Source organism: Pteronotus mesoamericanus, unplaced genomic scaffold (assembly GCF_021234165.1).
Source record: "Pteronotus mesoamericanus isolate MK-2021 breed Mesoamerican mustached bat unplaced genomic scaffold, CSHL_Meso_final contig_169, whole genome shotgun sequence".
In the NCBI taxonomy this organism is placed as follows: domain Eukaryota; kingdom Metazoa; phylum Chordata; class Mammalia; order Chiroptera; family Mormoopidae; genus Pteronotus; species Pteronotus mesoamericanus.
In genome coordinates this window covers 26,099,325-26,243,503 of record NW_026555068.1, presented here as the reverse complement: position 1 = coordinate 26,243,503, position 144,179 = coordinate 26,099,325, and the positions used below count along the sequence as shown (strand labels likewise).

Here is a 144,179-nt window from a genome sequence, read left to right as displayed (position 1 = left end):
TATAATCATATTGTCAATATTTTACTTTATAGCCTCTGGGTTTGGATATTTTACTTCAGGGTAAGAAAAATATTATTTTTTATTTTCTCCTAAAACTCTTTAGATTTTACATATTTTTAACTCACCTGAATATTTTTTGTATAATGTTGGAAATAAGTCTCTATATTTGTTTTATTTCAAGTAATAGTGGTCCATGCATTTTATTTGTTGAATAAGCCTTATTTTCCCCACCTGATTGATTTGAAATATCAATTTAATCATATATTGCATTGTGAGACAGATATATACATTTGTTTCTAGAATGCTCATTTTATTTCATTGATGTACTTGATTGTTTCTGTACTGGTGTCATGTTGTGTTAATTGCCAAAACTTTATAATGGATTTAAATTTTTTAATATTTTATAACCGGCTTTGACATTTAAAAAATAAATAAAGTAAATATGCATTTAAAAAAAAGAAAGAAGGAAGTGCTTTCTTTTGCCACAACATGGATGGAACTGGAGAATATTATGCTAAGTGAAGTAAGCAGTCAGTGGAAGACAAATACCATATGATCTCACCTATAAGTGGAATCTATTCAACAAAATAAACTAGTGAACAAAATAAACCACAGGCATGGAAACATGGAGCAGACTGAGAGTGACCAGCGGGGATGGGGAAGGAGAACAATGGTGGAAAGGAGGAGAAGGGACTAGACAAAGAACACGCATGGATGACCCACGGACACGGACAAGAGTGTGGGAATTGACTGTGGGAGTGGGTAGTGGGGGGGGAATGAGTGGGGGAGGGCAAACGGGGAAAAATTAAGACAACTGTAATAGAATAAACATGATTAAAAGTAATTACAGTAAATGCAAATCCAATAAATATACCAATAAAAAACAAAAACAAAAAAAATAGAGAAAATTCTGTTGTACTTGTGTAATTTTTACTTAAATTCCTCTTTGCATTTTCTCAATTTAGAATATGTTTATATTATTTAATGAATGCATATTGTTTGGAATTAAGGTTTAAGAAATACGTGAACCACACAATTTTCAGAGCCATCCTGAAAAGACAGGAATAAGTTACCCGATCATTTAAAAGTTTGTGTATACATAACAAAGTAGCATAGAGGTCCTAGAGTATATGAAATGCCAGTTACAAGTCAAGTGTATCACTTGAATTAGAAGTGGTTCAAATCCCATTAAATCCTAAGCAAAGACATCAGCTGCTTCACAGCCAACACGTCCAGATGGATACGAGAGGTAGTAATAGAAGGTTACCTGCATAGACTTTACCCACAGAGATTTTTACTGTTAATATTTAAGAGAAGTACAGCTTGAATCAGCCTCACATGGTGCAATTTTTGGCAGCGATTTTTATTAAGTCCAGGTTGTTTTGCTGTCTGTATTTAGCACAAGACAACTAGGGTAATATCTACAGTACAGAGAAGGGAAAAAAAGGACATATTTGAAAGTTTTGCCAACTTAAGAATTTGATGATTTGCAAATTGCCTAGTGCTTCCAAAACAAGCGTTGAGCAAAATAGCAACAGGAATGGAGTGAACCATAATCAACCATGAAATCCTCATTAGAACTCTCTGTAGGAGCCCGAGCATTCAGATTAAGTCATAAGATGACAGAAGTTAGAGTTTCCTTCTGGACTGTTATATAAGCATTACATTTTCATTTTAGATGCACCCTTTTTAGGGCAAAAAGGACACTTCGGGAAACTTACTAATTAAGAGACCCCACGTTTGAACTTTGAGCTTGAGCAAAAACTGTAAAAATATTAGAATCGATGTACTGTCTAAGCCTGGAGCAGCTGAGTCAGAAATGAATCAGAATGTAATTTATGGTGACTATGACATAAAAGAATGAAGCACTTAAAAGATTGAATTATTTTCCTTTATTGGGAGATACTTGTCTGAACCAATTCTTATCCACTTGGAATGCAGCTGAGCAATAATGGTGCTCTGTGGATGCCGCCAATAACAGGGTACCAGAGTGACATTAGTGAGTCACATGAAGTGGGACAGTCGCCACACAATCAGTGTCTAAACAAGGAGGGCGATGCTTACTGACAGAGTCTCAACTCCTCAGGTAGTAGCGATGCGGCCCAGGTCTGCAATGCACCAGAATCTTCTCTTTCCAACCACCTAGATGGAGTCTACATCACCATGGCTGAAACCATAGGCTGCGCAGAGTAAGGACATCTACAAATGTTCTCTGGATAAAGATACACTCTCCGGGGCTCCTTTCCGGGTGATATTCTTTATACGTATCAAAGACCAACCTCTCTCCCACATTCTCTATCTATCTTCATTAATATGTGTCCTGTGGGAGGACCCAAGACAAGCTGTTTATAAGTTAACATGAAATTAATACACAATTGTTTCCAGGTTAGTTGCATTTAAAGTCTTTTTGGAATTATATATTGGAAGTATATACTACCTCTTCAAAGTCTTCAATATTCATAGGACACAGGTATCCTTATGGTTGATTTTTAGGATCAATGGTTGATTTTAGGATTTAAGATTGATTTTGGGAGTTTTTAATAGTTTCTGGAAAATGTGATAAGTGTGTCTGTGATTTTGGTATATCAGACATAGATATTAAATATACATTTGAATTAATGCACTATAATACCAATATGTATGCAAAAGAAAACCTCTCCTATATACGCTAAAAACTTCCTCAGAACAGTTCCATGTAGAGGCAAGAAAGAGGTATTATTAACAGCCCTTTTTTACCTGAAAATAGTGAAGTTCACCTCAAGACAAGTCTAGGCCTAGATTCCAGTGTTCCTAATGGAGTTTATTCCTCATTTGGCATAAAAGGTGTTAGACAAACAATTCTATGGGAACATAACCTGTCTGTGATTTCCATTAAAACTTGTTTCCTTCTCTACCCATTTGCAAAAAGGATGTCCAGTCAGCAAATTAAGACGTAGAGAGCTGTGGCAAATAGTGTTAGAAAAGTTCAGCCATGTTGAAAGCTTGAGGAGGCTCCCTTCACTTTCTGAAGTTCTCCCAGAATTCCAGGGACGGCCACAGAATGATGGATGTCGCAATGCTGTGCTGGAAAGACAGACTCATGTGGAAATCTTCGTCAATTAGGTTTAAAGGAAGGTAGGAAGATGTGGTGAAATCCCGAATGATGGGGGAGGTCCAGGCCAAGGCGAAAGAATAATTTCAGATTGCGCATTCCAGCTGGTAGAGGGGAGGGAGGGGGAAGCGCAAGCCATTTTACGTAGTGAGAAGAGCATTAGCCAAGCCCCGGGGATGGGAAAGACCCCAGAATGGTCCGAAAAGGGTGAGGCTGGGGACCAACAGGGGGCAAGCGGTAGGTCGGTTGGTAAGATACACCCCAAGGTATTATGAGGAGCTTCAGATGTCAAGCCAGGAACATGGACTACATGCTGCAGGAGAGGCTACCGTGCGATGAGAGTGATAGTCTTGGTGGCAGGCGCAGGGGATGTGACCGAGAGAGCGATGCGTTATACAGACAGAGAAAAGATGTGCGTGTGCGTGAAAGCAGAGGCTGTGGGGATGGAATGCAGGAGGCACGTCTGAGAAAAATGCGGCGCCCTGGACTGAGCTCAGTAAGAATTAAAAGTGGGCATGGTAGTAGAAGGAGAAGGAAGGAGGACCAAGGACAAGCTCAGGTTAAAAGCCAGTGGAGCTTTATAAATGCCATTACAGATCTTTAACTCAGGAAAAGGAGCGCTGGAAGACTGACAGGTGGTGGGGAGAGTGATACGTTGATTTCGGACACATTAAGGATGCAGTTCCAAGGAAGCATCTGGTTTAACGTGAAAATGGGAGGTCTAAGTCTGCAGTGAAGGGCAGAGGCAGAGTTTACAGGTCGAGATTTGAAGGCTCACTGAGGTCCATGGGGATCTCTCTCCAGGCGGAGCTGAAGAGATAAGAAGAAAACAGTCCGGTAAAGAGGTAAAAGGAGAACCAAGAAATAGTAGTGTCAGCAACCAAAGGGAGGTCACTTGCAGAAGGAGAGAGTGGTCACCCGATTCGGGCATCAGAGCTTCACATGCTTGAAGACTGAAGAGAGATTCCTGGATCCAGTCGCATGGAAGCCATTGGGTAATCCCAGCTGAATTTCCAAGTACTATTTTAATACATTTTATCTCTAGTTATAGCCATGGTTTCATTCTACATATTTTTAATCTTGCAATTCTTTCTTTCTTATTCAGATTTAGTCTATTTCCATTCTTCTCAGAAAACAAAGAAACAGAGACTCAGTTTTCTCATTCATTGTGTTTCATTTTATTGCTTTCTCTTTTTCTTTACTGTTTCCTTTCTTCCTCTTTCTGCCTATGCCATTAGTCATTGTGTAACTTTTTCAGTTGAACCTTAGCTCATTTGTCTTCAATATATTTTGCTTTTTAATGCACACACATATTCAAAGCTCTAAATTTTCTACTAAATGTTGCTTTAGTTTTTGCACATAAATTTTAATATGTGCTAGGCTCATTGTCATTTGGCTTTGTGTTTCTTATAATTTACATTGCAACTGCCTGTTTAATCCAAGGGTAATTTAGTAGCCTGTTTCTTCCTTTGCAAACATATGGGGCCATTTTAGCTCTCCTTTTGTTACTGATTTCTAACTTTGTAGCATTTTGCTTTGCCTCGTAGGTTGTCTGATGTTGATTCTTTGGCATTTTTAGAGACTTCTTTTGTGACCTTGTACAACTTTGCTTTTTATAACTCCAAAGAATGTATTTCATGCCTTTATTAAGTATAAAACTGGATATATGAAGATCACTCCAAGCTTATTTATTGTGTTGTTCAGATCTCTCATAGATTTGCCCATGAAGTATCAACATGGTCAAAACTGAATCAAATTTCAAATTACGGAATTTAGGTAACAAATTAATTATTAGTTGTTGAGTACTTCCTGTTTTTTAGGTACTAAAAAAACATTCCTTAGAAGTTGTTACACCATTCCTCCTCAAAACCACCCTCTGAGATCAACATGAGTCAGCTGGAGGATTGTGGCCACCAAAACAACTAATTCAACAGCATGTGCCTCAGCTGAGAACCAATAGCTAAAATTAGAGAAGACTCCAGCAATACTTTGTACAAAACAATGTTCGCCACAGCCAGACAACAGTGGTCACCGAGCTTTGTGCTCATTGAGGATCGCGCTGGATGCATTCAAAGGAGAATGAACAAGCCTGGAAACCAGCCCATCGGTTGACAGGTTGTGCTGAAATCAGCGTACACTTACATTCAGGTTTCCAGAGAAGGACTAAGAAGAGAAGTAGCAGTTACAGGGAAGACAGTTGCGACTCATCGTGAGGACACGTTTTTCAGTAACTAGCATGGTTGGCCTCTGTCCTTCCCAGTCCTGCAGCAGCAGCCAGAGGCTACACAGGAAAGCTGCCGCGAGGTGCTACAGGGGAAGGATGTTGAGCTGAATAAAGTCTCGGGGCCTTTCTGACTCCTGGTTCCATGCATTTCTGGGGCTAGTTGCAAGCAGGAAAGCGTGGCGGCCGTGATGTGAGGAGGCTGGCGATGTAACAAAATTCAAAAGGCCGACCTCGTGCCATGGTTTCACAGTGATTCATGAGCAGGTCGGACGAATGAGTGAGGTCATTTCCATAGCTGTTTGACTTCTCATGCAATCGTCATCTTAGCGAGGCGCACGCTGAAAGCTAATTAAATGGAACCAGTTAAGGACCCAGACTGACTGGGTTCAAGCCAATCCATGGCTCTGCCACACGGGAGGTTTGTGACCTAGGAAAAGTCACTTCTCTTTCCAATGGCTCTGTCCCCTTGTGGGTTTGATGAGAGTGACAATGGCACCTCATAGGGTGGCTGTGAACATTGAGTCATTCTTGTAAAGAACACTGTGTTTATTACATGTAATAAATGTTATTTAAATATACACTGAACGAGAAAGCAAAACCATGTCATTCCTTGAGAAAACTATTGACTGAATGGCTCTGTATTCTGGGGATTGTTGTCCATGCCATGAATGCGCAGCTTGTTCTTAGGTGAACAGGCCACACGCCAGCGCTTCTGCAAGAAGCTTCCAGGCCTTTCTTCCAATCAAGAAAGAAGGTAGACAGCAGGGATTGATGTTTTCTCTTGTCTTGGATTTGAACGTAGCCGGTGAGACAGAGATTCCCTGAGACACCAGAGCGCAGGGAGAGGCTGAAGTAATACTGAGTCTGAGTGGTGGAAAGACAGAGAACTTGTGAAATGGAGAGAATGATTTGCGGCCTAAAAATACCGAGCTCACTTTCTGCTCTGTCCGCCCGTGGCCTTGGGCTGGTCAGAGAGCCCGCTACAACTCGCTTGTCTGTTCTGCAATACAGCACGGAACGTACCTGGTGCGTCCATTTCAGAGGGACGTGATGCGCAAGTGGGATGCAAAAGTGAAGGCTCATTGGAACCGCAACGCCCAAGGCAGAATTGGGTGGTTGTTCTCACAGGTTGGGAAGTTCACCAAACGGAATTAAATCCCTGCTTCTCTTCATAACAACCCATGTAAACACGGTCACCTTAACTAAGGTGAACCGAGGACTAGTCCCTGGGGACTCAGGCAGCCGCGTCTGGGGTTACCAGACGGTATCACCCACCGCACAGCCGGCCTTTGCCCAGTTTGGAGTTTTTGGGACGAGGAGAAGGGTTTGGGCAGGAGGAAGGGAGAGAGAGAAAAGAACACTGTTCCCACCCTGCTTCCCAGCCGCACACTTGAGTCACAGCTCAGGGGAAGTATGTGTGCATGTGTGTGCGTGCATGTGTGTGGAGGGGGTTTTCTGGGAGGAACAGGATCAGAAAGCAAGAAGTTTCTAGGTTCCATAGAAGAGTTATGAGGCCGAATGTGGAAATGCCTAACAATGAGGCTGTTCTTGAACATGCGAAGGGGCACAGGGCATCTCTTTCAGGTGATTGTCCTGGCCCGAAGCCAGACTCCTTCAGACGGACTGTGAAAGGAGCCGCAAGGAAGGGTACGCGTTGTGGCCTCGGCAACCCCCCGCTCGGAGCTGGCTGCGTAGGTGCCGCCTTTGCGGGGCGCAGCCTTCTCAGCTCAGATCTCTCCACTCAGAGCTTCGAAGCCCTTTCTCCACCATCTTCAAGGGCTCTGGGCCCTTGTTAGTAAGAATTTGGAAGCCAATGAGACTGTTATAAAGTAGGGTTTGTTTGTTTGTTTGTTTGTTTGTTTCCTCCCTCTTCGGAATTTGCTAGGATCTTTGCTTTTTCCCTGGAGTGCTAAAATTTCAGAGATGCGAGGCTTTTTGTCACTCACTGGAATTCAAGCTCAACACAGAGACTCTGCTTTGTTCACTTTTGATTCTCAGCTCCTTGAAACACCATTTTTGACACAATAGGAACTTGATAAATATTAATAGTTGTCGAATAAGTATTTGGAATGAAGTTTTTCTGTGGGAAACTTGGAGGATGCATTTAATCTGAAGACTCTGTTTCTCTCCATTGAAAAAAAATAGCATTTACATAAGGTCTCCTCTCTTTTATTCACCTTCTTCAGAAGTAATAAGGAGGTAAATTCTCTTTGTTGGTTGAGATCTGAAATACATAAATATCTTTCCACCTCATTCTTTTTGTCTTTTCCTTTCAGTCAACTGGCTTCATTTAATCAAGTAACCACCCTTTTCTAATTATTCATTCTGAGTATCTGAGTAGGTCTTAATGTAGCGATCAGTGTGGCGGTCACCAATCTGCTCGCCATTAGGCATGAGATCTCGGGTTGAGCAAAGCATGAGGAAAAAAATGTAAATGTTTCATAGAAGTGGCTACTTCAGCAAGGATCCAGAGAAGACAAATCACTGATGAGCGTCCTGTGATTTTTTGAATTTCAAAAATAAACTTTCACTTTGAAGAAAATTTATGGAGTCCATAAAATGTCTACGTTTTTATTTTTCTAGGAAATAATATTTTAGAATTTTATGACAATCTAGGATTGCTATAAGTTCACTTAAAATATTACATTTCAATCCCCTACACTTAAAATATAGTCTAAAATGTTTTTATTTTTTATATTTTCCCATTTATCTATCTATTCATTCATCAACTAATTGATTCGACCAGTCATTCGTGATAAGTTCACAAAACCTTTTCTTGTGAACAAGAACAGCTCTGTGGGATCACTGACGTTAAAATAAAGAAACACAAACAAACAAAAAGAATTGCTCCTGGTGGATTTACCTCAGAATGTTGTGGTTTGCTTTGTTTTTGATTTACATCTTTCGCTGCCATTCGCCCTCAAGAGCAGTAAAATACATGCACGGTCTCAGAAGATTATTTCCATCATGACTCTATTAAGGCCAGCCATAATCCCAGAGATGGAGTTTTAGGGATGACATTTTTCCCACCTTTATTTTAAAAGACTCCCTACTTTTTGGCGGAGGAAGAGAAATAGGCAAAGGAACATGGTTAGTGATGAAAGCAATGCGAGGCCACATCTGATTCTCCTGAGATATTTTTCAAGAACATTTTATCCTTAGGAAAATGTTGCTCTTGTCTCATTGCCAAGGTCAGTGATAACTTGGACAGTTCTCTAGGTATGAACTAACTGTTTAAATGAGACTTGGCAAGTAACATACTCAGTCTGTACTTTTTAACTTAAAAGTACTTGCAACGTTTCTCATTCATGATAAGCTAAAATATGTTTTACCACACTTGCTCATTTCTTCCTTTTTTTTTTTGTTCCCCTCCAACGTACTTCCAGAAGTAGCTACGCGTTCTCTGCAGAACGAAAGGAGCACAGCCGCGCTTTGTCCGTGGCTCCGAGGAGCAGACGGCCGCGTCCCTTGTCCAAACCGTAGACGGAGGAATGGAAGGACTGGAAATATTCGCCAGCGAAGAAAAAAACAATAAGTTTTTTTTTAAAAAAAGGCAAGACATGCCAATGAAGTTAAAAAGAACAGCAGAATGATTGCATAAAAAGAGAGAGTCACAAAGCATCGCAAATTCTTAGTGTAAGGGCAAAAAGCAACGGTGCATCTTGCGCAGCGACTGGCCAAGTGGCAAAGGGGTGCGACATCAGCGTCGGGGAGCCCCTGACACCAGTTTCCTGGGTCCTCTGTTGCTGAGCAGATTTATTGACTGTTCCATCCCTCTGGCCCCACCCACCTCCCACGCGCTCCCCTGGAGGAGAAGGTGACCTGAATAGCAGGACAGTAGCTCTTGATCCTGCGCCGTATGTCAGGGCCAGTGACCCTCAGGCATCCTTACCGTAGTTGACGGGACCTCTGCTCCCCGCCTCAGGGGATGGCTCTTCCCTGCTCAGCCCCTCGTTACTTCCTGAGGAAATGGCTCCCTGCCTTCTGCCTTGCTCTGTTTTGGGGGAAAGATGATCCCCACCAGCTCCCCCGTGCCCGCTTCCCCTCTTCCCCGCCACCCTCCATGAGGCCAGGCACCCCTGCTACTGCCGAGCCTCTGAGCAGCGTCCAGCCACGCGGTTCCGAGGAAACCCCAGGCGAGGCGAGGCAGGGAGGCGGGCGTGAGCTCGCAGACGGTGGGGCCGGGCCCGGCCGGGACGCGCCCGTCTCCCCCTGCGTTCCGGCTCAGCCACTGTGGGGCCAGGGGCCTCTGCTCTCTCTTGAGACCCGTCGCTGTCTCTGGGCTCCTCTCTCTTGTGTTTCTCTGGGGCCACTGTTTTCTGCGGAAGAGTTTTTCCATCAGGCTGAAAGTGGACGGCAGCGCTGCCCTGTCCGGGCCCGTGGCCCACTGCTCGGTGTATTCTGTCTCTGGTGGCAGCGGGGCCCTGCCCAGGTCTGTGAGGGAACCGGGAGGCTCGGCCTGATCTGCCCTGGTCCTCGCAGGCCGTTGCCACAGGCCGACTTGTGTCTCCAGGAGACACGCTGAAGTCCCTGCCGAAGGCGAGCTTACTTGAGAATGGGAGGGGTGGGTCTTTGCAGACGGAGTCAGTTCTGTTGGGGGAAGGATGGGCCAACAGGAGCGGTGGGGCCTGTGGTCCAGGGTGGCCAAGGTCCTGATGAGAAGGAGGCCGTTTGGACACCAGGAGAGAACTCCCTGGGAAGAAGGAGACACAGGCTGGAGCGGTACTGCCACAGCCAAGGCCCCCCGGGGCCACCTGAACAGGGAGACAGACGAGGCAGCGTCCCTTCTAAAGCTTCAGAGGGAGCCTGGCTGAGCCTTCCTTTTGGACTCCTCGTTTCCACAGCGCAGGATTGTGGGAAACTAAGATTTGAGTTGTTTTAAGCCGCCTGATGCATGGCCCTTCCTTACAGAAGCCATAGGGAACAAATACAGGGGTGCTGTAGATGAATTTAAGTTTAAAAAAAGGGGGAAGGGGAGAGAGAGAGAGAGAAACTGATCACCTTTTCCGAGTCTCTATTGTTCAAGGACTCCCAGTGAGGTGAACGCTTTTTACACTGTTCCAGGTATTCCTCCTGGGAAAGAGGGAGCAGCAAAGCCGGTGAGCGGCCCTGGGCCCCCTCCTGCTGCTGGGGGCAAGGCCAGCTTGGGGACAGGCCGTGGCCCCCGCCCCCGCCCGCTGCTGGCCGCAGAGCAGGAGCTCATCTCCTCTGGGGCCAGGTGTCTATCAGCCCCTCGCTCCGGCGTGTGCCCCGAAGGAAAGATTGCCTTTCTCTGAGGAGCGAGGCGTTTTCCTGTCTGAGAAAGGAAGATGGGGCTCAAACATTTCATAGATTTAATAATGTTCCTAGACATTAATCACATGCAATAGAAGGTAATCCCATAATATTTGCTCTGAAGCATTAATTACGCAAGCATAGTGGCTCTCTCTGAGTCAAGATGAATTAAACCTCGTACGATTATTACATTCAGCACATTGAATTGCTGAATAATAAATCACCGTCCAATGAGGGAAAGAAAGTTCACATGAAAGAGATCAGATATACAAGTCTCTTAATGAAATAATTTATATTTCAAAAGGAGAGATCCATCAGGAAGCTAACGTTTCTGAAGTGGACATTCGTGATTACAAAATTTCAAGAGACAAGATTTATTTTCTTTCCTTAAATGGTCCTATAGTCTCTTCGCCCGCCACAGAGCACGCATGGTAGGGCCCTGGTCAACCAAAGCAGAGGGCATTTTTAGTTTTGTTTATGGATTTTCTCTCTCTATGGCGACCTAGCCTGGCCTAAGGCTACTTTCTGGAGAACATGATCCTTTACATAATGTCCTTTGTGGCAAAGATCTCCTCCTAAATAACAAAGGCCCCACATTTTCTGGGGTATTGTAAAAAGCCTGCTCCCCTCAACCTCTGCAGAACTGCGCTTTGGAGGTTCTGAAACTGTTTTTGGTTTCAATCCTAAGGGAGCATCTTACAAATGTTTAAGCAAAGGGCCAAGTATGGTTACTATTGCGGACATTATGTGATAACTCCAGAGAGGGGTTGTTCCCTCATTCCCACCCCGACCCCTGCACCTAATGTATATTTGCTTCTCTGTGCTGTGTCCGGGCCAAGCATTACAGGATAAATAAACAGTGCGGACCAGGAGCAGCTTCCTCCATCGGGGAGTGATCGGCCTTTGAGGAAACAAGAAACAAACGTGAACTCCCGAGCAGCACATTAAATCGGTGCCTGGACTCCCCCGTCGCTGGTAGTCCAGGCGCATCCAGGCTCGTTGGGGGGGCCGCTGGGGCTGGCGAGCACAGTCCTGCAGACAGACGAGTTGGAGTCGGAGGGAGACATCCTGGGACCGAACGTTCTTACGACCTGGGGACAAGCGCTCCTCCTAGTCCTGGAGTCACCCTGTCTGCGGCCTGGGCACTGTGTCACACGCTCCTGTGACGGTGGAATTATTTCAGGTAATTTTGGAATGAAATGGAATTGAGCCTGCAGTTGCCGGATAGAGGGACAGCCAGCACTGCACCATCAGGAGGTGACAGCGAGAAGGGCAGGTGGCTACTCCTAATTTCAAGAGGCAAGGAAGGGTGACCCTCGCGGGTGCAGGAAGCAGGACAGCGCCAGACACTGGGGACAGGGAGGGATGTCCACCCCCCAGAATGAGCACAGTTACTTCATTGTCTGTGTCTAGCTATCCCGCCAGGTTAAATTTCTGCTTTCAGCTCTCTTGAGATTATCTTATCATGGGAATTATTTACTTACCTGCCAGGTTATTTCTGATGGTGCAATGCTCATTGCAGGTGGACAATGCTTTTCTAAGAAACTTTGAGGCCTGAAGCCACCGTACCACACTGAAGAGAGAACTGTCACTGGCTGCCGCCAAGTACCTCTGGGCATCGCTCGTCTGGTAGAAATAAAAATGGAAGCTTAAAGGGATGCCAGGTCGGGCTGCAAGTCCGCACAAAGGCTGACTAATTTCTAGCTCACAGTCCCAGGGTGTGCAGCCCTTGGCTGTGAGGCTACGTGGGAAGGGGACGCCAACGGAGGCTCGGTGCTGAGTGGTCCCTGGGATGCTGCCTTCTTCCCGAAAAATCACCGAAATTGGATTTCAGTCTCGTCACTGTTTCTTCTGGCGAGTCAGTAGCCTGAGGGCAAAACCAGGTTTCTGTGCTGGGTTCACGCCTCTGGCATTTTGCCTTTGTGCGGATTTTGGTCCCATAATTCTTCACTAACCTTTCTGTGGTATTAAAAATGTTAACTGATGTGTCATCAGTTTATAAGGAAGAGAAGTCTAGTTATTTCATTTGCCCCGAAGTGGAAGTCCCTGGATCAGAACTGTTCACTCTTGGCACTAGCGACAGTACGGCGGGTCCTTCCCCCACCGCGGGCTCCATCCTGCGCTCACTCAGGGGCTCAGCGATGCCAGGAACTCCTACCGGTGAGATGCCAGGAGCAACGCCCCCCACCCCCACCCCACACTCTCAGACACAATAAAAAGTTATCTCTAGGCACTGCCACGTACCCTCTGTGGAGAAAAATTGTCCCTCATTAAGAACCTCTGCCCGAACGTATTGCTATTTTAAAATGAACATTTCTGAAGATATGTACAGCTTATGAGGAATTAGGAATAACTGTATTTTGTGCATTTGCTTTACATTTCAGCTCGGTGATACTGAAGACGTGGCCTTGAAAATCCAGTGGGAAATTGCCAAACAATATGATTTATAGGAAAACCATTAACTTCAGAGCCAGACAGAACTGGATTCTAAACCTGCCTCAACAACTGGCTTTGACAGGCTGCTAATTGCATGGCCTTAAGCAAGTTACTTAACTTCTTGGCCTTGACTTTCTACTACTGTAACTTAGGATCCTCAGAGGGTTGTTTGTAAGCAATTTCCTCTTCAGTTGGTTTGATTACTCATTCAGAGCACATAGAGCATGCGATGTTAACTTTTTTTTATTTTTCAGATACTTTGTAAAGTATAGGTTCTTTTACCAAAAGCGTTACTGTTAAATGGGGGCATGGTTGGGGGGGAGACGAGAGAAGTCCATTGGATCGAATATGTTAGTCCGCAAAGTGTTTTATTTAACTTGGATTCTTAAAGAGTCTTCAAGGTAAGACTCAGTTTCAATCTTATTTTAAAAATTGTCTGTGGGCTGGGCCAAAAAGGCAGACAAATTTCCCATGAGGCTGAAAATCGTGCCTCAAACGTTGTACTTTTTCTTGTGGTGTGTTTGTGTGTTACTGCGTACAGATTGGGGAGGTGGGAAATAAGACTTCCCATGAAAGACAAGTAACAAACACAATTTGTGTTAGTTTACACATGAGCTTGAATCAGAGAAGTCACATCTCCTGGACTGATCTGCAAAGAAAATGTACTGAGCACCAGATGCCGGGCTCCGTGGGAAGCGAGCGGTCTCTTCCACGGGACACCTCTGAGGTAGTGCTATCCCCTTTTACAGACGCAGGAATCTCGGGTTCGCTGAGGCGACGTGTCCACAATATTGCAACTAAAAACAAATAATCGCAGCCCTACCCATCCGGGATCCGGTGTTCCTGACCCTGAGCACATGCTGCCTCTGATACCCTGGGACAAGAGGAGCAAGAAAGACGCATGGGCACCAGGGGAAGGTGTCGCATGGGAGGCAAACTTGCTGACGTATGGTGGGAGGGGACCCTGAAGGAAAGACACGGGCTCAGGATGTGAAAACTCTAGGACAGAAACAAACAAGGGAAAAGGGGCAGAGGGTGCGAGCAGGAGCATCGGTTTGTAGAAAATTCCTAACACTTATCAGATTAAAGGAAACATCTTTATTTGCAGTTAAATGGAAACTCCCATGACATCTATTCAACTTTGTGTGTTTAAATACGGGATTATAAATGGCACCCTCCTGCCCACCTAGAGTTTACTTATGGGAAATGAGCTTCCTTTTGACGTGGAGACAAGCTTCTTAATCATCAGATAATTCTAGCACATGGACATTTTTAGAACCAGAGAATTATATTGTAAAGCTTCCGCAGAGCGCAGAAGTGCTGGGTGGGCATTTTATCTAGTAAGAAGCATAGCTCTTGGCCCGCAGATCTTGTAGAGAAGAGACCTTGGAGGCCCTTGGGTGGATTTCCCTGCCAAGGCAGGAGAAGTAATGAGCGCTGTTACACGGCGCCTCCGAAGAGCCCTCGTCAGCACCAGCCGCTCAGCAAGGCCGGGGCCCCCCGACGGCAGCTGTCAAGTGAAGATTAAGCCCATCCTAAGCCACTGCAGATTTCGACTCCCATTGAAGCATCGGGTCTGTTCTGTCTCTGCTCATAGCAGACGCTTCCTCCCAAGCATGATCAGAAAGTGCCAACAGGCGAGGAAAATTGTGAGCATTTGTGTGGTTAGGAGCATCTTTTCTTCTCGGCAGCCACATGTTTCTAAATAGATTGGTTCCATGTTCACAAGCCGGTGGACTTTCCCTGTCTCAACTATGTGGCTGTCTGTGGGGGCCTTAATGGGTAGTCTATGAACGGGGAAAGGAGGTGCTCAAGAGAAGCCCGAAACTGAAGTTTCGATGTGTTGTCCCCCTGGTTTCACTTCCAATATTTGTCGATGCCATGCAGGCCACACACACAGGTGTTGTGACCTCAGGAGATGCGAGGGCTGCCAGGGTGACGCCCCAAAGGCAAACGGGAGTTCAGGTGCGATCCGGTAGACTGGGGTGTCCTGCCTGAATCTTCCACAACGGGAAGAAGATAGCAAAGGAGGAGCTTTGGGATCGCATGGTCTGGGGGATTAATGGCGGTGTGGCTGTAGGTCTGTGGGCCAGTTACTTGGTCTCTCTTTCTTTCTGTTTTGTGATTGGGGAGAGATGACGGGGACTTGTGCCGCTGGGCTGCTGTGAGGCATGAATCTACCAGCTCACAATATGCTAGACAAGCATCAGCTCCGTACGCACATCAGTTCCTCCGCGGCTGCAGAGAGGACCAGCTCGTGCAGGGAGAGGCCAGATCTTGGTTTGGCAACTCAAGTAATTGGTTGCCTAAGAAGTTTTATGTAGAGAGAAAGAAAGGACTGGGAAGACATACGTTGGGGGGATGTAACAGGTTGGGGACAGTGAAACGCCGACTCCTGCATTAAAAGCTCTCACTGAATCCAAAGATGTCATTGTACGTATCAAGAGGACCCCAACCTAATGATTGCCTTACTCCTTGTCATCTTGGGGGTCTTGGGGTGTGGTGGCTGGCTCGCCAGAACCCCCACTTGTCACATCCTTTGTTCTGACAGCAGCTTCTAGTTCCTCCTACCAGGGCCGCACCAGATCCTACCCTCCTACACACCTTACTTTGTGCAGGTGACAAGAATGAGGACACAGACGCAGCAGCAGGCACACTGTTGACTTCGAGGGACAGTGAAGCCTAAGGAGGCCCAGGCCCACTGCAGAGTGGCACCTCCCTGGGCGCGGCCTTGCGTGGTTGTTTGGAAAACAGCTAAGAACCCGTGTCTTGCCGTGACCAGTGTGGCTCGGTTGCTTGGGCCTTGCCCCAGAAACCAAGAGGTCGCCAGAAGGCAAACAATCAATGTGAGATCCCCATGTCTTTCCTCTGTTCTTTGTTTTGCATGAGATATGAGGAATTATCATGGGGAAGCTCCTTCTGAGAAACCTGAATCTCAGGGGCCAGACTTGCCTCCGGGCTGGAGACACTGACCTGGGAGTGTAAAGCAGAATGAAATTTTCTTAACGGAGCATATTAGTTTCATGAGACCTCAATACTTTAAGACAGAGAACATAAAAGTGTGAATTTTAAGGATATGTTTTAAGAGAATAATGTGTGTATACATATGGTCACAATGCTACCAAATTATGAAATTCAGGCACGTTTTACCATGTGCAGGAGACCCATATATTACTTGGCAGAAACCAAATCTCAACTGTAGGGCTGTGCGGAGTCCAGATCTGTTTCAGGAAAGGAAATGGATGGTGATGGAAAACCGCTCAACTGCAACACTAATTAGTATCAAAGTTCCGTTTGCTGCAAAGCATGCTGATCGTTTACCTCTAGAAAAAGCACGTTTAAAATAAATTTGAAAGTAAAATGACCCTTAAGTTTGAAATTTGTTTCTAGGAGTTGTCCTTATATGCTGAACTTAATCGTTGATCATACTCCTTGAGTTTAATTCATTTTGCGCTAGACTTCCTCCCGAACTTCCCTGAGCTATTTTAATGCTCCACGCGTACTGCTGTGTTTTCGTATTTGCCAGGTCCGGTTAGGCTACCAGGTGTCGCCTGGCTCACGGAGTTCCAAGTGAATTTACCTTTGTTACCTTTCTGTTTCCTGTACCTTAGCTCCAGAAGGTTCTGGGCTGAAGCTCTATCCATCACAATTTGTTAGATCCTGGGATATAGCTGGGGTCGCCCCTCCCTATAGTCGGGGATGTAGTTGGGGTCACAACTTCCTCCGAAAGACCTCTGCGTGGCTCTTCAGGAAGAGAGAACCACTGTGCACCAAAGGTGGGAGAAACCCATTCGGCAATCATTCCAGGTAATTATCTCCTATGGGCAACTTTTGTATGTAGAATAAATTGAGCAAACATGGAAAAGATGCCTTTATCATGTGGCAAGGGAATGCACTTTTATTTTTATAACATACCTCTTTTAATGACCTGGGAAGTGAAGTGGGAATAATACATGTCATGGAAGAATTCAGAAACATAGTATTTTTAACTATAAAGCCCATGAGATTTAAAAAAAAAAAAAAAAGCTATTTTATTTCTGTAAGCTCGCTGCATTTTCTAAAGCTCAATAAGTCATAATTTTAAGAAGTAAAGTGTGGTGTGAACTTGAACTTGTACGTTTAAGTTAAAAATCTTAGCCAGTGACACATTGCAGGAGATAAGACTTCATGTTTCTCTTCCAAAACATTTATACACTCCTCTCCCTGCTCTGGCTCCTCTGTCCCATTTCCCGGCAGAGTTGAAATATTTTAACCTAAGATAACAAAGTCGCTTTCAGGGTCCTCCTAGCACCACTTGGGGAAATGCCAAGCATAGCAGCATGTTGTTCTTGACAGGTTCGACTCCATCCGTTTCTTGAGGGAGCAAGATTTGCAGGGGGCTCCATGGAGCAATGGTGCAAATGCCTGTCGAGTAACAACAGCTGAATTATACTCCTTGGCACACCGTGTCTGTACCTGCTGTAGAGCCACTCAACAAAGACGAGGGGCCTGCCGATGAGAATGGGATCGTAGGAGACAGGCTCGTACGCTGTCACTCAGCCCCAGGAAGGGTTTGTGACTGGCTGGGCTCGCCGCGCCATGAATTGTTTTCCTTACGCTTTCATGAGCACCCGGAGAAGCACCACGGGGAGTCGTGTGTGACGAGGCTGCTTGACCTCCCATGGCTGCAGCGCCCAGACCGCGGGCGGTGCCAGCGGCCGGAGCCGGTCCCTTGCGGGCGCTTCCTCTGAGCATCTCCTTACCTCGGGCGAGTCATTTCTGAATTGGGTGAACGAGGTTTTAGCCTGTCTGTTGTCAGCGGGCAGCAGCGGAGGGGAGCTTCTCTAGACATGCAGCCCCAAACACTGGCCCGCACACCCCTGCTTGTCTGAGGTTTGTAAGTGAGAGCTCACCTCCCGAAAGTCAGCAGCGCTGTCTCTTGCCATGGCTTCTGTGGCTGTCACTCTGCTTAAGGGAGCAGGACATTTGGGGAAAGTGTCAGTTTTGTCTGAGTAGACTGTTTGTGTATATTTAAAGCAGAAGAGATAGGCTTAAGGAAAGAAAAAATTTTTTTTTTTCTTTTTTAGGCACTTGGGCCACTTCTAGGCAATTGTGCTGGGCAGATGGGACTCAGGCCTCTTGAAAAACATCTGCTGGGAAATGCATTTGCTGCTCAGTTAGCTCACGTGGAATATCTGCAGTGTCTTTTTTAATATATTGGATATATTCTGCACAGACAGTGCCCAAACACAAGTCCATCATTATAATTATATATAATTATCCAGAAGAAATATTTTTTAAAGTAAGCAAGCATCCCTAGGAACTATTTTAAAACAACTAAGAGGATGTCTACCCATGAACATTTGAACTGTGGGCTAAACTATTTAGAATCACTATGAAAGCAACCCACGGAATAGGAGGGCATTCCAGGAGAAGTTGTACCAAGTACAAATGGTAGCCCCACGTGGGCAGAGACAGCGTCTGAATGTGTCTCGCTCAGGGCATGGGGTGTGGCCGCTGGCAATGGGGGCATCTTGCTGCATTTTGCTCCTCAGAGGGTGGTGACCTGCTTCACCCAGCCCATGACCTCTGGTGCTTGCGCAGTGTGCGCCAGAGAACATGCTGTTCCTGTTCAAGTGGCCTTGAGGACGTGGATGGGTGAGTGCAGAGCTCCTGAGTGCTCAGCCAGGTGCCTGAGATGGTACCGTCCCCGCCACAAAACCAATATTGGAGAAACAGAGAGAACAGTGGACAGGGCTTTAGCTAATGGCCGAACTGACCCATGGAACTACTCAGGCTTTACCCAGTTAAAGCCTGGAATCTCAGGAATTTGTGGCTACGTCTTTTTGCGCCACTTGCTTAGCATTCTACGCAGCTGGGTCAAACCTATTTTATATCCATCAAGTCACCACGTAGGTGTTCTGAACCATGCATAGGTGGCTGACGTTAGTCATCCTCAGGTGACTCTCTTCTGGTGGTGACTCAGTAGACGAGTCCCCGTCTCCCATGGGTCTTGCCACCTTCAGCGTATGCCTTGTAATCAAACAGAAAGCGTCCACCCACCAGCTCTGTCCGAGCCAGATACTAACACCAAGAACTGCAGTGGAGAAATATCGGCTATTTTATTGATGAATGGCTCCATCCAGGACAACAGGAAGCTAATGCTCGAAAGCCCGGGCTCCCCGATGGTGTGTAGGTTATAGATTATACGGGACAAACTCACAAGACACTGTGGGTCAGAGGTTGGGCGTCCTGCTGGGGCTGATTGGCTGGAGGTGAATAAGGGTGAGGGTTTGTTCCATCAGGTCTCTGGGGCAGTGCTGAGGTGTCTCTCTGTCCTGTCTCATGGACACGTAGCCAGGGGGTCATTCTACCTCAGGGCTCAGGAGCTGAAAAGTAACATAGGTCAAGCTGTGACCTTTAGCCTTCCGGAGGCACAGACCCTGTGACCATTAGCCAAGTCTGGGGACTGTCTTCTGTTGCCTCAGGGGTTGCTGGTTATCAGAGGGAAGGGCTAAGTCTCCGAGAGGGGTGGGTGGGGAGAGAGAGAGAGATTGATTTCCGGCCAGGATTTCGAACTTAAACTAACCACAGTCATAAGGACCCTTGGTTTCTGCCTCCCAAGGGCACCCTGCAGACTGTCTTCAATCCACCAAGTCACCTTCAGAGTTGTGTCCCTGTAGAGGCCACGGGTCATTCTTTTGGCTAAAGTTACCTACTTTTCTTCCTTCAAACCACATCTCATTCCCCACAGCCAGTTCAGAGCCTCCTCGCCCATCCCCTGGACTCTGTCCCCAAGGGCTTGTCCCCAAGGGCTCGTCCCCGGGCGTGCTCCCAGGCGCCCCTCCGTCCATTGCTCTACCCTGCGTGGAAGGCCTCTCTGAGTCCGTGGGTACGGTCACCCTCTCAGGCTCCTCTGTGGGGAACGTGGCTGCCAGCAGCTGTCTGGGGGAGTGTCCTGCTCACACAGACGGCCCTATGTGGACACAAAGGGTGGCCGTGCCATGGTGTGGCGTTGTGCCCTGGAGACGCCCCTTGCCCAGGGCCTTCCAGTAGCGGGCCCTCAGGGCGCCATGCAGACTCAAACGCAAACTGAAAACTGCTCGCGCCCAGGGGTGAGAGGCCTGGACCAGCCGAGCAGCTGGCGCGCCTCCAGAGCCCCAGGCCTGTCCCTCACACCCTTGTGGGGAAGCCTTTCTTTGGCCAGAGGTGTGTAGTTAATGAAGATGGTGGGCTGTCGGATCTGAAGTGCCGCGGGCAGGTGGGCAGGCTGCAAATGAGGTGAGAGCCGAGATTGCCATCTTGACTTTGAGACCTAGAGGACTGGCCAGGTGGGACGGATACTCAGACAAGATTTCTCTCTTAGTCTTGAGGCCAAATTCCTTCTTCCTATCTCTTCATGTGCAAGAAAAAATGTCTAGATATCCTGGGAAGGAAGAAGGCTTTCAAAAGAGGACAAAGGACACACAATAACAAGAAAGCGTAGGCAGGGGAAGTTGGAAGACAGGATTCTGCTTTTCAAGAATGTCAGGGATTTATAATTCAGAAGTCGTCACCCGAAAGGCAACTCAGGAAGACCAAAGAGGGAGCCAGGTGCTCCCACCTGCCCTGACTCAGAAAGTGAGGGTGAGCTAAGGCCACCTCCCCTCCCCCTGGCCCCGGGGCTCAGCTCTGCCTTGGGAAGGAGAGAAAATAATAAAGATTTTCAATTCTTAGCTGTCCTGCAGGCTTGCAAAACTAAGCGTGCCATCTGTCCCTATCTGGGGAGTAGCCGATGCCCGGGAAGGTTTTTTTGGTTACACGTTGAACGTGAGCACAGGGGTTCCCAGCACAGTGGGCGGTGACAAAGCCTTCACAGGTTGACTGGGAGCGGATTTCCTGTACGCGTTGGGTCAAGGACAGCTTTTCACTGATGCTAAATCGATTCTCCAGGGCCCCATTGCCTCCTTCCTCTGAGGGGAGCATGCCATTAACAAACTTCTCCTTCGCACTGGCCCGAATGGCTTTCACTGCCTAGTGGGAGAATATTCTCTGGTTTCTTTGTGCAGCCTGGGCTGCCGGTCCAGAAGGATGTTGTGTGACTTAAGCAGTCTGCAAACAGGTAATAAAGCATTTCCACTGGGTCAGCACTTCCTCCTGTTTCCTGAAGGAGGAGCTGATTGTTCTGAAGCTCCCCAGGGACACTCCAGGTCTCGGAGCGACTGAAGTGACCACGGCGTCATGCCCTTACGCACACCGTCACCACAGAAAACCCCGGGAAGGACACTTACAATAGCAGCATCAAGGCTGGGGCGGTCTGCTTTGGATTTCCTCTAAAGGGGAAGACACCGCCACCAAAAAGGGAAGAAAGGGCTGACCCCCTGTGAGCTTCCCTTTGAGAAGCTGTGATTTGCATTGTGCCCTCGGTAGAAGAACACAAAGGCGCGTGCCCTCCAACACAAAGCCCTGACAGCCCTGCCTGATGCAGGGCAGGCGAGTCAAGGAGTCTTGCAAAGATAATAGGGGTCGGACTCGCCCTCTGTGCTCTCTCTGCAGTCTGATTAGATTCCAGTGCAGGGGAGGAAGTGAGCGAAGGCACTGGAGCGGGCGTAGCCACCCACGCAGAAGAAGTAAATAATTATGCAAAAGAGGATTCCTCGCACGTGTGGGATGGGCAGAACTCTGCCGTTTCCAGGCTTGAGATGAGGAGCTGGGATCTGACCGTCATTTGAACGGACACTTCTTTGGACAGTAATGCCTTGCTCATTTTGTAAATGATCCCCAGATCGTCAGTCCTCGTAGCTCACTGAACTTTCCCAGCATCGTAATTTCAGGGATTTAATCACATAATTAAGAAGTGATCAAGGTAACAACCAAAAAAATTAAATATAGATTATCTTGAGGGTTCAGTGGGTCTATCTAAAAGGGCAACGTTATTGCAATTATTAACGTGAGTTTATGAAATACTTATTTTCCTAAGTGCTCCAAATCAATGGGCTCTTTTAACCTTTTCTCTAAGGAGAAGAAAAGAAGAGCTAGGATAAAAAGCCCTACCCATTCCTTTTCGGTCCAAAATTTTAGCTAATTTAGATGTTAAGTTTGCTGAATAATACAGACTTTCTCCTTTTTCACTCCAAACCAAATGTTGTCTTATTTCTTTTCCATTACCAAATTATTGAAGGGTATTCAAGAATATACAGAAAATACAGATAAAGTAAAAAAGTAAAATATCCTGAAATTCAACCCATTATGGTCACACTTTAATTTTATCATGAAAACAAGCCCCAGTGCAAGTATGTCAAATTCCATAGATGTTAATAATAATAATAATAATGTTCAGGAAGATACTCAGTTAAATAACTCAGTGGTTATAGAAAACTGAATAAGATCTAATTCTTGCCTTCCATGTGTACCTAGTGGATAAACAAGTAGAAAAATGGTAATAATGTAAAGATAAGAAAATTAATTAGGAAAGTGCCCAAAAGCTTGATTATTACATCAGGTTTAAGGAATCATTTATTTAACACAACCTTCATTCATTCTCTTCAGCTTGATAAACTATTGATTATAATAAGGTTTTTCAATGAATATGTGTTGTTAATTGCAATGAAATGTTTAATAATTAAAAATTAATTAGGGAGCCAAGGATGTCTGTCAAATGATCATCTTTAATATAGACAACTATCAGGTGCTTGAAGGATGAAATGACTGTCTGATTTTTATCTTTCATTCTGTAGTGATAGATCACATTTTTTGATTTACATATGTGAACCCACTCTGGCATCCCAGGCGTGAACTCATTTGATCATGGTTTACGATCCTTTTGATGTGCTTTGAATTCAGTGTTTTAGTGTTTTATTGAGAATTTTTGCATCTATGTTTATCAGGGATTTTGGACTGTAGTTTTCTTATGGTGTCCTTACCTTGCTAAGTATCATGGTGATGTTCCCCTCATACAACGAGTTAGGGAGTGTTCCTTACTCTTTATGTTTTTTGGAAGAGTTTGAGAAGGATTGGTGATAATTCTTTAAATGTTTAGTACAATTCACCAGTGAAACCATCTGGTCCCAGACTTTTCTTTATTGGGAGGTTTTCGATTGCTAATTCTATCTCCTTACTCATCATTGGACTATTCAGATTTTCTATTTGCTCATGATTCAGTCTTGTAGGCTGTATGTTTCTTGGGTTTTCCCATGACTTCTAGGATGTTAAGCAGCATCTCGGGTGTCCATCTGCTAGTTTCTAGAGACACACCCTCAGCTGTGGCAACCAATGTGTCGCCGCAGTTTGCCAAACATTTCCTCGGGGACCAGTCACCTCCAGTTGAGAAACACCTAACTAAATATATGGAACAAATCGTAGAGAGCCGAAGAGAAAGCAGTGCACTTGATTGGGACGTGTCAGGAAAGACTTCAGACAGGAGGTAACGTCTGATGCGGTTAGGGTCACTCCAGACAATCAAGACATTTGGGCAAAGAATTCATTTGGTAAAGAATTCTTTGCTAAAAGAAATTTGGTAATGCTGATCATTAAGCTAATTAAGTCATTAGGTGGGGCAGCTTCTCAGTGTGTTAGTAGGTGAACTGAGACCCCCAGGTATGTTTAGGTTTGTAGGATGTTTACACTATCCAAAACCAATCACTGCTACTTCTTTGTAAATAGAATGAAAGACCCCTACATCTTGCTTAAATTGCCCTTATTTAGTGATCCTGACATGTCAAACTATTGCGAAAAGGTCACATAAGAGTAGAGATTTCCCCACCATCAGGTATGTGAAAGCAAATAGATGACAAAAAACTCTGAGAGTGGCCCCGTGCATTGCTGAAACTATCCCAGAGCATATACAATTGTCACCAAAAGTTAGATCCTAAGACATATGTTTAGAAAACGTGTAAGCTCTTTTTTATTGCTCTTTTAATTTCCACTCTTAGTTTCCTCTTTAGCATCTCAGTTTATTTTAATGCATCGTATACTGTGTACTACAATTGATCAAGACCACACTTGCAGGAAGTCAAAATCCAGATCATTAGAAACAACCACCAGATTGACTACACAAGTATCTTTCACTCCAAATGTTGGCCTCAAGGAAAGGCAACATGAAATGTGACCCTTGGACAGATTATGCTTTTTCCGACTTCTTAAACTCAATACTAAAACTCATACGATGAACTGCTCTTTTCATTAGTCAGAACATTTTTATTCTTGTGACTAATTCTCTTTGGGTTTTCAACATCTATTGTTTTTACAATGTGATAACCTCTTAAGTAAAAAATAACACAGATTAAAATTACTTTCTTATCTGGAAAGCAAGTAGTTCTTGATGGGTCTTGGTGTGCACTTGAGTATCTTGATGGCCCAAGGGCAACCCTCAGGTGACTTGCATCATGATAACAAGGTGGACAGTCCAGATGATAATGATAATTAGGCACTGGACCAACTGTGGGAAAAGTCATGCAGTTCAGGCCAACGACACAAAGGCATTTCTCATATCATACAGTTTTCTCTTTTCCCATTAAAAAGATGAGAAAGAATGATCATTCTGGAGTAGTCTGCCAACAGCGTTTCATCCTTCAAGTAAATTTTAGGTAATTGGAAAAACACTCACATATGGAGTAACTACACATGATAAGAATGCTCTTTGATAATATTTTCTGTGTAGGTTTCCAATAGTAAGTTCTCATAAAAAAGTTCTTCAATAGTAGTTTTAACTTGAGGATAACTATGTGCTTAAACTCACTGGTAACGTGAATTTTTCCAGTTATGCCTTTGAAACATCACCATTTTACAATCGCCTGTGCTCTGAGAAAAAGGAATACACATAATTTTCCCTATTTCTTCCTCTAAGGACAACCAAAAGTCACTCCCATTATGTACAAAACAAGCTCTGAAAAAGGCAGAGAAGAAGCAAGACCGGGCAGGAGGCTCGGGGGCCACGGATGAACGCAGGGGGCGTCCCTGGCTGCTCCCTGAGCCTCATGTAACCTGGGCATGGAGACAGAGAAGCGGACACGCGAGACCCACCAACAGGTGCAGGCAGAACAAGCCCGACAGAAGCCGCCTCTTTCTAGCCAAAGGGCCAGGGAAAGAGTATCGCAGCAAGAAAACTTTTAGAGAGTAATCTCTCACAGAAAGCACTGTGGCCCACTCCCGCCCACGCCAATAAGATGTCAGTGGGTGGGCTCTAATGAGGTGCCTCAACTCCCCGGCGAGGGTGTTGTCAGAGAAGGCCAAGTGCGGGGCTGAGACTTTCATCTCTGCCAGATGGTAACCGGACGCCCCTCCTCGCAGCCCCCCCCCCACACTGTATGGGCAGAGTTGAGGACCCTATCTGAGAGCCGATGCATCTCTCCGCTCCCCGCTGGGTGACAGCAGTGGACAGTTTTCATCCCAGTGGTCCCCTGGCTGGACGCACTGCTCCAGGGTCGGGGCAGTGAAGGGGGGATTCCGGCCCTGGCCGCCCACGGCGGTGTCCGTGGGGACCCAGGGGGAGGATGGAGACTTCCGGGGCTAACGGGGAACCTAAATTGTTTTAGAGAATCTTCTCTCTCTCTCTTGGACCATCTTATTTTTCAGAATCTTTTCTGATTCAATTTATTTTAACAAATGTTTGAGTATTTATAGTATTTATAATACAAATATGTGTCATTAAATACACTGTGTGACAAGTTTTATGTTTTTTTCCTGATACAAAACGAAATTCTATGTAAAATCTAATCGAAAAGTCACTCGGCATTAGTGAACTTGTTTTTATTCTGATCGTCGTAAGCAGACAAATGTTGCAAAATCAAAATCGATCACTGATGGTACGTTGCTCTGGGGCCCATCGTGAGAGGCAGGGTTCTTTGAAAAAGACGATAATGCTAGAAAAAAACAGAAGTGGCAGGAAAAAAGGAAGACGAAATATGAGATGGATTTGCTCCATAAAAGAAGCCACAGGCATGAATGTAGAGGAGCTGAGCAGGGCCATGAGGACAGGACAGGGTGGTCGTCACTTGCTCACAGGGTGGCCAGGAGCTGGAGCCGACAGAGCGGCACGGGCCACACCCACAGCGCTCGGCGCGACTGCGTGCCACGCACGGCGTCCGGTGCTGCAAGGTGCACGGAGACGGACGGTACTCATCTTCAAAGAAACAGTCACGGAACGAAATGTGGAACTATCTATACTTATTAACATGTCTATGTTGAAGGCACTGAAGAGAATATAGCTGATGAGATGTTACGTCCAGCAGGACGCTCTCTTTTCAAGAGGATACCCCAACAAAACTAAAAAGGCTGCCAGGAGAACCGCATCACAATTGAACCATCTCTCTTGATGCTAGAATTAAAGCGAGTGGAAACTTTTATTCTTATGTTCATTGATTTTTCTGAGTGTTTTTATAATGAAGTAATGTTCTTTTTATAATCTGGTTTGATTTAAGACTAGGTTTTGAGCAAATGCGGCATTGCTAGGAAAGGTATCCATCACGTGGATGGGAACAGGGAAGGCGATCCCCAAAGGGAACGGCACTGGGAAGGCACGTGGTTGGGAAAAGTGGAGGGATGTTTGGGAGAAGTGGAGGGTCTGGACTTATCAAGAATTGGGGAGTAGTGCAAAAATCCCAATGGGATCTCCGTGGAGTGCCGTGAGGGCGAAGGGGAGGGTTCCGCTTAAGATGCGGAGGAAAGTTGTAACTGCTTAGGCAGGTCATTTAATGAGTACTGTTCCAGGAAAATCACTGTCCTCGTGCTGATTAATTTGAAACATAGTGAATATGGGGTGGAGGTGGGGATAGGGGGTGGGGGCTAGAGGAGACCAGATGAAATAATGCTCCATTATCTGTTCTTTATTTATTAGAATGAAAGATATTTGATCATGTACATGAACTAATTTGACAGTCAAGCCAGCTTTACGGAGGATAGGGAAGAAAAATGTGCTATAAATAATATCTAGTGGTACCATATTCTTCCTGAATCAAAGGCCTCCATGTTTCTCTGTAGATCCCTGTGAATGAAAAAGGGGTCACACGCTAAACCCGACAAGCTCGGAGTGGGCCAGCACGGCGGTCTTCCAAACTCGGAGACCGAACGTAACGCAGGATGGTCTGAAATTAAAACTCTCTAAGTAAAGGCGAGTCATGGTGGGCAGGCTGATCCTAGGCTGGACCCTCCCCTGACAACGGTCAGTCTTTCCCTTAACCAAGCCGGCGTGGAGTCCTCGTGCATCTAGGACAACTCACCTTTGCAAGTCGGGCAATCTTCTCGTCCAGCCCCCTGCGGGCACAAACATGTACCAGAACGTGAGACCACGGGACCCTTCACGGTTATCTCCTTCTCCTAAATTCCATGAATACCGTCTGTGTGTGCTGTAAATGTTAACTCTCCTGTACGCACCAGTGTAAAAAGAAGTGTGCCTATCATTTTACTTTTTATCCAGTCCTTTCTTGGCTTCTCCTGCCTCTGTAATCTACCACCTACAGAGCTCATGGAAGCCCCTTAGGACCTCCCCTTTGATTCTGATGAACAAAATAAGCGGAAAAACTGACATTTTTCTGGCGCATTTTCTCAGTCCATTGAGATTTTGTGTCCTGGCAATTGTCATCAGTTTGGTGCAAATAAGCTGGTAAAAATTCTCTGCAGGTCTGGATGTTTCTTATGTTGACACCCTAAAAAACAGTCTTATCGACAATGTAGTTTTTATATAATAGGTCTTTCTTAGATCACATCTTTGTCATATTAACTAGTTTTAAGAAGCAGGCAAACTTCCACAGTAACATTTTAATTGACAGAGTATTTTTTGTGATGGCCACTTTGGATTGCTATTGAGCGCCTGGCAATTGGTATATAGCCCTTGCCCGGAGGAGCGCTGGGTGGCGCGAGTTCCTTTACTAGAAATGCATTGGCCAAGTCCAAGGAACGAACAGAGAATCAAAAGAGATTTAGACAAGCTGTCCAAATAGGAAAACAATTTGCATCTACTTCTTGACAGCTAATTTTAAACTTATTTTAATAAGTGTGACTCTTCAGTCTCTAAACTGGCCTTTTATTTATTTAAACTCATGATTCTGATACTAGAATTCACCTACATTTCTAAAAGTTAGAAAATTTTCAAGAATTAAAAAAAAGAAAACCTTTGTTTTTTTAAATTGGGAAGTTCTACTTAGTAATAGATTTCCAAAATCCTTCCAGCTTTCTTTTCCATTCCAAAATCCTATGATAGCAACTAGCTCCATGGCTTTCAAACTTCTGGAATAGTTTCAGATGAGTCAATATAAATGCCAACTTTCTGATCTGGTCCAGTGTGATTATTTTGGTAGTAGTTTTTGAATCCATTTATAAGAGAAACGCACTCTTAGTTTTTACTTTTGCTTTTGTGGTGAAAATGCTCTCAAGCAAGGCATGTTTTTCTGTTGTTATTTTTTCAGCATTTGTGAAGGGAGAAAAAAAAGACAGACATCTGTTTTCCTTCAAATCTTTGTGACTTTTCCCAAGTCCATTCTTATTACTAACAACTGATTGTAAAGTGGGTGATTTTTCTAGGATGCTTTGGACAGAATAGGAATAAATAAACTTGGGGATATGGTATTTCTGAACCCATAAGATATGCACTTTGGACTGGCCAGAAGTTCTCAGCTCTCGGCAGACCGAACAATGACCCGGGGCAGCACACCATTTGAATCTGGTTTGTGCTTATCTCATTTCTCCAAGTTGTCTCCATGCATCTGAGGATAGAAACATTTGGAAAACGTTGGGAATGACACTGAAGCATTATGACCCATGAGTTTATGTAAGACTCAGGGCTCATTCTGCAGCAGGAGATAATCGTTCTGGAATTTTCCAGATCCTGCCATTAACTTACTTAACAATCTTGGAGGAGCCACTTAAATCATTTTCAAACTTCATCAGCAAGATGGGAGTGAGTATACTTATCTACATCATTAAAATACTTTGAACCATGACAAATACAGTTATTAGTAACTTACTCTATACCGTAACAGAGAAAGATATGATTACTACCTGAGTCTACTCTACTAACAAAAAAGATTGTTATAAAACTTCATAGAACATTTTTAGGGCTTATTATACTACATTTCAAGTGTATTAGCATTACACTTGAAACCAAATGTACCAGATGTTCATTATTTTTTCCCTCCTCTATATTGACTTCTCCCACTAAATATATATTGATATTAACTGGTGTAGTCCAGCTCCATAAATATCGGTACACCCAGAATTAATTTCCAACATTCGTCAGCTGGTGGCGTATTGCTCTGCTTTAACCTGAGTGTTACATAAAGCAGAAGGCTGGCATGCATGGATTCCCGATACTGACAAAAAATGCTATTACCTGAAGGACAAAGGGAGGTGGAAACACGGTGCCTACAGCCCGCCAGCAATTTTATAGAAGGTCAGTCGGAGCTTGGGGATTTATTTTGAGTGGCCACTACGTAGAAAGCATAGGAGATGTTCTTTCCCCTCATTCGTTCATTTAATTCTCACAAAAACTCTATGAAGTGAATATTATTTCCTCCTTTTTTCTTCTGCAAGCATACAAGTCGAGGTCCTGTGATGAATGGATATGTCATCATCAGTGAGTTGGCCAGAGACCGACGTGAACTCAGAGTTTGCTTTCTGGTTCTGACACTTGAGTGCCATTGACAGGCCAGGGTTCCCAGCGCTGAACAGTCTCAGAAGTTGGCCACCCATGTAGGGAGCAATGGAGGCCAGGGGATGGATTTTGTTAGTCGTCTCAACACTGTGATGTTTACTAGGTGCAGTGCGCAGAATTTGAGATGACCCCAATGACCTTCTGCATCGCCTGTGACTTTAAGAACACTAGGATTGCTAATCAATTGACTTTAAAATGAGAAGATTATCAGGGCAGGCCTTTTAAAAACTTCTCCAGCCAGTTGCAGAGGAGTAAGTCACAGAGATTCTGCGCAGGAGAGGGATCTATGGGAGGCAATTTCACCCCACAGAGACGGAGGGTCCCTGGGGCAAGGACCTGAGAGTGGCCTCGAGGAGGAACGGAATTGTGCCAAGAGCGGCCATGAACTTGGAGCAGACTCTTCCCCAGAATCTCCAGCCCAATCAACCCTGTGAAGTCAGCCTCCGGTTTTGAGCACCAGAGGCAGCCCTTCTGGGTCTCTGACCTACAGAAATGTAAGGTCACAAAGGGGCGTTGTTATAAGCTGGTCAATTCTTATGAGGCCACCGAGAGCTAACACATTGAATGGCAGGTCAGATCACACTGTTAGCACTTGGCAAGACATGCCGGTGTTGCTCTCGACACAACGCTTCATCACAGACTTGGTTTCCACCACTGCGTTGGTGTTCTTCAGCGTGAAGAGATTTCCTCACTGGGAGTGTCTGGTTCTTCATCCCAGCAGGTTGACTTGTGCCAAATCAGAATAATGAATGGATTTTGCCACCTTTACTTTTTCCTTTGAAACATTATCTGTTTAAAAAAGAGGGTGGATTTTGGCTTGAAACCTAATATTTCTTACATGCACAGATAGTGTATGTAAGAGGTCAAGGCCTACCTGGTACTAGCGTGTGGTTACAACATGCACACGTCTGCCTTCGGAGGACTCAGTGATCATGGAAAAGGCATCTCGTGGGCTGTGGAGAATTAAAAGTGCTTTGAATCCACTGGACTATCTGGCAATATTGCTATAAAGTCTTGTTTTCATTAAAATGGATCGGGCTGAGCCTTTCTTTGATAATTTAAAATTCCTCTCCACTCTCACTTCTCCCCCTCTCCAACATGCATGCTTAAAACATCGTTGGTATTTTGGCAAATCAGGGTGACTTAAAAACAAACCACTGGCTTGCACTTTGTCAAGCATCTGTCTAACGCTCACACAACAACATGTCAATGGGCAGGCTTTCTCCACACTGCTCTTTCATGTCTGATTTGCCTTCTTTCTCATGAGCTGTGTGTGGTGCATTTAGCACTAGCTGGTCTCACTCGTCCTTTCCGGGAGCTTTGTATTTGTACAGCTCCCGAAACGCTGACCTGCTGAAATGGTGGAGGCACGTAAACACGGCATTTGTAAGATTTTATTCACTATTCCAACTTTTCTTCAGGCGCTTCCCTTGATTTTTGTACTCTTTGATCTATTCTTGTTTTGGTTACCCTCTGAAAACTCTAGTGGAGAATCCACTCTCTGCCTTTCTCATCTTCCAGGCCCGGCGGCCTCAGCTGGGCTCTGGCCTGTGTCCTCCCGTGTCTGTGTCCCCCGCCTCTCCCTCATCAGGCGCGTGTGACGGCACGGAAGGCCCACCTGAACCATCGCCTCATCGCGAGCCTTAATCTAGTCACATCTGCCAAGAACTTTACGTAAGGCCACATTCCCAGGGTCCAGGCATGAGGGTGTCTTCTGGGGAAAATTTTCAACTTTCTCCACGGCCTTTCAGATTTATACCCGACACGTATTCTTAAAGACAAAGCCTGTCTGTTTTGTTTGTTTGTTTGTTTGTTTTGTTTGTTTTCTTTTTGGCAGTGCTTCATTTCCAGGCACCCAGTTCTATTTTATTTACTATTACTGTACAAAGCACCCTAGACTTTGTAAAAGAAAAAACAAACAAAAAACCCCAACTCAAACATTTTACTTTCCTCCTAGATTCTGTGGTTGCGGAATGCAGACAGTGGTGCAGCAAGATGTCCGATCTGCGCCCTGTGATATCGGGGGCCTCTGCTGGGGTGCATTTGAATGACAGCAATTTGGAGCCGAGCGGCTTCTTCAGGCACATGTCTGGCACCTGGGTCGTGACGACTGGAGGGCCAGGCTTCCCCGGGAGTGTGGACCAGAGCCTCCGCTGGTCGCTCCGGAAGGGCGCATCCCGAGAGCGCCTCGGGCGAGCCGCCCGCGCTGCGGTGCTTTACCGGTCAAACCAGCCACCGCCCACCCAGACTCTCGGGGATGGGACTTCTGACCCGGCGACGGCAAGACAGCTGCTCGGCATGTGAAATGAGACGCTGCTGTGGTCACCACGGGGGAAAACACCAGCTGCCACGCCCCTCCTCCTGTTTCTGTTAGGTCTGTGTACGGTGTGTTGAGTTTACTGATTTTTTTTTTCTCTATTTGGATAAAGGTCAGGGAAACCCAGCAGCAGATTCCACATTCACCTGGATCAAGTGTTTTCTCCCTTTTGTGCAGTAAATCCACAAGCCCATAGGATGGGTAAACAGGAGTCCAAAACCATACAGAGGAAGTGCTTTCTCACTTAACAGCTAGGGACCTAAAGGAGTGACCTCAGAAGCCGGGAGCCCTGGACTCAATTCCCCATGACGTCATTTCTTAGCTTGACAGGGTGCTTTGTTTAACCCTCTGGGCCTCAGTGTCTGCATTTCTAAAATGGAGATAACATCACCCACCTCATAGAATGTTATAGGGTTGAAATTAATATTTATTTGCAAAGTACAGAGAAAGATAATAAGAAATAACAAGTGCTCAATAAATAGTTTACCTGAAAAACTCAATTTTACACTCACCGTTTCTACTAAACGGCTAAGAATAGACACACACAGACACTCTCCCCACAACGCACACAACACACATGCACACAACTGTTGAATCAGTGCCCGACAGTTCCTTGTATCACAAGGAAAAACTTGGTACTGCCATGAATGTGGGGGGGCCGAGTATTCATTAAAGGATTACATAATACAAAAGCTTCCGAAGAAAAGTAAATATTTTAAAAATACCTGAGTCACACTCTCTTTCCCTTGTGTTTCTTTCTTTTTTCTGTTTTCCCCCCTGAACAATTCTCTAGAAGTTGGACTCTTTGGAATAGCTAAATTCCCAAAGATGTCCCCACAGCACTGGGATGAATTTCCCCACCCGCTGACCTTGGTTCCGCAGAATCAGTTTTATAAGGACTTGGGGAGAATGACCTCTTCATCGTGTTTTCCACCTGTGGCGCTGAAGGAGCGCTGGCAGAGCGAACTGCCTCGTTAATCCCCCGGCTGAGCCTCGGGGAATTAGTGCGCGTTCACAGGGGAGAGACGAGGGGACGCTATCCTGAAGAGATGATAGTTATTTACTGGCACGTTGGTTTTACTGCGAATTTGGAGCTCTCTTTCTATGGACTCAAACTAGAAATAGTTTAACAAGACTTACACCCACTGTTTTAAATGATAGCACATTATGATGTTGGAATATCGTTATAATAATAAAGTAGAAGGAAAAGGTTTGGGTTGGGAAATTTTGGAAATGGCAAGATCCGGAACATCCAAGTCTGGGGACTTGCTCTGAACACTTAGATTAAATTGTTCCTCTCAGAGGAAGTTGGCCTCAAACTTTCCTGGGTGTAGCTTTGGACTGTCAAGACTAGAATGAATAATTTTTAGTTTTCTCGTAACTCTTCACTTGTGGCAGCATGGGTTTCCTTAGACTCTGTCACCCCCGAAATACATGGTAATGTCCTTGTGTCCTTTTGCGGAGGACGGGTTCTCCCTTTCTCATCTCCCCTGTCGCTGACGTTAGTATATGAGCGCTTTTTGGTTTGGATGTCTTCCAAGTGTCCCACAGGGCCAGTCAGCCACCTCATCACCCTTGGAAAGATATGACTGCCACTCTCCAGGCGGGATAGTTGAGAGAGATATTTGCAGCCAGAGGAAATTTTTGAAACTTCGTATCATCTTCCCCATCCTCGTCATCACCACCATCATCTTCCTCGTCCTCATCCTTACCGTTTCCGTCACAGCTGTGTCTGTCCGGCCGAGGATGGCCCCAGTTCTGCAGCAGGCAGGCCATGCTGTGTCAGCCGGGCTGCCTTCTGGGTGGGCCAACGCCCCGGAGGTCACCTGGGTGCCCTCAGGATTTGGAGAGAATCTATCAACATCTCGGTTTATTTTTGTTTGTTGGCATGGGTGAGCATTGTTATAGCCACATGTTTGTTTGGTGGTAGGAGAGCCTCAAAATGCTCCCTGTGACTTCGCAGAGATACTCTGTGGGACTGGAAATGAACATTGTTTTCTGTGATTTATAACGGCACGGGAGGAACATTATTCATAATTACTGAGGATCTGGCAGATTCTCGAAAGGCATTTTAACTGACTAGAAGAGAAGGGGCCTTTTTGAGCAAAATACTCCTTCACAGACCTGATTTTAGAGTGCTTTTGCACTCAAAATAGCTAAAATACATATGTGGGTAAATCTCCGGAGTTAATATTTCTGAGCTTTTAGAAACTGTCTCTTATTTCTCTTCACCTGTTGAAGGAGGGTGTTTGCAAGGGCATTTGACACAGAATGCTACCCATCACAATATTTTGTGAACCCCGACATTCCCTTTATCATCACGGGCACTTCCGGTTTTCGTGGCCTCCACTTTGAACTTTTATTGCAACCCTAAAGGTAGGCTCAATTGGTACCTCCATCTAACGGAGGAAAAAACCAAGATGTTGGAAGGTGAAATAATTTTGGTAAGAAGCAGCCCCCAAATTTCTGTGGTTTTTCTGCAACAGAAACCTTCTTCTCACTAGCCTATACTAAGCATCTTCCTCACTCTCCGCGGTTCTTCCGGACAGCTGACCTCCGCAAGCCTCTCGCATGTGGCTCTACTGTCTCAAGACAATGCCTGGCCATGCTTTTGCTGAAAGAGGAAGGGAGAGGTTGTCAAAGTGCCCAAAGCTTTTCACCGACTCTGCTCAGAAACCACCCACCTGACCTTCCACTTACATTTCATCAGCAAAACCTGTTAGGCGGCCTCAGGTTGGTGCAAGGGAGCCAGGAGGCGACGCACAGAAAACAGCAGAGAGCCTACAGCGATGAGCACTGAGGCTGTGGGCCGTCCCACCGAAGGGTCTCAGGCAGTTCAAGGGGAAGACATGGGAGGGGAGCTGGCATCATGGGGAAGAGGCATGGAAATAAATGGATTTTAAAGCTGTCATCTGACTGGTGGGGCAGGAGGGTTATGGATCTTCCTAAAGAAGGTGTTTTTATTTTTATTTTTTTACTTTAGCTTGCTTCCATTAGACAGCAGACTACACATTGGTGACCGACAGAACAGAAAGTGAAGTTAATAAATGCAGTGGGCATTAGAAGTGGATTTTGTTGGTCATACTGACGAAACAAAGAAAAAAGGAAAGGGCAATATAAAGTAAGGCAGAAAAATAAAATCAATTATATAAGACATTGAACAAAAAGTGAGCACATCCGACTCTTTTATTAGGGCACAAAATCTATATTGCTGTTTATAGGAAACAAACTTAAAATGAGTGGGTGAAGAAATATTGAAAACAAAGAGGCAATTGCAAACTAAGTGGGAAAAAGTGGAGATACAACCATCAGACAACGTAGTTCTTTAAGATTAAAAACACCAAGTAGAAGAAAGGGGATATTGTATAAAACAGTTTCATTCCCACTTTCCTTGAAAGCACTTCACTCGAATGGGCAAAAAAATACTCTTCATCATTAAACAAGTAGTTGACATCAACATCAGGAACTCGCAGGCCCTCCATATACACAAATAGGTGCTGGATGTTTCTGTTCAAACTTCATTCATTTTGGAAATGTTCCTAAGCAGGCTGATAAGCTCGCATCATGCTGTTCAACTTGTTGGGTGGCTTAGGGTATAATGTGTCCAATAGAGAAAGAAATGAATACTTGTGGCCAATATTTCAATTTATTTAATGCCCTAAGGGATACAAATGAAGTGAATTTCCTAATTTGTCATTTGTTTGGTCTTTGAACAATGGCTCAAACTTGTCAGTCCAATGACAAACATCCTGGACCTCCGTGCAAGACATTCCGACCTCCCAAATACGAATAGCATCCACCCTCTTTTTCCAGTAGTTCACCTTTCTTGCATTTTTTCTGTGTCTGAGCTCAACTTTAATTGTGACAACTTAGATTCTAATTGAAGCAGACTTTGTGTTACACACAATGGTTCTATCAGGCAATAGGCGGAAAACAGGAAACATTTAAATGAAACCCATTCCTTTAGTGAGAGGCAGCTGAGATTTTCTTTTTAGATATGATCTCAAAAGCGAACTTGTTGAATTTACTGGCTAGGGAGAAAACAATGCAGAAAATATGAAATTACGTGGAAATGTCTGGTTTCACACATAGAGAGCTACGTGGTGCAGGAGCTCACGAGGCCATGGGAATTTAAGTTGTTTGTTATCAACGAGAAGGCTAGGTCGGCAGGTTGCACGTATGCAAGCACAGAGTCAGGACAATGTGAGGCCCGAGTCCCTGGCAACATCCTGGCAGGTCCGCAGGACAGGGGATGGGTAAGGTGCTGGCTTAAGTCCTGAAGCTTCTCCATTTCATTCGCAATAAACGGGTGGGAGAGAAAGCATCAGATGCCTTTGGAGGTCATGGAAAGAAAACCGGTGGACTTTATTAAATATTTTTAAATCAAGCAGATATATTAACTTTTGAATATTTTAGTTTGTCGAAGGGACAAACACAAAAATAAAATAATGGTTAGAGATTTATTAAGAATTATTTATAAATATTTATTAAGCTTGACAGCTTAAGACTACTCCAAGCAAATGGCTCCATAGCAAATGTACACATTCTGAGGGGTGGGCATCTCAGAAGTTTTCTCAGATCAAAACACAAAAAGAGGAAGAAAACGGGGCAAGAGAGAAAAGTAAAATTTTAGATTATTTCTGCTATGGTCCCCCCCCCCAAATATGACTATTGTTTATAACAACATTACAGAAAGGAAAATACATAAAAGGCTGCCAGGTGTAATGCTTTAAGTTACTGTTACCTACAACTTATTTGACTTCTGTTTAGAAAATAAAAATGGCACTGGAACCGGAAAGGCAATTTCTTGGTTCAGAGAGGTCAGAGGTTACATTCTTATTCCTGCACTATTTTTTTTTTATCCAGTGTAGCATAGGCTTTTAACAGACATTATTCAGCTTTCAACCAGACACATTATTTTGAAGTCTCCCAGGGATAAGCTTAGAGCTGCTGCTTAGGGGTTGAGAGGGGAGACGGGAGAGTGTGGGTGCGGGAAAAAGAAGAGACTGGAAATGCAGGTTTCAGAGATGGCAAGCGTGTGGCTGATCCGCATGTCCTGAGTCCTGCAAAGGCCCAGGAAAGACAGACATGGAGAACATCTAGAAAGACCACCGCTGACACTCCAACTTACGCTATTAGTTTTATGTTCTCTACTTGAGTTGATAGCTTTGTTTGTTTTTATATATTTAAGGGAAGTCTCGAAAAGTGAAAGAGTAGCTTTTTGAAACATCATAGTCCATAGTTGGAAACCTTTGAAGAGTGCTCACATTTATCTGTTTTAGTTACCAAAAAATGCTTTTTTTTCCCCATGCTAATGAAATTATATGACCCAAACTTGTCCACATTATAAGTTACTATGTGAAATGAATGAATGCAAAATTATTCAATATCTTTCATTGAAAGTAACCATAATGCATGGAAAAATTAAACTCTAAGAAAACAGATTAAATGTTCTAGAAAAGCTCAGTCAAGGAGAGTCAGTTATAAAAAAGGGTTGTCCATTAGCTCTGGGCAGCCAATTATAAATGTTTAGGGCAAACATAACAAAAGAATTGTTTTTAGATAACTTTGCAAGTGTCTTTAATTTCTCAATCCCCTTTAATGCAATAAAACCTCCAAAATATACAGTGTTGCAAGTATCATACAATCAAGCAAGCCATCATCCAGCTCCAAAGACAAGATCTTGTTCCTGCAATGAAAGCCTAGGGAATCAATATCCATGCATATAAAATACAAAATTATAATTGAAGCATGTCTAATGATCCTCACTTTAAGTTCTTAATCAACCACCAACTAGAATTCAATGTATCCGTGAGAGGTCTCTTCCATTCCAATAGATTTCAATTTTCAGACATGAACTATATCACAAGCAGAATCTGATGATCCTTAGTATTTTAAGGTCTTTAATTTTGGACAATTAGGCACTTCATACATCCTATACCTATTGCCAAAGGCAATGCCAAGGGTCATGTGTCATTTGAAAAAGAATGTCAACCACCTTTAACCCATTTGAAAAAACTGTGCTTTGAACCACATTGACTGAACCTTCTGTTGTTCATCTTTTAGAAAAGGTACTCTGAATTTCAGTAAATCTCTATAAATTTATTTTCTTTGAAGAAGAGAAAAATGAGTATAGAATCAAGTTCCAATCTACTAGAAATGGATGAGAATGCCTAGCACAGCGAGATCGGAGTTATGGTATTTTTCCTCCAATGGCTATTTAACAGTTACATCTGATCTCACAAGCAAGCTGTATGTTTAGGACCTGATGCTGCCTGCTGAGGTCAGATGGCCTCCCAGGAACATGGGGCATTGGTCGGGGACATTTTCCAGATCATGTCGCCGTTACAAAATGCAGTAAAAATTCTCTCATAGTTAAGGTTTGAAAAGTGTTGACTTGCACTGACTTTCTAAGGTCTCTGACGGAAGTGCACTTTTTTTTAAATGAAGAAAATTTCTGCCAAAATGGTAGGAGAATTTTTTTTTCTGGTTGGAATTTTTATTAGGATTAAATATATTGTTTAATTTGGAGAAAAATCTTAGCTTTACAATATAGAATCTTTTAAATGAAGAATATTATATATGCCCATTTATTTAGGTTTTTCCAATATGTCTCAATAAAGGTTTTTTTTTATTGTTCAAATACATTTGTTTCCATTTTCCCACCACCACTTCCCCACTTGGGCTTTGTCGATGGGTCCTTTATACATGTTCCTTGATTTGACCCTTCCCTTTCTTTTCCTGTTAGAGAAATTCTTAATAAATAGAAATTTGAAAACAAAATCTATTTCTAACTTAATGTCATTAATATTCTGATGCTTTTAAATTTTTTCACGTCTCTTTTCTGTTTATAGTTTTTGACCAAAATTTTTATGATGTTCAAAATTCCCCTCATTCTCAGAATATTTACCTTGATTTTTTGATACTTTGCTGAATACTAACATCTGCTCTCTCAGAACTTTGTTGTAATTTGTAAATAAGGCTGAGTTTATGAACACTTTGATTCTTGCTAAAAACAGGATTTGGGCTCTGCAACTACCGAAGGTTATTGAAACTACTTCTTGAAGGGTTATTGTGGAGCAAGCGCACAATTTGCCAATTTTTCAATCAGCAACCACACAATTAACGACTTGGAAATCAACAACTGTGGTTTTGATTCTCGGTCACCTGGAGAGCCACCATGCTGACTGGGGTCATCAGCTTGTACCTTTTGTTTGGGAAATCATAGGATGCCACACTTAATCTCTAAGGTGCCTTCTGTCAGTCTAAGGAAACGTCTGAAAGCATCATTACACTATGAGGCATCTCAACGTACCAACTACAGAGGCAGAGAAATTGAAGACCCAAGTCGGGAGCAAAATCCAGCTTCTCCACACAGGCATTTTATCACTTTTATGTACAGTTCAGTTAGCTATTTTTCAACCACCTTCCTCAGGTGGGGTTTCAAGGATAGCTTGAACGTTCTAGAATTAATTAGTCTCTTTGCAGGTCTTGTTTAGTTTTCCTTCAATCAAGCCCCCAACGCGAGTCAGGCACACTGTCTGCCTTGAAGTAAATGCTTTCTTTGTTGTCAAAGCATTTCAATTGTATTCGACTTTTTCTTGACAATTATCATTTGCCTGTGAAGAGTGGGCTGCTATGGACTGAGCCGTGTCCTCTCCAATTTCATACATTGAAGCCCTAACCCTCAATGTCACCACATTTGAAAACAGGGTTCAGAGCGGTAATTGGGGCTCAATGAGGTCACAGGGGAGGAGCTCTGATTCAAAAGGGCCGGTGTCCTTGTGTGACGAGGAAGGGACACCAGAGGTCTGGTTCCCATCACAGCACACAGAGCAAAGACCACGTAGGGACTTGCTGAGAAAGAGACAAGGTCCCTGTCTACCAGCCTAGAAGAGAGACTTCACCAGAAGCCAACGCTGCTGGCCCCTCGCCCTCGGACCCCCTGCCTCCAGAGCTGGAGGAAATAGGCTCTTGCTGTCGAGTCCCCAGCCTGCGGTGGTCTGTGATGGCAGCTGCACAGATGACGACAGAGGAAAGCGCGTTGGAACATGAGCTGGGTTCGTTCCAGCCTTTTGACAACACCGGGCGCGTCTAGAACGTGCTGGTTCCCTGGGCAGGGAGAGGCGCTGCGAGGCTCCAGGGCTTTGTCTCCATGGCAGCCACAGCTGCACCTACGGGGGACGATGGCTTTGCCAGAGGGCAAGTTCAAGGAACTCAATAAGGTAAACGTCGTATTTTAGACCGTTTGAAAAAAGAATTTGCAAAGGGCTTTAAAAAAAGATAAAATCTTTTCCCTGCCAAATCTTGATATAAAACAGCTCGACTCAGGGCAGCCCCGGGGGAATGAGGAGGGTGGGTCCAGCGCCCAGCCTGGGCCTCCGTGGGACACGCACGGCTTGTCGCAGGGACGCGGGAAGATCCCTGTCCCCTGTTTTCATACAGACCCTGACACTCCTCTGCCTGGCTCAGCAGGAGCCTTTAACAGTTCAGGGCAACAGGTGCTTTATTTGTAGAAATGAGAAGACGACTTCTCTAACTTCTAGAAACCGCTTTTAGGTCTAACTGAAATTCCTGGAATTATCCCAGATGCAGAAAGTGGCTGGATTGTTCAAGAGCCCTCTGCGCCCTCCGATCCCTCTTCACCCCACGGACGCGCTGTGGCTGCCCCAGAGCACCCGGGACAGGCGGGCCACTGTCTGGAGGAAGCGGGACTCCTCATTCCTGGCACTCCGTCGGGGGAATCGAGGCGCCCTCCCAAACGGGGAAGGGAGGACAGAGCTTGCCGTTCTCTCTCTCACGGGCCAAAGCCGTCATATAACTTGTTATCACAATGACATTCTCACGTGATCTGAAATTGCCTATGAAGATACCCGCTTGAAGCGCAGAGTTGAGGAAATTCTTTGTTTCCCGTGACCTTCTCAAGAGCAATGGGCCATCGTGTGAATCATGCTGACAGACGTGGCATTCAGAGTGTCCATGTGCACAAGGAAAGACCAAAGTCATTTCATGCCAAATACCTCGAGTGTCTTACTGCAGGCTTTTCCCATTGACATTTTCAAATAGCCGTCACGGCATTTATCTCGTTTCCTTAGTAACTAGCTCAATCCCATTCAAGGACTGTGCGGTGGATACTGTCCTTTTGCCTTTGACATTCTTGCTCCCAAATGGCAGAAATGCTTCCCATGCATTTCCAGAATTTACTGCACCTTCCCGTCCCTGTCCCAGCAGGCCGGGGGACATCTTCCTTTTCTCCTTAAAATTCTAGGGGGGCCTGCTTTTTCTTTCATTTCCCCTTCTGACCTTCTCTCATTTTTTTCTGGTTCTCTCTTCCTGTTTTCACTTTTTCTTCATTTCTTTCCTCCCTCCTATTAGCAATTCCAAATACGAGTCTGTGCTCCCTGGTTGACGCTGTGCCCTACCGAGGACACATACCATAAAAATTAAGAGACGCAGCGATCCTAAAGCAGGTATCAGACTGGGAGGGTGCGGGAGCGCTCAAGGCACCCCGCCCAGGCCTGCCTGCTCCCTGTGACAGCTTATGCTTGACCTGGGACCCGAAAATACTGTGGGGAAGAAATATCAGGGGACAGGAGCATAGGAGAGAGAGAGGGTCAAAGGTCATTATTTAAGATTCCTAAAACATAAAGAAAAGAAGTAGCGCCTACAGTGGAGGTGGGAGGGACTTTCAGAGAAAGGCGACATGAAGTCTAAAGAACGAGGCACATTCTGGGGTTCAGTTGTCATGGACACATGGGCTCTGTGCTGTCTCCACAGTGAGGATTTAGACTTGACCTAGGCTCTGAAGGAAAGGATTTTTTTTTTTTTTTAAATGGAAGGACCCTGTAGCTACTAGTCGTCTTTGTAATAATATTCTCAGAAAATCATCTTTACTTAATTTAAATACGTACATTTGAAATTGCAGAAAATTAACTTGTAAAAAGATGAAGAACAGGGGCAGTGGCCTTAAAATGATGGGAAATAAATGCCATGACTTTCACAATAATATTGTTCTCAGGTTGGACAAAGCAGTGTGTGCTGAATACACGTGAATTTTTTTTCTCCTTTGAAAAGTAGGTACACATTGCATTTGTAAAGTTAAGCATTTTTGATGCAGGCAATTGCGAAGTCTCATCCAGCTACTTGTTCTTTCGTGAATTTAAATGAAGTGCTTAGGGGTGTCTCACATCCTTTCTATCAATCAGCACAGTTACGGATACGGGCGTGCACGTGTGGCTCGTCAAGCCGACTCGTGATGAGCCCGGGTCAGCGAGTTCACGGCCACGTCCAGCATCCGGACCTCTGTGCTCAGGTAACGTGGACTCCAGGCCCGATACCTACCCGAGGCCAATAACCAGGACTCTAGAGGGCACGGTGCGAGAAGGCAGGTTCTGCTCGGACAGTCCGTCTGGGTGACATGCACAAGTACATGGGCATTTGGCCGTGGTTTGGGAGCAGGGCACAGAGTCTTAACTTTTGCTTTATGAAAATTGCTTGGTGGTGTTTTTTCAAGATACTCCTTTTTTCAACAGCTGCAAGAAGTTTTCCGAAGTTTCCATGTGTGATACAATTTCAGTGCTTTGAGCTATCTACACTCGTTAGAACTTAAGGAGTAGAATTGGAATGATACTATTAGGGGAGACAGATATTTTACTTACAATCTTTACATAGAAACAATTTTACAAGATTAATACTTCCTCTTATTGGGTCACTAATCTGAAGAATGCGGCTTCCCTGAAGGTGGTAAAAATGTTCTGTTTTTTCTCTTTTCCTCTCTGTATGTTTTCTAGCACAGAGTCTGTAACGTCAGAGGAGGAACGTTGTACACAAATTTAATTCAACCCTCTCCTTCCAGAGATGAAGTTAGACTCAGCAGTGGAGTTGGGACCAAGAACCTGGCCAGTCCATCCCAGCCCGGTGAGCCTTCTGCCTCTGTGTGCTTTCCTAAGCCCTGGGTTTTTCTATGGAATGAAGAGAGAAGAGCATGTGAACCTTTGGTTTCCTAAAGATTTTCAAACCATCCAACTGCACTGACTGCGCAAGTTAACAGAGAACTACTCCCCTCAAAAAATATCCAATATACAAAAAAATTCAAGAGCAGATAAACCAGCAACCACTCTATAAAGTTAAGTATCACAGCTTTCCTCAGTTTTCTGGGTGCACTACATGCATTTTTAGGATACAGTAATTGAATTGACTGAGAACTTTCTGGAATTCATATGAAACTCAGACACATCGATGCTCTCTCTTCTACTGTAACACAGCGATTTACTCTTTTTATGCCATTCTCACTTGCCATTCAAAAGGTGAAGTCCCCGAACAGCATCCTTTGAGAAACCTGCAGGGAAAGCCCGCACAGAAAGGCGCTCCCCTGGCACGTGAGTATGGGGACTCCACGCGTAAGGCGCCCGTCCGTGACCTTTGGCACCATGCCCACACAGCTGCTGTTGCCTCAGCTCTCCTTGCTGTGTCTGCTTCTTTTCTCCTAGGCAGCGGCACGCTCCTTCGGAGCAGGGAATCTGCAGGAAGGAAGACCAGAGAGCGCGCCCCTGCCTGCTCCCCTTGCACGCTGGGAAGCCGGCAAAGGCTGGCTGCGGTCACCACTTACACTGCCGTTTGGAGTTCGTGCGTGGATGGAGAATCAAGCGATTTCTAGATATTCTAAGGCTGGAATCTGTTTCACTCAATCCATTAGCCAATGGCAAAACCCCTCTCTACAAGAAAGTCTGGAAGGTAGATCTTAGACAACTGCGTACCAAAATATTTTTTTTCCCTTGAGTCTTTTCTACCTGGTATACAGCATTAGGTTTATAGACATAAAACTCTGTTTACAAACTTTCCAAGGTGCTAATACAGTATGTGGAGCTGCGAATTTCTACTGTTTTCTCATCTTTACCCTGCAGATGGGCTGGATTGGGATCTGGAAGGTCTCAGAGAGTGGATGGGCGTTTTCACTGTGTATTTTAGCTTTTTGCTGAATCAGCCTTGCTAATACTTTACATAATTGTCAAGCTTTATCTCCAGGCCATATTTTAAAGTGGTACCACAAAATTTTGATTATTGCCATAGAACGCGGGGAGTTTTTATGGTCCACATAAAATTGTCTGCAAGCATCTCTGGCAATGTGTTGTCTTTGTCCGCCTTACTTTTGCTTCTGACCAAAATTATTACATCTCCAGGGACAAATTAAATGTTTTCTTTTTTTTTTTTCTGGCATGCTTCCTGCTTTAATATTTGGCTGAGTGATTTTTTTTGGCTTACCCATATCTTCTGAGAAACTAAGTGTCAACACATACTTTAGATGACTTTTAAGTTGATAACTTTTAACAGTTGTTGTATCAGGTTCTAATAGTCCTTACATAGACTCAGGGGCTCACTCCAAACTTAGCTTTTTAAAAACAAAATTAGCTGAAAAGTTCATGGAATTTCAAAATGTATGAAAACTAAAAATGATGGACCAGACCCCAAGGGATCGCACACCCCGGTGAAGACGCTGCATGCGCCCTGGGCGCCGACGGGCTCAGTCACGTGCTCGCACTAAGCAGGCTGTCTTGGAAGACGGTATGTTCTGGACGGATTCGTTTGGTTCTAAGTTCAAGAGTATCGTGTGCTAAAATGTTTTTAATCATTATATATTAAGAGGGAACGTTAAATAAAATATAAGAGCAACTGCGACCCCTGGGGAACTTCCTTTTGCGGGGTCACCCCTTTTCCTAGCGGTCCCTGTCGGACCCCTGGCCAGACAGCAGGGAACGGGGAGCAGGCGCATGTTCCAGGGCAGCACGTTCTGCTTCCAGGGTAAGATGGCAATGGGCTCACCTGAGCGGCTTAGAATACAATTTTCATTTTATTTTAAACATAGTTTGCATGATATAAAAATATTGATCACAGTGAGCTTTACCAATTGTTATTGCAATAAAAATGGATGCAGAAACAATATTTTTAGTGGAAATAAATTATATAGTCATTATTTCTTTTTTAAAACCATCAGAGAAAAAAAAACCTCGGCTGTTCGGTCCTTGGCAGAAAACCAGTGTTTACAAGGGGTCTTTGGCAGGTGAGTCCGAGACCGTCCCGCGCCGGTGTCCCTGCGGTTCAGGAATGCCCGAACCTGTCTTTGCCACCACCGTCCCGCAAAGGTCTCTCTGTCCCCAGGCGGTTCTACAGGGGCAGCACAGCTTTCCACGGCAGAAACACGCGGGGCTGGAGAGCAGTCCGACCTCAGTTCGCGTGCGGTCTTTTCCAGTACGTGGGGACACAGCGGCACACCTCTTCGCTGAACGCGAGTCCCGGCTCACAATGCCTCAGCCGGTTGGTGCACGGCCGTCTGTAACAACTAGGAGAACGAAGAGACGCACGCTTTTGTTAAAGACCAAGGCAAGGGAAGCGAACACACTTTTGTGGTTTTCTGAATTTTAAACAAGAACGAACTTACTCATCTTGTCATACAACTGTCCTTAGGTTTATAGCTTTGTACATTGTTAGAGCTCATGCTTACAGTCACCCAGCTGAAGAGGAATGGGAACCACCTCCCACCCCCAAATGTCTCGGTTGCTCATATAACAAATGGGAGAATGAGAAGCTGTCAGCGTTAGTGCTTTTGAAGTGCTTTCTGCTTCCTAAAAGAAACAGAAACGTCAGAAGCATCCACTCAAGGTCTGCTTGTTTGGCGTGGTCACGTAAGTGAGGTGGCCTTCACTAGTGCCTGAGATTTGCAGAGAGACTGAAGGGACCCAGCTGTCCCTTCTCCACCTGGGCTCCATGTGCAAAGGGAGGGACCAGGTCGCCGTGGGTCCCCTCCTCCTCTCCTTGACTTCCAGTTTCTGGTCATGGTGAAGAATAAATGATCAAGCAACCAGGCGCATCCAAAGCCCTGTTGCTCTGAGGGATGGGAGCCTTCTTTGAAGATGATTTTTTTTTTTTTTTTGAGCATGCGTTTGCTTAACATGTGGGAACAGGAAGGGGTGTCCAAGGAAAAATGCAAATGACCTGACGTGAAAATTCAAAATGCACTACAGAAAACCTACAAATGTGATCTATAATTTCATTTCTTGTGCTTTAGAAAAGAAAGCGTTTCTAGTTAAAATGTCATTTTTTTTACTTCTAAATATAAATGCAATATTAGAAGACCACTGTTATTCCTTCACTAAAAAAATACAATTCTCAATGAGCAATGAAAGTTGCTGATTAAGGCAATGGGCCAAAGGATATATACTCTGTCCACCACGATTCTGGAATAAGTACGAAGAAAAAAACGAGTATAAATATTTTCAAAAATAAATTATTTCTTTGCTTCAATATAAACACAAAACCTGGAATTACATACTTAGAAAAATGAACATAGGGAAAGTAGCAGTAGAGGGGAAATCTTTAGGAAACAATGTATGTAAGATTAGGAGAAATACAATGATGGAAATCTTTTCTACTAAGTTAATATAAGAATTCAAGAAAATTATGATTGCTGGTTAGACCACATAAGCACAAAAATTTCAGGCTTTTCAATATATATTAACTAGGTTCACACAAAAGTTTTCAATATACAAAATGATTTAATATGATTTAATATCTATATTCTGAATTTTTGAAATATCCTGGTAGTTAGATTAGGGATATGCAAGTAAAATTGCAATAGGGTTATTGCTTAAACTGGTCTAAAGAGAAAACAATGGCTCCCTATAAGGTATTCTGACAATGAAAAAAAGTCATCAACGACATATGTAGAGTCACCGAAATCTCCTTATGTAGCAGCTAAAATGCATAGTGTAGGCAGATCATCAGAAATATAAACCAAGATGAGAGCACAAAACTTCTGAGAATCAAAAAGATGGGTCCTTTATTGACTGAGGAAAAGAGAACGATGAACGTGAATGCAGATCCTAAATCATAAATGACTGAAATGGCAGTATCGAGTCCTGTGACTTGTCACCCCTTGAAAGAGTGTTATCACCGTCTTTAAAGAGTGGATGAAAGAGAAGAAGAGGAGCCAGGGACATTGAGGAAGAAGAAACATCTGGACACCCAAAGGCACCAGGAGAGGACTACGCGATGTCAGTGGAACGACAGAGGAGAGCTTAAGAAAGGCTACAGAAAGGCCAGCTTCCACAGAGGCCAAGCTGTCCATTGGAACTGGCAATAAAGAGTCTGTGGATGCTATAAAGAGAAGTTTACCGTGGAATTCTAGGGCGTAACCCCATCACAGAGGGTGGAGAAATTAGAGAGGAAAGAGGTGAATGAATGGGTGCTTATCAGAGGGGCAGGAGGTGGAGGTCATATATACGGTGACAGCAAGAGACTAGACAATGGGTGACAAGCACACAGTGCACCGTTCTGGTGATATATTGCAATACTGTAGACTTGAAACTTAACGTACTCTGATTAGCTAATGGCACCCCATCACTTTAAAAATAAAACAGCTTTTGAAAAGAAAGAGGTAAACGCAAATGTCTCGCAGCAACTCGGGAAACAAGGACAGACCTTGGTTGCTCAAGTGTAGTCTGCGTCACAGGGAGATGCTGGTAAGATAGAAGGCGTTAGGAGACGTTTATAAATTGAGGGTAAAGGGCAGCGGCATGAAGGTGTTAAAGGTCAGGAAGAGAGAGGCGAGGCTGGCGGAGGCGCGCTGAAGGGACGGGGGAGGAGATGGCCAAGGGCGGATCTGCCTTCCTCAGCCGACCACCTTGCTCTCAGGTCAGGGAGGAAGAAGCTCAGGACCCACATCGAAAGGGTTTGGGTCCGAAAGCCTCATTTTTTTTTTCTTGGTGAAGAAGGGAGTAAAATTGAGGTTCAGGGAATGATTCCTGAGTAAACTTAAACAGCACATTAATTTATTTATCTGATTCCATTAAAAGCTTTGCTTACATATTTTTATGCTTAGATGCAGTTCTACAGTAAGGGGTGCTGTCCTGCCCTTTATAAATTTGGACAGAATCGTCTGCTCTTAGAACGGTTGTCCTACATCACATCTGATGGGATCTTAATTTTGGTGGAGGCTGAGGTACACTGCCTGGCTGTATTTGAAAATGCCCACAGGTGACTGTCCTATGCCTCTGTCCTCCAACTCGAGTTGAGAGCCCCAGCCTTAGCCTCCGGGACACGGCCTGAGGGTGCACCTGAGCTCAGATCTGGTTTGGGTTCCCAGAGCTCCTTCCTTGTCTTCTGGGAGCAAACACAGTCTCATGAAAGTTTGGCACTGGTGGGAAAATACCAGAATTCGTCTTCCAGAAGTCACTGGCTTCATGTTAAGAACAGGTCTCTACTCATTATGTATTTTTGTCTTTATTTTCTTGGCTAATCACGAACATACATTGATCCACATGAAATTTAGACAGTATTTATAAATTTCCAAAACAATATAATTGATTTTTAATTTCCCTCCTTATCCAAAACATTAGCACTCTTCCATCAAACGAGATGGAAGTTATGTTTAGATACACAAGCAACTGCTATTTGGGTTAAGAAAGTGGCTCTTAGTTGAGTAAACTATTTCCAGGAAGAGACATAAATACAATTTTTGAAGATTTCTTACCTGCATGTTTGATGTTGAAACTTCTTTCCTTTTAAGAAGCATTTCTGTGGGTTTTCTGTACATTCACAGGCGCATTTCGCAGGGTTGAGGGGCTGGTTTCTCGGGCAGGTTCTTTTACACACGCACTGACAGGTGGTTTCATCAAATTCTCTGTTGGGCCCACACGAGGTGGGGAAAAGTTTGTTTTTACAGACACACTGGCATGAGTCCCTGTCCAGTTCCCTGTGGGGTCCGCAGCTGGAAGGCCGAAGCCCCTCTTTGCAGACACACTGACAAGTCTCTTCATCCAGCTCCTTGTTGGGTCCACAGATGCCATGAAATTCGTCCGCGGAGTCTAGACAAACACAGGTGGGACACCTTACAATACCTCACTCGGTGCTGGGTGTGGTGTGAAGCAGCTAAAAGCAGTGAAAAGTGCCTCCTTGCCCATGTTTTCTGTTACAGGGCTGCGCGCAGACATGGGCATGTTCCCTCACAAAGGAGCTCAACCTAATATCAATATGAGGCCACAAAGGTCCTATCACATGGAGGCTGAACTCGGTAAGACGACCTCTATATCGTGCATGTGGCCCAAACATTAAAATGTCTGTTAATCGCCATAGAGACCCATGGCATTTAGTCTTAAAACACACCATTCTGCTTACCGTCTCCAGCGCTAGAGGCAAAAATAAAGTCTTCCTGAGCAAGGCACCTGCAGGCGTGGGTGCTCCACGTGTGATTTGCCGGGCATGTCTTGTTGGCGGCCAGGCACCTGGGGGAGACACAGGCGGGCCAGCATTAGTGTGACCGGCAGGTAGAAGCGAGAACCTCTTCTCTCACCCACATGCCACAACACCAGCGCCCGCTAGTACAAGAAGCTCCAAAATGATGTGCGAACAGATGAAACGAAGCATGCTGTTCCCTCTCGGGGTGCCTCCACCCAGACCTGCCATCAGATTCTAATCCCCGAGGCGACCACCGTCCGTGGAGTGGCATTAGACCACTCCAGACATCAGCCTTTGAAGGCAAATACATTATCCGTACAATCACATAGGGCTCCAGTTTGTGGGAACAGGGGATGAAGCTTTCCATATTACGCCGAGATTTCCTTTTCCGCTAAACAATACAGTATGACATCTTTGTATGTCATTTTGTGAAGTTCTGCTCCATTCTTTGTAGTGGTTGCAACGGTCCATAAAATGGATTATTATTTATTTTATTAGTCTCCTGTTGGTGGTGATTGAAGTTGCTTCCAACTTAGCTTTTTCAAAGAATTCTATAGGAAACATTCTTATACAGGTAACTTTACTGACTCTTTTTCTGAAGCACAGATGCCATAACTGTCAAGGTCCATTAATAAAAAATTCCCACTCGACATCCACTGGAGAAGTATCAAAGACCATGGTTTTTGTTATTCTAATCCCTCCCTTCCTTCCTTGTTCTAGTAAAAAGTAAACAGAATGCAGTTTTTTCCATAGCTTTTCAATTATGGTTTAAGTGTTTCTTTTTGGAAATAGAAGAAAATAAGTGTGTAAGTATGTGTGCATACATGTAGTATGTATGCATGCATGTAGTATGTATGCATGCCTATATTTTACTTCATTCTATTACACAGAAAATATCATCCTTATGTGCTGTTCTAAGCCTTTATTTTTTGCTTAACAATGTTTCCTGGAGAATATTATACTTTCATAATAATTTTTGGTATTCCTAAGAACAGGTCTCTACTCATTATGTATTTTTGTCTTTATTTTCTTGGCTAATCACGAACATACATTGATCCACATGAAATTTAGACAGTATTTATAAATTTCCAAAACAATATAATTGATTTTTAATTTCCCTCCTTATCCAAAACATTAGCACTCCTCCATCAAATGAGATGGAAGTTATGTTTAGATACACAATAGAAGTGAAATTAACCCTGGCTGGATCAAACTCCTATCGCTCTTCTATAAATGGAAGTAAATCGATTGTGGCCATGTTGCCTCTGTAGTGACTTGATTTAAGTCACACACTTGCATGCCAATGTGAGGTGGGCACAGCGGCGTGGCGGGCGCAGTCAGAAAGGCCTCTTTCGCTTCGCCAGCTTTGTGTGATTGATGCTGTCATTGCCTAAGCCAGTGTTTTCCCTGCTGCCAGTTGTGACCCAGGAGCGGATTGTAAAATCAATACATGAGTTAGGAAATGCATTTTTTTAAAGGTAAAAGAATGGCATTTAATAAAACAAATTATTAGCGTACATGTGATATTGTTTTCGGTAATCTTATTTCAGTTATATATGCATATAAATACTTTAATAATAATATACATGGAAAATATGTGTGTAAATATGAACATACAACCCCTTACACATACAACCCCCCTTCTCCCATGTGTGTGCTGCAGTATGTGTCTCTGTGGGGGCAACGCCAAACGTGTTTGTCTATGGTCACGGTCAGAAAGGGAACAGAGCCCTCTACCTAACCTACTGAAGTGGAGGAAAAGAGGGTCAAGAATCACCGGATTCACCAGGCCAAGTGGGCTGCTGAGCGGTGAGACTCCCAGGCGCAGGGAGGTGTCTGCATGTGCCTGTGCTGAAGTTCCAAATGTGGACACAGCTGTTCGTCCGAAGGAGGTAGGAAAATAAAACAATTTCCCGCCATGCAGTCAGGAAAAGTCATATTCTTCTCTAGAATACTTCAATGTCTTCAAAAATATAAATGTAAAAGTATAGACTCTGTATAGAAACAAATGTAGGAATAACTGTAAGACTATACTTCTGGAAATGCCCTACAAAGCAAGGTATCTAGTTTTACAGAATGAAATAATAATTTCATATAATCTGGCTATACTAACTCTAGTTTTTGCACTTCATGTTCAATAAAAAATATAACTTTCAGAATAACAATTTTGTTATATATTAAACACGGTGCCCTCTTAGCTTGCTTATTGCTAATTATGGTTTGCTTAAGGTAAACTAAATATTTTAATTTTTAATATTTTTAAAACTTTAATTAAATTTCTAGAAAAATAAGCCTTTAGAAACTGCCAAAAATAAGAAACCACTACTCATCAACATTAACACATATTTCAAAGTTGAAATTTGAAATCCTGCTATATGCCATTCAATTAGAGAAACATATATTTGAATGGAGAGCATTTTCATAATTACCTAGTGGAGCTCTCTGCTCTAAATGTGAGTCACAAGTTCTAAGCATTTCAAGCTTCTCGTGAAAAAATAGGAGACACACTTTCCAAAATATTGTCATTTTAGAACGGAAGGAAATGTTTTCACGGTGGAGAGAAGATTTTGCACAACCCTATCCCACCTCTTATAATCTCCAAAGCACTTTTATCCTATTAAAATTTTGTTATGAATATTGATGTGTAACATATTAAAATGTTTACAAATTAGTTATTTTGTATAAGGTATTTGTAAAGCACTGATTCAAAGACACATTTTGTCTGGAAAGCAGAGCAGATTCTACAACTATCAGTAAAATAGACGTGTGCTGAGAATTGTGTGTAAATAAATTGACTTTCCCACTTTCTCTTTCCCACTCACAAACCCACAGACGGAACCATAGCCCAGCCTATAATTCACATGAAGGACAGAGATGTTTTGCTAAGAATCATTTCAATAATTATCTTGAAACTTCACTAGGCTGACTTGATAGTTATTGCTATTTACTTACAATTAGAGAACAAAAATGTAAGGATACACGTATGTGTTAGAGAACAATGGCTTTAAGGATAAAAATCAATCTTATTTTGCCATTTATTTCCTCTTTGAAATTTTAAAAGATTAATAGGCTCCAAATATGCTCTGTTAGAATACATCGTACATTTTAGGTAATGATTACTAGCTCTTGCACTTTGAGCATTGTAGTGGGATTTTGGGGAATACTAATGTTCTTGACTCTCATCTTCTATATTTTTGGCACTGGAATTGTCTCGTACTTGGAAATGCCCTGTTTCCCCAAATCCATATTTAAGGAACAAAGACATACTACCACCTTACATTTGGCACTACTTAGAACTGAGGTGAAATGTTATCCTTTTCCCAAGACCTAAAATCTTTGTCATATAGTTCTAATTGGAAAAAAAGTTAACTGCATCTTGATTTATAGTAAAATACCATTGATTTGCCTTACTAAATATCTCATAGATCATTCCAAATGAGTGTTAACATTAATTGAATGCAAATTCAACTTGTAGCACTCACTGACTTTTTTTAAAAAGCAAATTCATTCCTTGGAGAGGAACTATGCTATCAATCGATGGCTCTCATTGGCAGCTCCTGTAGTAAGGTGTCTTCTCAACAGCCCAATAGATGCAAATTCCGCTCACCGTGTACCGTTTAGTTCCTCAGGTGGCCCACCTATTCTCAGTCTTGTTAAATATGGACCAGGATCCTGGGACATTCCTTGGAAAGCGTGTACTACCAGCTCTCTCCACTCTGCAGAGCACCTCCAAGCCTTCAGGGGGGCATCTGGTAAGAGGCTCTGCGTTCCGTTAAGAAAACCAGTGAGGGGAACTCTGACCATGTCAATTGTTTTTGATAAATATCAAAACAGAATTTTGAGTTCCTCAATGCCAGTGGTTGATGTCATCTGAACAAGCTGTGATTAGCAGTACTCCAACCTGCAGTTAGAATATTCTGGTACAGTATCAATCCAGGCCCTTTTCGCGCAAGACTGTGGTCAGAACAACGGCTGGAAGGGCAACTATAGTCTTTCATTATCACAACCACAGAGCCCTGGGGGAAATGTTTCAACGGCGTTATTCCAAAAGCTTCTGAATTGTGTTCTTACTAGACTCATGTATAGGCCTTGAATACACTCAACTACCTACACAAGTGTTGATTTGCTTATGTTTTTGCAAGAGTAGGATAGAAACTGGCTAAGAATTTTAAGAAAATAACTGGTAAATATGGTCTGATAATATGGACATTTATTAAAAACAATCATGGCTGTGTTTTGGTTGAACTTGACATTAAGCTTCACAGCATTTCTGGTCTAATAGTTCCCACCTCTGAGTAACCTTACAGACACAACCTCAGTGCAGAGGGTGAGAGGGTGCGCCGACGGACCTTCGCTGTCATGTGCTCTTTGCTGTGACTTCTGCCTGTCAATCAGCAAGCCGTAGGGATGCTAGTTGTTGCCTTTCAGGAGGCGCAGGCAAGGCGGCTGACGGCAGGCTCACCATAGTGTCGGGAGCTTCCTTTTAAAAAAATGTGTTTCAGGGCCTGCAATCTCTTACCCGAGATTGATGGTAAATCACCTCACATCAATAGGTGCTCACTGGATGGTGTTACACAAAAATGCATGAATTAAGATTGTAACCCAATTAAATTACTCCAGTCTATTCACTGTCCCCAGAATGAGCTAATTCTTTTAGGAAACGTTTAGGGACGTTAACAATGATAACCAATGCATTAACCAATAAATTTATCACTGGATAAAGTGAACTTCAATGCACTCGTCTCTCAGATGGGACATTTCACTGTCTTCCTGATGTGTAGTAGACAGCATCCCCTGTAGTATATGGTCACAGAATAAGCACGAACATTCTGTTTGTTTTTTTTATACAGTGGGATACTTGCATAGCTACTTAACGAACACACAAGACCTACAGACATCAATGTGATTAAAACATATGGCTGAGAGGAAAAGGTCGGGTCACTGAAAGTGTTCGTCACTCAAAGCCGTCCTATGCAATCTCTTGTGGCATGTTAACGCATCCATAGGCCGTAAGCCTAGAAAAGCATGGATGGAAACAGTTCAGTTTCAGAGTGGTGATTACTTCTGGCAGAGGGGGACCAAGAATGGTGACTTGGAAGAGACTGGCAGCTGTCAGAGTGGCAGTGGGGGGCGCTGGCTGAAAGGAGGTGCAGGGATTAGCCCAAGAACATGTATGTTTAACCCATGGACTCAGACGTGAGTGTGGTGACGGCCGGAGGGAAGCGGGGGAGGGTGAGGAGGAAGGGGACAAAGCGGGGGAGAGGGGGCATCTGCAATAGTGTCAACAATAAAAATAAAGTGAAAAAAAGAATGGTGATGTGGTCCTTGGGGTTGTACCTTAGGCAAATATGGAAAAAAAAATGTTAAATTTTGAATTAGGGAAGACAGATATGCCATTTTTGTTTTTGTTGTCCTTTAACAAACGTTTGAAATGTTTTAAGTAAGTTAAAAATGCAGTAATGACGGCAACCCCAAAGGAATGAACTGACTGAAAATCTAGTCTGGATCTCTGAAGTGCTACACTTTACTTGTGTGATGTGGGAGGAAGTTACTCAACCCTATGACTCAGTTTCTCAGATGTCTTTCCAAATCAATCTCCCGTCTTATTTTCTCTACCTCTTTCTCACATACACTCTCCCCCCCTGTCAACTGAATGGCAGATTAGTAATTAAGGACATCGTTATCTTCGCTTTGTGTCCTTCAGCTGGTGGGGTCAGTCCTTCTCACCCTTGAGTCCTTGTCATTAGCTACCAAACGAATGAACACCCGCCCCCGCCCCGTCCTCTCAGTTCCACATCCAGTCGCCTGCTGAACGGTCACTTTGGTTTCTTACAGATAACACAAACACTCAAAGTACGCGTGAAAAACGAAATTCTTTTCACACCCATATTCCCGCGTTTGTAATATTGCCGGTGCACCTTCTCCCTCTGTGTTGTCCCACACACGTTGTCCCCAAGGCCTACACTTCTTCCTGCTTCCAGTGTCGTCCCACCTCTTCCCTTTCCATCCCATCTCCACTGCCTCCGTTCCCACCTGTATTATTTCTCTGTTGGGTTATTTCAGAAGCTTTGTCTCCAATTTTCTCACCTCCTGTTCGCTCCTCTAATCCGCCTACTCCATTACTGTCGGGTTGCTTTTTCCATAATATCAAGTGTAAGTATCACGTCCCTACGTCAATCTTGTAATGGTTCCTGGAAGACTTCAAGAAGAAGTCCATCATTGGCATGACGTCAGTGCCCCCGGGCGCCTCTCTGTGGGTCCCCACCGCCTCACAGGCAGGCGCCGTCAGGCAAGCAGCATCTGTCCTCTGCCCACTGACTCCGGTCCTGAGTTACACGTCTGACTCGCTCATGGGGCTTCTCGAGCAGCGATCCTACCTCTCTTTCTGTCTCTACGGCCTAGCACAAGAGGGCTCCCCAGTAGGCCCAGGATCTCTGATGAGTGACCGAATGAGACAGAACATGGTATTAGATGAGAACTACTTGTGTTTATTTGTCCTCTCATTGGAAGCTCATAAAAGTTTAAAAAAGTGGCATTCTCTAAAAAAACTTAAAGAAATTATTATTTCAAAATTATTTTACTTTTGCTGGAAAATGATTATTTTGAATGTTTTTAAAATACTATATTTGTATTGTGATATGTTTATATAAATTGCAACTTCCCACATGTAATTTGATATATTACTAATTATAAAAGTAAATATATTAAATGCTTCTCAACAAAGAGTCATAAAATTATGTTCAATATTAATAGCTCGTCCATCTCAACTTTTAACCATAAAACTTTTATTCTGTCACTTTAATCTTACACCAAATAGAAAGGTAAACTTTCTACTGCCTTTCTTATGTATAAAGCCCAGATACATATAAGGCACATAAAGAGATGTAAATATATCTGTGGCATTAAAACTTTGTGGGGGAGGGGACTAGAAAAACCAGCTTTGAAAGATTTCATAGTGGTGCAATAATGAAAACAAGGAGAAAAGACTGAGCAGCACTACAATAAAGAAAAACATTTTACAATAATGTTTTGTTTTAATTTTATAGTTATATATAACTATATAACTATTATACATATAAAATTATATAGTTATCTACTTTAAAACTATATCTTTATCACATAGTTCTGTGTACCCTGGCTTGAAATAATCAAACACATTTCTTATTGTGGCTAGTGACAAAAAAAATAATACTGAAAAACCTAGAGACAAAGAGATGAATCAGACATGAATCTTAATGATAAAAGTAGATCTGCCCTGTAGTGACGATCTCTTAGATACGAGCCATTGTGCTAAGCACTCTACAAGCGTTCAGGATTTCACTCAATTCTCTTTACATCTTGGCACTTTGTATAGAAGCAAATTGAGGTTCAGAGACAGGAAATACTCAGTCTTTAAAGGCTCATTGTTGTTGGACCTGCATTTAAGCTCAGATCTGTCTTACTCCAAGGCCCAGGGTCTTTTTACCCCCGTTTGCCTCTTTTTGCCTCAAACGGCGAACAGTATAGTGAACGAGAAACAATGAAAACATGAATACAATATGTAAATGCTATAAAATATATAAAGATAAATAAGTCGTTTTACTTAACAAGCATTTTTTGATCCGTGCGGCATATTGTTTAGCTCTCCAATCTGCTTCATCTATGAAATAAAGCCCCTCCTCCTCCACTTCATGGATGACTTTTGTGATGGTTAAATGAGAAAATGACTTTAAAGGGCTGAAAGTACAGTAGTGGCTCCATTATTTTCCAGCGTCATTAGCTGGATATCACAGAGGGTATCAACCTACTTGAAATACTCTCACAGTCCCATTTCACAAGCCACATTTACAGACCCTGTAAATCCACGCAAGGACAAAGTAAATACAGTAATCGCTGTGGGTATTCAAGGGGCGAAGGTGGCCGCGGTATCTGGACAAGATGAACGCTGCAGAATGACCTTCACCTGAACTCCAAGAAGTGGCTCAGGCTTTGGAGGGGCAGGAAAGAAAGGACCAGGGCCAGCGTGGAAACAAGATACAGAGCAGGAAACGGGCTTGGCCCGCGGGGAGTTCGATGTTGTGAAACGCAGGCTGGGTGGATACGGGCAAACAAAGGAAGAAAGGGCGACGAGGAACCTGCGCTCGGCTCGCTGAGAAGCTCAAAGTCGCTGCCAGCTTCTGGCCGGAGGAATGAGGTCATGCCTGGTAAAGCTTCCTTGAGCGTTTATACAGGAGATGGAGGAACATTTGGCACACGAACACGAGCACCGAGAGCACTGCATGAGAAAGACAGGCAGGGCGGCGGGGGTGCGGGAAGTGAGGGTAGGCGGAGCCCACAGTCCCCCTCGCCCCGAGTCCGGGAGTGTTTGGGTGAGACAGAAGCGCAGGAAGTAATTCACAGACAGGACAAGGGAAAGAAGAGATCGGTGACAACTGCGCGAGGGCGCGCTCTCAAAGCACACGAGCAAACATGGCGAGGAAGAACGTGGACTACAGGGATTGACTAAAGCTTCGGTTTTGCACCAGGGATAGCTAATAGAATTATAAACACAGCGATATAAGCTAGATTTAGATGAACTATCATAACTCTCTGATAGGGTCAGGCCTTGACCAGCTGCGTGCTCGGAAGGGCAGCGCGGCAGCGAGGCAGGCGGAGAGCGCCCCTGCCCCGTGGGTGGAGGTGCGCGTGCACGCCGGCAGGGGGCGGCCGTCGCGGCTTGCGTCTGCACCGATTTGTCCACTGACGCCGGTGTTTTTTCTTTCTCAGCTCAAGGAGGACAGATCTGTCACTCCCACTAGGCTCCCCTCAGGTCGGTGGACAGAGGAGGCTCCGATCTGCCCAAGTAAAGCAGCACAGACTCAACAGGGAAAAAACTGCCACTCATGGATCACAGTTATTGCCAAGTCTCCTGAAACACTGGTTTAAAAAAAAATTTTTTTGTATTGTAAGCGTGTGCCCATCAGTTTGTATATGCTTTTGTTACAAATGGGGGGCGTGTGTAGTTTTATTCACCGGCACACTTCCTACGCACCTGGCATCCTAAAGAACAAAGAGGGGGCTGCCTGTCTGGGCACAGAAGGCCGGGCCTTCTGCGGTGGCAAAGCGTAACGGTCCTCACAAACGACGGGCAGGGTGAGCCCCGCATCCACTATCCGGGTCCTCCTCTCTCATCGAATGAAGCACCGGCCACCGTTTACCCAACAGAAAAGTAGGGCAGGGAGGAAATCTGAGTAACACGTATTACTTTGAATGTTATTTTGAAGTAATAGTAAAATTCTTTCAAGTAATTAATCAATATGCAATCTCTGCTGAAACAAAAAGATGGATATATAGAGAAGATATCATTGAGATTGAAGAAGAGTGACCGGATGTAGAAGTGAAACTATTTATATTTATTTTTTGTTTTGAACCAAAATCGTAACGCTTAAGCATTTTTAGCTTTAACATGACTTATGAGTTGGCACATCTGATTTCACGAGTGTTGTACCTAAATTGCTGAGACTAAGGATATTGGAAAGCTGCGCGTGATTCCATAGAAATACTGCTTTTATTTTGTGAACTACTGTGTCTATCAAGTGGGATTCCCTGTTTCAGTTTACTGTTATTTTCCTGGTGCACTATGAAATGTCTTCTTTTGTGTTTGACGCAACGTATATCAGAGCAGACTTCACAAAACTTCTGGGAATAAATTGCGTTAAATGGAGCATCGTTTTCTATTAGCAGAGGACGCAGAGAAAAGAAGTTGGATTCATACTCACTGCGGCAGTGTTGCTGGCAGGGAACGTCTAATAATTGAGTGGACTTGTCTGTAAGCGTCCAGCTTAGACATGCACCGGCAGGAAGTGTGATTGGCAAAGCTGACTGTTACTGGTTTGGGGCCTTGAGAGAGAGGCACTGTAATTTCAAACAACTACAAAGAAGGGACAAAAAGAAGAACAAATTATACAGATGCTGTACAGCATTTTACGGTGAATGCTGGAGTCCAAAAAGAGAGAGATTAGCTCGTCATGATTAGGTAGAGTGCTGCATAACACATGCAGGACATAAAGTTTTACGTTAACAACGCAAAATCTGTTTTGCTTCTAATCGATATCGTTTATCAGATTAATCAACAGTCCCTAGGCTTATCTCATGTCCCTGTTATAAAACACATTAGAATTTCGACAACCCACTAATTATTACAGAGCAGAGATGTACCAGACCAATGTGTTCAGGCAAAAAGAACTGTTTCAGAGTCTTCGGTTATTCCGGGGGCTGAACAAGTAGCACCGATATACATTTCTTTGTGATCTAAGAGCAACGCTGTTGCCCACCTAGAAATGTTTGGTTAAGTCTTGTTGTATATAAACTGAACACATAACATAAAACACATAGGTGCACAATTGGTTTTCATTGCAAATTAAATCTCTACCTTAGGGTAGTTTTACATGTATTTGCGATCTCTTGTGAATTTATTATGTTGAAAAGAAAAAAAAACCCCATCCATTATTGACTAGATAAAGCTTTGTTTCTGCTGTTTTGACAAAGGTATTAGGAAAATAATAAGCTTAACGCACAGTAGGACATTTTACATGATTGTGGGTTAGAGTCTCAAAAGCTAGTTTAGCCAAAGTCTCATTCTGAATATCTTATCTGTGGAGAATGTCAGTTCTCTTCCTTCTACAAAAACAATGCTTTAAAGGTTTAAATTGAAAATTTAAGTTAAACGTCCAAATACATTAGTCATTGAGTAAACTTGAGTGGATTTAAAGTCCCAAGGCTCTCAGAATCTAAATTATAATCAGTAACAATGGTAAAAATAAAACCCTGGCCAGTGGCTGCTTGATGAGGTCGGCCTGTAGCGATGTAGCTGCAGCCGGACCGTGTGTTGTTTGCTACTTTTACGGCAGTCTGAGCGGCACAGAAGACATGACACTCTCCAGAGCCTTGGGGTTTGGCGTCGCTGTAACCTCATACCAACAGTTGAAGATCACTGAAAACACTCAGGGAACAGAATTGCTCGCCACGTTGTCCATACTATGGAGAGATTTACTCAAACAAGGTTGAAGAAGGAAATACAGAAATACCTAAATTATAAAATGGGGATGTTCTTCTCTTAAAGTATATTCCTTTCAAATGTCAGCTACTTTCTTAGGCCTCAGTGCCTTGGGAGGGAGGGGCACAAGGTCACACCCAGACACGACACTTTGATTAACAACCCCACTTAGAAGTTGTGGGAACTTGCCAAGTCATTTAACTGCTGGAAGCTGAAGATTTTATGTGACCCCCTCACTTTATGACACTGTTACAAGAATTACATAATCTAATACATATGAATGTGATATACATATTTGTTATTTTATAGATGTGGGTTTTAACATTGCTTGCATATATTCTCTGGTTTCTAGCTATACGCCAGGATACTGTCTGTTTTACAGAGATAACTTCAATATATGACCTCAAGGTAGCCCAGCATTATGATTTTGACCAGTTTCTTCTCTAAAAGACATATGTTTATGCAGTTTGGATAAAAACTCATTAGGTGAAATGTCACATTGGCAGAAACCCTTTATACTACATATAACTATTTTAAGAAAGAGAATTCTGCAGTGCCCATAAATGGTACGGTTTTGGTACTTCTTATGACACCCGTGGACCCTACCTGAGTAACTAGAGTTATGAAACAAACAGGAAGTGGCTGAGAAAGTAAGCCGCCTCCAATTTGTTCCGTATTTAACTTTTACAAATTACTCAAGCTCTGGGACAGTGGGAACAGTAGAAAGATGTGCAGCGCAGCTCACAAAGGTTAGATTTTTATGTCTAGTAGGCGGGTAGGTATTTGTGCCTGGAGCTTAGAAGAGCCATTTAAAAATCATCCATATTAGTGTTGCGATTGAAGTTGCACTGATAAGATTACCTGGCAAGGTCATAAAATATCTAATCACAGAAACCTGGGGACAGGAACATTTAAGGGGGGAAAAGAAAGCAGATGAGCTGTTAAATATGCTTGGGGATACACGTGTCCGCAGAGACTGAGAGGAGAGCTTCAGAAAGGCATCTGTGGTCACAGGGCCCAGGGCCTCGGGGACAGCAAGATCGGAAGGTCGGAGTGGAGACAACGGGGCACGAGGAGTGGACCTGAGGCCTGGGGTGGGGGTGGGGGCTGGGGGGGACAGCGGCTGCACAGCAGGGGAGGGACAGGAGAGGCCCCACATGACCACAGGGAAAGGGCTCCAACGGCCCCGGCCGCAGGGGACACTGGCTTACAGAAGGCACGCAGTCTTTGCAGGATCCGTCAATGTCTCAAGTGACGCGAGGCAGGACAGAGCCCCAGAGAGGAGGATGAGACGCACCTTGAGATAAGGGCTGCCGAGGGGGGCGGGGGAGGGGGGCGAAGGGAGGGCTTCCCGCCTCTGAGGGCCGCCAGGCCAGACCCCGCCTCCCGGCCTCCAGGCCTGCAGGCTGGACCCCAGGCTAGAGCTCAGATCTGGCCGGGTGAGTGACGCGGCCACTCCCAGGGCCTATGTCCACAGTCAGGACTCCCCGTCAGTATCAGCACCTGAGGCTGCGACGAATTAGCTCTAGTGAGGTGAAGGTCAGTTAAATGCCCAGGACAGAAGCATCTTCCTAGACAATAAGCCTGGTTCTATTCTTCCAAAGGGCAGAAGAGATTTGTGCTGGCAGACACACAACTGAAAAGATAAAGGGGCAAGTAAAGAGGGATTTAAAAGAAAAATCACTGTTTAGAGAAGTGTTTTATTTCCTGTAACTTAAAGAAATCATATGGCTGAAAACTACAGTACAGCCTGGGAGAAAAATGTATGTGTAGCTTAGCTAATTAAAAAAAAAATTTAAATGATTGATATTTCATTTCTCTTGAGTCTAAGGAGGCAACTGACCAGCTGACTTCAGTTAATTGGATCAAAAAATAATAATAAATAGGTCAAAACATCAAAGTAAAAAAAACGTGCTTTTCCTGAAACACTTCCACCTCCAAATTTTGACCTGAGTTTTTCAGGTAGTTCATTTAATTCTCTACTTGACTGTGCCAATGTGGAAAACAGAGAGGGGCCCAAAGAAAGATGCCTTTGACCAAGATTAAAAGCAGGAAAATTCTTAATAATTGTTTAATAATTGAGTTGTATTTGTGTGTCAGTTTCAGACAAACCGGGGACAGGGGAGCGGGTGCCACGGACGGGGAGGCCCCGGCAGCCCGGCCGGCTCCGGACCAGCGAAGGGCCTCTGCCGGCTTCTCTCTGCGCTTCTCTTAGGCGCCCGCGCCGGGGGACAGCTTTCGTTTAGCGGGGCTACATCATCACCGCCTTCACCACAAGTGCAGCGGTTCTGTGCCCTTGACCCGACCAGTGTGGGTTTTATGTAGCTATAGTTCATGCCTATGCGACCAAGAATGTGCATGTGCCTTTTTCCTAATCAGATAATATGTGCTTTACGACGTAAACTTTTTTGAACTAAAAATATTAATAATTAGAATCACATTATAAACTCACATGCCGCCCCCCCCCCCAAATAAATTAGTATACTTTTAAAATAACTGGCAACTTCCCTTCTCTAGAATAACCAAGGGAATAATCTCAGAAACAGGCAGACATTAATTAAGAGTCCTGAATTTGCAATTTAGTCCTGCCATCACTTGGAAAAATTATCCAACTGCCCTTGGCCTCCATTTCATTATAAAACAGGGACAATAATATGGTGATTTCATAGTTGGGCTGTTTGGATTCCCCTCGTCTTCCCCATTCGCCCTGAAGACTGAGTTGCATCTTTGGTAGATGAATTACACATTGTAAAATTTTTGTTTGAAATTATTGCTTGTCTAGTTCTCAGTAACTGTTTATTGAGAGCCTCTAAGAGGCCATGTGCCAGGTGCCTTGCTAGACTGTCAAGAAAAAGGCATCAGTCAGTTATTGCAACTTATAGGCAGGCAAAATTAACAATGAGAGTGAACTAGAAAACACTTCATATGTTATGATGCTATGTTAGAATTTTCAAAACATCATCTAGTTTACCACAAACGCTGGCAGTGAGCAACAGCCTGCAGCGTAACTTTCTCCATTATGTGAAGAGCTGAATCAACACAGTTACTATAGTTTTCTCTCCAAGAGTCAGGGTCTATCCGCACACATTAGTGTTTGAGGCAATTAATGGATTCTTTGTGTTTTAATAAAACAACAATTCTTACGCTATTGTCAGACTATGTGGGGCTTTAATGTGTGCACAACACTATTTTCTATTTTAGACTGATGCTCCTCGAATGCAAAGTTCATGTATTATGTGCAGCGTTAGCTAATACTATGTATATATGTGTACTTAGTCGACATGGATTGGTGAGGACAATCTTAATCTGATAGTTTGAACTTGATGATTTTCCTAAAATAGCTTTGTGCTGTAAAGTGAATTGTTCTTGGACAATAAGATGTTAACACGTACCTAACTTAGGGTATCAAAAATTATAAAATTCATTATGGTGACTGATGCTAGTCTATTAGTATATGTCTATTTAATGAGTTGCTGCTTTTAATGATCAAAAGGACTTATATAAAGGGGGCATTTAAGCAAGGCTGGAAACTGGAAAAAAAATCCGGCTGTGCACTCTGTAAAGCTGTAATTAAAAAAGGAAGTGGCAGTCATTTCCAACTGAGAGCTTCCCAGTGGCTATCAACTGGAATTTTTTAATAAGAATATTTAATAGTCAATTCTCACCAACAAGAATGAACTTCAAATAAAGCCACTTTTTGAAACAATAGGCTGTTTACCCAGCGTAGCAACAGTTGTAAAGCAACAGTTCCCATTTCTACTTATCTTGCCGCCTATTCATGAAAAGAGGTGCAGAACTTCCTTACTGAGAAGATCCTGGATTAACTCCATACAAAGAGGCGCCCCCAAAATGCCTCCCTTTACACCCTCACACCCCAAAAAGAGCCCGTTCCTCTTTAGAGCACACTATCTCACGACCATATTTAATTTAAATCTTCCAACCCTGAGTCTATTAATTAAGCACAGAAACAATCGGTAGCCCCTGGGGTGTATGATTAATAACTATAAAGTCAGAAACACTATACAGTATTTAAGGAAATAATCACCCCTCAATGGGAGAATGGGAAAATTGAGGGTTTTTTTTTTTTTTTTTTTTTTTTTTTTTTGCTCAACTGAGTATATATCAACCACATACTCACTATTTAGGGCCTATGGAGCTTAATTTGGTCTGGGAAGAACACAGGACAACAGATCCTAACAGATTTATATATGGCCCTGAATCAATTTTAAGCTATTGCAATACATAAAATGTATATTCAGTGCTGCCATTATAACAAAAACCCCATCCAGGAGGGTTAGAAATGCTGCATAAAATTTGTGTACATGATCAGTACTTTGAGTAGTAAAAGAAATGCTCCTTTTAAGAGATGCATTACTCTTTTTCTTAAAGCAAATGTTATTCCTAAAGACACTTTGGGTAACTGGTATTGGTAGAGAGTTCTTTCTTCCCCATCTGGATCAAACCTGATTTTCAGCAAGTGTGCATGCCAAATATTAATTAGCTGAAGATTCAAAACAAGGCCACATTCCACTTGTTGAATACATATGAATGCAATAAACTAATTTTTCAGACTGCCACAGTGGTCTGTTTCATTAATGGAAGAACCGTCTCTGTCTGTAGTGCAAAACAGTACCTTTGCGTTTCGGTCCGTAACTGCACATTTTACTTAGGTTGAAAAAATTTTGCTGTCAAAGAAAATTTTATGAAAGCCCAGCTTAACTCAAATCAAATCTGGAATGCTTTTGTGCTTTTATTATTTCTTTAGAAAATAATTAAAAAAGAGACTAGCCATTTCTCTTGAAGATGGCAACACAGAATTTTAACCGACCCTGTTCAAATACTTCAGAATGAGGTGGCAGCCAGCAAGAGGTGTGTTCCTCACTCGATGCAAACAAACCCAGCCCAGAGGCTCCCATTCCCAAGGAAGCCCTGCAGATTAGAAGTTCTTTTTTCATTTCTATCTTCGGGAAAAATACATAGAGTAAATACTAACCTTTAACCAATTTCTTAATCCAAATGTTTGGTTCAAAAGCAGATGCCTTTCTCCTGTTGCTACGTTAGTCATCAAACAATTGACCTGCAGAATACACTTTCTCCTCTTTGGTTATATCTCCTAAATACACAACTGCTCGTAGGAAAATATACTGAAAGGATATGTTTTTGAAAGAAGCCACAAAGCCACCCAGTCAACTGAAGCGTTCAGCCGCCCTGGGTCTGAGCCGGGAGGTCGCGGAGCAGGTGCTATTGATTAGGTCCCTGGAATGCTGGGTGCAGATGGTTCCACTTTGCAACTAACCGGGCTCCGCACACTCTGATAACACGCCCTCCACGGAGCGCATAAAGGAATTCCTATGAAGTTTCCACCAGGCACGTGGGTGCTATGTGACTCACGGTCCGTTGTCCTTACAGTGCATATGACTCCAACTGGTGACTTTTGTTGCTAAATGGTGTGTCTGGGACTCCTTGAACAAAACAAAAACTCTGTTTCCTTCCACAACAGAGCAGTAAGAAATTTCCTTTTATGTCTGATAGGAATCATCCCAAGCTCCCATTTATACTACATTGAAAATATCATAAAGTAAACTCGAGAAAAGGTGTTCCTTGAGCACAAGCTCTTACAAGCTGCGATATTAGTAAAAATGTTAAATACAAGTGCACGCTGCCTTCAGGAGCATCTCGCCTCACCCTGCCTCGCTTTGTCAAGCTCCTTGAAGTGCATTCCCACAGGCCTTTGCTCTTCTCTTCCAGCACTTGGACCACTTGACATTGCTTGATCGATGTTGATTTCCCTGCTCAACTGTAAACTCCATTTGCGCAGGCGTCACACGTCCCCGCGAACCCAGTACACAGCCGAGGATGAAGCCCCACATCGCGCAATGGAATTCAAATGAAAACTACCCCTTTCACTGCAATAGAAAGTCTGAGGGGATTCTTCAGGAGAGAGAAGGGCAGAAACTACAAAATCGAAAGCTGAATCCTGTCGATGACTGAATCCTAGTGTTCCCTCTTTTGGCCTGACCCAGCCATTCTCTAAGTGGTGCCAACCACTCCAGGGCTTCCAACAATGTTTATCAATACGATGTTTCCTTTCAAATCTGCAGCTAATGATCCAGTCACTGCTGTGGAATCCTAGGAGGATGTGTCCAGTCTTTTTCTGATAGCTCCACCTAAATACCACGCAGATTCTTTAAAATCCGCATACTCAAGACTCTAACTTTGACCCCAAATCTGTTCTCTTCTCTACGTATCCATCCTACTTAGTGCCAAGTGTTTGCCGTGTGCCAGCTACTGCGCTATGCCTCAGGGTGATAACCGAACACAAGCTTTGCTTTCATGGCGTCTAGAGCCTGGGGAATAAAACTGTCTGAGAGAGAAGGTAACGATGCTGCAACATAAGCAGGAAGGGAGCTATCACAGACAGGAAGTGACTTTACACCAAGGCCAAAGGATGAGTAGCGATTAGCTAGGTAAGTGGAGCCATGGGGTTGGTGTGTTGGGGAGATGTTTCAAACCCAGGGCATTGTAATGACATGGAGATAAGAGATATTGACATATTTAAAGAATAACATAATTTGGTGCTAGTGGAACGTAGTATTTGAGGGGAAAAAGCAGAGACAATTAAGGCTGCAGCGGTAGGTAGCAGCCAGGTCATGAAGGCCCTGGGAACCGTGTGAAAGAATTTAAACTACAGAAGAGTGTCATTCAAAATACTTAACAGCTTAGAATGTTTGCACTGGCCAATCAGAACTGATGCTAGCCTGAGCCATCCAATCAGAAAAGAACAGCTTATCAACACAGCAGCTGAGTGCTGGCTCAGTCCCAAGAATGCCATGTTCCGGAAGAGCTTTGAGCAGTATCTGATAAAGCACTGAGAAAAGAATCATCTCACTGATAAAATGCAGCACAGGGAACGGAGGGAGGTGAGGCCAGTGGTGAGGCTGGCCCGGGGGCCACGGTCAATGACAGTGGCCCTGCCCGGAGAGGGATCAGCAGAATAAAGGCTAAGGGTAGATTCTGGAGAAGTCGGAAAGGATTCGACGGGAATATTTGATTAGACTTGTAGCAAAACGAGGAATAACTTGGATGGACCGACTAGAATCAGGGGTGTCCAACCTTTTGGAGTCTCTGGGCCACAGAGGAAGAAGTCGTCTTGGGCCACACTTCGCATTGTGACATGTAATCACAAAAAAAGTCTCATAAGGTTTTACGTAAATTTATGATTTTGTGTTGGGCCGCATTTACAGCCATCCTGGGCCACAGGCAGCCTTCAGGCCACAGGTTGGACGCCCCGATAGGTGAGTGGTGTCATTTACTGAGACAGAGAGTGCTGGAAAAAGATTTATTTACTTGCTTATTTGGGAGGGTGCTGTGGGGCTGGGGGAGCGGAACACAGAGGTCATAACCCCAGTGTGACACAGATTGACCCTGATGGTCTGAGGGACAGCCAGGTGGGACAGCCAGGTCGCACGGTGAGTAGGTAGTGTGGAAACTGGGGGAGAAGAGTGGTCCAGGGATCACAGTGGGGGAGGAATCAGCACGAAGAGACTTGAGGAGGAGGATGTCTCAGGAGTTAGGGAAGAGGATCTTGGGACAGAACCCTGAGGACTCAGTACCTCGTTTTGAATTAACCTAACGCTTTTAATTCTAAAAATGTGCAAAGCTTTAAATGATGGACATGCGGAAATGAAAATTACTTTGCTTTTATAATGATACCAATTTACAAATACAACTGCAGCAAAGGATCAAAACAAAATTGGAAAACAACATAAAGCAACAGCAAACACCAGCTAGACTTCAAAAATTGTATAGGCCAATCCTGACTCTTCATATGAGCGGATGACTGAGAGGGAGCAGGTGAGATTATCCACATGATCCACCTGTGAGAAAAGGACCCCTAGGTTCTGGGAAGCCTGGAGGTGAGAGAAGATGACGGAGAGTGAGAACCGATCCTACATGACATGAAGCAGACAGTCTTCTTACAAAAAACACATAGATTGGATGCTTAAGTACTGAGGATACTGGACCAAAGTCCATTTCACCTGCACGTACCTTGAACTTGGCATCAACTGCTCTCTACCTTGCCCCTGAAGCCTTTTACCTTCTAAAGACTCAATCAACCCCCTGAGGTCTCCAAGTGGCAGAGCGGTTTGTCTGCTGCCCTGCGTACACTCTGATCCTTGTATAAATACTCTCACTCTGACAGCGACCAGGCAAACACGGGGCTTAATTATATCAATGTCAGAATGACTATGAAGTGGTCACAGAAAAATGGTTGACACTAACTTACTTGCTTTGTTTACTCACAATGAGCTGACACTCTGTATTCCAAATTAAGATTTTGCCTAAGGTGCTCCTGTTATCCATTTGGCACATATCGAAAGTGAGCATGTATTTAGAGGCATAGAATGTTTACTTTTGCACATATTAACTATGCATGGGGAAATGGGGGAGCATTTCCTCTCCTATAGGTTAAAGACACTATTATTTTTAAAACGTGGAGCTCAAGTTTAGAGCATAGTCTTTTGTTAGGCAAAAGGATCAGTTCATTTAAAAATTACACAGGTGAGCTAATCCATTATTATTATTATTATTAATCATCAAGAAAGAAGTGTGAAAATCTGGTTCAACAGGTAAGGATTAGGGGGTCAGGGAAACAACTTCTTGAAACTGTGGGAAAATGCTGCGGACGTGTCTGTATTGGTATTTTTTTCACACTGAAGGACCCATAGTTTTAATGTGGTTCCAAAAGGCCTCGAGCACTAATTCTGTGGCAGGCTCTCCAGTAACCAGTGAGCAAAACAGACCTGTTTTTGCCCTTTAGGGGAAAACAGGCGTTAATCAACTGACGATGACTATGCAACGATAGGCTATCAGGTTATAAACTGTAGTAAGTGTATGAAAGACAGATGTGGGCAACTAGGAGGGGGCATCCGTTTCTGACCCCGCACGTCACAGAGGTCCGAAGAATCTCCCTCAAGGCCTGGCTTGCGCCGCGTGGCGCTGGAGGTGAGACCACCAGAACGCCAGCTCCAGGGAACTGCCCCCCCGCCAGAGGGCGCTGGAAGGCAGGGAACGCCGAAAGGGTGTGCGTGCAAAGGCTCGGGGGTGGGGGCAGGGGGGCAGGAATTGAAAGCCGCGCATCGGCAGCACAGAAGGTCAGGTCCAGGGGCCGCCACGTCCCCTGACCCCGCAGCGCAAGGCGCAGGCAGGCAGCCTGCGAGTCCGGCCGTGATAAGATTTGGGGCTTTTTCCAAGAACCGTGGGAACTCACTGCCAGGCCTTCGTGCCCGAGACTACCAACAGCAAACAGGTGTGCTGCTTTTTCACATGTCTCGCTTGGGCACAAGTTTAGAGAACAGACGAGGAAGGCGGACAGGAGAGCAGGAAGGGCAGCGAGGGCGTGGCGGCGGCGGGAGCTCCTCCGCGGACACGCGCGTCCCGGTGTCCGCCGCTGCAGGGACGGCGGCGGACGTGCGGAATCCAGACCCCGGGGGACGAATCCAGCCTTTAGCTGGGGGACAGACTGGCCTTGTGAGGAGGAAGGAGGCGTCATCAAAAACGACCCCACGCTTCTGCCTAGAAGGAGGTCACGTGGGGAGGTGAAAGCAGAAGACCAAGTGCTTCTGATCGTGGTGTGTTGGTTGGGGTGAGTTTCGCGTGGGGGAGGAAAAGCTTGTCTGAGGGACTGGTACACAGAACACGGGGGCGACGGAGCTACGTTTTGAAATATTTAATTTAAACGTGAAAGTGAGCTCTAATTTAAACATCAAAGTCATATTGCATAAAATAGCATGCTATAAAACCTGCACCTTTTTAAAAGAAGATCCATTTAGAAATAGTTTTTCTGGATTTACACGGCAAAATAAAATTTGCGGGGAAAAATTAGTAGCAGAAATAGCTTTGGGATTGTCAGTTGGCAACTGATTTTCACCCAGAAAATAAATTAACGATAAAAAACCCAGGAATTTCAAGAAATGAGCAAATGAAGTAAGAAATCCCAACACGACAATGATTATTATTCAACTCTACATCTGTAGAACGTGAGCCGTTGGAAAGGAAACTTTCCTCTCACAATTAAATTTAATAGGGCCTTTATAACATGATAGTGATGAGCTCTTAATAAACACATTTTGTTTTATTTGATGAAACAATTCTTCAAAACTTATCTCTGAGCCTATCCATGTCTTTCAATTTTTAAAAGAAACGTGGCCCGTTGGTATTTGGCAAATTCAATCAGTATTTGAAAGAGCAACTAAACTGACATTTGCTTTAAATGAAACACCATAGTAATACATGATATAATTTAGGACACAGATCATATTACTTAAATGAGTTATTTAAAAATATACACTATTAAATGTATTCCACAAATTTATTTTAATTCCTAAATCACCCATATTTCATTTTTTTTTAAAATGACTTTCATTCAAGAGTCTCAGAAGGCCAAAAATGTTTTTACTGAGTTTGGCTTGAATATAAAACCAGTAACATTTTTAATATTAATATCTTTTTAAAATAAATGTGTTTTGGGGAATATTCTACTGGCATAAATATTTCCCTTTAACAGAAAAGGCTTTTAGTTCCAACACTTATTAAAGGTTTTTTTAAAAAACCTTTTTTACTTCAGGATTATGATAAGATAAACACTTAATATCCAGCAAACCCTGTTAAATTAGTATAATTTTTTCAGAATAGTATATAATATGTATAAATCAAAAATTTCTTAGCTAAGAAATTCTCAATAATTTTTTGATAAAGATTTGAGGGGAGAAAAGAAATTAACAAAGGAGAAGCTTTGTTGCTCTAACATTATGATGATTTATTATTCCTTTAAAATATTAGAGTTTATCAAGCACTGAACTATTATCACATTTACCCACAGACAACTCTTCTACTGATAAAGTTTCTAAATGTATGAAAGTAGTTAGACTGTTATTGCTTTTCCTGCTAACACATACAAGAATAAAACCTGTATTATTCATCTGTATTTATAGAAAATAATAAAGAATAAACTACTCTGGCTATGCTTCAAGTTACTATGATAATAACAGAAATGATGAAAGACCCCAAAGCATCACCTTTTAATTTTTAGCATTTAGACTCAGGTTTAAATAAAGAAAGGAATTCAGGTTTATAATTTGTTTTTTGTTTCCTCTTGCAAGTCTTAGTATCTGAAATGGCTTGTTCGTCAAGCATATGAGAAATGTAAAGAAATATATATATATTTTAAAGTAGTTTGGACAATGTCTCCAAGCTCAGGCACCATATTATTACAGTAAAAATTTTAGAGATTTTCAACTGGATGGGAAAAGGCAGTGGAAGCAACTGAGGTAGTAATTTTAACTTGCATTTCCATGTCATTATTAAAATGAGAGTAGATTTTATTAGTGGGAATTATGTAGACCAGCTAAAGTTTTTATGAAAGGAAACTTATGTTCTAAGTGTAGACATTATTTAATTAAAACTGTTAATTTGCTGTCATCCCACCTTGTACAAATCAAATCTAACACCACATTTTGAAATCATCTCATTTTTCATTCTAAAGGTCAAAGGACAGCTCTGAATGCATCTGGCTCACCTCTGCTATTCCAGTTCAGAACCGACTGGAAGAGTCTGCCCGCAGCCCGTTTCGTCTTTTTGGGGGCCGTGTGCATCAGCCCAGCCTTTGCCTCTGGGCTTCTCCAATGAGTGCAGGGTCACGGGCACACACAGTTTTAAACAGCGCTGCCTGATTGTCATCAGCACGTAAACGGGGCCTCCGCTGCCTCCCAAGGCCTGCAGGGCAGGGCTGTGCGTCTGCTCTGAAAATCCCCTACCCTAACCGAACCCTACGGGGTTTCCTGGTTATGTATCAGAAGCTTTACGTCTAATATGACGAGACTTGACAGGTGGTTCAAACCACTGGAGAGTAAGCGTCAGAAGACTTCCCCGTCTTTCTACATAAACACAATGAAGTGTTCAGTGTGATGGTTTCTGTCAATACTAGACCACTGGTTCAAGGCCGCACACACTTGTAATGACATGTTTCGAATGTAATGCGTGCTTCATCTCTATAATCCGAAGACTTAGCTCTTTTAAAGTAATATCTTGGCAAGAAAACGTGAGCGTTTAAAAGTAACTTATTGCCAAATGAAAATCTTTGTCCTCAAAGATCAATGTGTGTGCATGGATGTATGTACGTGTGGATGTATGTGTAGGCATACATGTATGTGTGTACGTGTGTGGATGGGCGCGTAAACACATTCATATGCATATGTATTATTTCCTTCACTCGACTTTGATACCACGGTGTGAGTTCATAAAGCATCGGTTGCTTTGTGATAGCATATCATCAAAACCACAAAATACTGAAGAGTTAACTTCATCCCCCAAAAGGGGACACCAGAACCCGCGAACGGAAGGACAGTACGGCAAAGGGACCCGGGTGTCACAAGCACAGGGCTCGGAGGGCGCGGTGGGGGCCGGGGGCGGGCGCTGAGGCACCTACCGTCTTGCTGAGGTAGCCTGTGCTGGCGTTCATGCACTGATGCCCCTCGCTGTTGCAGCAGCCCCCACATCTGTAGACGGACACACATGGAGGTTTAAAGAAGGTGTTTGTGGCTGCTCCAAACTCCTTCCCCACATCCACACACACCTCACGTGGCATGCATTGAGTCTTTCTCCACTCATAATCAATACCTGTCGAGTCACAGGGAAGGCCAGAGGTTACACAGAAGGCACCGAGGCGGAAACAGCCCACAGCAGTCGGAAGTCACTTACACTCGATGGCAGACTTTAAGATTGACATTTCATAGACAACTTGAAAGAAATAATTGACGGCATCCTAAACGGCCCTGTGAGCTGGCCTATGCATATAATGTCATACCTAACACAGCAGCTAAGGACTTCTCTTTTTTTTTTTTTTTTTTAACTAATTGCTATAGCCGTGTAACAAGCTAAATGAGGATTATGCTTTCTTAAAATAACACCAGTATTCCCCGGCCCTTATGTTTGGTTTTCTTGACTGAAGAAAACACAAATTTAACATGGAGATGTTGACAAGATCTGCAGAGATGGAGTCATGCTCATTTGCTGTAACATGTACTGTTTTCATGGTCTCCAAGCAAATATAAACATGTTTTGATTTTTCTTTTTCAACTGAGGTGTCAACGAGAACATGGTTTTGGTTCTGGGCTCAATACAAAAATCAGTTTCAGGCAGGCTATTTGGCAACTTTGGGTAACGTCGTGCTTGGTGGTAGCTACTTGAAATACAAAGGTGCTTTCCATCAAGTGGGACAGGTATCCCAAATTTCATTTTTTCAGAAAAGTCAAATTTTCCTGTTCCCTCCATGTTCTTTCTTGGAATTTTGCTTCCAATGACTTAGTGGTTTACTCACAGCACTGTTGATTTTTTAAATACTGCATTACAAATGATGTATGTCTTAAATGTTCTAGTCTATTTTCCCATATTTCCCCTAAAATAAAATTCTTTGGGGAAAAAAAGGACAAACTATTCATTATTTAACCATGAAGCCATTTTGTTTGATTGGCTTTGTTTGGAAAATACGTTGCAATCTCAAACCTTCAAAGAAATTAGTATCTAATAACTGAAGGGAATTACTTTTTAGAAGTAATCCACCAATTTATACTATGACATTTTATGCAATGTCCCAATTTTTTGTGACCCTTTCTTCTGGATCTCTCCGGGACTTTGCCAAAGTCCCCACTCAAGCCAGTTATCTGTGAAACAACAAGGCGACGAGTAGGATTTGAAAAGGTGAGTTGGAATGATTGAGAAATTAAGCATTTCTATATCCAAATCAGCAAGAAAATTTACATGCAATTATTTTGCAAGATAGAATGTTTGCATGATTAAACTCACAGTGTAAAATACATCTATATGATTTTAAATGTTGTAATGACATTTCACCTAATTCAAAAAAATTACAGTACATTGATAGGCATGCACTTTCCTCTCTTTACACCTATTTCAAAAAATCATCTCAACCACTCAGTGAAATCCTAAAGTTCTGTATTTGGAAAATAATATTTCCTTTTGGCCCCCAAATATTCAGTGGTACAAATGCTGAAATTAAAGGCCAAGGCTGGCCACCTTCACTGGGTTGATATACGACCCTTATATATATAGATGTGTGTATTTCTCCATTCTTACTTTTCAAGATCTCTGCATTATAATGTGCGGCGGCAAATTTTATAGTGCCTTCTGTCCTTGTATTGACGCTGGGCTGTTCTTCACTCTGTCGCCAGCCTCCTCTCCGTAACTGACACTTGTACATTTGCCAGTACTCCGGGTAGAGAACAGTCATGAGCTCATCCACACTAGACACCGCCCGCAGCTGCTCCTCCAGATCTTTGCCCGCATAAGCCTGTCGAAGGAACATACCAGGTCAAGCACTTGTCGGAGTGAAGCATTCGTACACAGATGCACTGAAAAACAGGTAGGTTTAATGTTATATGGGTTGGACCCCAAGTAAAATATTATGACATCCCTGAATCATATAATGCCTCATGGTAAACTATTCATACTTTAATTTGAATCATCACCACAATCAGAAGTAAATCAATCCCCACCATTCGAGTATATATTTTGTTTCTAAGGCAAGAATTTTGTGATGTAATTTTAAAAATAATTTTTGAGGCAGCATGTTTTATTTATAGTTGTTTTACATAAATGGCAAGTTTATAAGTTTAAAAATTTAGTCAAGCTTGTGTTACCTTCCAACAGAAATAAAATTAAACTGAAATTCATTCTCATGCTTTGCTGCATTTGTAGTTATCAGCATCAATAAAATATAATTACGCAGGATGCTTGAAATTAGGAATCAGTTTTACGGAAGCTATTTTTGAATCAATAATCTCATGAAGAATGGGATTCCAACAACAGCATCACAATAAGGCTTATAAATTGGCAGAACCTCCAGTATTTCCAATGAAATTGATCATTGAGATTTATTCTGGTATGAAAAAGACATGGAATAGATCAGAATTCTGCTTACAAATAGCTGTCTCTGTCACGGGGGTCAGAAGCACAGACCACTGCACAGCGAAAAATTGGCGCGTCACATTTGACTCTGAAAACTCCGTTTTCCCCTGGCGTGCGGGGGATGGGTCCAGGCCGCCCACAGATACCAAATCCGTGGATGCTCCTCTCGCCTCCATAAAATCGTGAAGAATAATGCACATGGCAGATTGGTAACAGCACAGGCATTTATTGAAAAAAAAGTCTGCTTACAAGTGGACCTGCACAGTTCAAATCTACGTTGTTCAAGGGTCAACTAGAATACTCTTTTCCTCAGAGTTTTTGTGATCATTCAAATAAACATATGGCATAGGAGTGTGTTATAAATGTGGTAGTGAGCGGTGGGCTTATTTATCATTATGACATCTTTAGGGAGCAAACGCAAAGTACAGAGATTGATTTTTAGACAAATCGAAATTTTTCCACCACTGTGAACTGCAACTGTCAGTACTATACCAGTTCGGGGTTGTATTTATTTTTTTGCTTGTAATTTTTTTTTTTTTCCAATTACAGTTTACATTCAGTGTAATTGTGTATCCATTTCAGGTGAGTGCGATTTCTTTAGATCCTTCTTCTGCATTTTCTTTCTGAAGGAGCAGCTTCTAAGGAACTGAGCAGGGCCAGTCAAGGGATGGGGCTGTTCTGTGAATCAGGGAAAGACCAAAACCTTGAGGACAGGTGCTGCCAGCAGACCATGGCACACGCACGCGCACACTGCACTTCTGAGGACACATAGAATGAGTTCAGAACCAGGGAGACCTTGCGATCTTTCACGTGGAAGGGCCATCCATGTGAAAGTCAGGTTCTTTCTCAAGGCTTTCTCAAGTCTTATGGTCACCACTGTTTTGTGGGGTGTTTGTGCCATTTGCCTGAATGTCAATATATTCCATTTAAAATCTTTTCCAAAGGGATGTGGTACGGCTTAGTATAGAGAGTATCTTACAAATGGGTATTGAACTATAATGAAAAGACTCAAGTAATCCAAACATGAATTTAGCTTCGCATTCTGCCTTGAAGAGACCAACGAGGAGGTTCCAGCCCGGATTCGTACGCCACTTGCAGCAGGCATGCATTTGCGAACAGCGGCCCAGGTGGTATCCCGCGAAGGACTTCGAGATGCTATGGAAGTCCAAGCTGAGCGTGCAACGTCAAAGGCAGGGAGCTACCGTCCAGAACAAGCCCCTCCCGGATCATCTGTATACCTAGAACTCACTTCCTTCTCACTCTAGCAGGAGAAGAATGAAGCAAGACCTCTGAGTCTAGAAGTGACGTGGTAAGAATGAGCTTTGGGGTTTCACTTGCTCATTACAATTCTCCTTAGTTATCATGAATCGTAGCAGGAAAGGAGCACCGGCCCCATGGACCGCAGCCGCTAACCAACTTCGCATTTTACACACCTAGTTTGCAAATCCCAGTTTTCCTCTCTTTGCTCTGCGTTGACTGGGGTTTTTTTCAGGTGCCTGTGAGGGAGAAAGCCCACATATGGAGCAGCGTGGCAGCCGTCCAGGACTAAGGTACTGGTCCTGGATTTACCAAGGAGCACAAATGAACTTCTAAAAGACGTGTAAGTCCAGTGTCAACAGCCCGTTGAGGCAACAATCAAGTTAAAGGCTACGCTTTATGTAAGTTTAACACTTAATAGTTTTATGATGTTGAAAACGCATGGAGAAATGCAAATGGTTGAATTATGGAAAACGTCTTCTCACCTAAAAGTATGTACTCCTTGCCAAATACCCATAACCAGACCTGAAAGAACGGGCAAGTGTCCATCGAAGAAATGGTGGGTCACACTCTTGCATTTTCACCAAGTGGCCGCAAAGAGCCCCAGGCAAATCTGATTAATCATCCTATGTATCTATATTTGGGGGGGAGGGGAAAAATAACTCAATGTTCAAAAGAAAAATAAGGGACGTTCATATTTTTTTCTGAAAATGCACACGCTATCTTTAAAAGGTAGGCTTAAGTAGTATTTAATATATTAAAAAAGTACATTGTCCTGGACAATTTCATAAAATGAAGCAGAGGAAAGATTACTGGGTCGAATGATCAGTTTAACAAGATAGGAAATTTACTAAAACTTTTAAAAGGAAGTATTTTTCATATTATCCAACGCCTTCATCTCTTTGTCCCACAAAAGCAAATTATCAGTGGAAGTCAATCCACCAGGAGGCAGCCATCAAGGTCCATAGCTAAGCTCCCAACATGTGTTCTTTCTCTCTTCTTTGAAAACAGGATCAGAGCCAGTCACTAGAATCGGTGGTGGCTGAAGTTACTCTTCCCCCCAAAAAGCCAAGGACTCACTTACTCATCGCTTCTTGCTCAACAATGGCATTTGCGAGACAGATGAACTTGAGGTTGTTCTGTTTCCTTCCACCAACAATCCATGCTAGGCAAATGCGTCAATTTTGAAAGCATATTCTAATTACTTAAACATGGACAAGGACGCGGGGGGGCTGACTGTGGGAGCAGGGGTGGACAGGGCAGCGGGGAGCAGTGGAGGGGGAACAGGGACAACTATAGCTGAACAACAGTGTAAAAAGTTCAAAATAAAGCTACCCTTTGAAAGCAAAATTTGGGTTAGGTCGCCGAATGATGTAGAGAATCATAAATAAATGTGGAAAACCAGGCGGTATTCTTCCCAGGAACGGCAGCGTGGGCACGTTTTACAGAACCTGAGCACATCGTTTGACCTCAAGTGTCAGCAAAGGTGTTGGATCAGGACCCTCTGCCCCACGGGTCCTCCGCCATCCATGTCTGCGCCAACCTGATGTGCTGGATAGATGACCCAGGGAGCGGGTAGTATCTGAGTGTTAGTTTAACATCAGGAGTTTGTGTTTGGAACGTTCCCATTTTAAATTTTCATTCAATTTTGCCTATTCCCAGAAAAGTTTTATTATACATTTTGAAAATAATGCCATCATGAAGAGTGGACTTTTTATATTATTTATAGCATACACTTTCCTTTTTATTTTTTTTAAAAAGTCACTTTTTTAGTTTGTCACATGAATTACATTAAAATAGCAAATATCTAAATCTGAGTTCAGGGGACTTAGAAAAGATTTTTGAGATAAGTTCCTAATTGAATGCCAATGTGGACAATCGGTCATATCGGCACAGTCAACACCACGGACCCTGTGCCCCTGACGTCTTGCACTGAGCACCGAGAGCCACTTCCTTGCCACTTATTCATCAATGGAACTGACTTCTGGTCCTTGCAGAAGGACAAAATGACCTCAGAGATATTAATTCCCACTCTTTTTTCCCAGACATGATTGCAAAAACAAAAACAGCACCAGGTAGGTGAAGCCAAAAATAACAAGTACATTTACTGCCTGCTGAGGAAATGCCAAGGCACTAAAATGTCCTACTCAGATATTCCAGTGGCCATCTCGTAGGGCATTGTCACCCGGCAGTGGCTTTCCCCCAGCGTCGTCTGGCGGGGTCTGTAGACACTTTTGTTTTCAGTCTGGGGTGGGAGGGCGATGCTACAGGCACTAGTCAGTAGAGGCCAAGAATGCTGCTCCACATCCTACAATGCGCAGGAGACAACCCCCCCGCCAAAACACACGTTACCTGCACCAACGCGAGAGCAATGCCTCTGCTGGGGAACCCCGCCGCTGAGAAAGAGTGAGCTCTGTCATGAGTAGCCTCTGCGGAATGTTCCAAGGTTCAACATTCGCATGAATTTCACCTTGTAAAATCCGTGGGGCCATCAGAATGGTGAATGAGTGGACGGAAAACACCAGTGGCTGAACTTAGTAACGGCGACATTCTTAGGGAGGTTTATTTATTGGCCAGGGTAATATGCTATTTTTCTGTTCACACAGGCATTTCTCAACAGTTTGTTTCATAACCAGAGGAGAATGTAGTGGTTTAGATACAGCTTCCTGGGTAAATAAATTCAAATGTTTCATAACTATTTTCCTTTAATTGCTTATGATTATTTTGCTGAAGAGTCAACTAATTTCAAAAACAAGTTTTACATATTTTTTTTTAAAAAAATGCTTATTCAGAAAGTTATTTTGAAATTTAAAAAATGTAATCGGTTATTATAATTATTTCTCTTTTATAAAGTTTCTTTTATTCCTTGATATTTTAAAGACCAATTTATGTTAATGTTCTCTAATACTGAAAGCAATAATAATGCTTTAAAAATTCTTTAATTAGCCCGGGCTGGTGTGGCTCAGTGGGCTGAGCTCTGGCCCTCTGGCCAGAGGGTCACCAGCTTTGTTCATGGTCAGGGCACAGGCCTGGGTTGTGGGCCAGGTCCCCAGCGGGGGGCACTGGAGAGGCAACCCCACATCGATGTTTCTCTCCCTCTTTTCTCTCTCCCTTCCTCTCTCTCTAAAAACAAATACAATCTTAAAAAAAAATCTTTAATTAGCAAGTAATATTCACACCAAACTGAACAAATCGCCAGAACCCAGTTTGACGAATGTTCACAAGCTGGCCAAACCCTTGTCATCAAAGAGAGACCGAGACAGGGAGCACTGGCCACAGCCCAGGACCCTCTTTGTCCCTAGTTTTAACTCTCCACCACGTGTTACCATTGACTCCATTTCTATTTCCTGCCAACATCATTAGTTTTCAGTCCTTTTCAAATATGCACGAAGGGTGTCATTTAACAGCATTTAACAGTTTCAGCTGGGTCTTTTTTCTCAACCTAATCTTTGTGACGTCCATCTTTGCTCTGTGAAGCAGTTGGTTTCACTGCTGTCTTGTTCTGTAGTGTATGAACTTCTGCAGTTTATTTATCTCGTCTACGCTCTGTATCTCTCTTGAGGGACGGGACATACATTTGGGGGTTGGTCTGTAAGTGGAAATGGAATTGGTGGCCTATGAGGTGTGCATGTACTTAGCTTTATAAATACGGTTTACCTGTTTTCCAAAGTCATTGATACCAATTTACATGCCCTAGAGTTGCAGATAAATTTTCCCTCACTCCCCATCTTTGCCAACAATGAGTCATGTTGGTTTTTAATTTTAGCCCTTCTGATGTGGATATGATAACATCTCACTGTGCTTGTAATGTATGGTCCTTGTGTGACTGGTGGGATGGAGCACTTTCATGTTGTCTGGACATTGGTTAGCCTCTTCGGAGAAGTGCCGGTTAAAGCTCTTTACTCATTTCTGTTGGTTGTCTTATTTGTTACTGATTTGTAAGAGTTCCGAACGTATTTTGGGGTACATGTTCTTTGTTGAATATGTGTATTGCCAACATATTTTTTTCCACTATGGAGCTGGTATTGTTACTCTGTTTTTTTTTTTTAAATGAATTAAGTTCAGAGTATAAATGATGTTTGGATTTTTCTTTATGGTAAGTGTTTTTGGAGCATTCTTTTACAAAATCTTTACTTATCACAAAGTCATGAAAATATTGTCCTATGTTATCTTCTAGAGTCTTTATTATTTTACTTTTCCCATTTGGACCAACAATTAACTTAGAATTAATTTCTAACTGTACTGTGAGATAGAGGTCAAGATTCTGTTTGTTCTCATATGTAATTGATCCAGCACCATTTATTGAAAAGCCCATACTTTCCTCAGAGTACTGCGCTGATCCCTCTGCTATGAATCACATGACTATATATGTTGGGTTTGCTTCTGGACTTTTGAATTTGTACCATTGCTTCTTCCTTCCTTTCCCTTCCCTTTCCTCCCTCCTTTTCTTCCTTTCTGTCTACCCTATGCCAGTACCACACTATAACAGCTTTATAATTAACCTTGAGATTAAGTATGTTATTTGGTTTATACCTGTGATGCCCCCAATTTATCACTGATATACAAAGATTAATTGCAATTTCATTTCCTTCCTCTTCTTCAAGTAATTTCAATAATGGTTTCTGGAACAAATCTGAGGTCCTTGATGACATTAAATAATACAAGTTAAATATATTGCTCAGGGTCTTGCATACATTAAGCATGCAAGGAAAGGCATAGTCAGTCACAGTAGTAGTGTGGTAATAGCAGTAAACACATGGCCTATAATTACATTAAGGGATATTCATTGAACTACATAAAAGGTTCAATTCTTACAGCATACTTTAATAGTAACGCTTATTCACTTAAAACCTATGTTCTTTACAAAATTTCATTTTAGCCAATCACCTGCACATGCTGCACACATGGTGAGTTGTTGCTAACAAAATGACTAACCGAACTCTGCGTTTTCTGGCAGAGAGCACGTTCTGCAGAGCCACCCACATGTGCTGCAACATAATACTAAGAGCACGTGTTTGGGGCAGAGAGACTGTTAGAACCTCAGCTTCCCCACTTACTGTGTGTGTGACCTTGGAGGCTCATGTCCCCATGTGAAATGTAACGGCTGCTATAACAATTAAATGAGTTACCTTGAAAGAAGGTATGTAAGTGGCCCACTGCTTACTTAGAGTAAATTTTTAGTAAATGAAGACAATGATGATATGATTAAAATCTCAAGCATATGGTTCCCCTTTTAAAAATGTAGATAATATAATGTACCTTTCAAAGCCTCTATGTGTATAAATGAGATATTTGTAAAACACTTAAGAAGAAGGCTGGTACACGAAGGAGTCACCTATCTCTAATACAATATTTTAAATAAATAGCAAAGGATGGAAAATTTTATGATTCTATGACCATTTATTGAAGAGCTGTTATATGTCAAAGCCTGTCCTAGGCGTGCTATTTGTAAACAAGTCTCTTTCATGGAGTTTATGTGCTAGAAATTATATAAGTTTTTTTGGAAAACTGGGAATATTAATTATAAAATTCTTGAAGTTGTTCTTTCCAAGGAATTTGTGAGTTCTAAGGCATACCTGTGTTGTATATTGCAATTAATTCCAGATGAACTGCTTGTCGCTCATGTGCTTCTGTGCCTAAAGGATTCCAGATTCTGTACTGAAGTGGCAGGGAATGGAATTTGTTGCTATGAAACAATGTTGAGTAAAAAACAAAGTTGAATTATTTAACCAGAAGTACTGTGTCTGAAACACAAAACGTCCAGTCTGTAATTTTACTAGCCCTTGAGCTGTAAAATGTCTCCTTATAATTAAAACCTACTTAAGAATTTATTTCCAAGCTGGCAAAAGCATAAATTCTATACGTGCTTTTATTTAGAAATCCGTTTACCCGTGTACTCCTTTTATACCGTACTAATTCTGGGACCACAGCTGCACTCTGGAAGGTGTGCGTGCACATGCTGAGTGGCTGGATTATCCCGAGGACACACACGCAGTAAAGAGGCAAACTACGAAACGATGGAAGATTGTTGCACGTCCAGTGCATCTCTAAAGAACTGGGAAGCTCCTCGGAGGGCAGAATCGCTCACTCCGCTGTGGGAAGAGCCCGGACGTGCCATCGATGACCATGCCGGGGTCTCCCAGACCCCGTCTGCTTACTTTAGGCACAACTTTGCTCCACCTGACGAAGTCCTGAAGAACAGACCTCCTTTGGCATTTTAACAAGTATGGGAGGGAGGTTTCCGTGACCAGTGCTTGCAGCCAGTTCCTTTCGTCCATGCCAGCTTGTTCCCACGCTCATTCCAAGTCATCGTCCTTCTTCCCGTCTCTCCTTCCTGCATTCGGTGGACAAACTTGACTCACGCTCCGTGAAGAAAACTGCAGACGATGAGCAGCAACTCACTCATCTACACTCAGTTTGTCCATCTCCGTGGTCCGATCAGCTTACCAACCTGCTGCTCTCCTGACTTTGAAAATAAACACCAGCCTGCAGACGGAGGACGTGCTCAAGCAGAGAAGGGCCGTCTCGGGGTCCGCATCCCTGCGGGGCTCCGCCGTGTGCCTTCTCTCCCTCGCAGCTGCACAGTTTTGGGGAGCACTGTCTGTAGCCTCCCTGCCCCCCACTCCGCTCCCCTTGTCCACACTCCACCTTGGCTTCTGCCCAGCGCTCCCCTGGGACCAGGTCCCACGGCTCCCGTGGGAGCGTTTCCTTGCCCCTCTGTGCTGCCATCACTGTGCTGGCGCTGCCTGGAAACCACGGGCTCTTTGTCCCCCAAGATCACACTTCTCTGCTTTTTCCTCCCCAGACCGGCTGCCGTTCTCCGTAACCTTTGCAGACGCCTCTCATCCATAATCCCAAGCGTTGGAGCTCTCCGGGCTCGCAGAGTTTCCCTGACACCCTTCTCACGTTCCTTTCTGAGGACCCGCGCCCGCTCGGGCACTGCAGGGACGGTCTGCGTCCTGGGGCTCCACGCGACACCCAGGTGCAGGGCACCCTATCCTCAGCGGCGCTGCCGTGCGAGTCCTCGGGACCCCACTCTCACAAATCCCACCCGGAATCGATGCGTCGCCTGTCCAAGCCCCTGTCCCCCCCGGTCTGTCCCACTGCCTTAACCAGGGCCCTGGGAACCACTCTCCTTCCCTCCTTCCCCTTTGCTTCCAAACGGACCCCGCCAGCAGGCACTGAGAGCCTTCCCTGCCCAGCGCAGCCCCCCTCTCTGAGCCCTCCGCCCACCTCCAGGGCTTAAGCTCTCGCTCTGCCTGATTCTTCGCATCCCCCGCCTCCTGGGCCGCCTCAGCGGCCCTGCAGCCGCTCCACGCAACAAGCAGAAGCAGCCTGACAAACAGCCGCGAAAGGACGCCACTCGCCTGCGTACCCTGCCTCGGTGGCTCCGGAGGATGAAGCCCCTCGCAGAGCTGCACTGTGTGGCATCCCACCCCCAGACCCTCCCAGGACAAGGGTGTCTCCGGAGCTCCGCGCCTTTTCTAAAAGTTCCCACGGCAAGAATATTGTCCTGGCACAATCTGTGGCGGGTGCTTTCTCTTCCGCCAACTTTCAGCTGAAATGCTGCAGACTCCCTGCAGCTTCCTGTCCCCTCCACTGACATAACCTCATCCAGCTTCCTGTCCCCTCTTCCAAAATAAGCCCAACCCCATAGTCTAGTTGAGCACCCGCCTAGTTTTTCTTTCCATATCACTCAGGCGCCCTTCCACACCCGTGGTGTTGCCTCCTGTGGAGAGAGAGGCTCTTCTGCGGAGGCCTGGCCTCCCGCGTGGACCGACGGGGCAAGCGTAGGAGGGGTAAGCGGTTCCCTGTCATTTTTCATGTCGTGGACTAACGCTATAAAGAACGTTGTCCCCAAATCAAAGAGAAACATGAGGAAAAAAATGGTGAAGGCGATTTCGCTCAACTTTGATTAAAATTGCCAAACAGCAACTGATGATAATGATGTATTTGTTTTCTTAAGGTGACTAAGGTCCCATTTAGGAAGGTGCCCCCTGTGTAGTCTGAAGCAAGGAGTAAGAAAATAAACACAGTTTTCTTTTTAAAAATACCATTTTAAGAAACAGTATGACGTTTGTATTTTAACTAGTTATTTGATCATATTAATATTCAAACATCTCCTTTATTTACACATGGAAAAATATGTGTAGCCAGCTCTTTAAAAGGTTTTAGAATTCTATCTTTTAAAAATAAAATGCAAGACAGGAAGGAAGGGAGAGAGGGAGGAAGGAAGGAAGGAAGGGAAGGAGGGAGGGAGGGAGGGAGGGAGGGAGGGAGGAGGAAAAAAAAAACCTGACCCAAACAGGCCTCATAAAAAGTAACAAAAGAAGTATTTACACAAAGACTACTTAACAAGGTACTTGGGAAGACCCCCTCCATTTTGTATTTTAAGAGTTACACTTAATTGCATTTTTCTTCCTTTATGTAACAAGGTGGATGAAAGCACCAGGCAGCCGAGCTGCATCCTGAAAGTCAACAGTTCGGGGCATAACAGGACAGACAGAGGCATGTTGCAACTGAAACATTACACCTCTAGCTCCCTTTTCCCCAAACCATAGGCAAGTAACAAATTGCTTGCAGAGCCCTGAGGCTGCTGCACTGTCTGTTCCTCACGCTCTGCATCTAAAGCCCAGGACCCTGGAGAGCCACCTTCCTTTGTCTCCGTCTATGTCTTCCTGGACGGCCACCTACCCTGCCTGGCCTGAACCTCTTACTCGCTAAAAAGCAATAGTTCACAACTGTCCCCATTTCATCAGAATGGAAGACCTGCCACACCACAAGGTCAAGGGGAAGGGGAAATGGGGGAAAAGGTGGTTGCAAAAGACCCAAAGAAAAAAGTTACCAAACGAGAAAGTAAAATCGACGCACATGAGGTCCAGAGAAGATGTGGCAGGAGGGACCCCAAGTTCCGCATCAGTGAGGGTTAAATATTTGATTTGTATATCCTTCACCTTTGCCATGACAAAACATTGCTGACATATTTTTCTAGGCTGCCAATTTTTGTATCAGCTAATGGATAATAGCAGCCATGGGTCATGACAAATAATATGTAACGAAGTAATATAAACTTTTCAACTCGTTGGTTTTACTTTTTATTAGACCACAGACAGTTTGCATACACATTTTGTCAGTGTACTCATAATATTTACTGGCATCAGAGCTAAAACTACGAAGTGATCACAACTCACACTGGGTAGAACAGCTGTGATCCAGAAGAATAACAAATCAAGTATTCGTGAGGATGTGGCGAACCTGCAACCCTCATATGTCGTTCATACAAATGTAAATACACGCTATTTAGAAGCTAGTTTGATGATTTCTTAAAAAATGTATAGATACACTTAGATGGCCCAGGACTTCCACTGCTAGTGAAGTGTCCACACAAAGATTTGTACGTGAATGTTCCTACTCACATTATTGATAAAAGCCCCAAACTGGAAAAAATTTTAGAATTCCATCAACTGTCTAAATGGATAAGTAAAATGTGTTATATTGATACAATGGAATAGTAGTCAGGAACTAAAAGGAATTAACTACTGATACGTATCACTGTGGGGATGAACCTCAAAAATACTAAGCGAAAAAAGCCAGACACGAAAGACAATGCATTGTATAACCTCATTTATAAGCAACTTATTAAAAGATACAAAAGTGTAGAAAATGAGCACATTGGCGTGGGGGCAGGGACTGGCTACAGGAACACGAGGGGACTTCCTGGTGTAGTTAAGGTGTTAGAAAACTGGGCTACAGTGATTGTTGTGTATCCATAAATCATTATCCAATTACAGTGAATAAATTTTATGGAATGTAAATTATACTGTACTAAAGCTGTTAAGAAATGGCAGCCTTCAGAAAACAAAGGAATAAGCTGTGGAAAAGAAAAAATACAGTCGGGGAGGTGAGCGCTCTGATGGTGGAGACAGGAAGAGCTGCTCCCAGGACCTGGAGCCAACTGGTCCCCTGGTCGGGGAGAGACGGAGGCCTCCAGAGAGAGAAAAGAAAAGAGTGGAGTTTATTTATTAACTGCTAGGCTTTGTCACCAATTTTCAGTGGAGTTGTACAATTATTTTGGAATGTCTGGAGAATATTTGTGGTAGAGAGAAGCAAACAAAACTAAAAATCAGTTCAAAAAATTACTTAAAAAATAAGACTTTTATAAGATTAAAAGAGTTACTCAACAGTAAATAATAGAGCATCACGATAAAATAAAAAACAGGTAAGTATTTCCGCGTACACGCTGCTTATACAGCACCCTCCATCGGGGGCAGACGGCTGGGAAGTGCGCGTGGTGGCTGAGAGCAGGGCAGAGGGCAGGGAGCGGGCGTGGGGCTGGGGCCGTGAAAGGAAGCGGAAGAGCGGAGCGACAGGCAGACCCCTGCCTTCTTTGTAAGGAGCCCAGAGACCACACCTAAATGCAACAAAATCAGGAAAGTACCCGAAGGATACCAGGAAGGTAACTACCGAAAGCAACCAGTGAAAGACTAGAAGGGGGTTGTTTCTGAGCACAGCACGCAAGGCGAGGAGAGGAGGTGGTAGGGGCTGGCTTCTCCATCAGCAGCCTTGTGATACGACTATACTCTTAACTATTCTCATGCCTCACTTAATTAAAAAGCATCAACCTTTCAATAATTCAATAATTAGGTTGAAGGGCATAACCCGATGTTTTAGCATATGTAATTGCACTAGAGGATGAAAGTTTTAATGTCCTCCGTAATTAAGACCAAACTTTTTACACAACTTCTCTCCCCTCGTTCCCAGCGTGAATCTGTGACAAACAATTCCTATCGTCCACATGAGTAACTACCTTCTTTTTTTTAAGAGGATGCAATCTCCTGTATCTTTTTTTAAGAATTAAATTGGGGTGACATTGGTTTGGCTAATAAAAGTATATAGGGTCCAACTGTGCCAGCCCATAACGCATCATCTGACTGCTGCGCTGTGTGTTTACCACCCAGATACTAGCCATCTCTGCCTCTCCTCAAATTACTATGTTCCTCTTCTCATTCATCAAAATGGTACTCGTTGTTCAAGACCATGTTTACAGAGACATTTCATCTTGAATTTTTTTCCCCCGGCAACTTAAGCAATGTTTTGAAATGCGTATCGTGGCTCCTGATCATCCATTCTTTTAATGTGTAGCCACTTCCATTGTCAGTATTCAACAAGTTCCTGCCGAGTTCTCTTCCTGTGTGCAAAGCTGTTCTGTTTGTGGACATGGAGACGGGTCAACAAATTTGAGGGCTGTACACAAAAATTTTTAAAACAAACATAATGTTTATATTTCCAAAGTAACAATAACCACTTTCACGGGCTATCAAAGCTTCACATGCAGTCAGCATCGACTAATGGCCCTTGGGAAAACTCAGTGAAAGGAATTTGTAGACTACAAGAATCTTATACAAATTGCAAAAGTTAAGTGGGAGAAACCTAAAAGAGAGCAAAAACATTTGAAGAGAAAATGTTTAGAACGAATAGGCTTTTGTGTGTGTGGATATATGCATATTCATTACAAATTACTTTTTCATACTCTTTTGGGTGCAAATGAAAATGTGTTCCTTTCTTTATTTTCCTCAGATGTTGTTCAGACATTCTTTTATGCTGCACTTTCACCCATATTTTAATGGTACCTAATACATACCAACCTATACCTCCCTTATATGTAGTAGAAGATGGCTTTGCAATCTGGTTACTTTCCCACGGTAAGATCACTGTACGTGTTTTTACGTCAACAATGTACAATTTGACAGCATAGAATGACTTTTGTCCATTTGGGGGTGTAGAAAGATGGGTTTCTAACTCATAGTTGACCCAGTTCTACGCTTTACACAATATAAAACAGGAAAGAAAAGAAAAAGAAACAATCCCAGTAGCTCTACACCACTACTAGCTTTCCTTTTTTCAGCACTAGAGGTTTTGGACAGAGGCTCTTTGAGCAAATTTTTGCAGAAATGAAATGCTAATCTTTTGCCCACGTTGGTGCATAGGAAGAATTCAATGGAGCAAGAGATTGGGAAACCTCATGTTTAAGAACTTTCCAATGCAGGCTGCTGAACGGTGACTCCCTGAACAAGCACTGCCGTGTCCAGTCTTTCAGGACCTCACACTGACCTGCCCATGCGAGGGGACACTGGCCAAGCAGCGTCACGCCCACGGCCTGAGAGAGGTGCCTGCCATTGGCAACATTTCCAACGTCACTATTCTAAAGGACTAGGACATTTTTTCAATGAGGTAGGTAAAATTCTTTCTCATAATCTTTTGAAATCTATCTTATGTAAATTGGCCCATTTAAATGGCCTCCTATAATCCCTGAAATGGCAACGTTTTTGGAAATGAATTGGCCTTCCTTGAGATAGACGCACCTGTTCAAAAATAGATTTAGACCCATTGTTTGAATTCCTTTGGTAAGGGTCCCCTGTATTTCACTAGAAGGGGACCATATTTTGTATAATTATCCTATCATTACATTTTGTGGTGTTTTCTCCTGATTTATAACTTCAAACAACTATTAGTCTGTCTACACACTCAATATAGAAGAACTTGGTTTTCAGGTTTAGCCTCAGAGGTAAAGCTCAGCTCCCCATACATGACTAGTCTCTGTGTCTCAGTTCCAGCGTGAAGAAGATACAATAAATGCATCTGCCTCACAGCTTCTTTGGATGTTTATGAGAGACGACGTATACATAGAATTCAGTATAACTCTTGGTATATGTAATGGGCACCTCATAAGTGTGAAAATATTTTCTCCGAGACTCCAAGAGACGTATGCATTTGTTATTACTATTTTTCAATTACAGTTTACTTTCAATATTATTTTGCATTGGTTTCAGGTGCACGGCATAGCAGTTAGACAATTATATAATCTGATGTGATTCCCTCGGATAATTCTAGTACCCACCAGGCACCGTACGCAGTTATTTCAATATGATTGATTCCACTCCCTACACGGTACTATACAAGGTCGTGACTATTTTCTAACTGCCCAGGCCCGTCTCTGTGTTAAAAGTTATATTTATACACATATAAGGAATGAAAGACTCTGTCTTGGATATAAATATTCACGTCAGTGAGAATCTTTCTTGCGATTTTTAAAATGTTTCTTATTTTAAAAATTAAGCATTTCATAATTGCTTCAGTGTTTTCCATATTACTAATAGGGCACTCTTCACCAAATTAGAAACAATTCTTAGCTAAACACAGAGCGATAGAAGGATACTATAGACTAAATATTTATCAGTGGGCTACACAGTGAAGCATAACTCATTTTATTTTTAAGGATGCACTTTAAAAGAGTAATCCTTCTACTTCAACAAATGATTACAATTGTTTTCGAAATACCATCCTTAATCAAAATATATAATGTACCAGTGTATAAATTCTAAATGGTTACACAAAACGTGCACCACTCATAAACCTGCCTGATGATATAATCAGACCCCCCATTTTGCCACATTAACTAACAAACACCCTAAAATAAAATAAAAACGTACATTGAAAAAAGAAATGCAAACTACCATAAAAATTTAAAGACATGTTTTGCTAAAGAGGGAATTCTTATAAAAGAAGTTTTTTTTAAAAAAATCCTAAAAATATTTTATCATTGTTCATTTAACACTGAAATGTTAAATGTGAGATATTTTCAAATCAATAAGATATTAATCCAGAATTTATTTGATGTTTCTAAAAAAGTTATTTGCTTTTCTAGTGTTCACATGATGTAATTAATGCTCAGAATTAAAAATTATCTAAAAAGGAAAAAAATGTTTCTTTACTTGATAAAAGGGCCCCAAAACAAACAATATAAATAAGTGTTCTGAACAGAATAATCTTAAAAACAGTTGTAGTAAGACTTTTAAAGGATAACTTTGCTTTTTACTTAATAAAACTCTCCTTGAGAAATCATAGCAATTCCTCATGCTTTATTTTATACCGTTACTCCTTCGTGGTAATTGTGAAATAATCCGTGGATCCCATAGTATATAATTACCCAATTCCGTTTAAAATACATTTATATAGCTCTGTAAGTTGCACGTGAGGAAAGCAGAAAATGAGCGGAACGTCCGCCTCCTAATTTGAAACGGGAATGACACCGGTGCCAAAGGCCTGGGGCAGCCGAGCGGGCGGGGAGCCCCGGGGGTGCGGATGAGGGAAGAGGGAGCACCGCGCACTGAAGGCCGCGTTGCCCAGCGAGGACCGGCCCCCCGGGAGGGAGGGGGGCGCGACCGGCGAAGAGGAAGAGGGGAGGCCCGGGCGGGCGGAGGCAGCCCGTCCCCGCGCAGGGACTCAGCTGCCCTGGGAGGGGGCTCGCAAAGTATTTATTTTTAGTTATTAAAATACAAATGCTGAAAATATTTGGGAGAAGGACCTGTGAGAAAGTGTATCTGCAGTACTGGTATGTCCTGCTTATTCAAAAAATGGAAATGATGTCCAATAAAAATTACACAGTAGAATCCTAAAATAAGGCTAAATGATTACAAGCTTTATAATGACAAAAGACTAGAAACAGGATGAACCACGAACAAGTATGTAGTCATTATAAATCCTATATAATATATAAATATATGTAGAAAATAATATATAATATTTTATATGTAAAGCAATACATATGACAATGATATACAAATAATATGTTATATAAATCTTCTATGTATACAAAGTTGACTAGCTTTCCAGCAGCATGGAATGTTACTTTATATTTATCTTTCTATTATTTTATTCACGCAAATGACAAATGTGTGCAGACACTTAATAGTATATGTTATGCACTGATTTTCAAACATCCGTTTTGCAGGCTAAATAAACATCGCCCGTCTGACCTCTTCATCTGACTTCAGCAGCGTAAATGTGGAGCAAACACCGTTTCTACCCTGTGACCCGCAAACCTCTGTACAACACTTACAGCCACACAAACCTATGGAAATTTTCATTTCCAAAAATGAAACTGTTGGTCACCTCCAGAAAGGAAACAAACTGCCACAGTTTCAAGAAACCTTTGTCAACTATTCGTTACCTGTTCTCAGAGTCATTACCTGACTGAACACTTCTCTTGCTTAGGGCATTAATAAAATTCAAATGGAGTAAGAATCCCACGCTAAGAAAGAACCACCACTTTGTGCTGGAAATACCTGACACGGGACTTTCCGTCCTCTCCATTTTTCTACAGAAATAGGCAGATGTTCCAGACACCATCACGGTCCACAACGGTCTCCAACAACATGGCCAACCTCCTGGCCCCAGAGCAGCTCACGTGCAAAAGTTTGGGTTGCAGGTATTTACAAGTTCTTTGCAGGCTTGGAAAAGTCTGGATGTTTTATTTACAAACAAGTTCATCACCCGTCAAAAATGCATGGCCTGTTAAAACTGCCTCAGGGCCGTCTTGGGTCTGTCACGGGCTGGCTACAGATGGCGCCCTGGGAGGTGGGCAGCTCATTTTAGACAGCCGGGAATGACCCAAATGAGGACAGTGGAGAGGGGAAGAATCTGGAGGCCAGGCCACACCCTGAGCAGTGTGCGCTCTCGAGAGATGTAGCCCTGGCAATGTCTGTTCAAAGGAAGAGGTGATACCTTCCTGCAAATGCTTATTGTGCTGACCTGTGGAAGACTTGTTTTCTGTCCCTCAGGAGATGGAGCTAGAACCGTTGAATGAGGGCAGATTTGGGGTTCATTCTAAAAAATAACATTCTCACGTCTAGGACTTTCCAGTACCGTAAAGCAGAATCGTGAGGTCAACACCAAATGGCAGGGAGGAGGCCTGGGCAGGAATCTTGCAGAAGCTATTAATACAGAAGAGGATCCACAGGATGCTTTCTGTGTATTAGCAACTAGTTTGTTCACCATTTGGATCAATGAGACAAGCAGAGCGTCTCTTTGGTTCACAAACGGAGTGTCCCCGCCTCAGCTCAGTCTGTGCTACCCGTCTGCTCTGTGCCAGAGAAACGAACCCAGACTTGGACACTGAGTTCGCACTTACGGAAATTCCAAACATATCAAGAAAATACAGAGGGGGCGGTCTTTGGAACTGGACAGCCTGAATGCGGATCTGTGCCAGAGAACCTTCCCGAGTCCTGGCTATGCAGTGTTTTGGTTCTCTGGACTACAGCAGTGGCGATTATTTAAGGGAAAAGCAAGCCCTTTTAACTTAACAGTTACTGAGATTCTGTTCCTGTGGCTTATTACATAATATTTGACTTTTGAATGTCTCCCACGCCCCCCCATAATTCTTATATTGGACTGATTTGTTCTCTGTCTTGGTGCATCGTTTTGGAAAATCGTGTGACTTACATAGAACGTTGTTGGCTGATGCTGTGATTCCTAGTACAGTCCCAATATTAAGATTCTAAATAGAGCACGAGCAATATTAGGCCACTATTGAAATCCCAAGCAACCATGGGGAATTATCAAAGGTCACCACCAGGCATCAGTAATTCACAGGGAGCCACAAAAGTCAGGCAGGTGCCAGATGTTGATGACCTCTCGTTTGCTTTTTATTAAGCAGATGCCGAAATGTCCTTATCATTTGAGAGCACAGAGCCGCTGAGACACGCACTGAAGACTCCAAGACAGTGAGACGGCAAGGCTGGACCGCGCATCGTGCTGCATGACAACACATGCTGAACCATTCTAGCTCATGGTTCCCATTTCATAATTCAAAGCTCTGACATCACCAATATATATCATGGGATTGTATCCTGTGACATCATGTATAAAACGCAATGCCACGATGCTCTAAGCTTTAAAAACAAGAGCGCAAGGAGATGAGACGCAGGTAAAAATCAACCAAGGTGAATGCAAATCGAAGTTAGAAACTGAGTATATTCTTCTTGCCTCGGTCGTTGTAGTAAACTAAACTGATTTGAATCATTTCTACATAAACTATGATGCTGATCTTGTTACGGATCATTAATACTGGTAAAAACAAAAGCTGAAATAAATTAGATAAGGACCAAAACTGCAGTGCATGGCACACGTGTTGTTCAATGAATGCGTTCCACTGTAATTTACTGACGGGGCGGGAACTGGCGGCCGGGTGGCACTGCCAGCCGCGATCTAATAGCCGTAAGAGTGGGGGTCGTGACACAGCCTGGCCGTGCGGGCCTCCCTCCCGCCTCCACCTGGGCTTGCTGCAACTGCAGTGACAGGGAGCAGCTGTAGCCTTCTTACGGGCTGCTTGGTGGTGGTGCTGCCTAAAAATCGAACAGCCAATTGTTTATTATGGTTGCGTTCGGGGCTTATTTTTGGAAGGGGCAGGTAACAGCAGGGGGTGTCAAAGAATGATGTATAGCCCACGGCCCGAACGCCCTGGGCACCCAGCCTTTCTCCCCAGGGCTCCAGAAGAGAGAAACCAGCAACCACACCTTCTGGAACTCATTAGCGGTGTGGATTCCTCACTAGGGAGTCTGTGCAGCCCGGACAATGGCGACAAAGCTGCCCAGCAGGCAGCTCCTTCAGCGACCTGCAGGTCCGACGACCCCGTCGTGAGGGGCGCTTTGCTTTGTTCTGTGCCCCAGAGACTTTGATACTGAGTCTGATACTGAGACACACGCAAAGGGGGACGCAGGACACGATTTTGCCAGTGCTTCAGAAAAGCAGGCATCAGGGCAAAGCTTTAGAACGTCTGCAAAGCGGGCAATACAGAGCTCAGTATCTCAGAGTCCACAACAAGGTCTTTATTCCCGCATGAGCGAGCCGTCCTAAAACACTTCTACGCAAGGGATAGAAAATGGCAATTTAAAAACCTATGACAGAAAAATAAAACAATGACACTTTCCAATCGTTTAATACAGAATAATGACTTCCTCATTGCGAATATAAAACATACTTGCTAATTTCGTTCAGAGACACCAAGAAATGCAGACACAAAGTAGAAGGATGTGGCCTAGTTTATATCTTTTGGGTTTCTGATCTCTAAGATTGACTCTTTGGCAAGGCCATTTGCTGACAAAGCCAACAAAGGCTGCATGCGTTCTCTTGCAGCCGAGAACGTGCGCTCGTGTGGATTATCTAAATCGACTCTTAAAACAAACTCCTGAGAGAAGCAAGAAGATATCACCGTCACTACATTCCAAATGATGACCTTAAAGCTAAGAGAAATTAAACAATGCCTGAGATCAAATAGGGAGCAATTAGGCAGGATTCCAAACCAGCTCTGCATTCTCAAATCCCAAATTCTTTCCAAAGTCCATCACCATGTGTACATATTTGAAAATTGCTATGATTTTCTGTTTTGTTTTTTAAAGGTATTAAAAGTACAGATGAAATACAATATTATATTAGTTTCGGGTGCACAACGAAATGATTCCAGCCATTTGTGACAACATGGACTCACCCAGAGGGTATCAGGCTAGTGAAGTAAGTCAGAGAAAGACAAATATTGTAGATATCACCTCTATGTGGAATCTTAAAAAAAACAACAACTAATAAACAAGACAGAAACAGTCTCATTGACACAGAGAACAAGATGACGGTTGTCAGCGGGTAAGGTTGTAGGGGGACGGGTGAGAGGGTGACAGGAAATCAGATGTACAAACTTTCAGATATAAAATAAAATAAGTCACGAGGATGTAGTGTCCTGTGCAGGGAGTACAGTCAATAGGATCCTAATACCTCTGTGTGCTGACACCTGGCACGATTTTGGAAACGCAGCACAGGTCCACATGTTTGCACTCGGGGGACCTGACTTCCATGAGTTTGCAGCACGGTCTCTTGGTTTTATCACAGCTATTAGTGCCCTGTTTCTGCTGGAGTTAATGACCACAAACGTAGTTGCGTAAAACAATACAAATATATCATCTCACCATTCTGGAGGTAAGAAGGCCAAAGTGTTCTCACTGGGCAGGAACCAAGGTGTCGGCAGGGCTTGCCTCCTCTTAGAAGGCTCTAGAATAAAACCTGGCTCTTCTGGCTTCTAGGAGCTGTCTCATTCCCTGGTCACATCCCTGACCATCTCCAAAACCAGCAACGGTCCTGGGAGGCTTCCTCACCCACATCGCTCTGATCTGCCCACCCTGCCTCCTCCTTTCGCTGATCAGAGCTCTTGGGATTACGCTGGACCCCTCAGGCGATGCAGGATAATCATGTTCTCATCTTCAGATCCTTAGCCATAGTCTTACTCTCCTAATAATCCATGTCGGGGAGTTTGGATTTTAGTCTACATGTTCTGGGGAGAAGCCGTCGGTAGGTTGAGACCGAGGAATGATACTATTTTCTTTACAATTTTGAAAACACATCCTGGCTGCCATAGGTATAGGTTTAAAGGGAATGAAGAGTGGAAACAGACAGAGCAATGACAGTTTATCAGAGCCGTCGAGGCCAGGGGCGCAGGCAGCCTACGTCAGGAGCGGAGCGGTTGAAAGGCAGTAAAGTGCACGGAGCTGGGACAGATTTCAGAGGATGAGAAGCCGACTTGCCAACAGCTGGACCTGCTGAGGAGTTGGTGGAGGGTTTATACAACGCAGTAAAATGAAAAACCTGGGATGTCTCCTAGATTCACAGTACAAATTACACATTAAGTGCCTCATTCAATGACTGGGTACACAGTAAGTGAATGGTGGCTAGATGAGAAGCTTTCTTTGACAGGAGCATTTAAAGGCAGCCTAGGAAGAGAAAGTCTGTTAACAGACATTGGAAATAAGAACATGGGTAGAACAATTACTCGTTAACAATACTTGCTTTTTTCTGAGTACCATTTATAATCCACACCTATGTAACTACCATAACTAGATAGAGAATGTCAAGGGCTATAAAGGGACGTGCACGTGGTATCAGTCTTGAAGGTAACATATTAAATGCCCAATGAATGGCGGCAGCAGGCGTGGCCATATAGGAGTTCAGAACTGAGAGGATCTCTGAGTCTGTGGCATAAACTTAGACTATCGATACAGAGATGACATCATCCACTTTTAACCTAAGTCATGCTATGCCATCTACGCACAGGACATTCGGCTCTAATGCAGTTTGATCTGTTACCAGCTATTCAAATAGACAATAATAGAAAGCAAGACGCGCACATAGTGGCATTAGTGAAGTCACAGATAAATGCTAATGTAAGTTCAAAAGTATGAATCACCCAGACTAATGCACTTGAAGGAGTATCAAGCAAAAAACACCGTTTTCCATTAATACTTTATATTTCATGCTCTTAATTAACATTTCTTGGTTACTCACCATTTTGAGTTTGATTTTTAAATTCTTTCTTCTAGCTGAATATACCATCTGCTCATTTTCTTCAGTATTTTCATCAGGGTTTAATGCTTTTTCATACATCTCATTCTCATAAAATTATTCTTGTATTTAAAAGCAAGAGTCCTCTTTAATCTACCTGAAAATTAACCTAATTATAGATTCAGTATCTTTTCAGGAAATATTATTCAATATATTTAATATATTGTCTTTTCTTTAATTTCCATACACATGCAAGCATAATTTTACAGGACGTTTTCTGTAGCTTATAAATTATATATTCTATGTCTTGGCATTATCCTTTATAACTTGCTCACTCGTTCATTCAGTAACATACATTTGCTGATCACCTGATTATGTGCAAAACCTCCCTTTGTTTTTAACCTCTAGGAGAGAAGTAAATGATTTAGATCTAGTTCCATCAGAATGAGAAATAAAATATAATCACAAATAAGAGTTAGTAGTAGAAGGAAAAAGTCATTACCAGCAGCAAGTAATACTCATCATATATTTGAGGCCTCAGTTTTAGAGGATAAATAAGCTTAATTAAGTTTTTCTTATTAAGGTTTATCTCTCAGCCTTCTGAGATGCCACCCTTGAGTTAAACATGCTGATCTGAAATACTAAATAGATATCCAGCAGTTAAACTTCCTTCGCAGTAGGAAATTCCCATGCAGGTGAACAAGCACCAGGCATCAATCACACTAGACACCCTCTGGTGCTAGGACATGCCCCGCCTCTTAGCCTTGGCAGCTGGGACTCTCCTTCTTGCTGACACGAGTTCAATTAAATGTGGCTGTCAATCTTGATCCACGTCACTGAGAATATAAAATGCACTAGTTAGCAGCTGCCCAAATGGGCACCTGCCTGGACTTGAGCCTTTTCTTGCTTTGGATAACTTGTCCCCAGAAAGCGGACTCCCCTTCCAAGCCTCGTTATGAGCAGGTGTCGTTCAGGCCTTCTGGCCAAAGTCTGATGCCTTCCTGTGATGTCCACCCCCTGTGCCGTGTGGCGTTCACCCCAGACGTTATTCCCGTCTTTCTCCTTGGAGTTCTAGGTTCAAACCTCTTTCTGTGCTCACACTACCGCACGGCCATTCCTGCAACAGAGCCCTGGTTTCCTCACACCTCTGGTCTCGACTGGCACTAGCCAGACCCTCCAGCTCTTGTGAGCCGCCCCCGCAGCCATCCAAGCCCAGCGACCGCAGAGCCGAGATCAGTCACCGGCAATCCGCTGTGACTGAGTTATAGTTTAGATACGCTAGCACAGGTTCCCTCTGAAGTGACGAGGAGACTTTCTAAAACCCTCGAAGCTCCCTCTAGAAAGACGATTCCTTCTTATAAAAAGCCAAAATAACATCCTACGGTAGTAGAAACTCAATGACTATACTATACTACACTGTTTGTTGAAATTTAAAATTATTGAGATACATTTTTCAATTTATATTTAGAAATTACTTGGATAGGCTTCCCTTCGGAAAGACTTCTTGGACCTGGTATTCTGGGGGTTCAGCCAATTCATTTAGGAGAGTGGAGAAAAAGAGATACTTGTGGAAAAATCTAATCCTTAGGATATTCTGAACATTATTTTAAAAAGAGCGTCATATTGACACAGTCCATCGTATCAGCGTCTGGTTTTCTTGCCATGTTTTATTTTCACTTCACAATCTTATACATAACATACATAAATACTGGCCCGAGTGCATATCTCTAAGTCAATTTCTTCAAGGTTCTCTATAATGTAAATATATATAGGAAGAGTTTTAATTACATAAAACAAGAGACATAAAGCTGAAATAATTCAAAGCTTTTAGCTATAGTTTAGATGTAAAACGTTCTATCTAACAGGCACTCCCCCGACTTCTGACAAAGTCCACCTCAACATCTACTATGGGGCAATTTTCATTCATTTATAAGGACGGGGATCAGGGGGGAAAATAACAGCTGTGTAAGAATACAAGTCTCAGAAATTCACTTTGAAAGTTGAAATCAATGACTTTTTATCAAGTACTGCACAACACAAGATCTTATTTAAAAACTCCATAGAAAAGGGCCAGAAACAAAAGATAAATGAGAAAAGTTAAAATTGAGGTACGTTTTGGACTGCTTAATTCAAAATTGCGAAAGAGGCACACTGTGTGAGAAAAAAAATCAGTTACATAAAAGATACGGATTCTTGCAAACTCTGTCAGAATTCAGAGGAAAAGAGTGAGATCATAAAAATAATAAGAAAAATTAAGAAGATTAAAAATAATTCCAAGAGAGTCAACATACCCAATAGGCATTCCATAGAAAACAAGAGGAACTAAAGAAGAGCATTGTTTAAGGAACCAATTCTAAAGATGACAACATTATTAACAGTGATTCCCCGTTCACAAAAGCTTTGCAGCAGATTGTTCCCTGTTTACCTGTCTGAGGACCAGAGTGCACCACAGCTGAGTAACGTCTAGACATGTCCCAATGGAATAATTAAACTCCAAGGATAAGAAGAGCCTTCCATAATGTAAAGAAATAAATAAAAATAAAAACATTAAAAAAATGGAAAATCACAGGATTACACAGACAAAATTCTATGTTTGGATTTCTGTCCTATAACATAATTACCAAAGAGCAATTAAAGAATTAAAGAATGGTCATAGAGCTTTTTGCTGATGTTCTCAGTGGGGAGGGGGAAGAGGGTGGGCAATGTGCTCTGAATTCTATGTCAAGTTACTTGTGGTTAACATGTGAGTAATGGAGAATAGAGTGATATATGCACATGTGTGAGGATTGAAACACATACTTCCTACATTAATTCCATATATTCCTACATTATTTTCTTCACATTTATTTGAAAGACATCATTCAACAGACTCAAAAGTGAATCGAAAGAACTTCCAAGAAGATTCATAGTGAGCTCAGAAATATTTCACAGAGAACTGAGCCTAAATACATGTCAACGGGGTTTTAATACATATACAATGTGTTTGTAAAATGCATTCACATCTAAACTGCATGTGAATTGCATGTGTGTAAATGCATGTGCATGAAATGCGTGTGCAATGTGGTTGTAAAACTTTTGGTAATTTCCATGATGTTGTAAACTGTATGATAACTTAATTAAAACAATTTTACATATTGGGCCTTCAATTATGTCACCAAAACGGGACATGTTTTGAGGGTGGAGCAACGCAGCAAATGTTTTACCATATTAGTGCGATAGATTTCATTACTGGGATTGTTACAATGAACTAGATTAAGATGTTTTTTAAAATTTAAAAGGTAAACATAATTAAAGAAGGCAGAATTTCCAAGTTACTAGGGAAAATGTGAAAAGAAATATGTGTTGCACACAAAAAGTGAAAAGAGCTAACAGGACACAAATAAATAAATATAAATGAGTCAATGAGTTATTAAAATCATATTCTCAAGAATAGCTCATGATCTGAAAAATGGAGACTATTACATTTTGAAAGTGAGCTATAAAATAATATTTTAAGCATGATCTTACTTTTACTGAATATAGCTTGGGAAAGTATAGAGCAAAGAATGATAAGCTCTGGTGGTAATGTTCTAGATCATTTTAAAATATGTTTCTGCTTTTTGAAAATTATGAGAATTATATAAATTTTCTATATTTAGAAAAATAACTCAAAATAACAGCTACTTTCATTGAATTTTATGCACACATTTTCATTAGGTTATTAAGCAATAGGCTTTTCTCCAATAGCCAACCCTCGCCCGCCAAAGAATAAACAATTTCTCCAAGCAAAATCACCTTTTAGTGGTTAGAGGATATAACCTGACTCAATTAAGACTACCTAAAATGTCTTCAGATGCTTTAATGCTTGCACATAAATATTTATCAGGCAAGTGCCTAAAGCCTCCCTTGAGTAGTACCTAAGAAGGAAATGTAACAAGAGTTCTATTCCATCACAAGATTTTACTGTTTCCCTTTCTTACCCAACCTCCCCCTTACAAGTCTGATCCAGAACTTTTTTCATACAACCTAAAGCTGCTCTGTGAAACACGCAATGAATTAGTCATTTCTCTGGCCATTTTTCCCCCTATGTGTAGGGTTTGAAAAGTCCTATTTATTCTCCCAGAAATATGCCATTCATTAGTGATCTACTGATTCCAGAACCAAGAATTATTTTTTAAAGAACTGAACAAACACCACATTGAGGCAGCTCCAAGCAGATCAGTCTCAGAGAGGATGTCGTTCATTATTGCTCAGGGCACCACAGCGTTGTTTCACACAAGGTAAAATCACTCAATGTCAGTGTAAAGAAGTCTGCACGCCAAAGATCTGGCCCAAAGAGCAAGGTCAAGGTTGCCAGGAATTTAAGGCAATTTGTCACCTACAGTGAAAAAGTTCTGTGTTTTCCTGTTATTGGTCTAACAAAAGCGAGTGAAAATTTTTGAAAAAAAAATAGTGTGTTGATTAGTGATCTTCTATGGAATTGCCCTAAAATTGCCAGAAAGTCAAATAATATACTAGTAAGAAAATACATCATTTCACCCCGTAGCCATGACTCCAGATGCCCACGGATGTGCAGCAGGGCCCCCGCAGGTGTCAGCAGACATCAGATGCCGACCCAGAACGTGAGTCCTTCAAGTCACCGGATCGTAAGGACAATCCTAGAATCTCCTATAAAACAGGAAGTGGTTACTTCTGTGTCTAACAGTTTGCTAGAAGAGATTCTTTCTGAAAAAGTGCATCTATCATCTTTCTATCTGTCTACCTACCTACCTCTCTATCTATGAAGAAATGTGTGTACGTATCTTCATATTACAGTGAACATCTGATAAGAAAGTAAAGATCCTAAGAAGCCAAAATAAAGTGAAAGAGGGAAGTCAGAGACTACACAAGTACTCCAGTCATATTGACCTTGGGGACAGGAGCTCTGGTTGGTGAACTTGGGTGTTGAAATTGACCATGTCCCAAGAGACAGAGCCCAGAACTCCCCTAGAATAGGGAGTCTAACAGAAGATCCCTGTATTACGCTAGAACCCCCCAAGTCTATAGCGTCTTCTCAAACCACGGGCAAACTAGGAAAAAAAATCTCACGTCCACAGGAGACAGCAAAAAACATTGGACATCTCAACATTTGCTCCTCGGGAAAGAAGGGCAGAAATCACATCTCTGTGACATCATCACGGGAGTCTCACCCTGCTCCGTGTTCTCCAATGAGCCACCCTGAGGGTCGAGCGGGATTTAGCCAAAACTCCCTCTGGACGTGGGCTACGTTTACAGTGCCTAACACAGCAGTACGAATGTGCTCTAGAGAAATTCACCTTCCATCCACTCAAGCAAAGGTCCAAGGAAAAAGAGCCCAAAGTGAAATATCCAAACACGGACCATTTCCATTCATAGGAGAATACGTATGTGGAATAATAGGTTTACAACATGATCTTCCATTGAAAAGTGAGGGAAAATGAAGGAGCTAAAGCTACAGAATATCAACATGGATGAATCACAGCGACCTGATGTTAGTGAACAAAGCAAATGGCAAAGGAATGCATAAACATCACCCCAATTATACAAAGTGCAAAAGCCAGCAAAACTCAATGGAAGACTTAAAGGAGTGCACATATTCAACCCTCAAAAGAGCTGGAGAGATTCCGTTTTTAGCTTGAGTGGCAGCACACAAACCTGACTTCGGGACTCTGAAGGCAAACGAGCGAACCACAGGGATGGATGAAGTGATTCTGACAGGCCCTGAATGGGGAGCGAATGCTTCATCAGTGGCTAACATGAGCAGCGCTTTATTATTATTATTATTTTTAAGACTGTATTTGTCTATTCTTAGAGAGAAGGGAAGGGAGGGGGAAAGGGAGGGAGAGAAACATCAATGTGTGGTTGCTTCCCGTGCGCCCCCTCCTGGGGACCTGACCCACAACCCAGGCATGTGCCCTGACTGGGAATCGAACCTGTGACCCTTTGGTTTGCAGGTTGGCGCTCAATCCACGGAGCCACACCAGCCAGGGCTGAGAAGCACTGTAAATGCATTCTCTTCCAATGCCATAAGATATATACTATTTTACCCAATTACAGTAAACTGACTCAGAAATATTAAGATCACACAGTTCCTAAGCGTGGGGTTAAATTCAATTCCAGTTTTGGTCCCTGAGTCCATGCAGTTTCAACTACTCTATGTTCTCTAACAATAAAATAAGACAATGATTCCAGATAGCACACTTGCATTATCTGGGGATCAATTGTGGGCCCCTGTGCCCCTTGAAAATACTGTTTCTTGGTAACCTGTGCTGAAGAGACATCAATAACACATTCCTACAAGGCAACCTAAAAGATATCTGATTGTTCTGTATGATCTTGAAAACAGTAATTCTGAAAAACAAAATTCAAGTAAGCGAAACATATAAACTTCCCATTGTATCCGGACCTTATCTCTTTCCCATTAACCTAAAAATTTTTAAAAGTTAAACTAACAGAAAGTAGATTAACGTCCCTTACCAGTTACCTAAAGACTTCCGTCAATATCATTCTTAAAATGAATAGGCTTTAAAAATTTTTTTTATATTAGCAAAAATCTTTTCTAACCACACTTAGCAAGTATATTTGGCTATGCTAAGTCCCCTTTCAGACTGGACAAGTCAAAGCCAAAGCAAAAGGTAAATCCTAATACTACCAATGTTTTTATGGTGGAAACAGTTTAAGATATTAGTCACTAGAATGATTTTCTAGATATTTCCAGCAGGGGTATTTAGCTACACCTGGAGTCTCCTTTCAAACGGGACACGTCATTGACCTGAACGGGGGGTGTTTCCCTGAGAACGCGGGACGGGACAGTCTGCATGCAGACTTTCCAACCAGAATAAAAATAGTTATCAGATATCCTGTCACCTTTGAAATGCTCTGTTTCCATCCTAGTGCCGTCTGGACGGCTGCCTCGGAAAAAGAGCCGAGCTTCTGGGTGAGCAACAGAAAGTCCTCGAGGGAGTTGAACCTGCTTCGGGTGCGGAGTCCAGCGGAAGCCGCCGCACACCGCAGCCTGCAGAGCAGCCTCTCGCCCGGTCCCGTCGCGGGTGGGGGGCCCCAGCTCTGGTCTGGTTTCCGGGGGCCCAGGGGGCTGTCTGTCTCTCCTCTCCCTCTGCCCCAGTGCCCCCTGCTCTCGTCTCTCATTTACCCAAAAGTGCAAATAACCACTAAACATGCAAAGTGTGCTTCTTTCAAGAAAATTTACCTTAGAAAGAGTCAATATTTGAAATCAAATACATTCTATTTGTGGACTACTTTGAAATATCAGCATATATGACAATTGTCCGTAAGGCACAAGAATGATTCAAAAGATTAAGGACAAATAATTCACTTGCAAGGGAAATTTTTTTTTATTAATATAAACTGATCAAATCATGTTAGTGTATAAGATGATGATATGGAGGTTAAACAAGGTAGGATTCAAAGTTCAAATACTCTTACCGTTGTCTTCCTCCCTCTTTGAAATGTTTTTTCATGTCAAATTCTCATTAAGTTTGATACATGTTAACTTACTGGAAAAAATATGCTTAACATACATGATTACAACTTTAAATAAAATCGATAGGATACAAAATTAAGGATAATGGGGAAATAACAAAGAAATGTTTCCATTAGCAGTAGAAATGCACTAAATACATGTTGGGGAGCTTACACCCCCCATTTTTCTGTTGCAGCGAGTGAATGTATAAAGCTCAGGAGGGGGGCCACGTAGGGAGGGGCTCGTGAAGACAGACCCTCCGAGTCTCTGCTAGTGACGTCACGGCGGACACTCCGCCTGGGAGAAGGGGTCGCTGTTCCCCCTCTGCGAGGGCCATATGGTCTACTCTGTGCCATGTGCCTGCCTGGTAGTGTGAGGAAAATTACACATGTAAAATCACACAGATAAAGGGACCGGGTATAGTTTTCCTAGTAAGCAGAACTTTTATATTTATTTGAAGTGTGGCTACTTCTTAAAGTATTTACAAAATATAAACATAAAATTTTAAAAGATCCCATCAGTCAGCAAAGAGTGTTGGATATAAAGATTATATCCAACTTGGATATTACAGTATTTTAACTCTAGGGGCAATGGATTAAGTACAAATTTAGAAAGGCACTCCAAACTCACTGGCTGACATTAATAACTATAAAAATTTTAGTCTGCATAAGTCTGAAAGAGTTCTTTTGATAAGCATAAAGTAATTTTTTTTAATTAGAAGGGATTTTCTGATTTCCTAGGAAGAAAATAAAACAGAAAGAAAGGCAGTACCTTATCAGAAAAGCAAAGGTTTTCCATAACCCCCGGTTATGATTTGTCTTGCATTGCATTGGCCGGAACTATCCTGTGGCAGCACTAGCTGCAAAGGGAGCTGGGAAATAAGTTTTTGTCTAACTCGGCTACACAAAACCTCAAACACAGTTTGGTCTCAACCCCATTTAAAATTTCCATTGAGCCCTTTGAATTGCACTGGGAAAACGAACAGGAACCAGCATGGCCAAGGCATGGTCACACGGTAAGTTTGTGAGGAGCAAAAAGCCGAACATCTGTGCCCTGTGACACTTCCCAGGAGTCGCCCAAGTCACCAACAGACTAGCCTTCCAAGGGCTGCAGCACGGAGGACCGGGGGACAGGGAGGGACGGAGGAGCACCTCTGATCTCACGCAAGCAGACCGCACCGGAGCCCCGGCGCTGACTTTTTCAGTCAGGTGGGATGCATGGCCCAGGAATCAGGCAAGACTGAAAGCTGTTAGCATTCCCAAGGCTTGGGTCTTGTTTCATTTTGTTTGGTTCTGCCTTTCTGTCTGTATCAAATGAGCGTCTTGGATTTATGTTATAAAAGTTTCACACGGTATTACTCTTTATAGTTAGGAGATTACTTATCTTTAACTAGTGTTTTAAATTATAGACAACCCAGTGAACATTCATTTCATTCAAAACATTTCATACTTTGATACTTACTAGTTGGCATGACCAGTAAAAGAGAAGGTGTATATTCATTGAATTCTGAAACTACTGCCATGAGCTTTGTGGTAGCTTTTGCACTGGCCTAGATAACTAGTTATATTGTACTTAAGTCTAAGTCCTTAAAATTAATCACTATTTTATATATTCATATAGATATGAAACTTTAAAATACATAAAACAGTACATCTTGGGATTTTATAGAATTGTTTTCCTTAGATTTTATTTCATACTGTAAGGACTAACACACAGAAGGCAAGAGCTACTTGGTGAACAAATGAATAAATATTATTAAAATGACAGACACAGATACAAAAGTTACTCTTGCCACATGTAAGGTACCTATTTTATTTATAGTCAGAACGTGCCTAGAAATCTAGTTCTTCTGCTTATTCTGCTCGAAGTTATAACCAAATTTGACATAATTCTCTAAATCTTCAGAACTTGATGCCTTATCTGTTTATTCAAAGTAAAATAGATTTTTATTTTGCCCACCATTATAATCACCAAAATACTGAACTTTAATCAGAAGAACACACTAACAGGAAAACAACCACCGGGGGGCGGAGGGCCACGTGACCTCCTGGACGCAGAGGGTCTAGCGTGGCCAGCCGTTCTCCCTGGGCGACACAGTCCTGCTGGTCAGCTTTGGTGATTAAACCAGGCTGGAAGCTACGGAGAATCTCCACTGACATTGCTCCCATGGATAATCAGAAGCAAGAGAGACAATACCAAAAGTAAAGAAAAAGCACAGTTAGAAAAAACCCAAGTAAGGAAGGGGCTCTCTTTGAGAAAAGAATGCTACTGGAGGAATACGCCCTTCCACATAAATAAAGTATTCTTCCTCCAACAGTTAAAGGCAGCAATGCCCAATTATTTATCCCTACGACATCCATTCTAATCAAAAAGTTATTCAGGCAGGAATTGCCCAATTACACAATTTTGGCCCTCAGAGCTAGTTATTTTGCTGAACAATGAAAGACTTCTACAGGCTATTGTAAACTATGACTTCCACACCACCGCAATAAAAAGAAGAAAAACAGAACTGATGAGACTTGGGAAAAAATTCTGGTTCTTCACCCTGAATGCACGTCCCACATACATACAGTGCGTGCTCCTATATTTCTGGATGCAGTACATGCCCTAAGTTTTTCAGGCCATAGGCCCAGGTCATATTACAATGAAATCGAAGCCCCTACGATTTCAAGCATCGTTATGTATCAAAATAGTGGGAAGATGTATTGTGGTAAAGGCTACAGAGCCCGTGGAAGCTGCTTTTCCGAAAGAATTTAAGTTCAAACTTAAATGCACTCCGAGAAACTCTAATCTCAATATGAAAGTTACCATTCTCTGTAGGATGGAATTTACATACTGCAGTGCAGGGCAGCGTAAACAACGATTCCTGGCCACGATGAAAGTGAGTGTTTTGTAGTGAATAAAAGTTGCTTGGCGTGTGTTTAAAAATATTTAACTGCAAAATATTATACTTTAGTCAAAAGATGGAATAAAAGGAAAGGAAAGCATGTGCAATTGACCAAGAGTATATAATGTAACGTGTCTGAAATGTCGGTTTCTGCAAGTGCGTGAGCCTCCCTCTCAGCACCCCGCGGCACGGCCGTCCGGTGGCGCACTTTGGAGACGGTCATTAATCTCCAAATCAGGGCTCTTTTCAACCTCCCAGGGAGGCCACGGACCTGGAACCCCCGCCCATTTTTCCGAGTGCACACGGGACCAGGCCGGGCCATGCGATGGGGCAGTCAAGCACCAGCAGAGAAGAAAAACATGCTCCCTTTCCACTTAATGAACAGAAGTTTTAACAGCTCAGAAAACCAGAAACTGTGCTGGGAAAGCCTGAACGTGAATATGCGTGGAAAACTAGGGTCTAGTGAGATCGCACAGCTTCGGACACTCACACGCCATTAGGTCTGAAGGAAACCCAAGTGACATGCATTGAAATCGTGTGTAGGACATCTTGGCGACGCTGTATTATAAAAGGAAACGTTTTACACACATGCATCGTTTAACTGGTCCTCCTTAAAGCTCAGACTACTGCAATGGGCTGCTTGGCATTTTCTAGAGACACCGATTAAAACTCCTTCATAACCCATCCACTGAGCAAGCATTTAATACTTACGCACAATGCACAGAGCATGCGGTATTGCATATCGTTCATCTGAGCAGTGCAGATTTAATCTGAGCTCTTGAGTGTCTTGGTTTACAAGTTACCATTTCAACTTTTTACCAGAAAGACAAATTTACATTAGCCTAGGTCTGCCCAGGGAGGAGGGAGCCCAAGTCCAGCCCCAAGTGGGCGGAACTAATAGCTGAGACAAATGAGGTGTGGGCGCGCCCCTTGCCCGCCGCACCACAGGCCTTTCACGGTGCTGGAGCAAAGCTCGAACCATGGGCAAGGACAAGGCAAAGTTCAACTTTCAGGTGTTTTCGGAGGAAGCTGGAGGGTTCCCGGGGGGACCTGAGGCAGCCGCACTAACACTGCTCCCAGTGTAAGATCACAGCAGAGCGTCAATCAGCATGACACCCACCTGCAACGCTGACTTGAAATATTTTCACCTCTCCCTCCCTAACTGAGGTGCAGGTACATGTATTGCTGTATGTTGCAGTGATGCCACTACGCTATGCTCATGGGCCGGGACACAAAGGTGCGTTTCCTAAAGGAGAACTGCTCTGGCCTCCAGAAGAACGAGCAGGTCTCATTCTGCTCATGCGTAGGAGGAGCAACATAGGTCATTTGCATGAACTTTTGTCCTAAAGCAGCTTCCAGTTACCCAATTTGAAGCGGGATGGTCGTGACTCATGAAGAATTGGGCTTGACTAACATTCTACTGTGGCACAGAAGGACACTGAAATTAAAAGAAGGGCCCAGGATTCAAAGAGAACAGACCCCGAATCACTGCCATCCCAAAACTAAGATCTGGCTCTGAGACAAATAGTCTGTTTTTTAGGGATGTTATAAATAAAACGACCCATAAGCAAACAAGAACCTAAATAAGTGTTCCTTTTCTCAAAACATAAACTTGGAAGAGGGCTTTGAAAGGATAAAGTAACTAAATGCACATAACAGACACAAACAGAAAGAATTGAAAATATCCCGCATAGGCAATAGCACTGTAGTAAAGTAAACTGTAGCGGGTTAAGACAGCTGCAATTCTGGTCTGTGATCTTCACTGGCTGCTGCTTCTTCCACGGAACTCTGAGCAAGAGGACGCAACAGTTCTTTTTATGATCGATCAATTGCAGGACTGCGATCACAGCCCCCGATGTGAACCCCCGTCCATCTCTGCCGCAGGACTGACGCCTATGCTTTCCCTGATGCTGAAGCCCCGCCGTTCGACAAAAACATTCAAAAAAAACGCACGGAACGCTCCATGTGCCAGTCATGGTTCGAGGGGACAGTTCTGTTTTCTTCTTTATTCCTCAAAATAACCTTATGACGTAGGCGTTAGCCAGTGCCTTCCTTTTCTAGAAAAGGAAGCACAAAGAAGTTAAGAAACTTGCCCAAGGTCACACAGGTAGCAAGTGGCAAAGGTGGAGTGGGAAACCCTGCAGCCAGGGTTTGAGGACAGAGAGTCACACGCCGGAGCCTGTGCTCTTCCCTGCTGCACTGCCTGTCCATCCAAGCCGTTGGGTCGCAAAAGCAAGCGACGGTTATGTGACCAAGACAAGCAGAAGTATGGACAGTGAGTTCTTCTGGGCGTCATCCGAAGAAATGGAAAGCAAAGTCCCCCGCTGCCCACACCCACCCCCACGCCCTGGGATCTGCGGTCAGGAAACGAGCGAGCTTTGTTTCCAGCCGTGGCCCCTTCTAAGGGCACGCGTTACTCCTACATAAAATGCGGAGAATCCGGCCATCGGGGTACATTTCACGGCAAAATTCTGGATGACACAGAAATTGCAAGCCACATCTTTCTGATCGACTCCAAGATACATGTCCTCCCCGCCTCTCCAAAAAAAGACAACGCTGAAGTCGAACTGGGTGAGAAGCTGGCCGCGGAAGCCCCGGAGTGCTGCTGCTGATGCGAAGCTGTACCCCTGGGGGTTTCCTCCCTCTGCATATCCAGTTCCTAGGAAGGGTCTTTTGAGTTTGAGTGACTTTTTCTGCCACATGAAGAAAAAATTTGTAACAGCAGCTACACAGTAACTGTACTGCTCATCCGATACCTCCTTTCTGCCCCCTCCTTCCCGTCTTACTGCTACCAAGGATCCTTGTACGTGTATTTTAAAAAGAAGAAATTGCTGGGACAATGTAGGGGCACCTCTCTTTTCTATCCATTGCCAGCTGGCCCGCAAACAAGCATATAAACTAGAGAGAATCTAATGTCATGCACTCTGATTTTTAAAAATATTATCTTTTAATAGATTGTCTAAAAACCTGTAGCCAGGAAAACGCGTAAGTCCAGGTGAGGCTGCCTGCAGAGCCACGAAGAGGTGTGTGTGTGGGGGGGTGTTTGCGTGTGAGTGTGAGTGTGGTGGTGTGTGTGGACGCGTATGAGTGTCAGTGAGTGAATGCGTGTGTGTGTGTGTGTCCGAACGTGACCACTGTTTACACTGCTCTGTTTGGAATGCGAGTTGTAATAGCAGAGATGCCTGTTATTAATAGACTTTGTAAGTGTTTCCAGATAGTCGGGCGATGGTGTTTACAAGGGTCAGAAGAGGCTGTCCCTGTCCCCATGAGAAATCAGGAGCCTCTGGGGAGCTCAGGAGCCACACAGGGGCGCCCCCCGAGCGGAGGAGCCGTCAGGGCCGACACTGCAGGGAAACCCCAGTTCACACCGCCTCAGGGACGCTGGTGACCAGCTCCTAATCCGCGTGTTCAGCCACATCTGCACCATGAGGTCCGGCGAAGCCCCTCCCCGCACCGGTTCCAGCATCTCACTGAGGAGCTCCCGCTGCTGCCGGTGCTTTCAGCCTGAGCCGGGACATCAGTCCTGATCCGGTTCCTGCCCAGGGTCCCCGCCGTCGGCCAGGGGCTCTGCTCCCAGGCCCCAGCACCCCTGGCTGCACCGGCGTCACCATCTCTGGACTCCGCTCTCACTCAGTGGTGGCTCCCGGGAGGCCCTCCCCGCCTGGGAGCGCGACCAGCAGCTTCTCGGCTGCCCCTCCTCGCCCCCCGTCCCCCGGCCCAGGCCCGCCTGGCCCGCACCGGCCGTGCGCCTCCCAGCAGCCGGCCGCCAGCTCCTGGTAAATCGGCGGACTGGTACCAAACCTCCGACAGCACAGGCATTTACGGGCTAACGTCCTCCTGGTATGTTAATGAGCTCGTTTCTTGTTTCTCAGAAAAGACGGTATGTCTGTTCCAGACAGGAGCCGCCCACTCTGCATTTTCTCAGTCCCTCACTGTGTTGTAATTTCCTGCCCAGCCCTGAAGCTCCTGCTGGCGAGGACTAATTAAAATACCCCTGCACGCAAGCGCCTTGAACTCGGCGAATTCAGGTTTAAATTGCGTAAGCCAGTCCTCGTGGGTAACGGGGGCCAGCGGTGTGCACACGGTCTTCCTCTGGGGTCCCTCGGTTTCCCTTCCAGGCCGTCCCTGGGACAGTCCAGTGACTCAGGACCGAGGTGGCCTTTGCAAGAGGCTGTGGCCCTTGGGACAGCAGGAACTCCACGTCCCAGAAGTCGCCAGGAAACCCAGGGCCTACGCTGAACATGCGCCCCGCCCCCAGCAGGGTCCAGGGCCGCGTCTCCCGCTGACACCCCCCCGACCCGTTCTTGAGTGAAGTGTAGAAGCGTAGAGCATCCGTAAAGCCTCATGTCAGGTCGCATCAGGGTTACAACACCGAATAACCTGGGGGAATGAGCTTTAGGATTCAGGACCTCAGAAAGGGACTCGCGAGTCCCTTGTGACCATGGAAAGCCACAGGGCACAGCCAGCACAAGGGAATGGTGCAAATCCACCCATGTCTTAAGGCAGTTTTAAGGCCCCTATTCGATGGACTTTGTGGTGCACACTCCACAAAGCAAACTGAGTAACAATCTCTTCTCTCTCACTCATAATTAAACTACAAGCTCTGAAAAAAGTCAATCAACTGAAGATAAAAACCACCCAGATACTTTGTGTGGGTCAGTGTTAGAAGAAACAATGACACAGACAAATCTAAAATATTTATGGTAAATGTTGGAATTGCACTGTAAATCAAAAAGAACTATGGTCTCTCGTTGTTTCAAGTTCTCTGCTACAGGATTTTCAACGTGTCAATGGCTCCCGAATTCACAATTCATACACATCCAAAGTTACACATCTGTGTTTTGCAACCAAGTGTAGGCGTCCGTGGAATTTGTAGAGCGTGTGTGTAACCGGTGAGAGGTGAGACAACAGAGCCTGAGAAGTCGGAGGAGGTGCGCTGCCTCCGCCCGCCAACGCCTGTCCTGTCCAGGCCCGACTGTCTGTGAAAGGTCACCGGGCGGAGGTGCAACCACAATCTTTCACTGCAGTCAGACCGATGCAGCTCAGAAAAGCTGCTTTGTTATTGTCGGCCATTCTAGTTAGAGCCTCGTTACGCCCCATCCTTACAACACTGCTACGGAGCAGGCCATTTATGGGCTATCGTTAGTCAGAGGGGCAACCCCCGGAAGAAAGCCCAGGTTTATTCCGGATTGCCCCGCTGCCGGCCACGGGGATGTAGACGGATGGACCAGGGAGCCCTCACCGCGGAGCCGGCCTTCGCTCTGCCTTCACAGGCTACAGCTCGCAGGAGGAAAGGAGGATGGGTCGTGGGTCTTTCAAACCCCGGAGGCCCAAACCCATCCAAACCCGGGTGGTTTTTGTTTTTCCAAAGAAACAACAATCTGTATTCTTGCTCCTGGTAAGCCCGGGTTCATTATCGGTAATGAAATGGAACAGCACCCGGCTCATGCAGTGCGGTGCAAAAGAAAGTGTCGGCTTGTAATTAGCACAGAGCTTGGCGCACCAGTGCTCAGGGTATGGCAGGTCTAACTAATTAGTATGCAAACACCTTCTCTCCCTGCACAAAGGTATCTGTGGGAGCTCATGGGTGAGCTGAGCCTGCGAAGTCCCCTACAGCTGCCAGAGACGACAGCTGGGGGACAGGAAACGCTCATGCCTCTCACGTCAGCTCTGGGGTCCCCACGCACCCGGGCGAGAACTAGGAAACCATACTGCATGTTGCACCCATCCCGAGAACAAGGAGGTCAGGGCACCCCTCTCCAGATTCCCAGAGTTGGAGAGCCTGGCAGAACTCTCCTGCTCGTTGAGGTTGACCGTCTCGTGAACAAGTGGCTGCCCAGCAGATGGTCACAGTTCAGAAGAAAGGTTCCAAAGAAGGAGAAACCAAAATGAAAGGGGAATTGAGCTCTCTAGGTCGAAAGCCATCAGTCTCCAGCAAGAATCCGAGTTGGCTCAGGAACCTTTGAGAAGACAGGAGGTTGACGAAGCCCCTAATCCTATCCTCTAAGGAAAATGTAAAACGCAACAGCTGGAGACGCGCTGCAGAAGCATCAGACACCGGGGCAGGGGAGCCAGGATCCAATCCTTCGGTCGCAGAGTCTTCACCCGCCTCAGGAAGGGCTGCTAGGGAGTCCAACTCTGAGCCCCTCATGTGGGCTGATGCAGAGTGAGCTGAAGAGGGGAGGAGCGTTCAGAGGTTTACACTTGCACCAACGTTGCGCATTTCCCTGAGAGAGAACCGCCTCCTCCTTCCTGAAGATCGAGGGTCGGTGGCTGCCAACAAGTATAGGGTCCGAAGTCCACCAGAGAAATGCCCGGGGTCCTGAACACCAAGCTCAGAGGAAACTGCGAGGAAATGGCTGAACATCGCAGCCACGTTCACGGCCTATTTTACTCGAATAACATTTACCTTCTCATTTCAAACGCCGAGTCATGGGGTATGCATACTGCTGATTTTCCTTCAGGGATTGTAATAACACTTGTCAAACGCTTAAATACTTTTGGTATATTGTGCAGCTTAAGTCCAGTTGATCCCAGACAATTATTTTCCTTTAATGAGATGGAAATTTGTACAGCTTAAGTCGCTTCTCCAAAGACTCCTTAGTTGAGTGAAATGTTGAGGGACTTACGGAACAATGCCTTCATCACCCATAATCCACCCGCGAAAACGAGCCTGTCTCTGAAAGGCTATAATGCTGCGAGGAGGCCCAACCTTGCCCCGTGACTCTAACCCTGAGGTCGGGGCTGGTTTCTCCCACTCCCGTGCCTTTCCCATCAGTCAGCCACCAGGTCCGCAGGTTCTTCCCCTAATAGCTTTTCCTTCTGCTCCCACAGCGCCCGCTGCACTGACTATTCACCGTTTAACTAGACCAGGCCCGACCCCAGCAAAAGTCCCGACCGCCGATCAACAAGACTTCCACAGCCTTCGTACCAGCTACGTCTTCCAGGGCCCCTCATCGTGAAGGGCCATCCCTCCATGACCCCGAGCATCATGGTCAAATTCCTGAAACTGGCCGTCCACAGTGTGACCCCATCGATCTCTCCAAACTCTTTCCTCCTTCAGAGCCCTCGCTCTTACCCTGAGGGACGCCTCAGTCCTATTTGCCCGCTCGCCTTCTCTCCCATCCTTGACTCAAAACGGGTGCCTGTCGAGTCATGACTCAGGTGCTGCCTTGAGCCGGGGCACCCAGGCCAGCCAGGCCCTGCGGGCAACTCTCTCACACCAACTTAAGGACACAGAGGACGCTTTGGTGCCATTCCCCTCATGTCTCCCCCAAGTTCTGTGCAGGAGCCTTTCTTTTTCCCCCTGAGTTGTGAGCTTCTCGAAGAGAGAAAAGTGGCTCACATGTCTTACAGTGCCCATGATTAATAGCTTCTCTGACAAACCTGACAATTATATAATGAAGATGATGAAACCCACGAAATTAGTCACTGTTACAGACCACAGATTGGTGAGTCTAACGCTGTCACTGTGCAAAAGAATGACTTAGGATGGCAGTTAAAATGGTATACGCCTCCATCCAAGCCCGGGGATTTGAAGGGTGTCAGATTAAAAAAATTCCAGACCTCTAAGGAATTCTGCTGCAGTTAGCACACAGATGGTATTTTGAAAAACATCACCACTGATGAATTTAAAACAGTAAATAAAAAACAAACAAGTATAAAAGTATGCAGAATTATAAACACTAGAGGAAGGAATTCTGGCCTGTTGCAAACGAGTTGTCATTATTATGAAGTTTTTTTGTGACAGACACCATAAAACGACATGTTTTTACTATGGTAACTAAAAATAGCTATTCTCATTAAAGCAACTAATGTGATTAACATTAAGCTAATCTACTTCCTTTGCATTTAAACTGTAAATGTAGGAATGTTTTGAAGTCACTTGTGTAAAACAGAAAATAAGGTGTTACATTTGTTTATGCAATGATATTTCATCGTCTAGATTATTCAGTCAGTTGACAAAAACTATAAATCTTGTGTTGAGCTTGGTCTTTAACATAGGCTCTTGCAAAGTAAAATGTGCTCTCCTTGCATTTGCTGCTCTAAAAACATCGGAGGATCCAGGTATTTATGCTCCCAGTCCAACCCACTTCACAGAATAAAAGTTCTGCGGGTATATTTTATATGACGTCATTCTCGCTTTTTGTAGTTCTTATAACTAGTCCCTACTTAAGCTCATGTTTGCAAATGATTATAGATAACAATCTAGTGCTCTTTCTAGGTTTTGCAGTGTTCTGTGCTGTCATAATTTTAAGTATTTCCTTTGCCCCCAGTCATGCTCGGTTAATTTTAATTAGCTAATAGGCAGCACTTCGCTCACCTTCCTTTTCCACGGTTGACGAGGCCGCACTAACCCGCTTTAGAGACACACTTGAGGGTGTCTGAGTAACTCCCACAACCACAGATGACTACAAAGGGGAACCTAATAAATTCAAATGTAAGGGGAGGACCAAGGATGTCTTGTTCGCATTTGTGCTTTGACCTTCCATTTTTCTGAATGGCGCTGGGGGCGCGGTGAAGGACTGGGAGGCTAACCTTGGTTCATGGCTGGCGAGTTGTTCTGTATTTTTTAAATATTAAAAAAAAAGCTTTCTACGTGTAAATTACCAAAAATGTGCCTTTATTGGAGAGTATGTATATTTAGGGCCTTCTACTTCCCTTCTGAAATCTCTCCTTGGGGCTTCTGTAGTTGGCAGAAAAGGAAGCAGCAGCTCCCCCTCTCTAGGGCTCGAGAGGAAACGAGGCAGCTGTTTAGGCCGCTAGGGAGGGCGGTGGGGCCCAGACGGCATCTCTCCTGCAGGTTCCCTGAGGGCCTGAGTGACACAGGCCCCCCGCCCCGCCCCTCCTCACACAGCGGGGCACGCAACGCAGCAGCCGTGATGTTGGCTGCCCCGTGGTCCACGGAGCCCCGAGACCGCAAGGGAGGCTTCACCGCGTGGAGAAGAGGCCGGGCTGCACGCAGAACGCCGACCCGTCTTCACCGCACGGAACAGAAGAGGGTCGTCCAGTACGAAAAGCAAACCAAAAAGGCACGAGGAGTTTCAGGACCAAGGGAAAACTTGGTTACTTCCCCAAGGAAGACAATTTGGAAAATTTAAAATAAATTAAGTTCCGTCGTCCAACCGCCCGCCTTACACACACCTCCATCTCTCTCTCACGCGCACACACACGCACACACACATGCACGCGCAGGCACACTTCCCAGCAGAGCGACCCTCACTGGAGCTCTTAGCTTATCCGGAAAGACTTCTTCTCCTTTTACCTCCCACTTCACACCTTCTTCCTGTAAACCAACGTGAGCTGCCCCTGGCAATGCTTTTAAGAGTTGAACTTTGCAGAAACAGAAAGTGAAACTACAGGAAGTGTCAGGGGGTCCAACGCTACATCTGGGTGGCATTTAAGGACAGGGAAGACATTCACATGACGATCGTCACATATAAGTGGGTCAGTCTGTGCGTTACAAATTATCTTATACAATTCACACAATGCACTCTGTTCCGCAATTAACGCATCATTTATTTTTTACTGAAGAGGTTTCTCCTTGACCCTTATATTCCGAGATTTGAACATTTTCCCTGAAAAGGTGACGACAAAAGTAGTCTCGTTTTTAAAAGTAAGTCTTGCTCTTTTCAGTCTTAAAACGTGTTTCAAAATACAACTGTAAAGGCAACTTAATTTCTATACACTTAGCAGATGTTAATCAATACAGTCAACTCCAGGTTGACAGCTTCTCCTCCTGCCACCAGTTGAAATAAAGCAATGCAGCCCAGGTCCCGCCAGGGGACCGCAAGTTTTGGAAGGGAGACTTCCCAGAATGTGTCCAATAGGGAACTTTAGGAGTTCAAGAACTCGAGCAAGCAAGCTTATGTTCCACCCTTACGTCAGATCTGGACTTTTTAGGTAAATATACACTCTTTCAGAGGAGCAAGAAAGAAGCAGAAATACACAACTCCTTTTTGCAAATCAGAATGGCTCAAAAGCCTCTTGGAAACATTTTTAGGCAAAGAGGTAAAACGTCGCATATTTAAAAAACAAAACAAAACCCACCTTCCTGTTCAGAATTTTACGACCAGATTTCAGAAATGCATAATTTACTAAGTTGAAAGTCTTGCCCGGTTGTGATCTTGACTCCTATGGCATCTCAGGTTTGACCGATTTTCCCCAAGGGACTCAGAAGTCCTAAGCGCTCCAGCCCGGGTACAGAATTCCTCATTTTTTCTCTAAAGCTGTGCCCCGCGCCGAGCTCCCTGCATGCCGGCCACTGTGCGCGGCAACGCGCCTCTGGAGGCTGCGTCCCGGCCTGGGGCTGTGGGATTCCCACTAATCTGATGCGGGTAGGGCGGGGGGAAGAGCCACCGGACCCCCGCGAACCCGGGTCTCGGGATCCGTGCTCCCTGCACCGGTTCACGAGCCGCTGGGGCGCAGCGCGGGACGGCTCTCACATGGGTTCTGGGATCTCTGTCACCAGCCAGCTCTCTGGGCCCTTCACTCCCATAACCTGCTTTCCTACTTAGGAACAACTTTCCATGAAAACAGGAGAAAACTTTCTCCCAGGCAGCATCAAGTCCGCTTGGAAACTTTGGATCCAACGGACACTAGGTGACCCACGAATGCACAAGTCACTCAGTCCAGGGTCCTCAGCGACCCCGACCCTGCGGTCCCCCCCCACCCCCGCCCAAAGCCCGACCCCAGCGCGTGACCCGCACCCACCTTGGTCTCGCCCTCCTCCGGCTCCGTGTCCGAGAAGCCGAGTCCCGACTCGAGGGCGGTGGCGGCGGCCGGCGCGTGGCGCGGACCCGGGAGCAGCGCTGCGGCGAGCAGGGAACACGCCAGGATCAAGGCGCGCAGCTGGCGCATGGTGGACCGGCCAGGGCGCAGCGGCGCGCAGCTCGCCCTCCGCCCGCCCGAGAGCCCAGTGCTGACCCCCGAGGGCGAGCCGCAGGCGGCCTTCGCGACGTCGCACGTCGCTGTCCCAGCCAGTGCTGGCGAGAGGCGACTGGGTCAGGTACAGCCTCACAGGAAACCGGACATCCGAGCTCCCCGCGCGCGCTCGGGGCCGGCGAGGTGAGGCCGGGGCGAAGGCGGACGGCTCCTCGGCCGGCGTGGCTGCTGGTGCGTTTTGGAAGGAGGGGGGCCAGGCCGAACCACCCCGCGATGTTCGGCCCCTCCAACCCCCCGGGGCACGCGTCCCCTCCTCCCCGCCCTTCCCAGGAGTGGAGCGCGCCGGGCGGCCGCGGCGGGCGGCGGGGCGCGGGGCTGCGAGGCCGAGAGCGCGGGGCGGCGCGGCGGGCGCAGGGCAGGGCATGGCTGATGCGCCCTCTGCCTGCGCTTATGTGAGAGAAAGGCCGAGGGAGGGAGCGTGCCGGGCCCGGCCGCCCTCCCCTACGCTCTTCCTCGGAGCGCGCGCCCTCCAGCTCCCTACGCCCTGGCCTCCTCCCCCGTGCCCCACCTCCCACCCCTCCTTGTCCTTTCGGTCCCTCCCTCCCCTCCCGGGGCTGCGGCCGAAGGAGCCAGTTCAGTCCCCGGTTTGGCGGACAGCGGGCCCGCCACTGAGGCGACGCGTCCACGCTGGGACCGCAGGAGAAAGTAGCTTATTGGGGAGGAGGGAGCCCCTTTGTCCCAGGCAGCCCCGGTGCCTGTCTGACTTGCGCACGCCGGGGCCCGCTGCGCCCTGCACAAGGTTTGGAAATAGACCCTGAGTGCTGCACCGTCCCGAGAAACCAGCGCAATGGCGGGGACCCCGCCGGGGCTTGGAACCAGTCGCAGCCCCTCTTTCCCTTGGTCTGGTAACTGCGTGTTGCCGGTGAGGCGAGAACTACCACGTCCTCTGAGCGCCGTGAGGGCCACGGCGGGCAAGCCTGCGAAGGATTCCTTGGGAATCCCCAGATCGGCAGGAACAGGGTAGAGAGGCAGGGTCCCTTTCGGCAAGAAGTTAGGTTTAAACGAGAACGGGGCTGCTGATGAGACATGTGGTCAACACATTGTAAGAAGTGACATCTGCAGACAAGTGACTGCACCGGCCCCTGGGAACATCACCCAGGGGCCGCACGGTGCTGCCTGTCCTGGTGGTCTCCCTGGGGGGCGGGGGGGGGGCAGCGCAGAGAGGACAGGTTGCAGAAGACCAAGCTCCCGGTTGCAACGCTCCTGAAATGAAGAGGCTCCTTTGCCCTGCTGAGCTACTTTTAGAAACGCAGATCATCAAGTTTCGGAGGGAGAGGAGCCAGTTGTCAATCTGGGCGAACTCTCCGCAAGTTCCGACACTCCTCTCACACATCATGTACTTGCAGGTGTGAAATACCTCCAGGGACGGAGGCCATCCGGCCTGCGCAGCCCGTTGCTTTCGCCGGTGGCCAAGGCTGCTGAAAAACCTTCCTTTTCTTCACTGCTTTTGACTCCTGGACCCAACATGATAAATCTAAGCTAACGTCCATATTTTTGAAATGTATGTTACGTTCTCCCTATGCTAGTTTTCCTCCCAGCGAAATATCTTTTTTTTTTTTCTATTAGGACAACTCCTAGTTCCCTCACCAGCCACAATCTACTTTTAACTGGTTCTCCTTCAGCGTCCTGCGCACAACATGACTGTGCGCACAGGGCTCCAACAGGCATGAAGGAGGGGTCTTCTTTGTCCAGACGCTAACGCGGTTGTTGACGCAGCCGTGGATCGGGTGTATTTTCTGGCAGCCAAATCACAGCGTTGACTCGCATTACACTTAAAATCAACTGAATTCCTCAGGAACTTCTGTGTACTGCTGTTTAGCGATATCTGCATTACCCTGCATTTGTCAAGTTGGTTGACGATGTCCACGATTTGAGCTTTGACTTTTATCTTTATTAAATCTGCCCCCTCAGCATCGCTCCATCATCAGAGCGCGTTGAAATGTGTCGGGTGGGGGCCCCGTCAGCCAGCGGCGTTGCTCCTCTTGCTCGGTTTCTGCTCTGTGCACTTTTGGTCAATTTGCCATGTTTGTCTTTAAACCTGGTAAAAAGAGCTGAGGACTGACTGGGGAAGGGTTTAAGTGGAAGCTGGCGCTTCTTTTTAACCATTCCCTGTGTTGGTGTCTCTCAACTTCACTTGCACTTGGACCAGCCACAAGGAGCTTTGGGCGGAGTAGGAGATGCAAACCGGCAGTTCCTCACTAGCCACGGGGATGTAAAGTACAGCATAGGAAGAGCCAGGAATATTGTAATAACTCTGTATGGCGACAGGGGGCACTAGGCCTATCATAGGATCACTTCGTGAGCTGTATACATGTCTAACCATTATGCTGTATATCCCTGAAACTAATATAATATTGAATGCGCACTGTAATTGAAACGCGCATGCGCGCGTCTGAGCGCACGGGAGATTCTGGTATAATTCGTGTGGGGTAATTACCGGGATTGTAATAGGCGACCGAGCTGAGAGTCTCAGACATTTTTAACACTCATGGGGCCTAGCATGGTGTGAAGACTGCAAAAGCATCAGAAGCAAAATGCATCAAAAATGTTCCAAAAATATGTATTATTTGTTTTACCTGAAATACAGCGGGAAGTATATCCAGACTCTTTCATTCCTCTCAAACATGTTATGTTCCTGCTACTGTTATTATTTTAACTAAAGGAAGTGGCAGGCAGAAGAGGAACGTGACTTAGATAAAAGGTAGACTTAGGTCAGTGTGATTGAGTTGTGTCTTCTGGGAAACGTTAGCCTAGGACAGATAAGACTGAAAACTTGTAATTAAATCTATTGTTTGCCAACCAATCAATATATTGAAGGCAATGCTCTAACTCCAGCCAAAGGCCTGCTTATCAATACCAGCTAACCTATCCAGACCCGTGGCGCCCGAGTCAGCCGAGCCTGAACTGCTGCCCCATGAACCCTGCGTGGCCCAGTCCTCCTCAGTCTCCACTTCGAAAGGCTCACCTGAACCTAACTGAGCCCCGACCCCAAAGTCCTACAATTGTTCTAATTCCGACTTCCCTCTCCTGAGACACTGGTGGGACTGTCAAAATCTCCTCCCTTACTGCAATGCGTTCCACTAAATGTAACTCTTGTTTGTGACAAGGTCTCCCGGTGATACTTCAGGGCATTCAGCCACCTGCCCGTCCCTCTGAGATCCTGCTGATACCTTCCTTGCTGCCGAAGCCAAGACCCTCAATTCAGAAACAGAGAGCCTCTGAGGCCTCCGCGGATGGGGTGAGTCTCACATTAGATCCCAGTGCTGATTCCTTTTTGTCCCCTAAGAACCCCTTTAGGACTCCTGGGACTATTGGATTGGATTTGAAATCATGTGTGCCTAGTGGGAAGCTGCCCACTGACCAGCAACACTGCTTTCTGTCTCTACTCTTTTCAGCCTGTTTTGTGTTGGCCGTGGACAGCGGACGTTCACGTCCAGCTGAGACCAAGAACTCCAGATCGTTCAGTTTTGCTGTTCGGGACCACCTACCCCTTAGGCTGGGGAGCTTAGGACGGAAGGTGAAGCAGCCACTGACTCGACCGACCATCGCCAGACAGTCCTGTGTTTGCCTGACACCAGACCCAGGGTGGGGTCCCCTGCAGGCCAGATTCCTGCCTCTTATGTGGAATGATACCTAATTCAAGTGACTGTCTTTCTACGTGGCACAGTTTACCAATGGTAGTTGAGAATTTCAGCGGCCATTGTGGGAAGCTGTCCATCAGAACAAAGTTGTTCATTTGAGAAGTACCTTTGAATGAAAAGGGGGTAAAATTGCCAACACTCAGTGACCTGTGCTTTTTTGGTCGATATGAGAAAGCATGAAAGAGAAATTCAGATTCCACCACAGCCTCTAAAGATTCTATGGAAGAGATAAACAAAAGATGTGAAAGGCTCGCTCTCTTTTCAACCTGTCCACTTCATAATTTAAGTCTAACAGCTTTTATCTTCCTCGTCCTCTTCTTCTGTACGGTGGCCTCTATTGACCCTGCCCCAGTGCTCTTTCTGCCTAGCCTCCCATCCCTGCAATGCAGCCAGGAGCTCTGAATGTTGACTCGATTAGAACAAGACCCCTATGGCGGAATTTAAGCCCTGCTCATGGTCTGAGCAGAGAGTGACTTTCAAAGTCTTTCCAAAGCTGACATAGGATAGGCAGAATTTTATACAGCAATTTGCAATCATTCTAAGAATATGTAGTTCAGGGTTTCTGAATACACATCAATTTTTTGTGTTATTATGAACCAATAAAATTAAATGGGAAAAGCTCTGTGAATTCCCTGCGTACGATTTGAAAAGACCCTAAATTCCGTAATAAGACCAGAGAAATCGAAAACAACCGTAAATGTTAGACACCATTTTTGGAGACCGTGTACCCAAACAAACAAAAAGATGGCCACATTGGAGACCACAGGGGACAGGCTCTGCAGCAACTTCAGAGACACAGGAATGTAGATCTGGGAGCACACGTGACTGCAGCTCTTCCCTCACTTTCTCTGAATGGCCTTACGTCAGAAATAGGGGTTTGACTATCAAATCCAATACTGGAATGAAAGTGTTCACACCCTTGATTGAGGAGTGAAACTAAAGGGGACAAAAAGGAAGTGGGAGTCCAGGCAACTACTCCAATCGAGCATCAAGCCCTCCAGTTCCCACTGATGCTTGAACTCGCAAAGATCCACGCTGAGAAATACTCTTTGGGCCAGAACACGTGCTTTGGGGCGTGGAAAGAGTTGTTGAAACACATCACACGAGGCCGATCAAGGACCCTTCCAAATGGCTGCTTAGTTTCACACAAAGCCTTCACGTGAAGCTTGCAAATATTTTACGTGAGATCTCCCACCCCAAGCAGGACAAGTTGATCAATGGACTTTATCAGCATTGATGAGGAAACTTTATGAAGGCTGCTGAGGACGTCGCCAGGTGTGTGTTCCACGAGCAGCAGATTAATCCTGGTGCCTGTGCAGATGACCACAGACGAGAACCCATGTCTCAGGGTCCCTGTGGACACTTACAGACGCGCTCAGGCACTCACGCCTTGCTGCGGTGTTTGAATAGCCTCCTCGAGGCATGCCAGCTTTCCAGGTGGAACACAACTTGTTTGCTGGCAAGGTGTGCTCCTGACAGCAGCAAAGGTCACCTCCTTGAATTCCAACCTGTCCCTCCACTAGTACAGGCAGTTTTTGTGCTCAGTTGGTTACTAGAGAACTTTGCAGAGCCTTGCTGTTTGTTCAGAAATGTTATTGTCCCTGACGCTCGCAGTCCTCTTGAAAAGCAGGAAAAGTCAGTGTTATTTTTAAACTCAAACGAGCAACCCTTGACTCTAACCATGAGAACACGGCACAGGCCTCCTTTTGAGGTTACATATTCAATATTTGTCCCCCAGTGTTGGACTCTCCCTCCTTTTGGGCAGATGTGGCAGAACACGACATGGGAGTCATGCAATGTAATCGGTCTTACCATCAACAGGTATGAGTTGCATTGCCTTCATATTTCTCCTAGCAGCCTCAATGAGACCTAAAAAACCCCCAAGAGACTGACATCTGGAAAAGGCATCATTAAAAATACTGAGGGACCACAATGGAGAGGAAATCTTGGGTGACTTTGATCACTAGAACAGCAATTAAACCTCAGAGAACTTGAGAGAGGAAATATCTAGATTCATGAGTTGTAGCTAGAAAGACAAAGCGTTTAATCCTCTGACAACATGACTGATATTCCTTTAGGAGATTTAAAATGTGGCTTGTTTTTTTTTTTTTTTAAAGACATTATTTATTTATTTTTAGAGAAGGGAAGGAAGGGAGAGAGGGAGAAAAACATCAGTGTGCGGTTACATCCTGTGCACCCCCTACGGGGACCAGGCCTGGCAACCCAGGCATGTGCCCTTCCACTGGGAATTGAAAAAGTGACCTTTTAGTTTGCAAGCCAGCACTCAATCCACTGAGCCACACCAGCCAGAGCAAGTTAGGGATTATTAAGAAGTCATTACAAGCAAGCAGTCTTTGGATGGAGGGCGTGACTCCCACAGAGCCTGGTGTTGAGATGGCTGCTGTAGGACAAGGTCAAGGGCACCCCTAACCTACAGAACAGATGTAGATGACAGTGGCCACGCTTGAATCTGCTTGTTTGGGTTTTTTTCCTCCTTGGCTATTTGTTTTTCTCATGATTGTCAGCTTAGGGTTCTGGAGAATTGACCAATGATTATTGTTTCCTAACCAGTGAAAAGTCAAGGACTTTTTCAACTTGAATACCTCTTCCTCCGTCTTCAGTCTTTCCTTGCTGTGACTCAAGTGCTGGGAGAAATGTGTGTGTGATTTGTCCAAAAGAAACAAGAAAGCCCTGTGTTTTGCACACATTTCCCTAGGAGGGCTAGCCGGTGAGTGCCAATCCTTTGTTTTGAAATATTGGGTTTCGTTCGTAACTGGACTAAGCCATGAATCGGCATTTTATGCAGAAGAGAACACAACAGGACAGGTAACCAAAATCAAAACCCCTTGGGAAGAAGGGTTTCTGCTTCCACTGAAACCACACTCAAGGGCCACTTCTCAGAGATAACGTCTGTAAACAAACCTTCCTGGAGGAAAGGCTCAGAAGGGGAACAGGGAACAGATGGTTTGTGTTTAAGGCCCGTCTCACATCTACAGGCCTCACAAACAAGGCTCGCTGGGGAGGGAGCCCTTGATTGCCTATCAGATCTACGGTGGGTGACCTTTGGTGAACCTCTCTTCACCATATGGGGTTTCTGTGAATACTAAGTTAGTTACTATATGTAAAGAACTTAAAAGGTTACTTGGCATTCAACAGTCTCTCAGTACATTTTGGATAGAGCATGATGAATAATTACAAATACTGATACGGTAATCTTTATTTCTTCCTTACAATTATTATTTATTTTTTCTGTTTCTTAGCCTTGTATTTAAATGATCATTCTAACAGATAATAAAATTCTAACATTGACTGTCTTTTCTTAAGCACTTTGAACATTTCTATTTCTTTATTTATTTTTATTGTATTTTTCCATTCCCATTTACCCCTCATGTGCCCTCAAGCACTTTGAACATTTTCTTTCATTACGCTTCTCTCTCCGATAGCGCGGCCGACCACTGTGAGAACAAGTACGCTTTGTGGTTGTAGAGAGCTTATTCGGTGTCTGGCTGTGTTGCAGTGCCTTCAGGGCCCCCCGCACTCCTGTGGCCCAGAAACTGCGACCTGTATGATGTGCATGAGGGAACTGAGCTGTGGAGAGGGCAGTTACATTGTCCAGGGCTGTAGAGCCAGCGTCCCAGAGGCCCTGGATGCACAGCCGTCGGATCCCAGTGTCCGGGAGCTTGAACACGGCCCCTGCTGCCTCTTCCAGGGTGTTGATAGGGGGCTTTTCCTTGGTAGATCATCCGCCATTTCTTGTTGGAGAATTTTAGAATGTTCCCTTGTCTCCACGCTGTCGGCCTTTCTAAGAGCCCTCTCTGCCTAGGTTTCTCTCGTGCTTAAACCCTGTCCACAGCGCCTCATCACCCGCCAGATAACGTGCATGCGTGTTTGTCCGCCTGTTTTCTCCGTGGACTGCTCTCCCCTCTCCCCGGCACGCTCTGCCTCCTGATGATATTAAATCACTTGGAATTCCTTGAATAAGCTTTGCCTTTGTTAATGTCTAGCACATTTTAATGTTCTGAGAAATGTTTCCTTAATGAATAAATAAGGCTACAATTTAGCATGTTAAAATATAAACAGTGGGATTTCAGCTTCTGCTAATTGGGGGGGGGGGCCTCGGTTAGACTAAACCTGCTGCAGATCACAATGATAAAGTTGGTCCCGTCCCTTAACTCCCTGAAAACCCCCCGCTCTTTGAAGTCACTGAGAGAATTGCCCAAACCAGACAGAAACTGGAGGAGGGTCTGCTCCTGAAGGGCAAACTGAAACAGGCCTACAGGAGAAATGCTAATCGGGGGCTGTCGGCCTGGAAGGAAATTACACAGCAGGTAGGAACTTGGATCCAAAGGGAGGACCAAAGATCACCAGCCTTGTAAGTCTCTAGCCTAATATGTCAACATTTAAAAGTACATACACACATATATAATTTTGATCACTTTAACACAGCAGTAATTATAACTTAATTGAGGGATTTATAATGTGAATATTGGCAGCATAGAAACAAAAATAGCACAAATAACAAATGTGAATAGCCATGCTATAGCAAGGTTTCTTTATTGTCTGTGAAGCAGGATAATGCTAACACTAGATTAATTGTGTTCGTTTAAGGAGACATATTATAATGTCTAGAGCAGCCACTTTAATGCAAAGTACTGAAATGCTAATGGAGTAATCAAAATTAAATATGAGGAAAGAATTGAATTTTCCCAAAAGAAATCAGAAAATGAGGAACAAATGAGCAAAAAACAGATGAGAAGAAAATAATAAAATGGCAGAACTAAATCAAATCATACTAATAATTACATTAAATATAAGTGATTAGACACTCCAATTAAAAGACAAAGATTTTCAAATTGATTATAAAAGTAGAGTGAGTAGATAAAAATAATGAGTAATGATTGATATACAAGGTGTGAATGACATCATTAATCATGTTGGCTAATTGATGCTTATATATGTATATATGTGTATATATACACATACACTAATATTTCCAAAAACTGCAGGATAGAAATTCTAAGTTAGAACTCACCAAGATGCACCATATGCTAGAGCCCTAATTTTAAAAATGTCTCTATATATATTTCAAAAGATTGAAATCTTATAGGGTGCATTCTTTGATTGTAGTGGAATTAAACTGGAAAGTATTTACCATTGATATCTAACAAAAGTAGAAAAGTCCCAAATATTTGGAACTTTTAAAAAATACATTTTATAAAAACTCATAGGTCAAAAAAGAAACTGAAAGAGTAACTAGGAGACTAGATGAACAAGGCGCACTATAGTCATACAATGGAATTCTACTCAGCATTAAAAATGAACTACTGATCCATGGACCAGCATGGATTATTGTCTCAGGCCTTCTTTGAATGAAAGCAGCCAGTGTAAAAGGATTCTGAAAAAATAAATTCTAAGATTCCATTTATTTGAAGTTCTAGAACAAATGACATAGAAATGTCAAAACAGTGGCCTACGGGATGGAGAATGTAGTTGGGAAGGGAATCATAGACATTTTTCCAGGAGATAGTGATGTTCTGTGACCTATATCATCATGGGTATGGCTTACATAGTTGTCCTCATTTGTCAAAATTATACTCCTCAGATTTCAATTCTTTTTTTATGTGGATATAACATACCCAAAATAGGCCTATAATAATAGCATTCATCATTATTTTACCCAGAAAGCAATTGTCATTACCATTATAATATGTGTAGGGAGTGGGAAACGAAGGTATAGATCTGAGAATGGCAGAATTGTTATCGGTACTGAAACTGAGCAATGGATGGTAGGCAGAGAGTCTTTGTATTCTGCTTATTTGGTGTATGTATGATGTGTTCTATAATTGAAGGAGGGTAATTTATAAACAGTGAAAATCTCAGACTTTTCACTTGGCACCGTTCAGTAACTGGGTCTTCAGAAAGGTATTCGCAAAATCGACCCATGAGAACATGGATGGCCCCTCCCCCTAAGTTTCTTCTATGCTTCTAGGTATTTTTCTGTTTCGTTTCACGAAGCTGTTTTGTTGCTAGTGAGGTGAGATAAAAATCTCAACAATAACAACAACAAAAAACTAAGGATTAACTATCCAAAATTATGGAGAGATATTTCAGAATAGACCATGTGCACATTATATACAAATCTACCTATGCTTCACCCAATATATCATAAAGCTAAGCTGACCCCTGAGAAAGTTGTGGAATAAACTGTTTTTATTACATTTTTTCCCATTTGAGACGAGGCTGTGGTGCAGAAATATGCCCATTGTGCACAGTCATGTGCAGAAGTATTACATTCACCCTGATGCTCGAGCCCTCTGGGAGCTTCATTCTAGTATGTAACTGAACTGGACTACGCGGACCTTCTTGTTCCTCACAATCCGTAATGGTTGCTCCCCGTTGCATAACTCGGTTACAGATGATGTTCAATTGAACGTATAATTCCAGTTTGCAAATTTAGAGTATGTTTCATGGTTTTCGATTTCTAACTGTACATCTTAAGCTTCAGCCACAGCCACCGCTTGATTCCTCCTAAGGACGAAATTGTAAGTTACCTAGCAATGACCTACCTTAAATAAAACAGGCACATGGCAGAATAAGACATAAATTAGCCTTAACCTGGGCAGCTCCTTCTGCATGCATTTGACATATTGGAGGTCCACTCGCGCTGCCGTTGCAAAAAGAAAAGAAAAACAGTTCTTGCAACAAAAGCCGAAGTTAAAAATCTCTAGGCTGATGTTCAAGCAGAAGCCATTAAGTTAATACAGTTTTCAGAAGTAGTAACATATTAACTCATTATCACAGTTTCCGGAAAATGTCCAGTTTATCAGATTAGTTATTTAGAGAGATCAGGGTGCTGAAAAGTTAGGCTAGAAAGTTACTTTTTAATGGGAGGAGGCAGGATAAGACCGAAGCAACTTCAATATGTAAGAGGGAAAGCTGGACAATCAGAGAATTATCTGGGAGCCAAGGAAGGGCGGCAGAAAGGCTGATTCAGGGCCTGTGTGCGCGCACAGATGTGGGTGTTTCATTACCGATTCTTGAAAATGAAATTCCTCTTCGACTCAGTAAACAACATCACATCGTACGGTCTTTCTAAAGAACCACAGCAGGAGTTTTTCTTCAGGCTTACTGTTAAGAAAACACATAGTTTGTCAAAGTAACTGATTTATTCTTATCTTATGGTCACGATGGATATTTCATCGAATTGCGTTTCTGTCGGTCCTCTGCCTGCTATAAAGCTCAGTGCCAAACATCTGACCCACCTCCAGCAGTGACGAACTAAACGGGTACCATTGGCCACGCCTTAGTGAGCTTTGCATTGTCTCCCTACCACTGTTTCCTCTTTGTCCTCAGCCTTGGCCTGCTCTCAAACTGATGGTGCCTGTCACTTTCGATGTTTAGCGTGCCTTTGTCTAGCAGTCCTCACCTCTGAAGATACGCCTCCTGCTTCTCTCATTCCCTCTTAGGACCACACCTTGGACTTTGCGGTCAGATGAAGCTGTTACATCTGTGACGTCAGACATGTTCTGTGTGCTCTTCTCAGGCTGCTGCCTCCTTCCTCCCATGTGGCCAGTCCCCCATCCTGGCTCCCTGGCTCCGTGGAGGGCACAGCCCCTCAAACCCTGCACTTGCTCCCTTTGGCCCCTCGTTTCTGCCCAGTCACATCCAGTCACCGGCTAAATGGCACAAGGTCAAAGAGCCAGGTCTAAGGTTGGTTGAAGGAACACACTTGTCTTGCAGAACTAAAAATCGCCTCCGGGAATGTGGCGCTTGGTCAGAATGGGTGCTTTGCCTGTGCTTTTTGTTTCTTTTTTCCTAGCCCACACTGAGAGACCTGCCCCATGCTGTGTTACCCCAAAGGGGCTCAGACAGAATGACATCCTGGGAATAGCTCCGCGCGGTCTCCAGCTGCCGCGTGCCTCCATCCTCACTTGCCGGGGGGTCCTGTCAGCTCCGTGGCTCTGTGCTCAGCTGCCCCCGGCGGCCGCATTCCCAGCCCTGCCTCACCTCCTTAGCTCACGTCTCTCTCCTCTCTCATTTGATTTCTCCAGATGGCGTTGCCTCTTGCAGCTCTTTGTGCAGTTTCTCCCCGGCTCATGTCTTCACTTTCAAGAGGTCAGCCTCCCACAGCACTAGCCCTGCACCCCGACCTGGTGCTTCGTTGCTGGTTTCAGCCCCTCTATCAGGGCCGCCCGCCCAGGGGAAATCTGAGCGATCTTTCTCGCCTACTAATCTCTGTCGGGATTGCCTCAAAGGAATGGGAAATGGGCATCTCTTCTTTCACAAGCTTCCCCTTGCTCTTTTGCAGAGGTTCCTGGTGCATCCCCAGTAAACTTTGGGATGTTCTATATGCAAGGCATGTCAGTCAGCAACTTTGTCAGCGCCAAAAGTTTGTTCCCTTGGGCTGAAGGACGGACCCACATTGTTCTTTTACATGCAGTTGATTAACAGTTTTACAGTCTGTACTTGGAAATTATGCACTATGTAGTCCATAAGTGGGCATGCCTTCTCAAAAAGATTGAGGATTAAGTCTGACACTTGATTTTTTTCTTTTTTTTTATTGTTTTCTCTGTTACATTTATCTTTAATTACAGCGGAAGACATTTGATTTTTCTCATTGATTTAAAATAAGTATTCTAAAATAAGATATGGGTTCTTGTCTCAAAGAAAAAGAATTTAAACAAAAGCATGGACTCCATCTTGCCTCTAAAAGCAACGACTGGGCTGCTAAAGCAGAACTCGTTTTATCTCTGGGCCCGAAATGTTCCTGTAACTGGAAATGTCGTACCTGCCATCAATACTTGTGCTTTGTGACAATTCAAATAGCAAAATATGAGAATGTGATGTGTCTGCCTTCCAAGTGAGTATTCTATTTACTCTTCACATGTACAAAATGTCCCCCGTGGTTCATGATGAGGACACCTTTATCTGATAGCTCGGGAGAGAACCTAGGACATTTCCTTGGAACCACGATCAGGTGGCGTTTGTGGTCCTGGACCAACCGGTGACACTCAGGTCCTTTCCCACGTGTGTAGCAAGAGAAAGAAAAAGCAGAAATCCTTGGAGCCTTTTTCCCTAGAGTTTCTAAAGACAGAGAAAGAGTGGAATTCTCTAAAACTGCCACCGCTAGAACATCTGAGCTTAATTCTCTCCAGTGAAGGTCAAGCGAGGAAAACTAATCTTGTTTTCTAGGCACTCAGCTCTCCTTTTCCTAGGCATCTTTATGTCCCATTTTTGCCTGAGAGTCTCTTAAAGAGAAAGTCATAGTTCAAAGTGACTCTTTAGTGATACGAACACAATGGTCCCGAATACATCTGTGTCACAGTAATTGTGTTCAGAAGTGAAGATAAGCTGAACACGGCGAAGTGCACCCCGAAGGCCTTCCCCGCAAACGGCATTAATAATCATAAGGCCCACGATCCTAGTGGCCCAGTCACCGATACTTTATCTACAGGAACTACCACAAGACAGCTCTATTAAATAACTTTCAGTATCAGTGACTGATTTTAGAAAAAAGAGGAACATGTTCGACGCCTGGCTATTTTCTGTAAAGTATCCTATAAAATTCAACATTCTCTCTTGACTAAAAAAACAAAATAATAGGACGTTAGTAAAACATCAACAACAAAAACACCTTAATAGCCCACAGAAACCTTCGATTGGCTTATACATGTGTAGAGATTTTGCTTAGAGACTGAGAAAATGGTGCAGCGAACAATTAAAAAGCCCATCCCTTCATGAAAACAACAAAAATGCTAGCAAAAACCGTCCGAATCAACAATCTTGGAAATCTGGAACCTAACCAATAGCTTGCAGCAACCAGTGGAATGCTTAACCCAAGAAAAAAAACAGTTGACTCTCAGTAAGAACACAGAGTATTGTGGTGTTTGAATTTGCTCTGGTCCCATTCCCTGTTCACCACCGTGGCTGTGGCCTTGAAGTTAACAGCCTACATTCCTAATACAGAGGTCAGGGATGGACGGAGCAGAATGGACCTCGTTTGTAAAGAAAAGAACTGGGGTTGAGGATTTTTTTTGTTTGTTTTTTGTTTTTTTGTTTCTTTTGCTGGTATGGTGGTTCCCTGGAGAACAGGCTAAAAGGGCAATGTTTGTCAAAAACCTTTACAGACAATTGTGTTATTTGCTACTGCCTGGGACAGAGGAAGAAAGTTGAGGTAAAACAGACAAAGCAAAGACCTTAGGAGGAAAGCCTGGGGAGTGAGATGTTTTGGGAAGTAAGGAGTTTAAAAACCTCTGAGATATTCCTGGAGATCTCTTAGGCCATACACATGTCCAGAGCTTTGCACTTACTGGCTCAGGAGATACCTGAGAATGCCCTAACCTCTCACCTTGGGCTGACCTTTGAGCTTGGTACGAGTGGAAAGTGAAGGCTAAGGCCAAATGCAAACTGCCTCGCTGACTGTTAAAGATGTGTCCTCCCAATGCACACGCAGAACGAATCTAAAAATGCTGTCTGATCACTGGCTGACCACTAAGCCAACAGAAGAGAGACTTCAGTGGCCAAACATGACAAAGAATGCAGGCTTTACAAAACTAGCTCGTAAAAATAACTAAACAAAAATCAACAACTACAGTAACTAACAGAAAACGAACCCTCTGGCACAGAGAGAATCTGATGTCCAGACTGGCCACGTTATGATATTTTAAATGTCTAGATTTTCACACAAACATATGAGGCATACAAAGATACAAGAAAGAATGGCCAAGGCACAGCAAAAAAGAGCAGTTTTTAAAAACTGCTCAGATGAAGCCCCATAGTTAAACTTATAGAAAGACTTTATGTCACCTATTTTAAATTTGTTCAAATAAATAAAGAAAACCATGGCCAAAGAACGAAAGGAGGCCATAGGAATGATGTCCCACCAAACAGAGAATATCAGTGAAGAGACAGAAGTTATAAAAACAGAACCGAATAGAAGTTCTGGAAATGAATAATCATTAAAATTGAAAATTCACTAGAGGGTCTTAACAACAGGATTGAGCCAGCAAAGGAAAGAATCAGTGAGCTTGAAGAAAAGTCCATTGAGATTGCCTAGTCCGCTTAACAGAAAGAAAAAAGACAATGAAAAATGAACAGAAAGCAAGAGACCTGTGAGATGCCCTCCAGCATATAAGCATAGGAACAATGGGAGTAGGAGTCCCAAGTCAGGGGAGAAGGGGCGCAGAATAAATATCTGAAGAAGAGATGGTGGAAAACAAAGACATACTCAAACTGTTAAAAACCAAACAAAGAGAATCTTGAAAACAGCCAAAAAAAAAAAAAAAAAAAAAAAGAAGCATCTTGTCACATACAAGGGAGGAGTCCTCAATAAGAAAATAACATGAGATTTTGTCTCAGAAATCATGGCATCCGGAAGGCAATGGGAAGGTATATTCAAAGTGCTAAAAGAAAAAGGAATGTCAACCAAGATTTCTGGTAAAATCATTCCTCTAAAATTAAAGGGGAAACTAAGGCATTTCCAGATACACAACAACTACAAAATGCCAGAGTTTATTGCTAGTAGACCTGCCCTACAAAAAGTGCCAAAAGCAGTTCTGGGGGTAAAAAGAGGATGCTATATAGTATGCTGAATCTGCGTGAAGAAATAACAAACACCAGTGAAGGTAAATACACAGATAAATATTAAAGTCAATTATTGATGTCTTTTGAGTTTGTAACTTGTATTTTCTCCTATCTAAATTTAAAAAGTTACATAAAAATAATTATAAATCTATATTACTGGACATACTATGTATAAAGTTGTAAACTGTGACAATAATAACATAAAGTGGGGAGATCAAACTATATGGGAACAAAGTTTTTAGACTATGGAAACTAAATTTGTATTAATTTGAACTGGGTTGTAATCAATCAATATGTTAATCACATGCCTGGGGCAATCACTAAGAAAATAACACATAAATATATACTAAAGTGAAAAATGAAGGAAATAAAATGGTACAGAAGAAAATATCTTTTTAATGTAAAGAAAGAAATAATGGAGAAATCAAAGAACATAAACATAGAAATATGTGTTAGAGACTAAGTCATAGAATATAAACATCAAAATGGCAGAAGTAAATTCTCCTTTCTCGGTAATGACATTAAATGTAAACGTATTGAATTGTCTAATTATAAAGCTAAGACTGGCAAAATCGGTATATTAAAATGATCCCAAAATATGCTATCAACAAGAGACTCACTTTCACATCAAAGACACAAAAAGTGGACTTAGAGATAAAATAGACTTAAAAGATAAAATAGATTTCATAGACTTTAAGATAAAAAATTTTTTCCGACATGTAAAAGGACAATACATGATGATGAGAGGGTCAGTCAAGGAGCTCTGACAGCTATAAACACATATATGCCTAACCAGAGCCCCAAATACAAAAGCAAACACTGACATAGTGAAGGGAGAAATAGACAATTTAACAATAGTCAAAAACTTTACTACTCCGCTTTAATTAATGGATAGAGCAACTAGAGAGAATATCAGCAAGGAAGTAGGGACTTGAACAATTCTACAAGCAAACAACCCAAAAGACATTGCTAGAACACTCACCACCAGCAGCTACACGTCCTTCTCACATGCTTGTAATACATTCTCTAAGGTTAACCTTATCTTAGGCCATTAAACGAGTCTCAATAAATTTAAAATAACTTTAATCATGCAAAGTCTGTCCTCTGACCACAATGAAATGAAAGTAAAAAATACACAAATACATGGAAATTAAACACACTTTTTAATAACCAGTCTGTCTAAGAGGAATTCAGAAGCAATGATGATTTATTGGGTATGTGGTTACTTTGGGGGCTGAGGGTTGCACATTTTGAACATATTATAAACCACGGAAATGGTACACACTTTAAGATGGTTCAAACACTCTTATATTCTCCTGAGAGATACCCAGAAGTGTAATAGCTGGGTGTATGGTAGTTTCAGTCTTAATTTCCTCAGGAATCTCCATATTGCTTTCTACAGTGGCTGCGCTAATTTATAATCCTACCAGTAGCCTGTGAGGCTTCCCTTTTCTCCACATCCTTGTCAACATGTTGTTTTTTGTCTTTTTTGATAATAGCCATTCTAACAGGTGTGAGGTGGTACCTTCTTATGGTTTTGATTTGCATTTTCCTAATAATGAGTCACGTTGACTCAGCTAGTCCACACCTCTATGTTCATTGCAATATTCAGAATAGAAACAACCTAAGTGCCCATCAATAAGGAGTTAAGAAGATGTTAATGAAGTACTACTCAGCCATAAAAAAGAATGAACTCTTGCCATTTGCAACAACATGGGCGAATCTTGAAGGTAGTATACAAAATGAAATAAGTCAAATAGAGAAAGACGAAACTATCATGATTTCACACATACGCGAAATCTAAAAGAAGCACAGCAGACGAACAAAATAAAACAAAAAAAAATCTTACCTTCTGTAACAGCATGGATAGAGCTGGAGGGTATTAGGCTAAGGGAAATAAGCCAGTCAGAGAAAGACAAATACCACGTGATCTCACTTACATGAGGAATCTAGTGAACACACTGAACTAATAAACAAAGTGGAGACAGACTCATGGATACAGGGAACAGACTGACAGCTGTCGGGGCGGGTGGGGACTGGGTGAGAAGGGTGAGGTGATGAAGCAAAGGAGAAAAAAGGCTCATGGACACAGACAATGGTATGGTGATTGCCAGAGGGAAAGGCGGGTGGGGGAGGCAGAACGGGTAAAGCGCGGGGCAAGTGGTGAAGGAAGGAGACGTGGGGCGTGAACACGCAATGCAATACACAGATGAGGTAGTGCAGGACTGCACCTGAAACCTATATAATTTAATTAGCTAGTGTCATCCCAATAAATTCAATAAAAATAGATAAATCGAAAATAGCAAATAAAACAAAAACGAACTCATATATACCAGGGAGAGGTTAGCGGTCCGCAGAGGAAAGGGGGCTGGCGAGCAGGCAAGGCGGGGGAGGGGTCAACCGTCCGGAGGTGGACTCTGTCTGCAAAGGTTGCCACTGTGTCGTGTATGCACAGGCTGCATTATAGTGCTGTATACCTAAAACGTCGACAATAAAAATGTTTAAGTAAGAAAGAAAGAAAATGGTTCAAATGGTGAATTTAAGTTATGTGAATTTTATACCTATTTTTTAAAAAACCATCCTACTTGGAAGAATGCCCTTTGCTTTAGGCATTCTATCTTTCTTCAAGGTCCAAGGCCCACACCTCCTTGAATAGCTTCCTCCTCTGAATAGCTTACATTCTCCTACTAATAACCTTTGAGAAACAAACCGCTTTTCCAAATATCATCTGTTAAAATTCAAGGAAGTGAGAGCTTCTTGTTTTGCTTTGAATCAGTTTGGAGAGGTATATATAGTGAAGATGAAATAAATGTGAGTGACCCTGAGTCCATGACTGTAACATTATGACCTGACTGTTGATTAGGTGCAGGGAAACAGCGAACTACTAAATTTGGATCCCTGAACGCTGCCGGTGGTGACTGCTGCCAGACTAGCTATTTGTGGACCAAACCTTCCTCAAAGTTTCTCTCTTTCAGGGAAAGATTTTTCCCCATCTTCTGGTGAAAGCACTCCCCCTGACGCAAGTTTGGGACAGACGCGTGCCTGTACCTTCTCTCAGACACCTTCCTGCTCCGCAGGGTCGGTGGGGCCTGGTCGACCTCGCAGGGGCGTCCAACCCAGGATGGCTGTGAATGCGGCCCAACACAAACTCATAGGCTTACTTAAAACCGTTTTATTTTCTCATCGGTTTTCATTAGTGTTTGTGTATTTAATGTGTGGCCTACGGCAACTCTTCTTTCAGTGTGGCCCAGAGACGCCAAAAGGTCGGCTCCTGCTGCTGGTGGCTGCGTTCCAAGTCGGTGGTCACTTGTGTCACAGCCAGTAGGCGCTGTTGGCAAAGTCCTCCAGGCACTTCGTCCTGGTGGCTCCCAAGGGGCCAGGTCCCGCGTTCGCTGAGCCGACTCCACCCACCTCTCTTCTAACAGCACAGATTTCTCTGCTTGCCTTCCCTTTCTCTGCTTCTCGTCCCTCTGTGTCTCTCACAGGCCAAAACAGTCTGCAGATATTTTTCTATAGTGAGACACAATCATCACTAATGAAAGTGGAATTTTACCCATAGCGTAGATTCATAATATATTTTCTTAAGAGTTAGGAAAAAGAATGATTATAAAAATTAGTGTAAAATAGTCTAGTCACCATATATGTAAACTTTTGTCTTTACAGTGGTTTTACAGTTTTTTGACTCTACCTGCGATCCTCTCAAAATGTATGTGTATTTTAGCCCCCACAAGGAAATGTATTGAGATGTCAAGAAACGGTGTACATTTTGTAAAATTTTGAACTTGGGTATACTATTTTGTTACCAAGAAAAATACAATGTAACTGTAAACTCCTTTGAAAAATTATTTTATAAAGACAAATAGGTGATTTAAAATTCAATTTCTATTGTAGTAATAAAAATGACAAAGTTAAATGTCATAGGAATTTGTAGGGATAGCATGTAGCCTTAGGCAATTAATGAACTGTTTGGGAAATGAATAGCATTTTTAGATTAAATATGCTCTTTTGGAATGAGTTCAATATTATCTTTTAATACCTAAAGTGGAGGGGTCCCAGAATGTTGCCGAAATTATCTGGAGACTAGATTTCTGTTTCATATTAAATAGAGTCAGTAATACAAATATATTCTTTTGAAAATTCTCTGTATTTCTTTTTAATATTTAAAGGAATGGAATTGCATACGTATTACTAATATTCTAAACATACTACTCTGGTTACAGCAATATTACAGTAAAGAGTTATGTACAAATTCAGAAAGGGCAAGATTGATCTATGCTATCCTAAATTATATTCTACATGCTCCTTATTAAATACCACACTCCCATGTACTGCCTGGTAAATAATCTCCATTGTCTTTTGTCTGAAATCCTCAGTCTCCCAGCCTGGGGCCATCATGATAGTGAAGTTGCCTCCATGAAGGGAAGACAGTGTGAGTGCCTATGTGTGAGTGGATTTTTCCGTGCTTTTGATGATCGATTTTGCTAGCCAAGACCTCAGGGAAGTATTTTACAACCGTCGAAATAAGAGCAAATTTTCTCTTTCATCAACACATTTGTAAACTTTCTCAATTACTTCCTAGGATAATATCATTGACTTCCACTGATACCTGTAATCGTAATTGGTTCCACTAACATTTTTTCAATTCACAGTTGACTTAACTTTGTTTTCTAAGCACTCCTGTGGTATTAAAGAGTCATTTCCAAGGAGTTTGTTTTTCACAGTAAGTTGGATTAGTCACCAGACGGTAAACCACTTAAGAATGTCTTAGACATCTTCCTACACGCTGCATCACCCACAGTGGACAGTCAGCATTGACTGCACAGAGGGCAAACGTTTTATAATCTCTATGCACTATATGTTTGACATAAATGGATTTTTATATTTTAGAGCCACTTAAGATGGTGCTCAAAACAACAATCTATCTTTGTGCCATGAAGAGTTATGCCGGTTGCTTCTTAAAGGTTATCTCAGGGACCGCCATCCTGTCTTGTCCCAGCTGAGCCCTGAGATTCACCCCTTCTGGTCAGAGCAATGCTCGGGGCCAGCAGGGCTTCCCTGGAGGGAGGGGAATTCTGTCCTGTGTCTGGGCCGGCGCTGTAAACACACTCCTGTTTATGCCGGCTAATGAGAAACAGGCTTGCTGGGAACGTGTCTCGGAGGAAATCTGTAGAAAAGAAAGCTCCCTAGATAAATTGAAAAGATAACATTCAGTCACACATAAGCAAACCATAGTATCAAGCTGAAAAGAAGGCACTTCAGAGAGAACACTCACTTGCATGTGTCAGCTTGGGCTTTGGACTGAGATTTTTGCATGTCGGTAGGCATGTGGCCTCTCTCCTCCTGGGGCAGTTAGTTTTCTGATTGCCAGGTCCTCCCTCCCTCCCCCAAACTTGCTCACCCGCCCGCTGGGAATCCTTTCTGGCCTTGCTATCTCTCTGGGATCAGCCAGCTGCCTCTTCCTTTCTCTCTTTTCTGTTTTAAGGTGCCTAATTGTTTATAGCCTTTTAATCTTACAGCTTTTCCTGTAGACCATTTCAGATAGCTTCTGTAGCTGCTTCAGATCCTTTAATTTGAAAAGCACTAACTTTTGAATAACAGTCTTCATTAATGGAAAGTTTTGCCATGTGCTGCCCCACTGAGCATTGATTTTTTTTTTCTTTCCTTGGAAAATACTTACATCCGAAATATAAAATGTGCCACAGTAAAGTATATAATAAGAAACAAGTGACAAGGCTTTCTGTAAACAAGTGACAAGCGTTGTCACTTGTTTATTTTTCTATGGCTTCTCATCAAACTCATTGTGTCCTCAATCTCTCCTCTCTATAATCTGCAACTCCTTTAAAAGACACACACTACTCATTGGCCATTAGTTTATGTGTATATGCAAGGGGATCTATGATTTCAAATGCAGTTACTCACGCATACTAAATGTTTCTGTCACCCAGTCCTCACTAGCATTTGCCATCATGGAATGTTTGTTTTCTGAGGCTCCCAGAAGAGCAGTACTGGCAGTGCCTCACCTGAATCAGATAATCTTCCTCCGGACAGCATTTACAGATTTTATTCTTCCGTGGGAAGATACAAGGTCTATATCCGGCGTCACTTAGACAATATGATTATGCGTTTTCCTTTGGTTAGAGATGCCATGCGGTATGACACAACATCTTCACTGATTGAAGATTTTTTTGGTTTGATCGCTGAGGAACAGGGGGCCATGGAGCTGTCACACAGGGTGTGCAGGGTGTCTGCCGGGTCGCGAGCTGGAGTGTATGTAGATGAAGGGCTTGGTCATCGCCCTGGAAGAGTCCTCTACTGCCACCTCTGCTACTATTATAATTTCAGAATTTCACACACTTTCTCTTTCCATAGCTTTGATTGCTCCACATATAGTAACAGAAGAGAACAGACCTTTCACTACAAACTTTTACGTGCTTGATCTCACTCGCACTTCACAATTGATTAATGATTAAGATACAGTTGGTAATATCGATACTATTTCAATGGCAGCTCTAAGAGATTAAGTAAATTACTGGATCAAGCTTACTAAATGAGGAGCAGAAATTTCCTGGTGTCTACATTTGTAGTCTACAAATGGCCCAGGGACCCAAATTTAAGGCTGTGGACCTTCAGAGTTCAACAGACTTATTTCAAAGACATTGCTATACACATGTCAACCTGTACAGTGAATACATATCACAGTGATATCTTTATCAGTAATGTTCAATGTGGTTAATAAAATACAAATTTACTTTTTTAATTTTATTAGGTTTAAAGTAAATTTGTATTATTATTTCTTAAGAATGATCACTAAAGATAAAATTACTACCATAGTGTCTGGATTTGTTTTTGTTTTATGTTAAAAAGGAGTCTTCATACCAAAAACGGTTGGGAACCATGGCAATAAATCATAATTGGCATCTCTGGGCCACAGATACGATGGAGGAGAAGGAAACGCCTTACTGTAACCCTAATCATTAAGACAGTAAAGCTACTTTTGAGTTCCCGTTCGCCTTTTGTACAACTTTGACTCCTCTCTCATACCACCCACTCCCTCCTTCTCTAGCTTCCCTCTTCCACAGAAAAAAAGAACATAATTTTTGTATAGTAAGTTAGTAATTTTTTTTATTAACAATATTTACTGAATGCTGACGGTAGACCTGGCAGCGTGCCATGCACCTTATACACGTCATTCCATTATATCCTTTTATCAGTCACGAAAGGCATATGCCATTAGTCATGTGGTGCAGATGAAGAAGCTGAGGTTGAGAAATGTTAATGGCTCTAAAAATACAAAGCTCGCATGAATTCATGATTCAAAACCAGGCCTGACAAATCCCAGTGCATGTATTTGCTCAAAGATAAACTTTGAATGTGTGTGGATTTGAAGCTTAGATATGAAGCTAAGTAACTTCATTAGTTCTAGAATACAAGATTTAATTTTGCTACTTCAGTATTAGCTTCTTTGAAGGCAGGGCCTGCGTCTCCTACGTTCATCCTGTATCTCTGGCACATAGCGAAGTGCCAGGCATGTCACAACAACCAGGGAAGACGTTTCAACTCCGTTCTCATTTTCCTACTTCCTACATTCAGTTGATCAAATAAGGCTTTTATTTCTACCTCAAAAGGTCTTCATTTTTTTTCTTCTTTGTATTCCCATCGCCACTGCCTTGGAATAGGTCCTTGTCCTGAACTGAATTGTGTCCCCACCAATTTCACATGCTGAGTCTCTACTTCCCAATGTGACTGTACTTGGAGGTAGGACCTTTAAAAAGGTAATTAAGTTTAAATGAGTCATAACACCATATTGGTCTCATGAAATATGACAGGTGAGGAAGAGACATCAAGATGCACGTGCTCAAAGGAAAGATCACGCGAGAACACAGTGAGAAGACGGCCGTCTGCAAGCCAAAGGCTTCCTCAAGAGAAACCAGGCCTGCAGACACCTCGATCTTACACTTGCAGCTTCCAGGGCTATGAGAAAATACATTTCTGTTTAAGCCACCCAGTCTGTGGTATTTTGTTATGGCACCTTTAGCAAACTAACACAGTGCTCACAATTTATCATCAAGGACTTGAAATCATTTCCTAATTACTCATTCTATTTTATTATTAGGAGGGAACCTCTCATTCCTTGGGCTCATGTTTCGGTGAGGTGACTTCCCATTGAGGAACACAGCTGGCTGCCTATGGTCTGATTATCAAATCTTCATCCCATTACCGTTTCTGGGAGCAGCTCAGGGCATTCAGAACGAGTTGACTCTGGGGCATAGATCCGTGTTCAGACCAAGCTCCCCCTGTGTCTTTTATCACAGCATCTCTTGTTGACCCAAAAATTATACTTCATTTTTTAATTCTCACCTGAGGCTATATTTATTGATTTTAGAGGAAGAGGAAGGGTGGGGAGAGAGAGAGAAACATCAATGTGAAAGAGAACATCAATCTGTTACCTCTCACACGTGCCCTGACCAGGGATCAAACCCACAACTTAAGTATGTGCCCAGATCAGAGATGTAACCCACAACCTTTCTGGATGATGCTCCAACCAACTGAGACCCCCAGCCGGGGCACAAATTATATTGGAAAAACCATTTGTATATGGTTCTCTCATATGACATGGTCCTCAGAATAAATCTGTAAGATATAGCATGAGTATCACTCACGTAGATATGAGTGATATCTATATGAGTGATACTTGATGAGTGATTTGCCCCATGACTGACACACGCTGAATGGCAGAAACAGCCTAGACATGCAGTGCTTCCAATTCAAAGCTCTCTGCTCCTCCCACTCTGTCATATTTGAGAATGACACATCGGACTATAGCCACTTGCTATGCATAGTGGAGTTGCAGCAAACACATCTCTAATTTATTTGAATTAAACTGTGGGAGAAGGTCCAAGGTAGAAATCATTTAAATTAAACATAGACAACCATGTCCGACATCTTACTCAACAGGCATATGCCCCAGGTGAGTGGTCAGGGAAGCTTGAAAGAGTAATTTGAGTTTGGTGAATCCTATGAACAAAAGGTTCGCCTAATTTCAAGGGTTTCAACCACGGATAAAGAATTAAAATGTGTTGTTTAACCTTAAGTTGATGGTGATAGAGAAAATGAATGAATTCATTGAAGGCTATAGAGAATCATTGATTAAAAAAAAGATATTCTGATACGTAATTGGTCACGTAGATCTATTATTCTCTCATTATAAATTTCCCTTGAAAAATTAATACATTGACCTCCTGTCCTCTGTATCTTCTGTTTCTTTAGAGTGAGACTGTTTGAACAGTACAAACAGGTTCTCTGGTGCTTCATCGCCTCCTGCTGTTGAACCGAAGTAACAAATGATCCAGTTCTCGCCCTGCTGGCCCAAGGGCCAGACTGGCTTCCTGTGAACTTGCCACAGCGGAGACACCTGAGCAGTGGGCCCGAATTCCTTTATCACTTTTACCACAATCAACCAGTCTTCCACATAGAGAAGTTTCCAACCATTTTTTTTCTTTCAGCTTCTGATGATTAATTTTATGTGTCAACTGGATGAGGCTAAGAGGCGCCCAGACCCACTCCTGGGAGTGTCCGGGACAGTGTTCCCAGAAGAGGTTAGCACTGACTCAGCAGACTGAGTGAAGGTCCGTGGTCACCGACGTGGGTGGGTCCTGTCCAGCCCACTGAGGACACCAGCAGCGCAAAGGGAGGGCAATGTGCTCTCTTCTTCTTTTGCTTAAAACAACCACACATTTATTTATTTATTTTCCTTTTTATTGCATTTATCAGGGTGAGGCTGATTTATAAAATTATGTTTTTAGGTGCACAGTTCCACGGCACACTATCTGTACCCTGAGTTATGTGCTTACCACCCCAAATTAAGTCTCTGTCCCTCACCGCTTGTCCCCCGATGCCCTCCTCCCCCGTGGGCCTGCTTCTTGGTCTGGGAAGCCCATTCTCCAATGCTCTTGGGCAGAGGAGCTCCTGGTTTTCAGGCCTTCAGACTCAGACTGGGTTACAGCTCCCGGCTTCTCTGGTTCTCCAGTTGCAGACATCAGACTTCTCGTGTCCACAGCCACGTTAATCAACTCCTACGGTATCTTGCACACAGCTCTCCCTGTAGGTGTCATTGGTTCCGTTTCTGGTGGAGACCCCTGCCTTATTATTCCAAAACTATTGTTAATTCATGGTGCTCATCTGCTCTGCAATCTAGTCCTCAGCTCTTTGGTATTTGAGGTTTTATTATCATTGTTTCAATAAATAATTAAAAATAGATGGCTACACCATATTACGAGTTTATACATACTTTAGAAGGACACGTGTAAACATATCAAAAACCCCTGGGATCACGTTGATAAGGATCTAATTCCTCCTTTCTACATGCCATACGATCTTCCATGTATTCTCTTCTCTTTCTAATTTTTTCCTGTGTTTAAAGGCATGATTAAATTAAAGACAATAACACGTCTTGATCTCAATCTACTTTGAAAATATTTTACTGTATTTCCTTCTTGTGTCCCATTTTTTGGCTAGCCGATTTTTATGTGTCATAACTAAATTGAAAGGAAATGAAATGTTTGTGTGGTTAGCCTGTTTTTATTTGGTTCAGCTCTCTTTATTTGTATTTTTAGCCAGGAAAAAAAGAAAGATTGTCCTTTTCCAATTTCTTTTTGTGTATTTTCATGTCTTTCCTGGGTGTACTATGCCCCATGCTATGCCCTAGCGAGTTTCCTAATGAACACTAAATTATGTATTTTCTATCTCAGCCATAAGTATGAGCAGTATAGATGGAAGTGCCTATCTAACACCAATGAAAGAGTTTCATGGTGAATACTAATTTTGTGGTATTGTAAGTGGAATTATTAGTAAGAAAAGTTTCTAAATACATGACAAAAGTTTCTAAATACATGACAAGTATTTACCTAACTATCCATAAGTGGCCATGAATACCTTATGTTAGAGGTACTGAACCACTTTTTGGAGAATATTAGGCATTTTTAAAAAAAACCTTAGAGATGTAAGTTGGTTCGGTTGTTAGAAGAGGAGTCAAAGGAAAATTTTGCTAAGAGTAATGT

The 144,179-nt window shown here is 43.7% G+C and overlaps 1 protein-coding gene across 1 annotated transcript; it reads right to left on the bottom strand.

The window, feature by feature from the left end:
• Positions 1–45,166: 45,166 nt before the first annotated feature.
• Positions 45,167–117,814, bottom strand: VEGFC (vascular endothelial growth factor C). The gene is made up of 7 exons (XM_054566196.1): positions 117,668–117,814; positions 74,343–74,556; positions 72,676–72,866; positions 58,912–59,063; positions 49,115–49,221; positions 48,471–48,804; positions 45,167–45,281 (listed from the first exon to the last, which is right to left on the bottom strand). Exons 1-7 carry the CDS (start codon positions 117,812–117,814, stop codon positions 45,167–45,169), a joined length of 1,260 nt encoding a protein of 419 aa, XP_054422171.1.
• Positions 117,815–144,179: the final 26,365 nt, after the last annotated feature.

Bases quoted from the DNA above. Each gene is read 5' to 3' on its own strand.
- VEGFC (XM_054566196.1), bottom strand. From the start codon at position 117,814: ATGCGCCAGCTGCGCGCCTTGATCCTGGCGTGTTCCCTGCTCGCCGCA. The intron at 72,867-74,342 runs GTAAGAATGGAG...GTGACTCGACAG, and splicing joins TAATGCAGAGATCTTGAAAA to GTATTGATTATGAGTGGAGA. The intron at 59,064-72,675 runs GTAGGTGCCTCA...CCTTCTTTGTAG, and splicing joins CAGGCTACCTCAGCAAGACG to TTGTTTGAAATTACAGTGCC.